The 144,179-nt window shown below is 40.3% G+C and overlaps 2 protein-coding genes and 1 pseudogene across 4 annotated transcripts; all 3 read left to right on the forward strand.

Moving 5' to 3' along the window:
- The first annotated feature begins 2,224 nt into the window (after positions 1 to 2,224).
- On the forward strand, positions 2,225 to 80,383 carry SPIN1 (spindlin 1). Of its 3 annotated transcripts, none has more exons than XM_037056237.1 (6): positions 2,225 to 2,337; positions 30,351 to 30,560; positions 54,657 to 54,705; positions 67,923 to 68,176; positions 72,689 to 72,922; positions 77,254 to 80,383. In XM_037056237.1, exons 2-6 carry the CDS (start codon positions 30,509 to 30,511, stop codon positions 77,451 to 77,453), a joined length of 789 nt encoding a protein of 262 aa, XP_036912132.1. In that variant the 5' UTR covers positions 2,225 to 2,337; positions 30,351 to 30,508; the 3' UTR covers positions 77,454 to 80,383. The 3 variants fall into 3 exon arrangements, with proteins under 3 accessions (XP_036912132.1, XP_036912134.1, XP_036912133.1); XM_037056238.1 differs by lacking the exon at positions 2,225 to 2,337 and adding an exon at positions 2,633 to 2,655; XM_037056239.1 differs by lacking the exon at positions 30,351 to 30,560.
- An 18,327-nt stretch (positions 80,384 to 98,710) lies between these two features.
- On the forward strand, positions 98,711 to 106,953 carry NXNL2 (nucleoredoxin like 2). The gene is made up of 3 exons (XM_037056241.1): positions 98,711 to 98,910; positions 99,001 to 99,319; positions 106,377 to 106,953. The coding sequence occupies exons 2-3, from the start codon at positions 99,018 to 99,020 to the stop codon at positions 106,543 to 106,545; spliced, it is 471 nt and encodes a 156-aa protein (XP_036912136.1). The 5' UTR covers positions 98,711 to 98,910; positions 99,001 to 99,017; the 3' UTR covers positions 106,546 to 106,953.
- A 13,499-nt stretch (positions 106,954 to 120,452) lies between these two features.
- On the forward strand, positions 120,453 to 120,571 carry LOC118993734 (uncharacterized; annotated as a pseudogene).
- Positions 120,572 to 144,179: the final 23,608 nt, after the last annotated feature.

The raw sequence follows: 144,179 nt of genomic DNA on the forward strand, positions 1-144,179 counted from the left end.
TATGGGCAGGTGTGGCCCCATGTCATTGAGCCAATGTTCTCCAAGCTCTCACACAGGCACTATAACCAGGGGAGCTGCCTCCCATTTACATCTTGGGTGGAAGTCACTTCCATCCCTTTGGCTCAAAGCTTGGCCACAGCTATTTAACACATCTATGAAACCATTTAAGAGTTATAGATATGTTAAATGACCATGCCAGAGGTTAGCTGCAAAGGTACCTCTGCAGGTTCCTGCTCCATGTGTCCCTTCCCCCGACTCACACCTGTGGGGGGTAGGGGGAGGACATCCTATATATCTTTCTCATATTTCCTGGACATCTTTTTTTTAAATTTTAAATATTTTATTTATTTATCTTTAGAGGGGAAGGGAAGGAGAGAAGGAGAGAAATCAACGTGTTGGTTGCCTCTCGTGAGTGCTCTGCTGGTAACTGGCCTGCAACCCAGGCATGTGCCCTGACTGGGAATCGAACCGTGATCGTGGGGTTCACAGGCCCGCGCTCAATCCACTGAGCTACACCAGCCAGGGCATATTTCCTGGACATGCTGAAATCCCACTCCAAATCCCTATTTGGGCCACCCCCTCTTGGCTGCACCCTGTTACAATACTGTTGGGGGAGTGGTTGAACTATTGGCATCTAGTGGTACATGAAACAGCCCCCTTGAAAAAGAATTATCTGACCACAAAGGTCAATAGTGGAGAGGTGGGAAAAGCCAGGGAGCCACTGAAGTGTTCCAACCAGCTGACTGGTTGGCATCATTCCTCCTCCTTTCTGAAACAGCTCCACTACTGTCTGGGCCATCAACATTAAAAACACAAATGAAAGTAACAATTTTCCAATGCTTCCTGTTAACTACAAGATTCACCCTTATATGCGTGTTATCTAAACTGGCCCTGTAGTTGGCCAGTGAACTTCCTATACCTGCCAATGCGTCATCTGAGATGAGCATTTTAATTGCTAGAGCATGTAGTACCAATCTTATTTGGAAGGAGCCAGCGAAATCCCAAGAGCATTGCTAACTAACAAGTGTGCTGCAGGTCAGTGTACATACAGTGATTTCCAGTAATATGTTCTGTCATTTAACCTGACAGCACTGGTGGAGGCAGTTTGTTACGACGTAGCTGTCTGGGTTTTCAAACTGAACCAGAACTACATCTGCTGGAGGACACTAGCTGGTAGGGGTGGGGTGGGTGAAGGAGGGAGCACCGAACTGGAATAGAGAAGGAGGTGAGGTGGAGAGAAGGGGCAGACCCTAGAATGCGGGGGCAGTTGAAGAATGGGCAGACCGTAAAATGCGGAGGCAGATGAAGGAAGGAGCGTGAACACGGCAAGGTTAGGTTTCAGACCTGGGATCCAGCCACCAGGTCCTGCAACTCCGTAGATGTCAAAACTGTTCTTCTCCCGCTCCTCCCGCAAATACCTAACCCTAATACTCAAAGGGAGCCTTAAGTGAAATAAAGTCAAACAAGTTCACGGGTGGCCGTGGGCATGCCCAGGTTTGGACCTCAAGAAAGGGTATTCCAGTTTACGGTAGGGGCCGGGCACGGGACGGGGAGAGGTCGGGTCTTGCAAAGGATTTCCTTCTCCCTACTTTCCAGGTAGGGTAGACGAGCAGACGAGGCTCGGGTCGGGGCGCCGATGCCCGGCGGATGCCCTTGGGCCGTGTCCAGCTTCATCCAAAAGGGAACCTGCGCGCCGGAGGTCAGCTCGCTCTCCCAAGGACTAGAAAAACTGATCGTTGAGTTAAAGGTCTCCCACTGTGCGAAAACGAAACCCTAAAGATCTTAGTTCCGGCGTCAGTATCTCCTACCCTGTCTCTCAGGGATCCGAACACCCCCCACTTCCCGGCACGCACCTGGGGCCCAGCAGCCCCGCCCACTTACCGCGGCGCCAAGGGATAGCCGCTCTAGGCCCCGCCCCACTGCCGGGCCCCCAGCCGACTGTATCCCGACCCATCACTCACGGCCCCGCCCCGCCGCCAGGTGAGTAGCGCCAGTCCCGCGTGGCTGCCAGACTGGCCTAGTTCAATGGCTCGCCAGGCCCCGCCCTACCGCTAGTCGCGCCCCGCCCACCCTGCCGCCAGGTGAGCAGCTCCAGGTCCCGCCCATCGCCCGTGGCGCTTGCGCAGTGCGGCCGGTCGGGGCTGAGTCCTGGCGGCGCGGCCAGCGTAGTCGGCGGGTGCAGTGCGCGTGCGCTGTGCGGCCGGGGGCGGGAGGCGACGGCGGCGGCCGAGGAGCGGGGGCGGGGCGGCGCCGTCTGGCTCGGTCGAGCCAGGGCGGGAGCACGGCACGGGACATTGGGGCCCGCGGGTTGAGGACAGCGGCTTCGGTGGCCTACAGGTGAGGCCATTGTGCCGCGGGAGAGCAGGCGCCGCGAGGGGGTGCATTGGGGTCGCTGTGGGGCGGCAGCACCCGGGGAGCAGCGGGCCCCAGCGCATTGTCCGGGCGGCGGGCGGTGCCTGCACAGCGCCCCCTGCCGGTCGGGCTGCAGGCGGGGGCCTCCGGCCGTTCGCCTTTGTTCACCGCCCCCGCCAACATGGCTGCCGTCCCCGGCCCGGCCGCACTGCGCGCTTTGTTCCGGACGCCGCGGTACCGGGCTGGCGACGCGGCCTTGGGGCAGGGGGGCCGTTGTGACGGGCACCAGCGGGGGCGGGCGGGGTGAGTTGCGTAACGCTGGCAGGGCCGGAGTGGGGGATCGGACCTCTCCACCTCTGGCAGGGGAGATGGTTAAGGGAGGGGGAGGGTACGAGTCTCTTGCGGCCCGGAGGGAGGGTGGGGAGTGTGTCGGGAGAGGAGGGACGGGGGCGGGGACGAGATGGGTCCACCCGGTACGGGGCCAGGCGGTGGGGGATCCTTTACGAAGAGATGGACTGGGCTGGGACCCCTGGGGAGGAGAGAGGAGGAGGTTCTTTGGACGGTACCCTGACGCTGCTCTCCTGGGCCCCGGCGGTTGACTTGGCGGAGAAGGTTGCTTTTCCGGGCTTCCCGTGAAGCCCACCGCCTCTCTTGCGGCGCGACACCCTGCACCTTAGGCGCATTTCACCAAAGGGGAGGGTAGCGAGGTCTGTGCCCTCACACACACTAACACACTTTTCCTCACAATGACCTTGAGCGCATTCTGCAGCTTTTGTGGAGATGAATCGCACGACGCGGAAACTGCGCAATGCCTTGGGTTCGGTTCTGCCTTGTCTCTTCCCTGGAAATGCGACCTCCCATCCCACCTTTATAACTAGGCTGGATTTTAGTGATGGCCTTCGCAGTAAAATGCCCTGAAATAGACATCCCAAATTTGTTTGGGCAGTTCATGTTTATTTGCTTTCTTTGATATGTAGGTTGGGATTCGGGTTTTGGAGAGGGTTTTTCTTGTAGAAGTGGCAGGTGCGGATCATTTGGCTGTTTTAGCTGTATCACAAAGCAACACGAGATATGTTTTAAGTATCTTAGAGAATTACACTGTGTAATGTGACTTATACGGAAGACGGCATACCCGCAAAACGAATACCTATATACTTTCTGTTGGAATTTTCTGGATCTTTGCACTTGGAAAGGATTGATGGAGAATAGAGTAATTGTTTTTTACATAGGTTTTGTTAGGAAGTGAGAATTACCGGTAAACCTGTACTTACGGATGTATACGAGGACATAATGTGTTTATGAACACTCAGAGGTTGTGGGTTTTCTTTCAGAAGTTGCGAAATTTCAGAGGGGGCTCAAGTGAAAATGAGACTTTTCCCAACTCCCCTCCCCAGCCTTAGTTAAAGGGCAAACATCAAAAAATTGTTGTAGCTGCTAATTTACAGAATGTTTATTATTGAATTTGATAACATATGTAAAGTTGCACAATGCGCCAAAATTACCGGTTGTAGTTACCAGTTTCTTGTGAGGAATAAAATAGAATTTCTTTATTTCTAAACTTTAGGGGAATACTGTTAAAATGCTGGGAAGTGGATATGGGAAAAGGGTCTTGGGTCATCTCTTTGTTTAATTTAGAATTTTTTAGGTGGAACTTTTGATGATCCAGGAATTTCTCTAGTACTGTTTCTAATGGTACCTTTAATTAGTAATTTAGAATACAGTAACAGTGTTTACTTGGTTTGGGACTACCTGAAGCAGTGTTGCTTAAGGTGAATTCTCTGTGACACTACAGATTTATGGTTTTACATTCAGTTTATGGTTTTACACTTTACAACAGTGTGCAAGGAATTTAATGTTCATTCAACACAAGTCAAACTTCACATTCAGAATTTTTGAGCTGTTCCTGTGGTAGTAATATGCTATAGCATACTTTCTCTTACTGGGAGCTGTTCCTGTGGTACTAATATGCTGTAGCATACTTTCTCCTACTGGGAGCCACAGCTCCCAGTCAGTCATGTATTCACAGCCAGTACTGTCTGTTTTGGAGAATTGGTTTTGGGTTTTTGCACTCCATCATGTCTATAAAACGGCCATCTATGTGTCCTGTTTCTGATAAGAGGAATGCAGGTTACTCTTCAGATGAAACTCAAGATGCCAAAATTGCGAAACTGTAGGCTAATGGAAGTGTTCTGGGCGTGGTTAAAGCAGGCTAGGCTAAGCCATAATGCTTGGTAGGTTAGGTGTATTAATTGCATTTTTGATTTACAACATTTTCAGCTATGATGGGTTTGTTGTGATACATCCTCGTTGTAAGTCCAGGAGCAACTGGAGATGCTATAGGATAAAGGATTCCTTGGTCACCAAAGTTTGGAAAACAGTAATACTCCTTTTCTTCTCTCCTAGGGTCACAGTTCACATTTTTACAGTTGTGAATGTCAGAAACAGTGCACTAATGATTTTTGTATTTGGTACCAGGTCCCTTTTTGTTTTATTTTTAACATCCAAGAAAACTAGGTAATCTTGGTCATGGGGTTCCTTAGAGTATATTTTTATTTATGTTATAATTTATTGGTTATGCTATTACAAGTTGTCCTGATTTCTTCCCTTTTGCTTCTTTCCACCTAGCACCCCCCACTGCCTCAGGCAATGCCCCCACCCCTGTTCATGTCCGTGGGTCATGTCTGTAAGTTCTTTGGCTACTCCCTTTCCTATATTGTACTTTACATCCCCATGGCTATTTTTAACTACCTATTTGTACTTCTTAATTCCCTCACCTCTCACCTGTTCTTCCCATCCCCATATATCTTTATCTTTAATGTTTGACATTTTAATTATGTGTCTTAGGGTGGGCCTCTGCATCCATCTTGTTTGGGATTTTCTGTGCCTCTTCGACTTGCGTGTCTTTTTCTTTCACCAAATTAGGGAAGTTTTCTTTAATTATTTTTTCAAACACATTTCCAATTTCTTGCTCTTTTCTTTTGGCACTCGTATGTTGGATTGCTTAAAGTTGTCCCACAGGCTGCTTACACTATGCTTGTTTTTTTGGATTATCTTCTTGTTACAGTGTATCTTAACTAAACCATTCCTTTAATGGTGAATCAGGAGGTTATGTGGTTTGTGTGTGCCTTTGGGTCAGATTTGGCTGTTACTGTATTGATAAGAAATTACGTGTTATTAATTTGAAGTCTTAACTAGAAGAAATTTAATTACAGTGTTTTTAGTACCTGATCACTTACTTGATTACATTGTAACTTCTGGCTGCATTCCTTGATTGTTAACTTTTCTTCTCCTCCTGGAATGTTAGAAATATGTGAAAAGGATACTGTTGTTTCTGAAGTTACTAATGTGGATTATTTAGAGATTAAAAATAATGCTCTTGGGTATTTCTTTGGTTTAGCTGTTAGCAGTATCTTCATTTTTCTGAGAAAGAACAGTTAATACACATATCCATGTAAATACTTCTTTATGCTTATTAGATGCCTAATTAAATGTGTTTTTTCTCTTTTCCTTGAATAAAAAGAAAGTGGAAGTGGGGAATCAGTTTATTTGTCAAAGTATTTTGTTCAGTTTGGAAGGTGGTACGGTGTTGTGAAAAGGAGATGAGCTTTGGAGCTGGCGTGGAGATACGGCCTTTCAACTCAGAAAAGTCAGGTTGAAATCCAGCCCCACTGGTCCAAAGCCATTTTAAACTTTCAAATCCTCATCTGTAAACTGGGATGAAACCTATCATATGAGGATATGAAAATTGAATTAAATATGTTGTAGAGTTCCCAGTACAATTCCTGAAAAAGCGCAACTAATGTCACATTGTTGACTCCCTGCTTTTGAACTTTGCTTACTTTTTTTAAGTAAAGAAGTTCTTAGTTGTACCCCAGTACTCAATTTAATTTTTAGTTAAATCGTCATTGGGTGCTTATTTTATGGTCTTAAAATTGCCCTAAGTCTTTTCTAGAAAAGTCACGTATGGGCATAATAAAGATGTGCCCTTAGAGACCTTATAGGCTGTAATACTGAGAGGATACACATGTATGTATCGAGGAAATTCTACACAGAACTATGTGGGAGAGGGTGATGCTTCAGCAGAGTATAGAGTCCTTTAGGAGAGGATGGAAGTCTACATGGAAAGAGCAGGAACAGAGAGAGGGATAAAGAACGTGTTTGAGACCATGCTAGATTTGAATCCAAAGCAAAAGGTGGCCCTTGTTATCTTTTACTCCTGTGTGTGTTTATTTGTAGACTGGATGAGGATACCTACCTCATTAAGTATATGTTTCAGTGGAGTGGCTCCTGGATGTAGTAAGTGCTCTGTGGGTACTGATCGTGATGATGTTCACCACAGCTGCTAACAACTGTGGTTTGGCATTGCCAGTTTTCCTAGGGATGAATTTAGGGCCAGATTTCAAATAATCCTACACATCACATTAAGGCAGTTGGTGTTTATCCTGGAGGTGGAGGACGACATTGACAGGCATGGAACAACATGAAGGTGGATTGGAGGACTCTGCCAATGTAGGATCTTTAGTCTCCAGAGTCTGGCCTGCTGGAGAAGGTGGGTGAAGTTATTTGAGGTGGGAGGAATTGGTCTGGTGTTGCTAGAATGTTAAATGTGTTGATCTTTTGGAGTATTATGTTATCCTAATGTTGAATAAAATATCACTATAAATTTATCCAAATGTTCAGAGAGTAAATGAAAAAACTACTAAAGCCTTTTATTCCATTTTAGATGTGTTCAGGTTGTAGTAATGTCTTTAAAATAAAAGGCAAAACAACTTTTTAAAAAAACTTAGATTATATTTGTTTATAGTAAGTTGTCACTTTGCTTGTAGTTACATACTTATAACTTAGGTTTAATTTTTGGATCTGCCTACAGATGATGTTAGTTAGTTGTGAGTTTCTTTCTTTTTGCCTTTTCTCTGGAGTATCGCTGTGGCCCATAGTTTTTTGTGTATTCAGTGAATCAGATAGTCATTCTTCTTCTCTTCAGCTTGTGTTAACTTGGGTGTGGTGGTGTCCTTTCAAGGAAGTTTTCTTCCCTTGGATACAACCCCGTTAATCTTTGAACTGTGTCTTGCTCCTGATTCAAGGTGTCTGAGGCACATGTTGTATTTTTCCTCATCAGTATTTGGTCAGTTCTTTTAACCCCTTTTATCTAGAGTGGAATTTTAGATATCCTGGTGCTGTGCATCCTGATTGGTAGAGTGGTTGTTTCACTGGATAGATTTGGAAAATATAAAAGTTTTGTTTTGTATGGTTATTTTCAACTTCTGCCATTGAAAATTTGCATTTTTAGCAACATGAGTTAAACTTTTTCTTTTTCCTGCAATATATAGTATTTTGAAAACACTAATATTAAAACAATTGTAGGTTTATGTTTTATTACAGTTATTTTTGTTCTGAAAATTATCCATGTAAGGATGTACAGTTGACTTTCTGAATTATTATGTTGGCCAAAAAGTCCATTATGTTTTTTTTAATAAGATGAGACACTTTTTTATTTTCAACAATAACTATTAATTTGGGTAATCTGAATATGTTTGCAGTCTCCTGCTCTTGTGGGTAGAGACCAGGAGTGCTGCTAAACATCTTCCAATGCATAAGAAAGCCCCACAGTAAAATGTCAATAGTACCAAGAAACTTCGCAAACCACTTTGGTGTGCTCAGTCCATCATAGCGCCTTCTCCATATACTGCACAAACCTTTTTTTACACTTCAGTTCCATTTTTACCTTTCTTGAAATAACAATTAATATGCCAAAAACGTTTCATATCATCTTCCATCTTTAGTATTAAAATGACTGAATAAAAATTCACCAGTTTTGATAATTTTTAAATGCACACTGATATATAGCTATCACTATACAGTCTAACAAAATTGTTTCAAATGAAGTTAAAGACAGCTAAGCACTACTAGACCCATCATACAGAAAAAACGTAATGGACTTTTTGGCCAACCCAATACAATACCATTTAAAAATACTGCTTTCTCTAATTATATTAGTGGCTTGATTATTAGATTTATTTGCATGAAATCCTTATTGTTAAGGATTGTTTAAAATTATTTAATGTATTATTTCATTTTGTAAAACATTAACGTGGTTCAGAAGTTGAAGCTGTCTTACAAAGGTATTTTTACAGCCTTTCATTCCTGTCCCCTGCACCCATTCTCCTCCTGCCCCATTTTTATTAGTTCTGTGATTTATTCTTCCAGTGTTTCATCTTTGTAAATACAGGTTCAGTCATATATTTTTATTTCTCTTCCTTTTGTAAACTAAATGTAGAACTCTGTGTACACTGTTTTGTTTCTTTTTACTTGCTATACGAAGGAGATCCCTTTATATAAGCTTATTTTTGTCCTTTTGTGCTTGCAGTTTGTCTCCTAATGATGAACACTTGAGTTGCTTATATTCTGTTGCTGTTATACATGTTGCTGGTCCTTCTGCCATTTCCTGTGCCCACTGTTTCCTTTTCCACCAGGGAGCATGGCACTTGTTCTTTCCCTCTGCCTGGAATGCTTTTCTGTCCCTATTCCATTTTTCCTAGTCTTTAGAGTTTGTTTCATGATTTTTTTTATGTGTGTGTGTGTGCATGTTAAGGATAGAGACAGTAGTCCAGGAAACCCATAAATCTGCTGCAACAGCCATCCATTTTCTGAAGTTTTTCTTGACCTCCTTGAAGCCCAGTCTCCCTGATACATTGCTCTTCTCCCTAGTGATTATCAAATTTATGGTGCTACATTAGTTTACATAATTTAATTAACTTTTATTTTCCCAAAAAGGCTGAGCTTCATGAAAACAGAGACTGTTATTGTTTTTGCCCATAATTACTTTTCTAGAACTTTGCTTAGTGCCTGGGTTGTGAGTACTCAAACCACCTAGATAGTAATTGTAGACTTGTCAAAGGAAAGGTGGAGACTGTGTTTTTATATCTGGTCTGCTGCAAAGAGGTCTTTCAAACAATGGTTATTAGGGATCAGAGTTAATGTGAGGGAGCTGACAGAGCAGCTTAAAGACAAAAAGGCTATTGTCTACTGCCTGATGCTGGAGTTTGAAGTTCACAGGGCAAGCTTTTGGGAAAAGATGTATAGTGAGGAAGATGACAAACAAGCTGGAGGCTTGATGACAAACAAGCAGGCCAGATTGAAAGTTCTGACAGTTCTTTTGTCCGTGAGTTTGGTCGAGTAGATGGCCTGTAAGAGCTGGGCCCTTTTCATGGAGCCAACCACACACATTTGGCCCAGAAGGCAGAGGAGCTCAGGGAGGGGAAGGTACAAGCAGTTGCTGCAGCTGGTGCAGGCCCAACCATACCTCAAATCAGTGAGATACTTGGGAAGATCCATGGATGCAGGTTAGAGAGGTGGCCCTTAGTGTGCCCTCTGCACTCCACAGTAATCTCTCTTGTGGTCTGCCCAAATCAGACAAATGGGAGAGGAAGTTCTGGGAAATTTGATTCAGCCAAATTCAAACAATTACAAAGTGAAATGATGAGCTCAGGGATTTAAATTCCCAACTCATGTTCCATATAAGGAAGTTTCTGTGTCTGCCGGGAAAGTACAAATTGAATTCCCAGTTTGTAAGTTAGAGCATCGATTGGTAAGGAATGGGATCCTGAAAATTGGATTAAGAGTATGAGGTCAGATTCAGATTGATCTTTAATCCCTAAATTCTGCTGGGCTACCTTTGCCAATAGAAGCAACCTTTCCACCTTGTGCTTGAGGAACTTAATTTGCATTTGCCTGAAAAACCTGTAATTGGCCTCTTTAGGATAGTCCCAGCAGTTTCCAAAGGGTGAGGTACAAAGTGTGCCTTATGAGAAGGTGCAAATGTCCAAATGTCCAAAAGATCGTCTGGTTTGCTACCACATAGATAAGAACCTGGGGAGTATGAGTGGGAGTGGATCTTAAGAGTGTGGGATAGTGGTGGAAGGAATATAAAGTTGGGTTAGATTGAATTTATTGATATGGATCCATAAACAGAGATTCTGAATTCAGCATTGTAGCTTGAGGGGTTAGAAAGAGCTCTGATAGCTCGAAACAACTCAAAGGGTAGCCAGTGCTAAGTGAAGTTGAGCTGGTAGAACTACTGTGGTGTATGAGGTAGGGTCCATAAACTTAAGGAGATTAAAGTACTGGAGTTGATTTGTTGTGAATGACCTCCTTGCCCACCCTGGGGAGATTCAGAGCGTATGTCTTATCCCACAGCTGCAAGACATCTGTGAGGGGAGCCCAGTATTCTTGACAGCCCTGGTCACTGTTCTCTGTAGGTCTGAAATCACAGTGGGAGTTGGCTGGCACTGATCTGGTGATTGTAAATGCAGTGGTGATAGTTGGATTCTAATGTTGGTAGGTCTGTTGAATGGTCTTTTTTATTTAGGATTAATCTGTAGGTTTCAAAAATTGATAATATTTTTGGTTTACTTTTGTATTATTTTTTAATCCTATAAAGTTTTTCCTTTAAATTGACGAAGTGAAAGATAAGAGCAATTCTATATACTTTCCATTTATAGTTACTCTTTACAATTTTTGAAATACTCATTAAGCAAGGGTCACCAAAAACACATGGCCTTTAAATAATCCATGTTACTGGTGGGACTGTAATTCGGTAGAGCCTTTTTGGAAAGTGACTTCACTATACTTAATTAAAATGCACATAGTCTATTTGGTCTAGCAGTTCCACTGCTAAATGTTTGTTGTATCAATGCATTTACACAAATATGCAGATTTGTATGTGTAAGAGTATTGGAGTTAGCACGGTAAAATAAATGGTCATTTTATCATATAAAATCCACTATACCGCATGAAAAACAACACATAGTGAGAGAGGCAAGTTGTAGAACTTGCGTGTGTGTGTTTTGTGTGCGTATGTGTGTTTTAAGATGTTTGTGCATCTATTATGCTTTAAATATTTGCAAAGTATGTTAGATTTATTGAAGATTTATTGAACCATTACTAATGGTTCTCTCTGGGGGATGGGACTGATGGAGAAGGAGGGGAGAGTAATAAGAAAGTAATACTTTAGCTTCAAATAGCTTCTTTGTAATTTGAGTTAATAGTAAATTAACCTGTGATTTGAGGACTGTTGACTTTTCAGTCTTGTATTTTTTTGTAATTTAAAAAAAATTATGAAGTATACTGTAAGTACGAAGTATTGACAGAGATCTGTACCTGTGGTTTGTGATGTACCAACTTTGGAACTGCCACTGATTGCATCAGGAATTTTACTCATGTGGTCACATACAGTTGTCTGTTCATGTATGATATATTTATGTATCATGGCTACTCATTTTCCTGTTAAATATTGGGTTATTTCCAGTTTGAGACTGTTAGTTCAGGTCCCCCAAGAACAAGAAGATGGCAGGTTGGGATTGGATCTAGCTGTATTGAGAGAAATACCAGTGAGGCCAACCCCCCACATGTCTGATGCATGTGGAGGAAGAATGAGTGGGTGGAGAGAACGTTTGATGGGAAAAGTCTTAATGACCACAGTGCAGTTCTGAGAAAGTTTGAGCAAGGCCAGAGGGGAGTCCTCCAGCCAAATCTGGGTCAGAGGCATCCTTTGTCCTGCTGGAGTGGGCCTGCTGTAGCATCCTGCATGCTAGAAATAGTCTGTGTAAGGGATGCATGGGGCTAGGGGTGGTGGTGATGGATTTAGCTGAGCAGCAGTCATCACTTCAGCTCCCATCATAGGTGAAGTGTTCCCCATGGTAGGTGGTGTAAGGGGCTCACTTCATTTTCATGGGTGATGTGGTGCTCATGTGAGTTGACTTGCTGTGAACATTTAGGTGAATGTTTCTCATATGCTTTTCTTTTGTGTAGAATTTATGGCTCTCATATTTGCCTTGTGTTTGGTATTCATAGATAGTACCAGACTTCCAAAATAGACATATTTGGAATATGTCTACTTCCAGTTTCTATTCTTGCTACGGCAGGGGTTCCTCAGCCCCTGGGCTGTGGACTGGTACTGGTCTGTGGTCTGTTGGGAACCTGGTAGAGAAGGAAGCTCCCCTGAGCTCCACCTCCTGTTCTGCCCCTCTCTGGCCCCCCCAACTGGGCCACAGCAGGAGGTAAGAAGCAGAGAACAAGTGAAACTCCCTTGTTTCCAGCCTCTTGACCTCTGACCCCCCCCCCCAAAAAAAGGTTGGGACTGCTGTGCTACAGTGAATGCATTCCTGTGTCTCCACATCTTCACCAATATGTGGCATTGTTAGTCTTTTTAATTTTAGTCATCCCAGTGGGTGTTCAGTACCATCTTGTTCTGGTTCAAAATAAGATACCATGCCTTCTAAGTTAGGTGTGGCCATGTGATTTGTCTTAACCAGTGACATGTGAGCAGGAGGGACCTGTCAGAAACTTTTAAGAGCAATGGTGAGATTTGCTACATGTCCCTCTTCGCCAGTGATCTGTTTCCAGATGGAGCTTCCTGCAGTACATTGTCTCTTATATGTTTACTATGAGCCAAGAGCGGAGGGAGGGAGGGAGGTAGGAGAAAGAAGGGACAAGGATAGAGAAGAGGAAGGGGAGAGCAGGGGGGAGGGACTGGGAATTTGTCTCAAGCAACCAAGATTTCTGGGGTCGTTTGTAACCATTGTATACTTATTAACCTATCCCAACAGGTAAACCTTTAAAAAATAAACTTTATTTTTAAGAGCATTTTGAGGTTCTCAGCAAAAGTTAGCAGAAAGTACAAGTTTCCCTGTACTCCGATCCCACACAGGCACAACCTTCTGTATCCTGAACCAGATTGTACATTTGTTAGAATCAATGAACCTATGTTGACACATCTTTATCATCCAAATGCATAGTTTACATTAGGTGTGTATATTCAATGGATTTTTACAAATATATAGTATGTATTCACCATTATAGTAAAATACACAATGGCTTCCCCACTCTGAGAATCCTTTGTTCTGTGCCTGTTTTTTTTTTTTTAACTGATTTCTGTGTGGTCAGAACACTGTATGATTAAACTTTTATGAAATTTTTTGAAGCTTTATCACCCAATAGAGGATCAGTTTTTGTAAATGTGTGTATGCTTGGAAAGAATGTGGTTCTGCCTTTGTTAGATGCAGTGTTTTGTATTTGTCAGTTAGTTCAACTCGACTAGCCATGTTATATTCTTCTACGACCTGGCCTAATCTTTTTTTCTTTTCTGGTCTGCTGCTATATTGGTTACCAAGAGAAATATATTAATACTCTGATTTTGCATTTGTATGATTCTCCTAAGTTCTGGTAATTCTTACTTTATATATTTTGAGGTTATGTAATTAGGTGCATATATGTTTAGAATTGTATAACTTCTTTATCAATTCTGTTTTTAAAAACCATTGTGTTGCTCCTTAGGACAAAAGCATTATTAGAAGTAAAGTTTTCTTAGCTTAATATTCATGTAGCTGTACTCTTTTCTTAGGTTAGCGTGTACCCTTTATTTTCAATCTGTATGTGTTTATGTTTTAGACAGTTGTGTTGTCAATAATATATAGTTAGAATTGTGAAAATCCAACATGACAATATTTCTTAAAAATGGTGTATTTTTTTGATATGTTGACAATATTTAACAAGATAATGGACATATGGCCCTGGCCAGGTAGCTCAGTTGGTTAGAGCATTGTCCCAGTGTGCCATAGTTGTGGGTTCGATCTGCAGTCAGGGCACAAATAAGCAGCCAATGAATGAATAAATAAATGGAACAACAAATCAGTGTTTCTTTCTCTCAAATTTATGAATAAAAGATAATGGACATAGTTGGGTTTAAATCTGTTATGTTACTAAGTGGTTTCTGTTTCTTATACCTGTTTTTTTTTTTTTTTTTTTTTTTAAGATCTTATTTGTCTTTAGAGGGGAAGGAAAGGAGAGAGGGAGAGAAATATCAATGAATGGTTGCCTCTCATGCATCCCCTGCTGGCAACTGGCCTGCAACCCAAGCATGTGCCCTGGCTGGGAATAAAACTGCAATCCTTTGGTTCATAGGCCGGCACTCAATCCACTGAGCTACACCAGCCAGGGCTTATACCTGTTATATGACCTTTTCATCTACTTTTTGGGGGTGCTAATTTTTATTATTTTTCCTTCTGTTATTACTTAAAACGTGCATCTTTAACCTATCAAAATCCAGTAATTGGTCAATTTCCCCTTTTCTTGGGTAAACTGTATATCTCATTTTAAGTAATGTATTACTGTTGTGCTGTTATGATTTTGTGTATGATTTATCTTAAGACATCATTAAGTTGTTCGGTCAGTAGCCTTTTAGATTTACCCTCTTAATTGCTCGTCATTCCTTGCTCTAATTCCAGTCCTCCATCTGTGAACATTTCCCTTCTGTCTGAGTGTGTTCCCCACTTGTTGTGTGACTGCAGACAGTGAATTCTCTGAGTATGTGTTAGTATAGATATCTCAAATTGACCTTTTTGAAGTATATTTTTAAGTATTTTTTATTGATTATGCTATTATAGTTTTCCCAATTTTTCCCCCTTTATCCCCCCTCCACCATGCTTCCCCAACCTTCCGGCATCCCCCCCCACTTAGTTCATGTCCATGGGCTGTGCGTATAAGTTCTTCCAGTCCTCTGTTTCCTATACCATTTTTTATCTCTCCCCACCTATTTTATGCCTATTAATTACCCTTCTTCTTCCCTGTACCTTTTCCCCCCATTCCTCCCTCCCTTCCCCACTGAACTCCCTCTGTGTGATGTCCATTTCTCTGATTCTGTTCCTGTTCTGGTTGTTTGCTTAGTTTTTGTTTTCATTGTTTTTCTTTTCTTTTAGGGTTCATTTGTTAATAGTTGTGAGTTCTCATTTTATTGTTCATATTTTTTATCTTTTTCTTAGATAAGTCCCTTTAATGTTTCATATAATAAGGGCTTGGTGATGATAAACTCCTTTAACTTGACCTTATCTGGGAAGCTCTTTATCTGCCCTTTCATTCTAAATAAAAGCTTTGCTGGATAGAGTAATCTTGGATGTGGTTCCTTGCCTTTCCTGACTTCAAATACATCTTTCCAGCCCCTTCTTACCTGTAAGGTTTCTTTTGAGAAATCAAGTGATAGCCTTATGGGAACTCCTTTGTAGGTAACTGCCTCCTTATCTCTTGCTGCTTTTATGATTTTCTCTTTGTCTTTAATCTTGGGTAACTTAATGATGATGTGCCTTGGCTTGTTCCTCTTCAGGTCCGACTTCTTGGGGACTCTGGGCTTCCTGGACTTCCTGGAAGTCTATTTTCTTTGCCAGATTGGGGAAGTTTTCCCTCATTATTTATTCAAATAAGTTTTCAATTTCTTGCTGTTGCCCGTCTCCTTCTGGCACCCCTATAATTTGGATATTGGAACGTTTCAGGTTGTCCCAGAGAATCCTCAGCCTTTCTTCATTTTTTTGGATTCTTGTTTCTTCATTCTGATCCAGTTGGATGTTTATTTCTTTTTGTTCCAAATTGTTGCTTTGAATCCTGGTTTCCTTCTTGTCACTGTTGGTTCCCTTGAATATTTTGCTTTATTTCACTTTGGGTATCTTTCTCTTTTTTTTTCATTTTTCGACTAAGCTCGGTCAGTTCTCTGAGCATTTTGATTATCAGAGCTTTCTCCATCAGATAGGTTGGCAATCTCCTCATCACTTAGTTCTCTTGCTGAGGTTTTGCTGTGTTTTTCATTTGGGCCATATTTCTTTGTCTTGGCACATCTGATAGGTTGTGAGGGGGTGGGGCCTTAGGTATTCACCCAGGCAGGGCCACCCTCTTTGTAGCACTGCCTGTGTGGGAAGGGCCAGAGAGGGAACAATGCAACTTGCCTGCTTGTCTCTAGCACATTTTCCTACAGACTCTTGTCAGACTGGAAGTATCTCTCACCATGGCAACCCAAGCCTTAGCCCACAGTCAGCTCTGAGTCTCAGTTTTCCCCTTAAATCAGTCCCTCTGGTGCACCTCTGCCCAACTCAGCAGTCATCCCCGCCCCTCAGCCGTCTGCCACAGTTTTTTCTGAGTCGCCCACCTAGAGAGGTCTGCCTTCCCAGTCTGGTTGTTCTGGTTGATTTTTTCTTTAATTCCTTGATTGTTGGAGTTCTATGCAGTTTGGTTTTCTGGAGATTTTGGTTGTTTATTGATTTTAGATTGGTTGTTATCTTCCTTTTGGTCTTTCGAGGAAGCAAAGGGTTTCTACCTACACTTCCATTTTGGCCGGAATTGCCCTCTGAAGAATATTTTTGGTGTGTATAGAATCAGTTTTTGCTAAAGCACTGAAAGAAGTTACTGAATTACATCTTCCGCTTGCATTCTTTCTGTAAGAAGTCAGTTTAACATATGCTGCAATGGGTATAACTCTGAAGTTAACCTGTGTGCACTTGGACGCATATTTTCGCTTCTTTCACAGTGGCACCTGGGCTTTGGCATCGTTCTTTTTTTCCTACTTAAATAAAACTTGCTTTATTCTCACTACAAAAAATATATGTATTAGCTCCTATGAATGGAGTCTTTTATTTCTGGCTTTTATTATTATTTTTTGTCTTTAGTTTTCAACTCTTTTACTGTGGTGTGTCTAGGTATATATTTCTTTTTGTTTACATTTCGTATTTATAGCTCTAGCTGAATCTCTGTGAATGTCTGACAACCCAATTAAATGCATGTTAGATCTTCTCGGTCTCACCCTCCACCCTTCATTTTGGATATAGTTTTCTGATTTCTCTAATTTTCAACAAGAATAGTGTACTGTTAATCTTTATCTGTTGTGTTTACTATATTGTTTTTACTGCTGAAAAATAATGTTTCTTTGATAGTTTTCTACATCTTATCTCTTTGAGCATAATACAGCCTTTTTATTTTATTTTATTAATTTTATGGGTTTTTTAGAGAGAGGGCAAGGCAGGGGGAAAAACATCCATGTGAGAGAAACAATGATCAGTTGACTCTTGCACACTCCCCAACTGGTGACTGACCCATAACCCAGGTGTGTGCCCTGACCAGGAATTGAATCAGTGACCTTTCATGTGGGACAGTGCCCAACCAACTGAGCCACACCAGTCAGGGCCTAATAATTTTATCTGTTTCTGTACCCTTCTTCCCCCAGCTTTAAGTGCTGACAGTTTTGCAACTCCAATACCTGGCAGCCCTATGGGCCTACCTTTTTTGGTTTCCTATTTATTGTTTCTTCTGTTTTTTTGGAAGTATTTTATTTATTTAATTTTAGAGAGGAGGGAGCAAAACATTGATGTGAGAGATGTATTGATCAGTTGCCTCTCAGACTCCCCCAGTTGGGGACCTGGCCTACAACCCAGGCATGTGCCCTAAATGGAAATTGAACTGGCAACCTTTTGGTGTTCAGGATGGCACTCAATCCACTGAGGAACACCAGCCAGGGCTGTTTCTCTTAGTTTTTATTTTGTTTCTCGTGGCTGCATTGCATGTGTGTGAATGTGTGCACATGCAGTAGAAGATTACATTTTATAGATTGAAATAATTAGGGCCTAGGATGATATTTCTTGAAAAGATTTATGCTTGCTTCTGCCAAGCTTCTGAGGGAGTGGATAGTCTGGGATTACCTCAGTTCAGTTTTAGGGTAAAGAGAAGTTGCAGCTAGCTGCCGCTTTTAGCCTGACTTCCTTACTATTACTCCAGCTCCTGAGAGCACGTTAGGGTTTCAGCTCCTGTGACATAAGTTTACCAGTCCTCTCCTTCCTTTCGTAGACTCTGGGTTCTGGTCTTCTACCTCTCGCCTTGCAAAGCTGTCACCCTTTCAGTTGTTCTTAATACTTGGTAGTTGTTCTCAAGGGTAAAATGATTCCAAATGTGGGGTTTATTTCCCTAGATTGTGCCTTTGTGAGCTCTACTATCTTCAAGTTCTTTGATGCCTTCAAGCATAGTTTTAGTGTATGTGTCAGTGTCTGTGTGTTCAAGTTTTGTCATTTAAGTTTTCAGCCATGTATAGAAGTCATTAAAATAGTGTAAAACAACCCTATTTGTCTTCTTGACACTATTTCAGTGATGTCTTCTGGCTTTGAGAGCTTCTGGCATGACAGTGTTCTAGGCTCCTCTGACTTGGAATTAGCCAGCCATTCCAATAAGAAACCCTGGTTCCTGATTGTTTCTTTAGGGATGTTCTTTTTGATGTTATTTATTATTTATCGATCTCTCTGTTTATTAGCTTTCAGGAGAGGTCTAAATTATTAGTCATTTTTACCAGGAGTTATTCTTTTTTAAAATGATTTAATGATTTATTAGGGGAAGGGAGGGAGAAAGAAACGTCAGTCAGTTGCCTCTCAAATGTGTCCCAGCCATGGATAGAACGTACAACCCAGGCATGTACCCTGTTCTGGAATCAAACCAGTGACCTTTTGCTGGTGACAGTGCCCAGCCTACTGAACCACACAGGGCAGGGCAGGGCAGGAGTTGTTCAGTCTTTCCATTGATGTCTGCAGGTGTCCTATAAAGACTCATCAAGGATTCATAGTTGTTTTTTGCAAGAATTTTTAGGAGAAGCTTGTGCTTTGGACCTTTAAGAAGTCTGATGAAACCTGTGACTGCTAGGGATCACAAAAGAAATCAACTATATTTAAGTAGTTATAAAAAAATAAAAAGTTATAGTAATGTGATGACTTTACTAATGTGATAAGTGGCAAGACATTATTAGCATACACATAAAAATTTTACATTTTAAGAAACTAAAATGACTGCTTTTTATGCTTATTGGAAAAATACATTGAGATGGTCTTTGATTTATCTCCTTTCACATATTGATCCACAAATCAGTGGTGTTAGGAAACAAATTTGTGGTGTTAGGGAATACTAGAGAACAGTGTAGATCTGTGTATCTACACTGCAGTAGAGTCCCGACACACAAGCAACTCAGAATGGAGTCAGACTTTACATGCCAAGGCACTGTCCTTTACACAGCTGTTCTTAATGCAGATACCAGCTGCAAGCTGTGGGGTCCCTAGGCCACCACACTTGTGACCTGCTGTATACAAATTAGGGGTTCCTGTGACTCTCAGGTTCAGCGGTTTACCAGATTAATTCAAGTGCTGTACTTAGGAATTACACTGCTACTACAGCAGAAAAAGATCCAAATCAGGACCAGCCAAAAGAAGAAGTGCATAGGGTGTGGTTTGAGAGGGTTTGAGGGAAGCTTTTTCAATGGAGTTAGGACCATTATCCTCTGGCATATGGATGTGTATCTGTATGGAGTCAGAGCACTGATGACCAGGAAAGCTCATTCTAGCTTCAGTGTCTAGAGTTTTTATTGGGGGGGGGGGGGGGGGTAAACANGGGGGGGGGGGGGCGGTAATCTCATTGTGTAAGCATGAATTGTTGGCCATGTGGTTGGTTGAATTCAGTCAATAGTTTCCCTCCCTGGAAATTGGGCTACTGTCATGGAGTTCATAGCCCCAGTCCTTTACCCTGTGGTGGATCTTTCTTGTGGTTTGGCCAGCCCCCATCTGGAATCATCTTGTTAGCATAAACTATCTGGGAGCCCACTATGAATCACAAGGGCTCCTGTCACTGAGGAAATTCCAAGAACTGAGCCAAGGACCAGCCAAACTCTTTTGTTTTATGACAGTCACCAATTCTGTTTTTATAGTATGATCACTAATGGCCTCATGGCCGATCTACTTGACTCATGTCCATTCTGTGATGGGCCTGGTAACTCAATTTAGAATTAGTTTATGAGTCTAAAAGCTATTTTGAGATCTGCAACCAGTGCATTGTTTTGAGGAGATTTGTGATTTGTATGGTTGAGGAAGTAAGAGTTACTAGTAATAATACTGTGGTTTGATATGTTTACGAAAGAGTGTTTGGGTCTATCAAAAAGATTTATAAGCATTGATTCAAAGCAAGTCTGAGGACATGCCTGGAAGCTGGATCCTACTGATTGAGAAAGTACTCTGGAGAGAATGGCAGTTTTGCAGCTTACTTTATATAGGAGTCAAAGGAGAGAATGTAAGGAAGGTTATATGAAATCCATTGGTGGTAGATTAATGAGGTGGGAGAAAGAAAGAAGGAGAAATATCTAAGATTGGATAAGGAAAATGGAGAGATACATACTTCCTTTACATTATTGGGTGTAGGATATTATTTAATATTTTAAAATATATTTTATTGATTATGCTATTACAGTTGTCCCATTTTTTTCTTCCCTTTATCCCCCTATACCCTGCATGCCCCCTCCATCATTCGCCCTCCCCCTTAGTTCATGTCCATGGGTCTGTCAAGTTCTTCAGCTTCTCCACTTCTTATATTATTCTAAACCTCCCCCTATCTATTTTGCCCCTACCAATTATGATTTATTCTCTGCAGCTTTCCCCTCTTTTTATCCCCAACCCCCTCTCCACTGATAGCACACCATGTGATCTCCATTTCTATTAATGTATTCCTGTTCTAGTTGTTTGTTTATTTTGTTTTTGTTTTTTAGGTTTAGTTGTTGACAGTTGTGAGTTTTGTTGTCATTTTACTGTTCATAGTTTTGATATTTTTCTTAGGTAAGTCGCTTTAACATTTCATATAATAAGGGCTTGGTGATGATGAATTCCTTTAACTTGACCTTATCTGGGAAGCACTTTATCTGCCCTTTCATTCTAAATGATTGCTTTGCTGGATAGAGTAATCTGGGGTGTAGGGCCTTGCCTTCCATGACTTCAAATACTTCTTTCCAGCCCCTTCTTGCCTGCAAGGTTTCTATTGAGAAATCAGCTGGAACTCCTTTGTAGGTAACTGTCTACTTTCCTCTTGTTGCTTTTAAGATTCTCTCCTCCTCTTTCATCTTGGGTAATATAATTATGATGTGTCTTGGTGTGTTCCTCCTTGGATCCAACTTCTTTGGGACTCTCTGAGCTTCCTGGACTTGTATGTCTATTGCCTTCACCAGATTGGGGAAATATTCCTTCATTATTCATGTAAATTTTCAGTTTCCTGCTCTTCCTCTTCTTCTTGCACCCCTATAATTTGGATGTTGGAACATTTTAAGTTATCCTGGAGGTTCTGAAGCTTCTCATTTTTTTTTGAATTCTTGTTTCTTCCTTCTGTTCCAGTCCAGTGTTTATTTCTTCCTTTTGTTCCAAATTGTTGATTAGAGTCCCAGTTTCCTTCCCTTCATTTCTTGTGCCATGTATGTTTTTCTTTATTTCACTTTCTATAGCCTTTACTTCTTCCTCTATTTTGTGTCCGTACTCAATCATTTCTGTGAGTATCCAGATTACCATTGTTTTGAACTATGCATCTGATATGTTGGCTGTCTTCTCATTGCTTAGTTCTTTTTCTGGAGTTTTGATATGTTCTTTCAGTTGGGCTATATTTCTTTGTCTTAGCACAGCAGTCTGGATTAATACTTCTCCTTTAACCCCTTGGTTGTCAGACTTCCATTCACTTTGATTTTCAGGCAGCTCTGATTGTCTTTGTCTTTTAAATTGATTGTTGTTTTGTTTTGGTTGGGCGAGGAAGCAAAACATATCTACCTATTCCTCCATCTTCACCAGAAGGCCTTGAGATAGTTTTCATTCTTACATTCACAAACCTCCTTGTGTCCTTCCTCTACTGCAATTTCTTCAAGTTATGTTTTATACTTTTAAAAAACATAACAAGTTCAGCCTGAAAAATTTAATTAAGTAGTAAGCAGTAGAAAGTGGTGAGGTTAAATATTCTAGTCAGAAGGGTGAACGTTTTTTAGAACATTACTAAGCTAAATTTTCATTTTTTTTAAATTAAGAGAAGAAGTAAGGGAAAAAGAGAGGGTGAGAAACATCCATGTGCAAGAGAAACATCAATCGGTTGCTTCTCCCATGCCCCAAAGTGAGGTCCTAGCCTGCAGCTTAGGCATGTGCCCTGACTAGGAATCAAAGCAGTAACCTTTTCGTTTGCTGGCCTGTGCTCAGTCCACTGTACCACAGTGGCCAGGGAAGTAAGCTAAATTCTTGTTACAGAACCAATGTAACTTATTAAGAAAGGCTACATGGGCATTTGTGTAGATTAAACTATTTCTCAGTCTTTGAAGTAGCCCTGTAAAGAGGAGCAGATAAAAAGAATGGAGTCATTGGATGTTTTTAAAGTTGGGAAATACTATATCATTTAGTATGCCAGTGGGAATTCTAGTGCTAAGAAATAAGTTGATACAGAAGACAGAGATGGTACAGAGAAGACAAGTAAAAGGCGTGAATTTAAACATGGTTCATTTGTTCCTATAGCAGCAAATGATAGCAATCAGTTGGTGAATTTGGTGGTGGGAAGGTATTTTGTTGTTGTTTGCATCATTATTGAGTTTATCTGCTGAAATTGGGGTAGAATTCTTGACTGCTCACTTGAGACGTGAAATTAAATTATTTACAGTTTTTTTGCGGTGCTTACCAGTTTAAGCTATGGGCAGGGTAGGCAGAGAGTTGGGTTAGAGTTTTGTCACAAAAGTGCCAGGAAGAGACAATGGAGAAAAGCAAGGGAGTCACTTGTGGTTGACAATCCATGAAATTTAAGAAGTTGAATTAGGACAATGAAAAAGTGGTCATGATGGAGTAAACGGTTGCATCAAAATTTGTTGGAGTGATGGTGTTGTGTTAGAAAGTGGAATGATCAGCAGTGGATTTGAGTGTGAGATTCTTGGAACAGATTCCAGAGGCATTGCAGTCACTGGTGGTGAACCGTTGAGGTTGTGACCCTGGATAGAGGTGGCTAGAAGTGGGTCTATAGTTCTAAGTGAAGATGTTGAAGAGTTGAGGGATCAGGTTATTGAATGGATCATATGTTGCCAATAATGTACTGATAGTGGTGAAAAAGTCTGTACAGCAGGTAACAAAATCCTCAAAGTATGTGCAGACAAGAGGACTAATAGGAAAATGGGGCAGCAAAAACAGGAGGTTGCCCAAACTGGTGCTGTGACACGTGCCTTCATGAGGGGTGTTGGTGTAGGAGGGATTGTATAAGTATAGATAGTGGGAAATACACACAGCAGCACTGAAGAGAGCTACTGGGTGGAAGGGACTTTAGATAGAGTTTGTTAAAGACAAGCTGCTTTCTGAAGGCAGTTGGAGAGGTTTGGCAGACAGGGATGGGAAGGCAGTGGAGTCCCAGTAAGTAAGGATACATCAGTGTGGGGAGAGTTTAATGAGAGAAGCTGAGGTGCCTGTTATTGATCAAGGTAGAGGGATGTGAAGTTTGCATGGTGTTTAGATGGGCTCTTAGGTGAAGGTGGGTGACCAGTCAGGTGTGATGATAGTATTGCCCTCAGCTTAGTCTCCTTATACCTTTGGGGCTGTGAGGCAGGCTCGTGCACCTTTTAGAGCACTTGGGACCTTGCACAAGGAATAGTCACCTCCAGATAAGGTGCTTGCTCCTGTGTTTTTCTTGATGTTACTTAATGGCACTCGAGACACTTTTGAAAAATATTAATTAAAAGTATTTTATTGTTATTCTATTTGTTGTCCCCATTTATCCCCCTTTACTCAGCCTGCTCCCAACGTCACTCCCCACTCTGTTCATGCCCATGGATTGTTCATACATGTACCTTGACTAGTCCTTTCTCCTTCTTTCCGTCCTTATCCCCCTCCACCCCCATCTGGCCACTCTTAGTTTGTTACATGCTTCCATACCTCTGGTTCTATGTTGCTCACTATTTTGTTCATCTAGAAGATTTCCGATATAGGTGAGATCATATAGTATTTGTGTTTCACTTACTGTCTTATTTCACTTAGCATAGTACTTTCCAGTTCCACCCGTGCTGTTGCAAAAGGTAGGAATTCCTTCTTTCTTTCTGCTGTGTAGTATTCTGTTGTATACATGTACCAGTTTTTTGATCCACTCATTTATTGGTGGGTCTTTAGGCTGTTGCCAGCACTTGGCTGTTGTAAGTAGTGCTGATAGGAACATAGGGGTGTATAAGTTCTTTTGAACTGGTGATTCAGGATTCTTAGAATATATTCCAGCAGTGGAATCGCTGGATCAAAAGGCAATATCATTTTTACTTTTTTAAGGGAATTCCATAGTGTTTTGCACAGTGGCTGTACTAGTCTGCATTCCCAGCAAGAGTGCACTAGGGTTCCTTTTCTCCACATCCTTGCCAGCACTTGTTTGTTATTTTATTAATGATAGTCATTCATTCTGGCTGGATTGAGGTGATATCTCATTGTGGTTTTAACTTTTATCCCTCTGATGGCTAGTGATGTTGAGCATCCCTTCATATGTCTTTGGGACATCTATGTCCTCCTTAGAGAAGTGTCTATTCAGGTCCTTTGCCTATTTTTTGATTGGATTGTTTGACTTCCTGCTTTTGGGTCATATGAGATCATTATATGTTTTGGGCAGTCATACCCTTGTCTAATGTATCATTGGCAAATATGTTCTCCCATATGGTTGGGTGGTTCCCTTTTCGCTTTGATAATGTTTTTTTAAGTCATACAGAAGCTAATTTGGCAAATACTGGGATACAAAGGTAATATTCAGAAATTGAGGCCATTTCCGTACACCAACAATGAAATATCAGAGAGATACTGGGGGAAAATTCCATTTTATTATAGCAACAAGAATAATAAAGTACCTTTGAACGAAGTTAACCAGTGAGGCCAAGGAGGTAAAAGATCTGTACTCAGAAAGCTACAGAACACTGAAGAAAGAGATTAAGAAGATACAAATAAATGGAAGCATATACCATGTTATGGATTGGAAGAGTTAACATCATTAAAGTGGCCATACTACCCAAAGCAATCTATAGATTCAATGCAGTTCCAATTAAAATACCTTGCCCTGACTGGTGTGACTTAGTGGATTGAGCACTGGCCTACAAACCAAAGGGCTGCAGGTTTGAGTCTCAGTCAGCGCACATGTGTGTGTTGCAGGCGGGTTCCTGATGGGACACAGGAGAGGCAACCACACATTGATATTTCTCTTCCTCTCTTTTTCTCTCTCTTATTCTCTCTCTAAAAGTAAGTAAATAAAATATAAGAAAATAAATACCACGCCATATTTCACAGGTAGAACAAATACTTAAAAAATTTATATGGAACCAAAATACCCCAAATAGCCTCAGCAATCTTGAGAAAGGAACAAAGTAGGAGGGATCACAATACGTGGTATCAAACAAGGCTGCTGTAACCAAAACAATCTAGTAATGGCATAGAAACAGACACATAGTTCAGTGAAACACAGTAGAGAGCCCTGGAGTTAAACTGATGTACCTATGGCCAGTTTATATTTGTCAGAGGGGGCAGGAACATACAATGGAGTAAAAATAACCTTTTCAATAAATGGTGTTGGGAAAACTGGACTGGGACATTCAAAAAATGAAATTAGATCAACACCTTACACCATTCAGCAAAATAAACTCAAAATTGGTAAAAGAATTATAAGTTGTAATACCGCAAAAGTCCCAGAAGAAAACATAGGCAGTAAACTTTGAGATACCCCATGCAGGAATATTTTTGCCAATATATCTCCTAGGGCAAGGGAAATAGAGGAAAAAAAATAAACATGGCACTTGAAACAATTTCCTTATATATTTGTGTACTCTCTCTGCCCTCCTACATAGACTCTGAACAGTAGTTACTCAGTGAGTATTTATTGAATTAATTATGCAACCATATGCTTTTAAATCTAGCTTCCTTGAATATAAAATTTTTACATGGTTAAGAATTTTTTAACCACATCAAAATTATAACAACAACTAGAACCATCATTCATTCAGAACTGTCAGAGATTGAACTGAATGGAACTCCTCCAACTGTGGAATTAATAAGAAACCACATTGAAACTGATAGGAGGAGCAGAGATGTGGAATTGGCTGATTCCACACCCAAGTGTGGCAGATAAAAATAGGAAGGGATATCTCAGCAGCAAGAGGTCCAAGCCACACAACAGATCCCCCAGCCCAGGGTTCCAGTGCCAGGAAGATAAGTCTCCATAACTACTGGTTGTAGAAACCAGTGAGGTTTAAGGCCGTTGAAGACAGAAGCTTTTGGAGTCCATAGTAGTTCCTCTTAATGGGACCATGCACAGGTTTGGACCCAGTCCCTCTGAGCTCCAGCGTGGAGGCAGCAGATTGAAAGGCCTCGGAGATATATGGGGAGGAACTGAATTATATGTTATCAGGGTGAGAGTTGGGGGGCAGCTTTCTCGCAAACAGAAGTGCTGGTAGAGGCCATTGTTCCCTTGATGAGCCCTCACAGAGCTGTTGGGTGGGCACCATATATGAGACTCCATCAACCTGGCTTAATGTTTTCTCTGCCTTGGTGATTCCCTGAGGCCCTGTCCCACCCAACTTACTTTGGGGGCGGGTGGGTAGATGGCAGGGGCAAGCTGTTTCAGGTGGCTTTTCCATAAGAATGGCTTGTTTTGGTCCATCCTTCAGATTTTTCTAAGTTGTCTCAATCAAGCAGCATCCGGCTTCAGTGAGCCCTGTACCTCTCATGAAGTTACCTCAGGCCCAGCACCAGCAGCAGCTCTCCTTGGTTCACAGCTTGGTCTTGCCTGAGCACCTCCAAGCCCAGAACAAGTAGCAACCATCTGCAGGTCATGTTGCTTATGCTGTGTGACCCCGGAAAGAACACAGTTGTTGGCTGACATTGAATGTGCCAACAGCAATCAAGGCTCAACTACAGTAGGAACGTTTACGCAGTCCTATTGGTGGGCAAACCTTGAGTATCCAGCTTGGGTGAATGGGGAGGCTGGGCAATTGATCCCTAAAGGATATCTACTATATTAGGCCACTCTACTAATCCTGGGAGGCATATCAGCTTTACCTAATACATAGAAACAAACGTAGGGAGACTGCCAAAATAAGGAGACAAAGATGTCCAAATGAAAGAACAATAAAACTTCAGAAAGAACTAAACAAAGTGGAGACAGACAATCTACTGGATGCAGAGTTCAAAATACTGGTTATAAGACTGTTCACTGAACTTAGAATGTCAACAGCATGAAAAAGATCCAGTTAGAAATGAGTGATAACACTAATTGAAATAAAGAACAATTTATAGGGAAGGGACAGTAGAGTGGATGAAACTGAGAATCATATTAGTAATTTGGAATATAAAGAAACTAAAAACAACCAATTGAACATCAAAGAAGGAAAAGGAATCCAATACAATGAGGATAGTATAATGAGTTCTGGGACAACTTGAAGTGTACCAACATTTGCATAATGGGGGTACCAGAGAAGACAGAGAGGGCAAGAAATTGGAAACCTATTTGAAAAAATAATGGCAGAAATCTTCCCTATCTTGTTGAAGGAAACAGACATAGAAGTCCAGGAAGTGCAGAGAATCCCAAACAAGATGAATGCAAAGAGGCCCACACCAAGACAGCATAATTAAAGTGCTCATGGTTAAATATTAAGGGAATCTTAAAAAGCAGCAATAGAAAAGCACTTAGTTGGGTATGAGGGAGCTCCCATAAAACTGTCAGTTGATTTCTCAAAATAAACTTTGCACGCCAGAAGGTATTGGCAAGAATTATTCAGTGATGAACAGCAAGCACCAACAACCCAGATTACCCAGCAAAGCTTTATTTAGAATGATGGAAGGAAAGATAAAGAGCTTCCCAGACAAGAAAAAGCTAAAGGAGTTCATCACCACCAAACCAGTATTACATGAAGTGTTAAAGAGCTTCTTTAAGAAGATCAAAAATGTGAACAACAAAATGGCAGTAAATACGCAACTATCAGCAAGTGTATCTGAAAGACAAAATTAACCAAAAAAAGCAGAACAGAAACAATTATAGATCCAGAGAAAGTTGTGATGGTTGCCAGGTGGGAGTGTGGTGAGGAGGATTGGTGAAGAAGGTGAATAAGGGATTAAGTACAAATTGGTAGACAATAGTCATGGGGTTATACAGCGTAGGGAATTGAGTAACCAAAGAATGTACATGTATGACCCAGGAACATGGACTACACTTTGGGGATTGCCTGAGGAATTTGGGGGGGGTAGATGGGGGTGGGGGCAGAGGGAAAAATGGGACAACTTTTTTATTTTTACCAGCATAAACAATAGAATATAATTTTGTAAAAAAAATTTTTTTTACCAGTTAAGCTGATTTCTTTCTCTCTAATTAATTAACTCTGAGCACATGGCCATAATTTTTAGACATGTGATTAAATGAAAATTGCAGGACATGTTTTTGTTTTTTTTTTTTATGAGAATGCATCTCCATATGTTTTACTATGTGGACTGAAACTAGAACCAAATTTGGTTTAAGTGATAAACTGATTATGCAAGATGACTTTAACTTATTTGTGAGTTGGAAGTATCTCTGAGGCTTTTTCAGTTACTGGATGTTTTTCCTCTGTTTTGGGGAAGCTTGAGAGGAGGAAGAGAACGTGAAGTCTCATCGGCAGTAATCGTTTTGCACAAAGCTGCTGGCCTACTGACCTACTGAGCTGTGGCTCAGTCTTTAATTTGATTCTTGTGTTGTCCCTTCTCCAGCTATTGTTCCACCCTTCCTACCCCTTTACTTCACATGTTATTACCTCCATGTACTGCGTTGATGGGTCTTTTTCTCCAATATGGGAGATGGGCCATGTCAGTCTAAATCTCTTCTGACCTCCCAGCATTGCCCTTTTCCAACTTTTGGCAGCAAAATGGATTAAGGAAGCCAGATGCTATATTCTGTTCCAGTTGATCTCTGAGGAATAGTACTTTGGGGTCTCACAAATGCCCCAGACTTCTTCATTGAAGGGTCTAGCTAATAGTGTTGATAGGAGAGACCTGGTTGTTCTTGCTGAGGCATGTAAAGAATTACAGATAAGCAAATCTATTAGCATGTAATCAGTTTATTAGTGACCCGTTCCCATGGAAGAGAATGGGACTAGGTATAGTGGGGGTGAAAGGCAAAGTTTCAGGGCAAAGCAGGGCGTCAGGGCAAAGCAGGGTGACAGAGTAAGAGCAGCCGAAGACCAGGGTGGCAAGCCCCCCCGGCAGCCTGAGGCCAAATGGCCAGAGGCCCAGTGGCCCGAGAGCCCAAGAGCATCAAAGAGTGCCCAGAGCCAGGGAGAGGGAGACACACCTTTGTTCTGAGAATTTATGTAGTTGGTGGGATAGGAGAAAAAAGTTACATAGTGATTAATGGGTAAATGTGGTGCCAGCTTTCCTGGGGGAATGTGACTACCCAAACTTAGGTATGTGTGAGGGTCTGTTAGCCTGAATCCTTATCTTGCTCCAGACTCCATTTGTTCATCTTGTAAAACAAATACGTGACAGGAGGCAGTTAATTAAAATTGGGGCACTTTCTAAAGTTATTCATGGGCTCTTTCTGTAAGTATCAGGGACTCCCTCGTAAAACAGATAGTGACCAGAGGTAGACAGTTAGCCCAAAGTTTTATGGGCTTCTTTGGGCACTGTGGACTCTCTCCCACATTCCAGGCCTTGAAAGCACAGGTTTAAGGCTTTTTTTCTCAGATAGTAGAAATGCTACATAGAATTTCAAGGACTTCCCTTCTTTCTTGCTATCATAGTATTTCTTGTGATGTTGGAACACCTGGCAATATTATCAGACCAGGCTCAGGACTGCTGAGTTAGTGCGTGAGGCATGTCTCTTTCTTTCTTCCTGCCTCAGTTTACTATTTAATCCACCTAGTTGGTAAAAGGCGTTTTCTGGTAACCAGGGTGCTAGATGCTGGCCAGTAACAGTATTGCAGTCTCAGAGTTCTTCCTAAGCTGTCTCCTGCCTCAATAGGGGTGTCTAACCTGTGGCATGCGGACCAGATACAGGCCAGGACGGCCATGAATACAGCCCAACAGTCAGTAAACAAAACAGTGAATTTATTTAAAACATGAGTTAGTTATGTGCTTATGTTTCACATTGTATTTAATGTATGGCCCAAGACAACTCCTCTTCTTCCAGTGTGGTGCAGAGAAGCCACTGGAAGGCTGGACATCCCTGGAGCACTTCCTTTATTCCTGACTCTGAGTTGCCCTAGGCACCCAGGTCAGAGGAAATAAAGTTAATTGTTCTTGGCAGGGTACATTTCAGCTAATGTTATGCTTGAAATTTGGTGTCACATTTGATATAATTTTGCTCTTGTGATACTGTTAGTAATGAACTGTTATTTCACTATTTTACAGAGTGCTTATGATTTCACGTATTTTTGCTGAACTTGTATAAGAGGCACTTGGATGATGGATTAACCAGAACATTGAAATTCTGTGCACAGTTTCAAATTGGAGCATATTGGATTTTCACCCTAGTTCAGCAGCTCTGCTGCTCACTTAAATACAGATGAATGAAGACCCCATTCGGGAAGACACCTGGCCAGCGGTCCAGAGCTGATACAGGTAGGCAGTGCAGTTCTCCATATATGTTAGTGTGATAAACTGAAAGTAGTTATAAAATTGAGGAATACTTTACATAATTCCTAGTGGTATGCTCTTAAATTTGTGATTTCCAGTATTTCATAAACATACGTTTGAAAAACATGTTTAGATTTTTGAGGCAGGATCATACTGATTTTTTTTCTCACCTATCAAGTTATAGATGTCCAGTAAATTTAGCAAGTGAGTTGTAAATACCTAGTTAATAGGATTATAGTAGATAAGGTAATTGTCAGTTTGAAGGAGGAAGTGAAAGTGAGGTGAATAGATGAGTATTAGATTTAGTAAGATTTAGGATATTTATAGCAATATGAAGGGAAAAATAAATTTGTAATTTTATGTATTTATTGAAAGAAATTTACTGGAACAAAATGTGTGAAAATGACTATTTAATGGAAATTATTTTTGTGGCACACAGCTAACACAGCTAGAAGTTTAGACTTTGCATGATTTTTACCCCCCCTCAAAACAGATAAGTCAGCCCCTGCTGGATAGCTTAGTTGGTTAGAGTGTCATCCTGACATGCCAAGATTTTGGGTTTGATCTCCAGTTTGGGCACATATAGGAAGCAGCCAATGAATGGGTAAGTAAGTTGAACAACAAATTGATGTTCCTTTCTCTCTCCCCTCTTTTTGTCTCCCTCTCCTCTTTCTCTCTCTCCTCCCTTCTCTAAAATCAATTAGTGAAAAATTAAAAAATACATTTAGTGGGAGCACAAATAATAGTGTGATCTTACATTATCTTATTTCTTAGAGCATATTATATAAAACTAAAGACAAAGCAGGTACTTTGTAAATTGTACTTGGCCCATTGTTAGAACATGAGGTCATACTGTTTTTCACTGTTATCCTCTTTTAGAAAGATTGCTGACTCTTTGATCAGTATTGATTATAAAATTGTCTTAATCATTCTTGTTAACAAACACAAAGGGTCTGTTGCTGTTAAATCCCTACATCAGTAATGAATGTGCCCCTTTACGAATCAAGAAAATTCACCAAGGCAGGGGTTTCTTTTTTTTTTTTAAGCAGCAGGAAGCCCAGGTAGGCATTCCAGACTTGGTGTGGAGATTCAGCTTTGCCCGTAGTTGGTCCCATCTCAGAGAAGTTAGGGGCTGGGGGTCTTCAACAGTCTGACTCCTAGGGTGTCTTTTTTAAGTGGGCCTTGGGGTAGCTGGGCTTTTTCCATGAATGCTCCCAGAGGAAGTATCCCCAGAGAAACTGGAACAGTTGTGTGGTCTCTTCTGGCTGAGCTTTAGAAATCTACCAGGTTTACTTGTGCTGTGTTTTTGCCCCTTGAGGCAGTCCATGTGCCTGCCCAGGTTTCAAAGGAGGGAGCTTGTGCTGTGCTGAATGAGAGGAGCATCAAAGAATTTAAAACTGCCACCATGGTAAATAGATTAGGTAGTGTTTAACGTAGAGTATGAATGATCAATCAAAATAAGAAAATTGAAATTTTATATCCTTTTTATATATCTATTTCAACATATTAGGCATTTGTATTTTTAAAATAACAGGTTTGTACATTTGATGGCAAAGGGCAGCAAATCCTGTTACATGGTGTAACTTTCTTTCATATGTTTTTCCCCTAAAGTTAGCTTTTATTTTTACTAGTTTACCAAAAGCTACAGTTTTTCTCCTTTTATAACATACTTTAATCTGATTGTTAGGTACAGGATGGTCATAATAGATACCCATGTACTTAACACTTGAGACCTAACAACTAATTTTTGTTATATTTAATTCAAATATTTTTAAAACCTTAATTTTATTTTTATTGAATCAATAAAAATTCAGTTGAAAATGTTGGCTTATACCAAAAAGTAGGCACTCTATTATGATTTTTAACTTCAAAGTTTGTAACTGTGAGTATACAAATTTCTTTTGTTCTGACAATTTTAGATATTATGTATCAACATCTGTTGAGGATTTTGGCTTGTTCACATAACATCTTGCTCTCCCATTAGCCTCCTACAGATTTTGGCTAAAATTAAAGTTTTCGTTTCTAATAGTTACTGTATACGTACCGAACACTTTTGAGACAAGTAATGCAGTATGATTAGTCTTTTCTTTGCACTTTTTGTTTTTCTTGGAGTTTAGTGATTGCTTTTTAAACATACTTGCTTAAATTTCTTTGCAACTTGAAGTCTCTTAAACTCTTGAACAGTTATATAAAACTCCTCTCTGTAATTTTTTCAATTTTTTAAAATGTGGTGTGTAATCCATTGGTCCGTGATTTAACTTAAAGAGGTGTTTTTAGTGCCTTCTGTTCTTTTCTTACCTGTGTGGATTGCTTTCTTCATACTTCCTTTTTACTGGCATATATTGGATTCTTGTTTTCTGGATACTAGACCTTTCAAGAGTAAGCAGTGAATGAATTGATTATTAGAGCTGTAAGTAAAATATATGTTGATTCATTCACATTCTTTATTTTTGTGCATGTTTGAAATTGCTTCTATGAGTTTTCAGATACATACAGAAGATAAAGTTGTTTTTGAGACCTTGCCATGGACATTGTCTTTATTCTACTCTAATGCTCAGTCTTTGGTGGGGTAATAGATTTCAGGTAGGAAATGACTTTTGATCCAGAGTTTTCCACTCACTGCTCCATTCAATGCTTTTGAGGTCCTAGTATTGCTATTTGGGGGAGTTGAATGCCCGCCCGCCCTTCCTCCCTCCCTCCGTCTTTTCCTCTTTCTCTCTCTCTTTCTTTTGATGTGCTCTCTTATTATTTTTTAAATTAATTAATTTATTTCTAGAGGGAGGGGAAGGGAGGAAGAGAGAACCATCAGTGTGTGGTTCCCTTTCACATGCCCCCAACCAGGGATCCGGCCCACAACCCAGGTATGTGCTTGACTGGGAATCAGAATGGCCATTTTTTGCTTTGCGGGGTGACACTGAAGCAACTGAGCCATGCCTGCCCGTCAGGGCTTATTTCTGAACTTTTATGTATCCAGTTTCTCTAGAAACTTGTAGAATTGCCTTTTTGTTCTGAATCTTTATGACAATATATGTTAATGTGGGTCTTTTTCTTTTTTTTTAAGGCTTTTCAGCCCTTGGATTCATCCTTTAACTATGTGGGGTTCTGTATTACTCCTTTGATTGTCTTTCACTTTTTGTCTTATTCCTGGAATGTATGCTACTTGGATGTTATTTGGATGGTAACACTTCTGAGGTCAATCCATTTTTTTAACCCTCAATTATTTCTTTTTATCTCCCCATTTTTTTGAGACATTCACTGCCTTCATTTCCCAACCTTTTAAAAAATTTCAGTAAGTGTTTACAATTTTTAGGACCTCTTTGTTTTGTTTTGTTTGTTTGTTTATTTATTTATTTCATAGCTGCAAGTAATTTAGGCTATAAATTGTATTTTTAAAAAGCCTGCCTTCAATTAGCTTTGCCCCTTAAGTATGAAGTTTGTGTTTCACCTGGAGTTTTTTCTTAAATCTCTTTGAATCCAAGGCTATCCCCAGGCAAGGCACAGAAAAGTTGATTAGAAGCTGTGTGTCTGAAAGTGGACCTTGTTGCCTGGTAGATTTCATGTATATTATTGGGGGCTTCCACCTGTCAGTATCCATGGGTGTTTTTCTGGAAATGCAGTTTCATAGTTTCTGCTTGTATGATGAGAATATTTATCACATCTAGGATTTCCTGAATTCTACCTGACAGTTACAAAGCCATTCTCCCTTACCATCTGTTGAAGTGGCAACCCCAGAGACCACTGTTGGATGTTAAAACTGGGCTTATTAAATTGCTAAAAGCATCAAGGATATCACCTTGACCGCTTTCCAGGGATATTTTACAAGAGGAAAAAGTGCCCACAAGGAAGGAATGAGTGAATTGGTGGAGTCGGAGGCCACGAGTGTGATGTGGAGGAATATTATTTAGTATTGCTCATCCAAATGAGTTGCTGAAATAGATTTTGGTTTTTAGAACATCTGGGTTCCCAGTAAGTTAAGTTAAAAGTTTGCAGTTTTGGCCCTGACTGGGGTGGATCAGTTTGTTGGGCATTACACAAACCAAAAGATTATGGGTTCAATTCCCAGTAGAGGAACATGCCTGGGTTGAGGTTAGGTCACCAGTTGGGCGGTATACAGAAGGCTGGTCAGTGTTCCTTGCATTGATGTTTCTTTCCCTCTCTTCCCTTCTCTCTTAAAAAAGTTGATAATTTTGGACCATGTTTCTCAATGAACTTGTATTAGAACAGTTTAAGTGTGTGTAGGTTTTCTTACCCATCATGTTTTAGTACAGTTTATATATTTATTTTTAATATATTTTATTGATTATGCTCTTATAGTTGTTCCATTTTCCCCCCTTTGATCCCCTCCGCCCTGCACACCCCCTCCCACCTGCATACATACAAGTTCTTTGGCTTCTATATTTCCAATACTATTCTTAACCTCCCCCTGTGTATTTTCTACCTACCATCTATGCTACTTATTCTCTGTGCCTTTTCCCCCTCTCTCCCATCCCACTCCGCCATTGATAATCCTCCATGTAATCTCCATTTCTGTTATTCTGTTCCTGTTCCAGTTGTTTGCTTAGTTTTTGTTTTTGGTTCAGTTCTTGATAGTTGTTCATTGGCGTTTTTTGGTTCATAGTTTTTCATCTTCAATTTCTTAGATAAGTCCCTTTAATACTTCATATAATAAGGGCTTGGTGATAATAAACTCCTTTAACTTGACCTTATCTGGGAAGCACTTTATCTGCCTTTCCATTCTAAATGATAGCTTTGCTGGATAAAGTAATCTTGGATGCATGTCCTTGCCTTTCATGACTTGGAATACTTCTTTCCAGCCCCTTCTTGCCTGCAAGGTTTCTATTGAGAAATCAGCTAATAGTCTAATAGGAACTCCCTTGTAGGTAACTGTCTCCTTTCCTCTGGCTGCTTTTAAGATTATATCCTTCTCTTTCATCTTGGGTAATGTAATTATGATGTGCCTTGGTGTGTGCTTCGTTGGGTCCAACTTCTTTGGGACTCTCTGAGCTTCCTGAAAGTCTATTTCTCTGAAAGTCTATTTCCTTTGCCAGATTGGGGGATTTCTCCTTCATTTTGCTTTCAAATAAGGTTTCAGTATCTTGCTCTTCCTCTTCTCCTTCTGGCAGCCTTATGGTTTGGATGTTGGGATGCTTAAAGATGTCCCAGAGGTTCCTAATCCTCTCCTCATTTTTTTGAAATCTTGTTTCTCATTCTGTTCTTGTTGAATGCTTCTTTCTTTCTTTTGTTCCAAATTGTTGCTTTGAATCCTGGTTTCCTTCCCATCACTGTTGGTTCCCTGTAGATTTTTGTTTATTTCATGTAATGCAACCTTCATTGCTGCCTGGGTCTTTTTTTCTTTCATTTGGGCCTTTTTTTTTTTTTTATCTTGGCATGTCTGTTATGTAGTAAGGGGCAGAGCCTTAGGTGTTCACCAGGGCAAGGCAACCCATGTCTGTGCCTTGTGAGGCTGTATGAGGGGGAGGGGTCCAAGAGGGAACAGTGCCAGTGCTCTGTTCTCTGCCATTTTTCAGTTACTTCCCCTGCTACCCACAATCAAATTGGGCCCTTCTGGTGCTGATTCCAAGATAGGTGGGATTGTGTATGTTCTAGGACCTTGTGGGTCTCTCCAGTGACTCTCTTGTGAGGCTGGGTGTTTCTCCTGCTGCCCCCACAGGTGTTTTAAGTCAGAGGCTTTGAGGCTTTACTTCCTAGTATTGGAACCTTGGGTTGTGGGGTCTTATCTCGCTCCGCAGTTGTTCCTCCTGGTTTATCTGCAGGTGAATGTGGGATGGCCCAGTGCAAGAGCCACCGCCTTGTCTGGTCTGCCTGCCACTGCCTTGCCTGCCCTGGTCCTCTAGCCATGCTGCTTTGCCTCGAGTCTTCCCTACCCAGCTGCCTGTCTTCCCTGCTCCTACCTGTCTGGATGAATGTTTCTTCTTTAACTCCTTGGTTGTCAGACTTCCATACAGTTCAGTTTTCTGTCAGTTCTGGTTGTTTTTTGTTTTTAAATTTGTTGTCCTTCTTTTGGTTGTGAGAGGAGGCAGAGCGTGTCTACCTATGCCTCCATCTTGGCGAGGAGTCGATTTAGCAGTTTAAATAACTGTTTTATGAGTCCTAAAAGTTTAGTTTGTTAATATGGCTCCATTTCTTTTCTTACTTCAGTCAACAAATAGATGTAGATGCCTAGTAAAGGATCTTGTTCTGTTTTCCACTGAAACATCTGTGATGCTCAGATGAGTGATATAATCTACTTTTCATTACAAACTAATATCAGTGCTCATTGAATATATATATATATAGATACATCTATCTTCCCTTCTGTTACTTGTGTTTTCCACCTAGTTGTATGTTTTGGTGACCATTTAGCAATATACAGAGATCTTAATGGCTCTGTACAACTACATGGAATTCCATTGTGTACATGTACCATATTAATTAGTTCAATAATCATTCTTTGGACATTTGGGTTGTTTCTATTTTTCTGCTATTAGAAATAATAACTGCATTGAATAGACTTATTCATATGTCTTGTCAGTGTGTCATTGGGATAGCTGCTCAGCATTACGAATTGATTCGAATTGTAATTTGTGTGTAATCCTGTGAGATGCCACCAGATTTCCCCATATGGCCTTGGGCCATTTTTCTTTCCTCTCTCCCACAGTCTTGCTAGAGTATTTTGTTGTCAATAGTATATTGTTAACTGTATGGATTTTTGTTCATCTGTTGGGTGAGAAATGGTGTGTCTCAGTGTAGTTTTAAGTGTGAGGTTGAATATCTTGTCTTATTTGTAAGGGTGTCTTTGGCCTTCCTTTTTCTGTCCTTATCTCATCTATTTTTCTTCTTTCAGAAGCTCTTGAAAAATGTCAGTTGTTAACCTTTGTGGTACAAGTAATTTATCTTCCTACTTTGTAGTGTCAGCTTCTTGGAGACAACTTCTGAATCCCTGGTCTCTTGCTCCATCTGTATGGGTCTTAGCCACCTTCACAGAAGGTGTAGTTTATGCACTCCAGGGTCATACCTATGGTTTCTTGGCTCCTGCCTATTCATGATGCTTTTCTCTCTTGTTTTCTGGGAAAAAAAAGTAACCTCCAAAACTTAGATTTGTATGAGATGTGAATTTTGAGCCCATACATGATTGTAAATGTCAATTTATAATTTTTGGGGGTGTAGGGTTCAGAATTATTTTACCTCAACTTTGAAGGCATCAGTTATCTCTTGTCTAGATCAGTGTTTATAGTGTAAGAATAAGTCTAAATACGTCTTCATTTCAGGACTTTTAAAAAATGGACTTAAATTTTTTTAGAGTAGTTTTAAGTTCACAGCAAAATTGGGCAGAGGGTACCACATCGTCTCTTACACCCTCATTGTCTCCCTAGCCTCCCTCACTAGTAGAGTTGCACATCAGGATGTACATTTGCTACAGTTGACACTATACTGACACATCATCAACCACAGTCCAGAGTTTACCTTAGGGGTTCACTCTTTGTATTATAAATTTGGGGGATTTTGACAAATGTGTAGTGACATGAATCCACCATTATGCTGTATTTTAATATCCCTGTGAGTATTTTGTAACTGCCAATTTGTACTTCTTTTAATTCCTTCAACCACTGGCTTTTTATTGTCTTCCTAGTTTTGTCATTTCCAGAGTGTCATATACTTTCTGTATGATTCCATCAGATTAGTTCTCTTGCTAATATATATTTAAGGTTTCTCTGTCTTTTCATGGTTTGATACCTCCTTTCCTTTTAGTACAGAATAATATTCTATTGCTTGGATGTAGTAGTTTATTTATCTGCTCACTTACTAAAGGAAGTTTTGGTTACTTCCAAGTTTTGGCAATTATGAGAAAAGCCGCTATAAAAATCCATGTTCATATGTTTGCCTGGGCCTGTTTTCATGTCCTTTGGATAAATGCTAAGGAACATAATTGCTGGATCACATAGTTAAGACTATGTTTAGTTTTATAAGAAACCGCCAAATTTATGTTCCCACTGGCGATGAGTAAGAGTCCTCTTACTCTATTCTCTCTAGCATTTGATGTTGTTATTTTGGATTTTCACCGTTCTGAGAGATGTGTAGTGGTATCTTATTGTTTTGAGTTTCTATTTTCTTGATGACATATCACATGAACCATTTTTTATATGCTTATTTGCTGTCTCTATATGTTCTTTGATGAGGTGTCTGTAAGGAAATTTTGCCCATTTTTAAAATCAGGTCATTTTCTTATTGCTGAATTTAAAGAGTTTTTTTCATATTTTAGATAACAGTCCTTTTTTAATGTGTTTTGCAAATATTTTTTCCTAGTCTGTGGCTTGTCTTCTTACGCTCTTGATAGTGTCTTTCACAGAGCACAAGTTTTTCATTTTATTGAAGTCCATTTTATCAATTATTTTCTTCATGGACAGGCCCTTGATGTATCTAAAAATTCCTCCATATAACCAATATCTTTTTTCTTTTCTCCTATATTTTAGGAATTTTGTAGTTTTACATTTTGTATTTAGGCCTTTGATTCATTTGGAGTTAATTTTGGAGGATGTAAAGTCTGTCTAGATTCTTTGTGTGTGTGTGTGTGTGTGTTCTGTTCCAGTGGCATTTGTTAAAAAATAAACTTTATTATATTGTCTATGTGTCTTTGTCAAAAATCAGTTAACTATATGAAGGTCTATTTATGGGCTCTCTATTCTTTTCCACTGATCTATTTGTCTGCTCTTTCACAAGTACCATACTGTTGTGATTAGTGTGGCTTTATAGTAAGTCTCAAAGTCAGGTACTGTCAATCTTCCCAATTGCTTCTTACTCCCAATATTCTATTTGCTATTCTGTGTCTGTTGCTTCTCTATGCAAACTTTAGAATCAGTTTGTCGATATAGTCACAAAATAACTTGTTAGGATTTTGATTGGGATTGCATTGACTCTGTAGAAGAAGGTGGGAAGAACTAACATCTCAACAGTATTATTTTTCTGTCTATGAACATGGATAGTTTATTTATTGTTCTTTGATTTCTTTCATCAGTTTTGTAGTTTACTTCATGTATATCTTGTATATGGGATCTGCAGTGATGTTCCTTCTTTCATTTCTCATTTTGGTGATTTAGTCTTCTCTCTTTATTTTTAGTTATCCTGGCTAGAGATTATTAATTTTGATCTTTTCAAAGAACCAACTTTTGATTTTGTTGATTTTTCTGTTTTACATTTTACTGATTTCTGATTTTTATAATGCCTTTTTCTCTGCTTACTTTGCATTAATTTGCTCTTTTTCTAGTTTTGTCAGATGGAGCTTAGATTGTTTTAGATTATTAATTATTATTGTTTGCCAGTATATACATTCTGCCATTATATACATTCAGTGCTGTAGATTTCCTTTCAAACACTGCTTTCTTTGTATTCCACACATTTTGGTAAGTTGTATTTTGATTCAGTTCAAAATATTTTTAAATTTGTCTTAAAATGTTTTCTTTGAACCATGTATTTAGAAGTATGTTTTTTAATTCCCCAGGCAGTTTGGGATTTTCCAGCTATCTTTCTGTTACTGAATCTAATTTAATTTTGTTGTTGTCAACATACATGGTATGACTGCTAGTCTTTTACATTTGTTAACGTGTGTTTTAGGGTCCAGAATGTGGTCTAGCTTGGTGAATACTCCTTGAGAAAGGTGTGTTCTACCATTGTTGAGTGAAATAGTTAGCAGATAACAGCTATTCAGTTGAACGGTATCCTACTTGGGATTTGTCCATTTATGTAATGAATATGTGTGATAGATTTTTAAGTCTCTGGCTGTGATCGTTGAATTCATCTATTTTTGCTTTTAGTTCTGTCATTTGGGTTTTGTTTTTGTAGTTCTGTCAGTTTTGCTCCCTGTAATTTAATGCTCTGTTGTTAGGTGTGTATGCATTAAGGACTGTTTTATTGGACAGCTGACTTCTTTGTCGTGGTGAAATGCCTCTCCTCGGTGACTTCCTTGCTCTGAAATCTTTATATCTAAAGTGGGTTTCTTAAAGACAACATGGAATGTGGTCTTGTTGTTTTTGATGGGCTATGCAGTCTCTTTGTTGGGGTGTTTAGACCATTGATCTTTGTGGTGATTGTTGGATTATTATTTACCATATTTGTTATTGTGTTCTGTTGCCCTTGTTGTTATTTTCAATTTTTGACTTTCACTCTTATTTTACCTTTTATGGTTTTAATAAAGCATTTTACGAGATTTCATTTTTTCCTTTGTTTTTTAGCATATCAGTTGGCATTGGTCCTTGAACACTGGGTTTTGACTGTGTGCAGATCCACTTACATGTGGATTTCTCGCTGAATACTGTTAATATATTTTATTTTCTTAATACCATTTTCTTTAGTGTAAAAATACAGAGTATAAAACATGCTAAAATGTGTATTAATAGGTTGTATATGTTATTCTTAGGTCTTCCAGTTAACAATAGGCTATGAGTAATAAAGTTTTTGGGGAGTCAGAAGTTAATATATGGATTTATGACTGCATGGAGTGTCAGCTCCCCTAACCCCAGTGTTGTTTAAGGGTCAATTGTGTACTTTTAAAAAACTTTTTTAGCCCTAGAATTTGCAATAATACATTTGCAACTATTTGAGTCCACTTTAAAATAACACTATAGTGTTTCAGTGCTATTAAGAGTAACTTATACAAAGTATTTTAATTCTTTTTCTCATCCATTTACTAGTACTGTTTTGAACAAAATGTTATCCATTCAGTTTAGGTAAGAAATCAAAGTTTATTTTAATTTCACTTATTTCATATCTTGGCTATTGTAAATATGCTACAATGAATATAGGGGTGCTTATGTTCTTTCGAATTAGTGTTTTGGGTTCCTTTGGATATATTCCCAGAAGTGGGATTGCTGGGGCAAAAGGCAGATCCATTTTTAATTTTTTGAGATATCTGCATACTGCTTTTTAACAATGCCTGCAGCAAATCTGCATTATCACCAAAGGGTGAAAGGATCCCTCTTTTCTCCACATCCTCCCCAGCACTTCTTGTTTGTTGATGTATTGATGATAGCCATTCTGACAGGTGTGAAGTTGTATCTCAGTGCGGTTTTGATTTGCATTTACCTGATGATTAGTGATGTTCAGCATATTTTCTCATATGTCTATTCAGGTCCTCTGTCCATCTTTTAATTGGATTTTTTTGGTGTTAAGGTGTATATGTCATATTTTGGGTATTAACTCCATATCAGATGTATCATTTATGAATATCTTTTCTCATTCAATAGGTTGTCTTTTGTTTTGTTAATGGTTTCCTTTGCTGTGCAAAAGCTTTTTCATTAATTTTTTTGTTTCTCTAGCCTGAGGAGACATATCCAGATATATATTGCAAAGAGTGATGTCAGAGAATTTACTGCCTATGTTTTCTTCCAGGAGTTACTTGGTTTCAGGTCTGAGATTGAATTCTTTAATCCATTTTGAGTTTATTCTTGTATATATTCTAAGAAAATGATGTAGTTTCTTTTTCTTTCTTTTTTTTGGCATGTATCCAACGCCATTTGTATAAGAGACTTGTCTTTATTCCACTGCGTATTCTTGCCTGTTTTGTCATAGATTAATGACCACATAGGTATGGGTTTATTTCTGGGTTGTGTATTCTGTTCCATTGATCTGTGTGTCTGTTTTTAGACAGTTTTTAGGTAGTACCATGCTGTTTTGATTGCTGTAGCTATGTAATATAGTTTGATTATAAGGTAGTATGATACTTATAACTCTGTCCTTTGTCAAAATTGCTTAGGTTATTTGAGGTGTTTTGTGGTTCTATATAAATTTTGAGATTGTTTGTTCTAGTTTTCTGAAAAATGTCATTGGTATTTGATAAGATGTCATTGAAACTGATAAATTGCTTTGGGTGGTATGGACATTTTAATGTAAATTTTTCCTATCCATGAGCATCATTGTTCTCTTAATTTCTTTTTCTAATAGTTTATAAAAATGCAGCTGATTTCTGAATATCAATTCTGTATCTTACCAAATTATTAGTTTTAATAGTTTTTGGTGTATTCTTTAAGGTTCCTCTACATAGTATAATGTCGTCTGCAAATAATGACAGTTTTACTTCTTCCTTTACTCCTTCTTTTACTTCTTCCTTACCAGCTTTGCATCCTGGGAATAAATGTTACTTGATCATGGTGTATGATGAGTTTTTTAGTGAATTGTGAATTTGGTTTGCTAATAATTTTGTTGAAGATTTTTGCATCTATATTCATCAGGCATATTAGCCTATAATTTATTTATTTTTTTGTAGTTTTTTTGTCTAGTTTTGGTATCAGGGTAACGCTGGCCATGTAAAATGAGTTTGGGAGCCTTCACTCTAATTTTTTGGAATAGTTTGAGAGAGATGGGTATTAATTTTTATTTGAATGTTTGGTAAAAAATCACTTGTGAAACCATTTGGTCCAGCAGATTTGTTTGTTGGGAGGTTGTTTTTGATTACTGGTTTGATTTTGTTCGTAGTCATTGGTGGGTTCAGTTTTGGGGGTTTTTTTGTTTGTTTTTGTTTTTGTTTTTGTTTTTTAAGATTACTTATTTATTTTTAGAGAGACGGGGGAAGGGAGGGAGAAAGAGAGGGAGAGAAACATCAATACACAAGAGAGGCATCAGCTGGTTGCCTGTTGCTCACCCCCAACTAGGGGCCTGGCCTGTAACCCAGGCCTGTATCCTGACTGGTAAGTGAACCAGCAGCCTTTTGGTTCCCAGGCCTACTCAGTCCACTGAGCCACACCAGGCAGCAATCTGTTTCTTCTTGATTCAGTCTCAGAAGTTTGTATGTTTCTAGGAATTTATTTCTTTCAAGTTCATTTGTTGGTATATATAATTGTTCATAGTATTACCTTATAATCCTTTGCCTTTCTGTGATGTTAGTTGTCACTTTTTTTCATTTCTGATTTTTTTATTGGGCCTGTTTTCCTGTTTTTTTGGGATGAGTCTGGCTGGTCCAGAGTTTATCAATTTTGTTCATCTTTTCAAAGAATGAGCTCTTGGTTTCCTTGACCACCTCCCCTCCCTTCCCCTCTCTTTTTTCTCCTTTATTTTTTTCTCTATTGCATGTACTTCTGCCCTAATTTTATTAGTTCCTTCTTTCTACTCACTTCAGGTTTTACTTGTTCATTTTCTAGTTCCTTTAGGTGCAAATTTAGATTGTTTTAAAGAGATTTTTCTTCTTTCTTGACATACCACTATAAATTTCCCTTTTAGAACTGCTTTGGCTGCATCCCATAGGCTTTGGGGTAATTATGTTTTTAGTTTCCTTCTTCCAGTAGATTTCTAGCTTCATACTATTGTAATTGGAATATTGCTTGATAGGATTTCAATCTTCTTAAATTTATTGAGTCAAATGTTGCTGAGATGAATTCCTTTATTATCATGAAATACCCTTTTAAAATTTATTTTAGGAAGGGTTGGGGGAGAGAAACATGGATTAGTGGTCCCACTTATGCATTCCTTGGTTGGTTGTTATATGCTCTGACCTGGGATCAAACCACAATGTTGGTGTATGGGGATAATGCTCTAACCACCTGAGCTACTAGGCCTGGGTTGAAATGCCCTTTTTTGTCTCTTATTAACAACCTTTGTTTTAAAGTCTCTTTTATCTCAAAGAAATATGATTACCTCAGCTTTTTTTTTTAATTTTCATTTTCATGAAATACCTTTTTTTTATCCCTTTCAGCCTATATGTGACTCAATTTAAAGTGGGTTTCTCATAGGCAGTATATGTACGTCTTTTCTAAAAAACAAAAATCTATCCAGCCACTCTTTCTTGATTGGAGCATTTAATCGATTCATATTTTAAGTAGTTTATAGGTTTGTAGTTATTGCCTTTTTATTGTTTTCTGGTTGTTCTTCTGTTTCTGGTTGTTTCTCTGTTTCTTTCTCTCTTGGTCTCTTATATATATAACTTTTTATTGTTCAAGTGCTGTTGTATGTATATAACTTTCTTTAGTGTTGAGTTTTGATTCTTTCTCTTTCTTTTGTATACTGCTAATAGAATTATGGGTTGTTGTTACCCTGTTCTTCCTATACACCCAGCTATATTCAAATATATTATAAAATCACTACACTTTTATTCACTTACGTTTTTGGTTTGTTTGTTTGTTTGGTTTTGGTGTATTTATGTCTATCTCTTAATTTATTGTTGTTATTACCCATGGTCTTCCTACTTTTATCTTTCAAACCTTGTACTAGTTTTATAATTGGTTGATCCACCACTTTTACTGTTTGCTTTTGTCGGTGAGAATTTTTTCTTTCTTAATATTATTCCTGTTTTTGGTTGTTTTTACTTAAAGAAGTCCCTTTAACATTTCTTGTAATACTGGTTTAGTGGTAATGAACTATTTGCTTATTCTTACCTGGGAGCCTCTATCTTTCCTTTGATTCTAAGTGTTAGCCTTGCTGGATAGAGTGTAGGTATAGAGTGTAACCTTCGGTGTAGGTCTTTGCCTTTAACCACTTTGAATTTTGTGTGCAAAATTTCTGTTGAGAAGTTAACTTGTAGTCTTATGTGGGAGCATTCTTGTATGTATCTAACTGGTTTTCTCTTGCTACTTTTAAGGTTCCGTTTTTGTCTTTAACTTTTGGCATATTAATTATGTGTCAGTGGATGGGGTTGACCCTCAGGCTGACAGGCTGTGAGAGCTGGCCTTGACTACAAAGAACAAGCTGATTTGCATGGGCAGACCCCAGAGAGGAGCAGGAGTTGCAGAAGTGGGGCTCTGGTGCCGTCTGAGTCAACCCTCGGGTCTTTGTAGCTCTCATGTGGTCTGAAGCTGGCCACCAAGTGTGTTGGGACTGGAGCCTCTTAAGAGGGGCTCCAATGCATTCCAAGATCTGCCACTGATTGTGCCAGGCTTGGGGCTGCTTAGTAGGAGCTATAAAGTTGTCTGTGGTAAATTGCTGCTTGTGCTGGAAACAGCCTGGGAGAAGCTATGCTGTGAACTGAAGCCAGCAGCCACAAGTGTTGGGTTTGTGGCTCCTTAGTTGAAGCTACATAACAGGCCAAGACTGGCCATTTCTTTTTCTTTATTTATATTTAGAGAAAGGGAGGGAGAAAAATAGGGGGGGAAACATCAATGTGTGGTTGCCTCTCGCACACCCCCAACTGGGATGTGGCCTGCAACCCAGGCATGTGCCCTGACTGAAAATTGAATTGGTGACCCTTTGGTTCACAAGCTGGCACTCAGTCCACTGAACCACACCAGCTAGGGCTGGCCACTTCTTATTCCAGGCTTAGGGTCTCCTGATGGGAGTTACAATGCAAGTTGAGACAAGTTGCCACTTATGCCGGGTTTGGGTGTGTTTAGCAAGCGCTACAAGGGACACTGAAGCCAGCTGCTGCTAGTTGGTGGTGGGTGGACCTTTGAAAGATTTGAGGATAGTTCATAGCACTAGTCCAGGTGGGCTGCTTGTATGGAGAAATCACTAGAAGAGGCTCTGCCCAGAGTTGGATGGAGTGTCATCTCTGGCGAGTCACTGGGGTGTGGGGAGCAAGCAGCGTTAGCTAGGTTAATAGGACAATATGGATCTGATTCTCACCTGCACTGGACTGGCTGGGTAGAAGGAGAACTCCAATAAAAGAATGAACAGTGTGGTGTGCCAGCACTTCCATTCTGTCTCTTCCCCAGAGGGTTTCCTTCACCCCTGCCCCTCCAGCCTTTACTTTGAAGTTAGTAAATTCAAGTCTTCCCCATGTGTTCCTGGTTCATTTTGAGCTGCTGCTTTGGAGCTTAGAAACAGTTTGTAAACAAGTGATTATGCACTGGCCCTTTAAGACTAGAGTGTCTTAGGAGTTCCAGCCAAGATGGAAGTGTAGGTAGACACACTGTCCCTCCTCACACAACTAAAATTAAGGACAACAAAAATTTAGAAACAAAAAAACAACATGAACTGTACAGAAGTCCAACAACTATTCATCCAGACCGGTAAGAGGGGTGGAGTTGGTGCCTGGCAGAGAGGGGTTACAGCAGAAAAAAGCAGTGGCTGGTGGCCCTGGGCTCGGGATAGCAATGAGCAGACCCAGTGAAGTGCACAAGGTGGCAGACCGAGGTCACACGTTCTCACCCAGATAAACCAGATGAAAATGGATAGCAAGACAGATCATGCAACCCAGGGCCCCAGCCCCAGAAAATAAAGCCTAAAAGCACTGATTGAAAACACTTGTAGGGGTTGAGGTGCCAGGAGAGACTCCCAGCCTCACAGGAGAGTTTGTTGGAAAAATCCTAGAGAGAGTGGAACAAGCACCATTGTTCCCTCGCTGACCCCGCCCCCACACACAGCATCACAACCCAACTACTGGGTTGCCCTGCCCTGGTGAACACCTAAGGCTCCTCCCCTCAACATAATAGGCTCGACCAGACCCCCCCCCCCAAATGGCTCAAATGGAAGAACAGATCAAAGCCCCAGAGCCAGTACATCTAAGTGACCAAGAGACAGCCAACCTATCAGATGCACAGTTCAAAGCACCGGTGATTAGGATGCTCACAGAATTGGTTGATTTTGGTCACAAATTGGATGAAAAAATGAAGGCTACACTAAGTGAAATGAAGGAAAATGCACAGGGAACCAACAGTGATGGGAAGAAAAGTGGGGTTCAGATCAACAGAGTGGACCAGAAGGAAGAAAGAAACAACCAAACAGGAAAGAATGAAGAAACAAGAATTCAAAAAATTAAGGAGAGGCTTAGGAACCTCCAGGACATCTTTAAACATTCCAGCATCCGAATTATAAGGGTACCAGAAGGGGAAGAGGAAGAGCAACAAGTGGAACACTTATTTGAACAAATAATAAAGGAGAACTTCCTCATTCTGGCAAAGGAAATAGACTTCCAGGAAGCTCAGAGAATCCCAAAGAAGTTGGACCCAAGGAGGAAAACACCAAGGTACATCATCATTAAGTTACCTAAGATTAAAATGAAGGAGAGAATCCTAGAAGCAGCAAGAGATAAGGGGACAGTCACTTACAAAGGAGTTCCCATCAGACTGTCAGCTGATTTCTCAAGAGAGACCTTACAGGCAAGAAGGGGCTGGAAAAAAGTATTTCAGGTCCTGAAAGGCAAGGACATACATCCAAGATTGCTCTGTGCAGCAGAGCTTTTATTTAAAATGGAAGGGCAGATAAAGCGCTTCTCAGGTCAAGTTGAAGGAGTTAATCATCATCAAGCCCTTATTTTATGAAATGTTAAAGGGACTTATGTAAGAAAAAGAAGAAAAAACATGAACAGTAAAAATACACCAAACTCACAGTTATTAACAACCATACCTAAAACAAAAGCAACGAAGCGAACAACTAGAACAGGAACAGAAGCACAGAAATGGAGATCACATGGAGGGTTAGCAACAGGGGAGTGGGAGGAGGAAAGAGGAAAAAGAGAATAAGTAGCATAAATGGTAGGTAGAAAATAGGGAGAAGTTAAGAATAGTATAGGAAATGTAGAAGCTAAAGAACTTATGACACATGGACATGAACTAAAGGGGAATGTGGGTGGGAGGGGGTGTGCAAGGTGGAGGGGGATGATGGGGGAAATGGGATAGCAGTAATAGCATAATCAATAAAATATATATATTTTTAAAAGAGCAGAGTGTCTTGGTCTCCTGCAGCCCTTAGTTTCTCTCCCATGCAGTCCTCTGCTGCTTTTCACAGCCACATGTTTTGGGGTCTCCTCCTATCAGTACTGTTACCCTGTATGGGGCTCTAACTCCTATCTCTTGGTGGGGCACCTGTTTACCCAAGATATTCTGATTCTTAATCACCAGGTGTTGGATATTGGACATGCCCAAACTGCCTCTCTGGTGTTCCTGTTACAGAACAAATAGGGGCCAAGGTTCGTTATGTCTGCTACCCTCTGGGAAAAGCTCTCCCAATGCCAGAGATTTGTGAACAGGGAAGCAAATGTTTATTTAATGTCCTACAGACTTAAAGTAGTGACCTAACGTCTTCATTAAAATATCAAAGTCCTTATAGATATCCACAGACACACACACAGCACTTCCTTCTCCTGCTGCCCTAATTCAGGGTACTGTAACTCAGGAAATGCAGCAAACATCTGGGATCCAGGCTCCTGCCACTGTCCACTGTGTTGCTGTCCAGGCAGGATCTCTAATTACTCCAAAGTCATGTGGCACCTTCTCATGGCCTACTGGCAAGAGTTCTTTGTAACTGTTTTCCAGGCAAATGTCTCTCCTGCTTCCCAGTCCATGTGACCAAAGGGAGCACCCCGAAGCCACGTGGTCCTGTTCTACCAAAGCTGCAGGGGTCTGCACTGTGTCCAAACTACGTGGATCTCCTTTCCTGGCAAAGCAAAGAGGGGCTCCCCACTCTGGCAAAGCCACATGGTACTACCCCTAATGGCTGCTGGGTCTGGGTTTAAATCCCCGCACCAGTCTTCCTCTGTACCCCCATTTTCGACTCCTCCTACAGTCTGTTACCTTGCCAGCATTCTTGTATCATTCCAAGTTTACTGGGCTGCCATTGTGAGTCTGGGCAGGTATGGTCCCATGTCATGGAGCCAGTCTTCTCCCAGCTCCCACACAGGTGCCATAACTCGGGGCACCTATGCCCCCAGATACATCTAGGGGGTGACTTGCATCCCCCTGGCTCCAAGCATGGCCACAGCTATTTAACCCATCTAAGGGAACAGCCAAAGGCTATAGATTTGTTAAATAACCATGCCATGGATTAGCTGCAAGGCTGTAGGCTGTACAAAACAGCTCTGCATGTTCCTGTTCCATGTGTCTCTTCCCCCAACTCACACCTGTGGGGGAAGGGGTGAGGATATCTAATATGTCTCTCCAATATTTCCTAGTTACCTTGAATTCTGGACCCCATTCCAAATCCCTTTTCGGGTCCCCCTCTTGGCTGTACCCTGTATCATTCCTACCAGTCTTGATGTGGCTTTTTCATTATATCTTTATAGAACTTCTGTTCAACTAGTATTCATGTGGTTCTTAATGATGGTTGTTCTATACCATAGTTGTAAATTTGATGTGACTGTGGGAACTGGTGAGCCATCTTGACCAGAAGGAAGTCTTATTTTTTGCATTTTCATTATAATAAACATATATACCTCCCCACGCCCTTTTGTCAGTTATCCTGCTTTTTTGTTCTCTGAGCTTTCTGAAACTGTGGTCTGGTGTCTGACATTATAGGTCATTATTTGCTTCAAATATTTCTGTTCCTTTATTGTTTTTCTGGCATTTTTTATTATGCATATGTTATACCCCTTGTTACTGTCCCATGGTTTTTGAATATTCTGTTTTGTTTTGTTTTGTTTTTTCCTGCCTGTGTCTTTTTTATTTTGTTCGCATTTCAGTTCTGGAAGTTTCTGTTGACATATTCTCAGGCTCAGAAATTTTTTTTTTAGTAGTGTTCAGTCTGCTGAGTTTACCAAAGGCACTCTTCATTTCTGTTGTTTTTAATCACTGCCATGTTCTTTTGGTTTTTCATGTAATTTTTATGTTTCTGCTTACATTGCCCATCTGTTCTTGAATGCTGTCTACTTTTCTCATAGGGGCCCTTACTATATTATTTGTAAGTATTTTAAATTTCCAGCCTGATAATTCCAACCTTCTTGCCATAGCTAAGGCTGGTTAAGATGCCTGTTCTGTCGCTTCAGACTGCTTTTTTTCCTTTCTTTTTATATTTTATATATTTTTAGAGAGGGGAGAGGGAGAGAAACATCAATGTGTGGTTGCCTCTTGCACACGCCCTGCTGGGGACCTGGCCCACAACCCAGGCATGTACCCTGACTGGGAATCAAACCAGTGACTCTTTGATTTGCAGGCTGGCACTCATCCACTGAGGCACACCAGCCAGGGCTGCTGCTTTTACTTCTAATATGCCTTATAATTAATTATTTGATGAAATCCAGACATGATGTATTGAGTTAAGGAATTCTGGTGAATAGGCTTTTAGTGAGGTAGTGGTTAGGTGTGTGTATGGGGGGCGGGTTACATTCTATAGTGATGTGATTTGGTTTCTGTCTTTCAGCGAGGTGATACCACTGACTGTGACCTTCAAAAGTGCTCCCCCTTTTGTGGGACAGAACTGGAAGGGAGCTGATTTTAAATTTCTCTTCATGCCAGGGGACCCCTTGAGAGAGCTGGGTATTTTTCCCTGTCCTCGTCTCAGTTAGTGTTTGATAAAGTAGTTTTTTTTGAGGGTAGGGCCCTTGAAAACAGAATGCTGTGGTATATTTCACTTTCCTTCTCCCTCTGCTGGAATCAGGAGGGGATTTTTCTATGATCTTCACTGTGAGAAGAACCTGGTAGAGAACTCCTAGAGGTAAAACTCAAAAAAAATTGGCTCCTTCACCCCATCTCTCCCATGACTGGCTTCCCTGAGGTTTTTATCTCTTACATTTGTCTACACTGAGCCTCCAGTTGTTGGTCAATTACCTTTCAGGTTTTCCTGCCCCAGCACTGGTTGCCTGGAAGAATCTGGATGAGTTGTAATTCTGTGTATGTGCACATCTGTTTCTTTAGTGTTGGGATCAGTGATTTGCGCTGTGGCCAATTTAGAAGGAGTTACTGATTTTTTAGCTTGTTAAGATGGAGTAATGACTTCCAAGCTCTTAATGTACTGAACTGGAAACAGGAAGTTTTCTCTATTTTTTCATTTTCAAGAGCTCTTGTTTTCCTTTTTATAACTTCTTGTTCTTGTTTACAACTATAGTATCTTAAGTTCCTTGAGGATAACAAATCTTTTATTTAATCTTTGTAGCTCTTGGACCATTTCCTGAATAGCGGTGCTTCTTTTTCTCCATCTTTCTTAGTTGTACCACTGAGGTTTTGTTTATGTGACTGTTTGTCTTTGTTCATTCCTAAAAATTAAGGATGAACCACTAATGGCTTACCTTTTCCTGAGTGATCAAGAGGAAATTGTTTCTGCCATGGTGCTCTTCTAAATAGGAAAATCAACTTTGTGGGGATAAGTGGGGCCTGATTAGCTTTGCCTAGGATTCAGGGACAGGGATGGTGTGTTATGCTGGGGCTGCACCAAGCGCTAAATAAAGTCTGCCTTTTCCTGTATATTCAGCATGGGAAGGGAGGTAGGGGATCCTCATGCCTGGTACAGTGCTAGGAGAACTTGATACAATTCTCTATTTCCCCATCTGCTTTTGCATGTCTTATCTCCTCATACTAGTTGTGTAGAAACTTAGAGAAGTTCCAGGGATCCTTAGGTAGATTTGCTCTGCAGTCTGTATTTTATCTTTATCCATGATGCCCACTTTGAATGCATGAAGACATGCAAGGTGGAGGTGGATGGGCATGGCGTTCTCGGCATCGGGGCTGTGTCCAACCATCTCTATTTGTACACTGGAATGGACAATCTTATGCTGACCAATTGGCCATATCTCCTTCTTCAGTTAACTTTAAAATTGCAAATGTAGCAGTAGTGCAGAAATGTTTGTTTACAAAATGGTCACTTTAATCCAAGGCCAAGGAGAGAAAGAACTCAGAAGCCTTCCTCTTCCCCACCCAGGGAAACTTCTGAGTTTATGATAAAAAGTCTTTTGTTTTCTCTGTATTCTTGTTACCTAGTTGCCTAACGTGAATTTTTATCTGTGTAGTAAGTACTATTGCTGTATTGCACAGATTTGATAGATTGTTTTCATTTTTTAAAATTCAAAATAAATTGAATTTTCAATGTGATTTTGTGTTTGAACAATGGATTTTTTTTAGAAGATTGTTTAATTTTTAACACTAAGGTCTCTTCAAATATCTTACTTGTTTTTAGTTTAATTCTGATATGGCCAGAGAACACTAATGTATTTTGCCATGTGTAATGTGCACTTTTTTAGCCCAAAATTTTTAGGAAAAAATAAAGATGTGCTTTGTACATGGCTATAATGATTACATACCATGGATATAATGATCCCGTGTATAATGTGCACAAAACCATTGTTACATGCTATACATGGAAAAATATGGTAATTCATATGATTTCAGGTTGTTTTACGCCTATTGAGGGTTTGCATTGTGAGTAACATATGGTACATCTGAGTTAATGTCCCATATGAACTTGGGGGGGGGAGTGTGCTTTGGCATTATTGGATTAGCACTCTGTAAATGTAAATTAACTAGTTGACTGCTTGTGATGATGTTCATGTCTCCTATATCCTTTCTGATTTTCTACTCGTTATATTAATTGCTGATAGAGAAGAGTGTTTAAATCTGTAAGTATGGGTGCATCAGTTTTTCTTGTCAATTTTGTCAGTTTTTGCTTTATGTCTTTCAGTAGTTTGTAAGTAGGTTCAAACCAATTTATGATTGTTGTGACTTCTTGAATAATTGAACCTTTTATCATTTGAAATAACCTTTTTGTTGTACCCTGAAGTTAAATTGTATGATACTATCCTTTTTCTATGGTCTCCTCATTGATTTATTTCAACTATGTATGTTTAATTGATGCTGGTGTTGGGAAGTATTTTTGCTGTTTATGGTATTCTGAATTCATAAGTAGGTTAATTTGTTCTAGCAACACCTTAAAGATACATGGGGCACTGTCTTATGGCTTCTATCGTTTTCGACAGCACATCTGGAATGAGTATTTTATGTTTCCTGATTTGTGATGTCTTTTATTCTTTGGCTGTTTTAAAAAGACTTTGCCAGTGGTTTTCAGAAACCTGACTAGGGTGTGACTTAGAATGGTTTTCCTTGTTTTTTATCTTTCTTGGGATGTGTCCAAATACTTAATCACATCTGGAAAATTTCTGTCATGTTTTTCAGATTTGTTTTTTTCTTCATCCCTCTGCCCTCTCTTTTGTGGAGTCCAGTTTCACTTATGTTACGTGCCCAACAGGTCACTGAAGCTGTTCATTTTCCCAGTTTTTGTTGTTGTTGGTGGTGGTGGTGTTGGTGGTGGTGGTATTCCATTTTGGATACTTTGTAGTATCCAAAGTGAGGTGTCTCAGGTCCACTGATCATTTTGTCCATGGGGTTTAATCAGCTATTGATCACATTGTGATTAGTTTTTAAAAATTTTAGATCACATATTTTTCTCCAGTTCCATTTTTTTTGTTTTTTTTTTGTTTTTTTTGTACTGCCATTTTCCTATTTAAAGTGTTTGTGTTTTTTAGATATTTGAGCATATTTATTACATTTCTTTTCACCTTTTCATGCCTGCGAATTACACTATTTTGGTCATAACCTACTTGGTTATAGGCAGACTGTAAGTCTGCCACTCTTTTGTATGTGTCATAATTTTTGTTGGGGCATTGGATGTTTGAAATTTGTTGTGGAGTATTCGATATTTGTTGATGTCTGTTACTGATTATTGGAGTTTGTCTGGAAGCAGATGCTAGGATGGGTCTATAGCAGCTTTTTTTGTTATGGCTACTTTTCTTAGGGGCACCTTTTATTGTTTTTTACTGGTTTCCACATGTGTTTAGAGGTGGCTAGATGGACATGGAACAACCTTCATGCCTTTGCAGTATAGTGTCTTAAGCTGTCCTTCCACTCGCCCCATCCCCTGCAATGTTTGGAGCCTCCACTGAGATCTCATTGCCAGCATTCTGTCCACAACTCCCAGCCACCTTATCCTCTCCCCAGCTTCAGTCTGACTCTCAGTAAGCAAAACCACAGTGTTCTTGGTTTCACATAGCATCATCCACAGTTGTTCAGAATGCCATCTGGACCAGTGCAGGACACCACCTGGCTTTTAGCTCCTTGGTCTCATAGTCCTGTACAGCTTGTTTTTGCAGTGTCTGAGTGTAGATGTTACATATTTTTTGTCCTGGCTTTTAGTTGTTGTGTGGCAGAAGGACAAGTTTTGTAACTGTTAGTATTTTATCGTTTGGATTGTCACTTTTTTTTGTTGTATTTCTTGTCCACATGATTTTTGGTTTTGTGTTTTATGGCAGTTTGGGGAGATGAACTATTATTCGTCATTTTATCTTCCTAGAACCCCTAATATCTCCTTTTTGAAAATTCAGTAAACAAATGCCGTTTTCACATTGGTTGTTTACAGTTTATTTTCATTTCATGCTTTATATCTCAGCTTTCATAAATAAGTTTTTTCTTGAGTTTGAACTATTTTTTTAATCCAGTTTTCATTGACTTACACTCACTTCTCTTTTAGGCCATGCTGGTGTATCTGCAAGCATGATGAAGAAAAGGACATCCCACAAGTAAGCAATTCTGATGAAACTTGCTTTTAGATAGCAGGTTGTGGCCTTTGGTTACATGGGGTATAACATTACCCATGTGAGACACTCTCCTCTGTAAATGACATCTTTGTTCACAGCTGCCAGCCTCTCACATAACCTCACTGCACACTGAGTCGTGGTTGAATCATATCCCTGACGATTCCCTTGTTGTTGGCCTGGCCTAGGTGTGCCTGGGTCTGTCCTTCATTCAGCTTTTAAAAGCCTCTGGGTCACAATTTCCCCTCCAGCTTGATGGGAGCTGGACTGAAGCAAGAGGTATCCTTTGTGGCAGGTGCATCCTGACCCTTTCCCATTTCTCTTTGGAAGGGCTTCCCTCTTGGCATGCAGGTTCCTTTTGGCATGCAAGTTCCTCTCGGCATGCAGGTTCCTCTCAGTCTTGGATCCACTGCTAAACAAGGAGCTTCTTGTAGACAAGCCATAATTCATGCTTGAGGGCCTGGCTAGCACATTTCCTGGCATACTCACTGCTTTGTAACATTTTAGATGAATGAAGAGCTTGTAGTTTAGAGAAAGCATATGCATGTTGAAAGAGAATTAAGTAGCCATGTAAATTTAATGACAAATGTGTTACAGATCTTAAGTTTTATAGGTTCCAGAGTACAAAAGTAGTCACTTTTTTCTCCCTCACATTGTTTTTTTTAGTGTAATGTAATTGTGTGCAAGGAGAAAATTGAGATACGATTTTATATACTACTATCTTCCTGTACTATACTATATTTAATAGATTTCACAAGCATCCACCAGGACTGGTGACTGCTACTATACCATGTAAACCACTCTAACAAATCAATTCTGATAGTATGAGTCTTAACCATAGATTCCTTGACCCTAGCACCTCCTTATAGCAGTTATTTCCAAATTATTCCTATTGATAGGCTTATGCCCTTGTTCACTCACCATAGTGGTTGAAGAGTGTGAGAGGTCTCTGGGCTGTTGTGGAAGGTTCCTTTTAGTAATTGTTGGTGATTCAAGTAAACCTGTGTCCATTTAAAAGAATACATGAATACAAACACGTCATGTAAGTGTCTGTGGTATTTAGTTAAAGAAATGACATGAAAAGTAAAATTGTGAAGGTAAGTATTCTCTTATGTTCTTGAGGTTCGATGAAGTTCTTCTTAATTTCATTTTATTTCCCATCACTGTCATGGCTCTGCCATATTCAGTGATCTGTTAACTGAGATAATATGTCTGTGCTCATCATGCTAATGTTACCATAAGTGGTTAAATCATTTTTTGGCACAAATAGAAGGCAATGATAAAAACTTAAATACAGTGGAGAATAAAAGCAAATTGCACATTAACTTTATCAGAACAGAATAATTCATTAAAATAGATTTTGCTACTTTGGTAAAATAAATGCCTTTGAGAATGTGTACATTTTGTTTTATACATTTTGCATATTTCCAGATAGAGGATTTTAGGCATTCATGGATCTGAGCTTTTGGGCCCATTATTAGTGTATTTTGTGTGAGAGAGATTCCATGTGCCTCATCCTAAGCTGTATTGTTTGTTAATTCATGGCTTTGGTATACTAGTTACCTTTTCCTCAGAATACACAAGGAATTAACATGTACCTATTAAGATTATGCAATTCATATGTGTACAGGCTAAAAGGATCATCAGTCCTGTGCGTTTTGTGATGTGGGGAGCTCCCATCTAGTGCTTTAATAGGAGGTGCATTGTGACTAGAAGAAGCCTGGAACATGTTATCTGTAGCAAAAGAGAGAATTTGGAATAAAAAGAAAGTAACAATGTTTTCCTAATCTCAATACAAATATGAAGATGGGTAGAAAGGGAAAAAAAGACCAAAACAATAATTTCCTTATTTCACCAGTGGTAGCTGTTAATAGTTGCCTTTGGAGGGGTAGGCAGGGTGGTGCTGATGGAGAGGCCCCTACATAGAACCTGGCTTTGAAGCAGGAACCAGACAGGCTCAGTGATGGGCTCATCAGGTTCCTTTGTCTGCCTGGCACTCAGTTTACTCATGGCTAAAATCAGTGTTGGATTAGAATCATGGGGTTTTCAGCTTCTAACATAGTCTACTTTCTACAAATGAAATGTTCATGGAAAAGCAGAGCTGGAGCCTTACTCTCCCCTTCCCTGCCACACTGTGGCTTTCCACCTGTGGTCACATCTGTCTCACTAGCACATGTTGGCATAGGGGGTCTGAGCAGTAATCCCATGTGCACACACCTCTGCTTGCTTGAGACAGTCATAGGAACACACAGGAGACAGTACAGCAGAGTCAGCACCCAGAGAATAGTTCCTGTCCCCATTCCTGTCCCCATGGGTACCAAGGACAGTTCAGGGAATCAGGTCTGAGGTGCTCAGAGGATTGCCTCTGCACCCCATTATGTAGCTGGGTCTTGGTTTTGTTTTTGTTTTTTAGAGTAAATAGACACAAACTTATGTGTCTTCTTGCAGGCCAGGCCCCTTCTTATGTTTTGGGGACAAGCTTGCAGACACACCTTTCTCGGGAGATGGTTTGGGAAATGTGTTTGCATGGGAAGTACATCTTAAAGGGAAGAGTATAGTTAGGGGAGTCTAAGGTGAATTTAGCTATAGAGTTTCTCTGTTTCAGTTTTCAAATGTAAATCTGGTTTTTCCTTCCCTAATTTGAATAGTGGATAGATTTCCACTTGAGAGCACAGTTTGTTGGAGGCTGTGACTTGGCTTTGATTTGTTTGAACCTACATCTAAAAAATGGGCAGGAGCTGTTACCATTACACAGTAATTAGACATTTTTCCAGGTAATGTTTTCCTTCCTTTTTATAAGACGCAAATACTAGTCACTGACAGAGAACTGTCCTTGTTTTTCTCGTCCTCCCAGTATACTTGCTGTGGTTCTTGTAGTTTTCATGGTACCCTTCCATGCACACAAAGGTTAGGTAACTCGTCCAATGTCATAGAAGTGACTGAGTTAGGATTCAGAGACAGGACATCCTGGCTCTAGAACACCATCACATCACACCACATTCACTATCACACTATATTTCTTAAACTGCATGTTTTGTTGTGTCACATCTGAAAAACACATTATTTTAGTCATAAAACTTAGTTAACTCTTAAGTGGGTGTTAAATGAAGCATGGTGTTAACAATCTTGAATTGGTCAAAACATGTAATACTTTTTAATCAGCTTGTAGTTATTCTCTTATTCACAGCAGTGAAAGTGAATAGCACTGTGTAAGACCCTCAGGGCATTTTGACATGTCAGGTATTCTCAGAGTACGCAGTGTGTACACAAAGTTATGAAAGAAACTGTATTGATAGGGATGGAAAACTTATTTCTCCATCCTATTTTTGTATTTGTTACTTGAAGCTGGGAATGATCATATCAGCTATAAAACTTTTATCAAAAAAGTAAACAGAAGAATTTTTTTCTCTACTTGCCGATGTGCATCTTGCAAAAAGAAAATTATTTTAATTCAGTCAATATTTTCTTCTGAAATCTGCTGGAACTGAGTAAGGGAACTGCTTTTATATCACAGTACTAAATAGAATAAAGAGAGTATGTCAGTAATTAATTCATATAACAAAGTACGTAGTGTGTGATAGTTTTAGCTCATGGTAGAATTCTGATAATTTAACAGGTGTGGTGCCTTTAAATATTAGCTATCAAAATAAGATATTTAACTACTCATGAGGAATAGTGGTTAAAGTCAGTAAATGAGTCTAGATAAAAGATGAAAGGTCTTTCAACACACGCTTTCTCTTCTTGATAACAAAATGGAATGGTACTTCCAGAACTTATTTTGAGGGATTGAGCAGACTATATAAATGTCTCCTGCAACCTCAGTTTACCATTTTGGGAACATGGGTGCATAGAAATTAGGGTTTGTTCTGTATTAGCACTACCCAAGGGATGATGCTGGGTCAGAAGGAACAGTGGCACTTGGAGTTTATTTGAGCTTTTGGTTTCTCCACACCTGAGAGGGGCATGGACTTTCCTTTCACTATCTCGGCAAGTGATGGGATGCATACGGGAGTATAAGAAGCCCTGGCCTAAACTGTCATCAGGGTTGATATCTTAGACACATCAGAGAACTACATCAAGTTGTGTGGAAATTAGTACACACTGTTATAGCAATGAAAGGTGGTAAGATGCTATGTACTTGGTTATCACTTATGCCCATTGAAACTATAGGTAAAGCCATTCTTAGCCATCTGGACGGATATCACTTCATCCCTAATAAAGCCATATACTATCCAATTTCTTTATTACTTTTTCTTTGAACTGTTTGTTTCAAGAAACAGGGAATAGATTAGAAACAAGGAAAGTGATGACCAATGTTTAATTCTGGTTTCTCTACTTCTATCCTGGAATTGTTTGGGTCCCCATGCAATGTAGCCTATTATTTGTACTTGGCTGTAACTTCATATGACTTTGGTTGAATGAAGTGTCTTGGTGGTGTGTACAGTATTGCTCTTTGTTTATTAACTACCTGGTGGGTGTCTCTTTCCCAAGAAAAGTACAAGAGATTGAGGGCTGTTAAAAATGCACATATCAAGAGGAGCATAAATCAAAATCACCATATTCACAGACCCCCCCACTTTACATTAAAAATTACTTTAAATCCTTAATTCCACATTTTTGTTTGTAGCTGCTCTTAGATTGCATGGTCTAGAGATGACCAGAGTGTGCTTGTGTCCTTTTCATACCTTCTTGCTGTCACTGTTTGCTTCTATATAGAGTAGTTCAAGTAAAGTAAGCTTTATTTTTTATTGAAGTTTTTTCTTGTTGCTTTTAAAATCTAAGCAATTAGAAATTAAAGTTACATGTAAGTACTTGTTAATATAATTTTTAACTTTGTAGTATGAAACATTTTAAATATATACAAAGATAGAGTAGTATATAATGTATCCTGAAGTCCCTATTACCCACCTTCAGTAATTATCAAATTTGCCCATTATTAGTCACTTGTACTATATTACTTACTATTTTTTTATATTTTTAATTTATTTATCTTTAGAGGGGAAGGGAAGGAGAGAAATATCAATGTATGGTTGCCTCCCGTGCGTCCCCCACTGGTAATTGGCCTGCAACCCAGGCATGTGCCCTGACTGGGAATCGAACTGAGATCGTGTAGTTCGCAGGCCCGCGCTCAGTCCACTGAGCTACACCAGCCAGGGCCTTGTACTATATTACTTACTATTTAGGGGCTTTCTGAACTTCGTCTTCAGGTAGATGCTGGTTGGAAGAAATTAAATATTTATAAATACTTGGAAACTTTGGCTGCAAGTGCATTCAAGGCTAATAATTGGGAAGTTTGACTAATGATTTTTAAAAGTAACTTATTTTACTTTTTTAGAGATCTTATTTATTTTTAGAGAACAAGGGGAGGGAGGGAGCAAGGTGGAGAAAAATATTGATGTGCAAGAGATACATAGATTGGTTGCCTCTCACACGTCCCCAACTGGGGACCCAGTCTGCAATCCAGGTATGTACCTAGACTGGGCATCGAACCAGTAACCTTTAGGCTTGCAAATCATCACTCACTCCACTGAGGCACACTAGCCAGGGCTAAAAAGTAATATATTTTAATAACTTATTTTACCTTCAGTGTGTATTTGGGGAAAATTGTCTTTGTTGCCTTTGATTTTTCGGTCATATTAAGTTGTTCATTAAACAAATTGGAGAGGAATAGTATTTGTATTAGATCTTCTTTTAGAACTAGTGTAAATGCGTTCTAAAAGTAGAATTACCCTTGACTAAAACAAGGCAATAGGGATAAAATTTGGAATTGATAACATTATAGTGTATCAGTTCTGTTACAGTGTACTTATATATATATAAGTCTAGCTTTATATATAACTGCTTATAGAATTGACACATTTACTGCATTAATTTATCAGCAGTTAAATTTAAAAATTGTATGTTATCTGCTTATGACAGTAAAATACAGCCCTGTGTATCTGTGTGATTGAGTGTGAGGCTCACACTACCTGTGTGAGCCAGAGGGTCACCAGTTCAATTCTCAGTCAGGGCACATGCCTGGGTTTCTGGCCAGGTCCCCGGTGAGAGGCACAGAAGAGGCAGCCACACATCGATGTTTCTCTTCCTTTCTTTCTCCCTTTCCCTCTCTCTAAAAATAAATAAATAAAATCTTTTTTAAAAAAGTAAAATACTTAAGTCATTGCAGGCAAATTTCGAAAACACAGGTAAACACAGAAGAAGACAACTTATTTCTAATACCATCATCCAAGAATTATAGCTGTTTAATAATTTAGTGCATATTTTAAGTTTTTCTATATGTCATCTGTATGGATAATTGCACGTATAAAGTTTTTCCAATGGTCACATTTTAAGTACCCCTTTGTGGGTATTTAAAAATGTCTTTAAATTCTTTTCTCTGACTTAATAGCCATGTAGTTATTTCATTATAAAGATAGACTACTAATTTTTGAGTTAGTGGGACCTGTTGTTGAACATTTTTTATTTCCAACTTCCTTTATTATGAATACTGCTCAGAACATCACTGTAGCTACATGTTTATGATTGTCTATTATTATTATTATTATTGATACTTTTTCTGTATGTGGAATCAGTGGGGCAACAGAGAGCCAAATTGTTTACCAAGAGGGCTGTATCAATTCTACAGAGAAAATAGTACCTCACCATTATTTATATTAAAATAACTTCTCAAAATTTGCAGTTTTTGTTATTGATATAGAAAGGTCACTTTACCCAGCAGATCAGAACACTGAGAGACTTTTGAAACATAGAAATTAGATGGGGGTAGATTTATATAAAAACGAAGCTGAACTGAGGAACTCTCCACCACTTTGAGCCAAAAAGGAAGACCTCTAAAAAGTGGATGTTTTTACACAAGACTCCTGTCCAGGACTCCTACTGACAACAGAGATTGGTCGTCATCACCAAAGTCATTATAGATGAGAACCCCACTGCACTATCTAGTCCAGCAGCAGACACTCACCTTACCTCCCCTGATTTAACATATGTCTGCTCACTCTGGGCTGCTCTGCAACTACCTGGGTCATGGCTGCTTCATCAGAACCAACACTTTTACTGCTTAGACTTTAGGACCTTGACTTGGTCTGAAAAAATGTAGCATAGCCACAGATACCACTTTCGTCTTGGCATTTTACTATATGAACATCGGGAATCACCCATTATGTAAGGAACACTGACAGCATGAAAGGAAATCATACATAGGACAGGAGAGCTAACTAAGAAGCAGCAAATGTGTAGAAAACCACCACTCAGAAGGCACCAAGCCCACACAGAAGCTTGACCCCCAATGATTTTATAGGGGAAATCAAGAAAGGAAGTGAACATTATCCTCAGAGATCAGCGTCATGTTCGTTGAAAAGAAAAAATGTTCAAGATAAGGAAACAATCAGTTTGTAGAAATTAAAAATTCTGTGTAAGATATTCAGTAGGCTGAATTTCAAGCCTGTTTATTTTACCTAATTCAAGAAAAATTGAGCTGAGGAGTTCTTGATGAACAGCAGGAGAGGAAACTTGAATTTAAGAGGCTAGAGAGATCTGGAGGTGCTAGCATTCATTCATCTAATGAAAGTTTCAAAGGGGGATGGAGGAGGAAAATAATAAATATTGAAGATGATTTTGCAAAGTTGTCTTTAGACTGACCAAGTGCTAATGAAGGAGCATTAAAAACATATGACAAGTTCTGGTGATGTTTCAGAATCCAGGAACAAAGAAAATTCTAAAAGCAGTTTAAGAGAAAAATGAGTTACTCCCAAAGAAGCGGGAATCAGATCCGTGTCTGTTGTCTGTAACTCTGGGAGATAGGAGAAAAGGAAAATAATTTTTCAGTAAAAGTGCTGAGGGGAAAAGAATTTGGAACCTGACTTGTATACCTAGGTTATTTAGGGATGAGGGCAAAATAACATTTTGATGCTTGCAGGAATTGAGAGTTTGCATTTATGAACCATATCTGATTCGCTGGAGGGATACATCTAGAAAGACAAAACAGACATCACAGGAAAATAAATGGAAAAATGTTAAAGAAAAAGCAACAAAAATCCTTCTTTATTTCTAAATAAGGCAGTGTTTAAAGAAATTCTTGCCCTGGCTGGTGTGACTCAGTTGGTTGGAGTGTCATTCTGTAACCGAAAGGTAGCAGGTTTGATTCCCTAGGTTTGGGGTTAGATCCCCAGTCTAGGCATGTACGGGAGGCAACCAATTCACGCTTCTCTTGCATTGATGTTTCTCTCCCTCTCTTTCTAACAGCAGTGAGAAAAAAATGTCCTCAGATGAGGATAAAGAAAAAAAATTAAGGTAGTAGCAACATGAAAAAGAACAATTTGAAACAAAAGTCTAAATTTCAGCAGTGTGGTAAAAGTGGCCAGGTGAGGTTACTATGTGCTAATATGTTTGGTTTTTAAAATTTTACTTCTTTTTACTAAGAATTTTTTGCTTGGTTTTAGTCTTACTTGGTCTAGGAATGGGAAAGTGTAGGTTCTGATTTAATTGTAGATTTTAGTAGAAAAATACCAGTTTAAATTTGATACTTTGAAAGTAGAGGTAATTGCTATAAGATATTAAGAGCTCAGGTTATCATTAAAGAAACCTCATTTCTTCTAACTGTACAGATAAATAAAGGAAGAAAGGGTTGAGGAAATAAAAACATTCAAATGCAAACAGTGTTAGAATAAATCCAGGCATATTACTTAATAGCAAAGTTAATTAAAATTCCCTTAACAAAAGTAAGGAAATAAAATCCACTTGAGTCTTTTGTAAACCTCAGAAGAGGGTGGAGCGAGAGAGAGCCTTGTGTCCAACCACCTCTGAAGGTGAGCAAGGAGAGAACATCTTGTTCTGAAATGTGATTGAAAAGGAACATCAAATATCTCCCTTTTCAAGAGCCAACTGCTTGTTTCAGAAGAATGCCACTAATGAGTGTAGAAAGGATGATGAGTAACTGAACTGGAAAACCACTCCTGAGTTTCCCAGTTGCCCCTTTCTGCTCTCACTTGGCTAAATTTATGTTGGTTTTATTTAGAATCACCAACTGGTAGAAATTGGTAGAAATTTTATGTCTCTGAGTCTAGGATAGAATCGTTATTTGGTCATAGCTAGTGTTCTCCAGAACAACAGAACCAGTGATGTGTGTATGAGTATATATAAGGAGTGTTTAGAGACCCAGGGAATAGCTCATGTTGTAGCTGGAGTTTGAAGACAGAATTGTCTCTTCCTTCAGGGAGAATGCTTTTTCTTAAGCCTTCAACTAATGGGACGTGGCCCAGCTTACATTATGGAAGACAGTCCGCTGACTTACATGTTTTTTTTTTCTACAAAAATCCCTTCATGGGGAAAAAAGGTAGAGTAATGACTTGAGTAATGTGGCTCAGCCAAGTTGACACAAAATTAATTAATCATTGTACTGGTGAATATGCTGTAATTGTGTCTCATTTTGGTAGTGAATTATATATAGAATGGTGCATATGACTGAATTACTTCCTCAGTCAGGCTGGGGAACCAACTTCTTTCTTTGCTGTAAAGAAAGTCTAGTGTGTACCCAGCATGAATAACTAGGACTTTCTGCCTCAGATCAAAAGATAGGTGATTGATTGTCTCTGATGAAAATATAAAATTAAAAATTTCTGTATTGTAAAGGAAATACAATCTCTGCCACCATTCATTTTTCACAGAGGGCCAGTTGGATGTAGTGGCACATTCCCAGTGATTATGAAAACATCTTGAATTTCACTTTTTAAATTTTAATTTGTATTTATTTATTTATTTTAGAGAGGGGAAGGGAGGGAGAAAGAGAGACAGAAACATCAGTGTGTGGTTGCATCACACGCACCCCTCTACTGCAAACCTGGCCTGCAACCCCAGGCATGTACCCTATGCTGGGAATCGAACCTGCCACCTTTTGGTTCACAGGCCAGAGCTCAATCCACTGAGCTAGCTACACCAGCCCGGGGAATTTCACTTTCTTTTTAGGATTTGAGTATTACTAGTATTTACAAATTAAGACTTGATAGTGCTTTATTAAACTTTTTTTCTCTCAATTAAGGAGTCTGTTACATTACAGAGTCTTATTATATATGTTCTTGGTAATATAGGTTGGTTCCTTCCGATGAACAGTATTGAATTTAGCTCTTGGTTCTATCCTTTCTCTTTCCATTAAATGTAAGGTAGTTTGTTCCTGGTAATATTGAACTGTTTCTATTTTCGGTGTTCTTTCCTCCCTTTTCAGAGTAGTATTAACTATTGTCAGAGCAGATAGTATGTACATACTATTCTATTTCTCCAGTTCCCATGATTATTCTGCTCTTAGATATTTTCATGGCTTACTGTTGGCTCTATGCTGAATCTTTCCCAAGTGTTCCTTGATTGTGCGAAACTCTGTCCTAAAACTTCTGCAAGAAGCATCTGTGAGAACCGTGTTCCTCAAATTCTTACATGTTCACAGCTTTGTCTATGGCCTTTTACTTTGTGATCAGTATAGAATTCTTGGCCGATAGTGAAATCTTTATCTGCATTTTCTTTCCTGAGAACCTTAACTTTGTCATTATATTGGCTTGTGGCACAGTGTTGCTGTCACATTCTTATTTTCTTTCCCTTATACATAACTTGTAGGGTTGGCCAAAAAGTCTGGTTTTTTTTCCTATAAAATACAAGGCACATTTTTTTATTTTCAGCAATAACTTTCAGGGTATTTTTTGAGTGTGTCAGGTATCTCCTGCATAGTATAATGTTGATTATTCTCAATTGTCTTGATTTGATCACTGTCAACTTCAACTGGTCTTCCAACTGTGGAGCATAGTCCAGCGAGAAATCGCCAACAAGAAATTTTGCAAGCTGCTTTTGACACGATTATCAGTCACAGCACCTTCTCCATACACTGCACAAATCTTTTTTTGTCTTTCACATGTGTTTTTACCTTTCTTGAAATAATAAAGGCTAATATGCTGAAAATGTTGCATATTTTCTTCCATCTTCAATATTAAAATGTCTACACAAAAATTTACCAGTTTTGATGTTTTTTAATGCACACTGATATGACAACTGTCACAATAAAACCTAACAAAATTGTTTCAAATGAAGTTTCAGACAGCTAAATGCTGCTAGCGTCATCGTATGGGGGAAAACCAAATGAACTTTTTGGCCAACCCAATAGTTCTTTAGCTTGGAAGCCCAAGAGATGTTATTTTCTCTAAAGTACATTTGTTTTACTAGAATGTCTTAGTGTCCATAGTTCTAGGTTTGCTCTCCCAGAGGTGCATTTGTACATGTATGTCTTATTTCAGGAGATTTTTCTTAAATTATTTTAATATAATTTATTCTATTTTAGTTTGATGTAATTGCTTTAATGTAGAAGTTGAAATATTGTATTTGTCACCATCTCTTAATTCTTTATATTTTAGCCCCATCTGTCTCCTTTTCATCATCTGTTTTCCTCATGTACCTCATGGTGTCTCTTTCTTCTCATAGTTCCTCTAGTTTAATCTTCAGTTTCTGGAAAGTTTTCAAATGCTGCTTGCTTTCTGAACCATGCCTCATTTTCTTCATGTCTTCTGTAGCAGTCTTATTTTTGATGTAAGGCCTTCTTTTATGGCCTTTGCTGTGTGCCTAATGTTAGATGATAGTTTTCTCTACCTGGTGGGTCTGCCTCCATTGTCTGTTGGTTCATCTTTTTCATTGTTACAGTATCATCTTGTGTTGTTCCCACCATGGTTCTCTCCTTTACTCCTGTACATGAAAGGGTGAGAATATTCCAGGTCCGCTGTCCTCTGCACAGGTTTCAGAGGTTTTCCTGTGGCATACTTAAAAATAGGGCCTCTGAGTAGTCTCCATCATACCTTTTGAAGTCTGCCTCTTTTGGGAGCTTCTGAACTGCCTCTTTCCTTTGTCCTGGTGTTCCCATTCTTCTTATTTAGGATGTGGTCCCCAGCAGTGTGTCCTCAGTTCAGTCTCTGCCTTCCTAGAAGGCAGTTTTGCTGGGTGTTTATGGAGCCTTGAAGGCTGGGGCAGCCCTGTCAGTTCCTGGTTTCCTTACAGTCTACACGACTGTGAACCTTGTGAACCTTGTGAACCTTTTTCAGCCTGACTGGAGTTTTCCTTCTGGGTGTTTTTCCAAATGGTATTCCCCATTTTGCTTAGGTAAGATTTCAGGCCTCATCAAGGCAGCCCTAATCATTTGCTATAACCTATTTCTCTGTTTCACAAAACTCACTAAATTTACCAAACTGGTCTATTTACATATGCAATTGTCGTTTTAAATATCATAGCCTATAATAATTTTGTTAGTTTATTTGTGTTTATGCCAGTTGTTCATTACTTTTATTCATGGTGTACCAAATGAGAGCTTTATGCCTATAAAATTCTGAGAGGTGAATTCTCTTCTTTATATTATCTCATCGTTGGCATAAAGCAGTATACAGGTGCCAGTAGGGCCTAGCCTTCAGCTTGTATTCAGAATAAGTCTTACCCCTGTGGATGTCTTTGGATATCTAGGTGATACAAAGATATTTTTCCTGATAGCAAGAGTCAGGTGTATTGTTTGTAAACATTGTGTGTAAATTTTTCAGTTGTTAATAATCCAGAAAGAGTGTAGTTTGGTGGTGTTCCATACTTTTTAATATTTAAGTATTTGTCACACACTTAAGCATTTAAGATTATATGTTTTCTAGAGAAGTAATGATGTTATAATGAATGAATGTAAGCCAGTCTGGACTCCAGTTTCAAAAATAAAGTAAAATGTCTAATTTATTTTTACTGTTTAAGTCAGTGGAGTGGGCAAAATTATGTGAGCACTAGAATGGATGAAATTGAATGGGTACATATTTCATTTTAACTAAATATGCATTTATATTCTATATAGCTGTATATGTGTGTCCCTTTCTTTGACTTACTGGGATAATTGTGAGTTGATTTTATTAGAAAACTGCTGAAAAACTGATGCTTAATATTAGGGCTTGAGATGCTACTGACTAGTTGAGTTTTTCTGCCAGCCACAGTTGAGATACACAAGAAACTCCTACTGCCAACCCACCTTTTACACACAGGGTGGTAGAGAAGGGCCCCACCTGTATGGCTATGTGACTGCCTGGGTGGCAACATTAGCCAGCACAGCCACGGTTGTCTAGTGAGGGAACATGCTAGCTAGTGGTAGTTGTGTTGAATCTAGTAGTACCTACCTATGAGCTGATAACCTTACGTGTGTATATGTGTGAATACAGAAAACACCGGAGCAGTGTGGGGCCAAGCAAGCCAGTGTCCCAGCCTCGGCGGAACATCGTAGGCTGCAGGATTCAGCATGGGTGGAAGGAGGGGAGTGGCCCTGTCACCCAGTGGAAAGGAACCGTTCTGGACCAGGTGCCTGTAAACCCTTCTTTGTATCTTATAAAATACGATGGATTTGACTGTGTTTATGGACTAGAACTTAATAAAGATGAAAGAGTTTCTGCACTCGAAGTCCTTCCTGATAGAGTTGGTAAGTTCTTTTTACTATTTCTGCATTTGTATGCTTTAAAAATAATTACCAAAATAGATGCTTTCTAATTATTCTTTTGTATTATTGGTATCTTCATTTTTAGTAGAGCACAAACACTCTGTATTTAAGTCAGTCACCTAATACTACAAAAATGGATCAGTGATTGTTCTAAAGCAACTGTGGGGCATATAAATATGTATGAAATTGTTCTCCAGGAAGTTTACAACCTAATAATTTTTTAATATGGTTATTTCTCACATTATCACTATTTATCTACACTTTAATGGGTAAGAATATCTCTTATTAGCTCAGATATTCTGTGTACTTATTTCATCAGATCATAATGGCTGAGAAAAATCTTAAACATTTTAGAATCTTTATGTGAAACGTATGTTTCATTCTATGTTATTACATAAATGACAGTTTTACTCTCAGCCAAATTTTAAACAAACAAAACATGAACTTTATATTTCTTAGAGTTTGTTTGCACTGCATTTATGGAAGTAAGTAGATCTTTTTAAAAAAACATACAGAATTGGTTTTGCTTTGCATAATTTAAACACCTTAAGGCATAAGGTGTCAGTAAACAATAATGATCGATTTTATTTTTATGATCACTGGGTTACAGCCAGGTTAATGTTAGTTTCTTCAGAGTTTTTACTTTGTAAGTTTTCTTACTATTATGATGTGATGCTGCTATTGCTTCAGTGTTTACTTATGCTTTTGAAACTGTCTTTGAAAGCCTATGCAATTAATAAATATAGCCTCAGTAGATCTGGACTTGAAGGGTTAGAACTTTGGGGATCACGTTGTCAAGGGAAGAAGTTTACCTATTCCCCTGGCCACTTTTGTTTTTGCCATTGTCTTCTTGGTTCTTGTACTTCCCTCAGTAAGTTAATTCTTTGCCTGAGCAGCAAATTTATTGTTAATCTTCCCTTTAGATAGTATATGTTAAGTCTTTATTCATTTTGTTTAAAAATGGTTCAGTTTTCATTCTTTAAATTATTCCCAATGGTAACTAATTGTGTAATAGTAAATCTTTGGCATTTTAAACATTTTTATCTATTACAAGTGCAACTGAACACCTTATTTTTCTTCATGAGGCACATAGTGTATTTTCTTTTGATCTTGACATCGGTCTATTTCCACATAAGAAAGTAATCAATGATTTAAACCTTCAGGGCTTAAAAATATTATCTAAACCATTATATCAATTATTTGTACTAATTATCATGCATTCTTTTCCAAAATTTTATTCTCTGTGCCTTTTAGGGCAAGACTACTAGCTCACATGAAGTTTACAACATTTTGCTGCATGACCTGTGTTAGTCAGTTCTTTTGTCGTCATAGATGAGAAAAAAATATTTTTGTCTAGATTTAAAAAGATAAAACCAAAGTACTCCAAAGTATTTATCTCTAGTAATGGGATTAAGGGTTACATAATGTTTTTCTGGTTCTGAGTCATCTCATTTTCCAACTGTAGACACGGATGTGTTTGTAAACAGCAAAGTAATTGAATACAGGAAATCCAGAGGCCTGTATGCAAAACCAGCAATATATCATGTGTCTAATTTAATTAATAGCTGATTATAGTATTCCCTACCATACTTAAGCCTGAAGAATTATCCATGTAGAAAAAGTCTGCTAATTTGTTTCAGGCAGTACATTACACTACAGTTACAATACTGTTTTCCTTAAACTAAAGGTAGAGAAAAAAATATGTCAGTGAGCCTGAAAGCATGTGATAGCACAGAGTAGTGTTTCCCAAAGTATGGTCGGCGGGCCCTGCAGGTTTCCTGAAGCCCATTTAGGAGGTTTGTGAAGTCAAATTAATTTCTATAATAGTAAGGAGGAACTTGCCCTTTTACTCTTATTCTTTCATAATTGTACACTGGAGTTTCACACTGTTTGGAAAATCTGCAGAACTCAGCAAGCTCAATATGGACTGGGAGAAAACTAGGTTTACAGTGGGGAGTACACAAAACAGAGTTAAGTCTTATGTTATTAGTATTTAATTTCCCATCCAAACAATTGTAAACCTGCTTTTGCTCCACTCTGTATTTTCTATATAAATAATGCATGATGTTACCAAATCATGTATTTGTTTATTGTTTTGTTTTTACCAAATCATGTATATGTAAAAGATCCAAAGACTGACAGACTTTTGTTGTTTTGTGTTAAGAAACACACACAATTTACTACTTTAACCATTTTTAAGATATACAGTTAAGTGGTGTTATGTGTATTCACGTCGTTGTGACACAGATCTTTAGAACTTTTTCATTATGTAAATCTGTAATTTTATCCTCCTTAAACAACTTCTTTTTTTCTTGTCCTTAGCCCCTGGCACCCACCATTCTATTTTCGTGTCAATAAATTTGATTATTTCAGATGCCTTAAAAATGGAATTACACAATATTTGTCTTTGTGACTGGCATTCTTTGTCAGCATAATATCCTCAAGGTTCATTTATGTTGTAGCATGTGTGAGGCTATCCTTTTAAGGCTGAATAGGACTCCATTGCATGTGTAGACATTTGCTCATATTTTGATGAGGTTATTTGATTTTTTTGTTGAGTTGTAGGAGTCCTATATGTATTCTGGAGATACATGAGTTTTAATTTAACAGTGTGACAAGTTTATTGATAATGATTTTAGATTCTACGTTGTAATTAACCTTTAAGGAGCTACCATGTGTTGAGTTGAAACAGTATGATAAAAGAATATCTAGAATTACCTGAAAAGATTAATAGAATACTACTTTTTCAACAGCCTATTTTTTGAAAGAACATGTAACATTGAATGCTAAAGTAGATGTGAAAAACTATCCTTTTTAAAGCTAGACTTAAGAGATTTGCAAATATGTGAAATTATGGCACTTTTTTACTAAATTTTTGTTAGAAAATATTTATTTTTTATCAATTATTTTTTGAATAAATATTCTTAGGTTTTTCATTTACAATTTCTAAAATAGTTAATATTGATAGTTGTCATCCATATAAACAAATGCTGTTTTGGGTCCTCAAAAATTATGTTAGGAATGTAAAGGAGTCCTCAGATCAAAAAGTTTGAGAACTTCTGGTATGAAGAAACTAGTGGGATTTCATTTTAACATTATGCACAGTGAGAAATTCTATGACTTTTTATTAATTATCCCATAATTAAGCCAAGAATACCACCATATGTTTTTAGAATGTCCTGATAAATTGTATAGTGGTATCTTTACCAAGAGATTCTAATCTTTGTCCCTTTGAATTTCATTTAACAAAGAAAAGGACTCACAAGTAAAATAGAATTGCTAATTTATTTTAAAGACATTTGTCTAAGACTTGCAACTGGAGAAATCTTACAGTCAGTAAGAATCTCCATAATTTCCCTGTATTGAAGTGAAGCTTGTAATTTTTGCCTACCTCTTTAAAGAAGGTGAAGTTGGACTGCAGAGAGCTGTTGCTATACCAGTGGGGAGACCACGGCACTCCTAACCATAAGTCGTGTAGAACAGCCCCGCTACCTGAAATCATACAACAAATACTGAACCACTGTGAGCTTGGTATTGAAAACAGGATGGGAAAGGCAGGCCTCTGCTTCCATCATGGTATGCAGGCTAAAAGCACGTAAACAAACATAAAACAGTTAACCACAGATACCATTAAGAAATAAAACTGGGTGAGGTGACTGGTGAAGCAACTTTCACCAGGGTGGTTCTGGAGAACCTGTGGGAGGAGACCTGCTCAGGAGCCAGCCCCTGAAGGTTTGGGACAGCACATGGCCAGCATGAGGAGAAGCAAAGGATTTCTTAAGAAGAACAGGGTGCTCAGGTCTCTGAGGTGTATGCAGTCAGGAGGAAGGCTAACAGGGAAACATGGAACGATGGCCCCTGAGAAGCAGTGTGTCATTCAAACTATGAAAGAAAAGTACTGGTGCATTTTAAGCAAATGGCCTACATGACTGGTATAACTGCCATGAAGGTCACTCTGGGTGCTGTGGAAATAGATTTAAGGAGCAAGACTAAAAACCTGTACCTTGAATAAATTAATTTCTTAGTTTTAATAAGTGGTCTGTGGGTTCTTTATATAAGATGATAATTTAAAGGAAGGGTTGTTGAAGGGTATATGGGAATGCTATTATTTTTGCAACTTTTATGTAAGTCTATCATCTCAAAATTTAAAATAATTTAAACAATAACAAAAAAAGCTTTATACCTTAAATGAACAATTAAAAGGCCCAGTTTAGATACAGTACAAAGAGCAGATGAGTGCAGAAAAATTAAACAAAAACAAAGCATTCTCAAAATAACCAACTTGGGCAGTAAAATAGTTCTTACGGAATCAGATCTGGGCTGGACTCAGCAACATAATTTTGATGGGTGTTCTTAAAATCCATGAGGTGACTCTGATGCTGGCTTGTGTTGTGTGGACAACATTTTAGGTAGTCTCCCTGAATAAATTCAGTTTTCACGGTACATATTCAGTGAAACCCTTTGTGGACCATTGTTTGCTTTTTTTGTCCCCAGCAACATCCCGAATCAGTGATGCACACCTAGCCGACACAATGATTGGTAAAGCAGTAGAGCACATGTTTGAGACCGAGGATGGCTCTAAAGATGAATGGAGGGGAATGGTCTTAGCACGAGCCCCTATAATGAACACGTGGTTTTATATCACCTATGAGAAGGACCCCGTCTTGTATATGTACCAGCTCTTAGATGATTATAAAGAAGGTGACCTTCGTATTATGCCTGATTCTAGTAAGTATGGATTGACAACTTTTATTTTTGATGTTTCAAAAGTAACTTGAATTTTAGAGTAGATATTTATTTTGCAGGTACATTTTAAAATTTCAGTTATTAGGGATAAATGATGGTTCATTTAGTCACACAGCAAGCATAGGTTGTGAAATTGTCCCTTTGCCAAGAGTAATTTACCTTCTGTGTAGATTTCCTGACTTTGGACTTTGGACTTTCATATGAATGAAGTATATGATACGGCGTCCTTTGTGACTGGCTTCTTTCATTCAGCATAGTCTTTTCAAGGCCCATCCACACTGTAGATTGTGTCAGTACTACTACTACTTTTTTTTTTTTAATGGCCAAAAAGTACTTAGTTTTTTTTGTAAAATAAAAGACAAATTTTTCATTTTCACTGTAACTATTGATTTGAGCATTTTGAGTATGTCGGTTATCTCCCACGTGGTATATATAACATTGATTGTTCTCAGTTAATGTCCCAATTTGACTGCTCTCAACTTCAACTGGTCTAACCATGGAGCATCATCCAGTGAGAAATCTCCAACAGAAAACTTTGCAGTCCACTTTTAACATGTTCGATCATGCACCTTCTCCATACACTGCACAAATCTTTTTTTGCATTTTTACCTTCTTGAAATAATAAAGCATAATATGCTGAAAATCTTGTGTATTTTTCATCTTCAATATTAAAATGGCTACACAAAAATTGCACGAATTTTGATTTTTTTTAATGAACACTGATATGACACTATCACAGTACAACCTAACAACATTGTTTCGACAAACTTAAAGACAACTAAGTGCTACTAGAGCCATCTTATGGGAAAAAAATTTAATGAACTTTTTGGCCAACCCAGTACTTTTTGTATGAATAGACTGTATTTTATTTGTTCATCTGTTGATTGACATTTGGATTGTCCTCTATTTTATTTCAGAATACTGCTGCTATAAACATTAGTGTGCAAGTTTCTGAGTGGATGCATGTTTTCAGTTCTCTTGGGTATATACCTAGGAATGGAATTGATGAATCATAGTGATCACTCTATGTTGAATTGTTTAGGAAACTGCTAGACTAATTTTTAAAACAGTTGCACTATTAATCTTTTCTCATCAGTAGTGAATGAAGTTCTGATTTTTCCACACCCTTATGAATACTTAGTTATCTGATTTTTTATTCTAGTGGTTTTGAAGTAATAGCCCATTGTAGTTTTTTGGTTTGCACTTATTTCCCTGGTGACTGAAGATGTCAAGTATCTTTTCATTGTTATTGGCCATTTGTGTATCTTTGAAAACATGTCTGTGTCCTTTGTCCTGCTTTGAACTGGGTTGTCTGTTTGAGTTTTGGTAGTTAGTATTCTAGGTATAAGTCACTTGTCAGATATATGATTTACAGATTTCTCTCATTCTGTGGGTTCTCTTTCACTCTTGATGGTCTGAAAAAATAAGTTCATTTTACTTATTCTTCATTGTTTGTGCTTTTGGTATTGTATCATGTAATCCTTTGCAAAATCCAAGGCTGTGAAGATTTACCTACCTCTCTGTTTTTTTGTTGTTGTTTTTTAAGAGTTCTTTTTTAACTCTTACATATAGGTCTTTATCTCTTCTATTTAGATCCTTGGTGTGTTTTGAGTTAATTTTTGTTTATGATGTAGCTTAAGGGTCCTACTATATTCTTGTTTATGCCAACACAGTTCTCTGAGCCCCATTTTTTAAAAAACAGTTCTTTCCCTGTTGAATGCTTTGGCACCCTTATTCATTAGGGATGTGTGGTGTATTTGTAGATTTTCACTTCTATTCCATTTGCCCATATGACAGGTTATATCAATAAATGACACACTTGATTACATTGCTTTGTAATGAGTTTTGAAATCCGAAAGTGACTCTGCCCTTTTTTCCCCTCCAGAATTGTTTTTGCTATTCTGGGTCTCTCGCAATTTCATATGAATTTTGGAATCAGCTTGTCAGTTTTTGCAAAGAAAGCAGCTGAGGTTCTGATAGGAATTACATTGAATCTCTAGATCAGTTCAGGGAGTATTGCCATCTTCACAATGCTAAGCCTTCTGACCTGTGAACATTGGACGTTTTTCTATTGATTGAGGGTCTTTCCTTTTTTTCTTTTCTTTTTTTTTTAGTTTCTATCAACAGTCTTGTAGTTTTTCAGAGTATGAGTTTAGCATTTTTATGTTAAATTTATTCCACTATTTTATTCTTTTTAATTATTGTGAATGCAGTTACTCTAGTTAAGCCTGTTTTATTTGTTTTTATTTTTTCTCATATCCTTTCTTCAAACACATGCAGCCTTGAACAGACACAGACACTCACTATATTAGTAATGTGACAGCACCTCTATTCCCTTTTTTTAGTTCTTCCAGTGAACCTGCTAGTCAGTGAACCTAATCATGTGTTTGTCAGGCTCTGACTTTTCACATTATAAGAGTGTTTTTTTTTAATGTTTCTCTACATTTCTTATAAGTTTTTAATGGATACTATGTACATATAGACAGGGATTTTTATGACAATATTCCTTAAAAGCATTTCTCCTGCCCTGGCTGGTGTGGCTCAGTAGACTGAGAGCCTGCCTGTGAACCAAAGGGTCACCAGTTCAATTCCTGGTCAGAGCACATGCCTGGGTTGCGGCCGGGCTCCTAGTTGGGGGCATGTGAGAGGCAACTGATTGATGCATCTCTCAGACGTTGATGTTTCTCTCCCTTTCTTTCTCCCTCCCTTCCCGTCTATCTAAAAATAAATAAATCTTTTTTTATTTCTCCAATCTATATGAAGTTAGTTAGTTAATTAATTAATTAATGTGGAGATATATCCAATCAAATGTGTAAGTATTGAGGACTTGATGATAATGTGAAGTTATTTGCATATTTTCCATCTCTCCTCCCATCCACATCTCTCTCCTTTCTCCAAACTGCTAAATGTTTTTTTGAGTTGTATAGAAGTTTATTTGCTGTTAGAAACAGTGTTGATGCTCTGAATCAAAGAGCTGTACCGTGGCCTCTGGTTCAGCCCTTTGTTTCTTTGCTCATGTTACTGTAAAATGTCTGGAGATCATGTTTTTGGAATTCCTTTGTAGACGTGAAGGGCCATGAGAGTATGGAAGTATGATGATGATGCTTTTGAGGAAAAAGCATTTTTTAAGGTATTTCAGCCTAGGTTTCCTCTTCACTTTCTTGTTTAAACATCATGTGTGCTTAGGCATTTTTTGTGTGACGCTTAGTACCAGATTGTGCCATTCAGTGAGAGAATTTGTTGTAATCAGAGAGGCAGACTACCATTAGCATAAATATATGATAATGATCCAGCCCAGGATACCCATGAGAATAAAATGGTACACTTCCTACTATTTTGCCAGAATGGCCTAAGCCTGGACTGTCCTAGAAAACTAGGTATCTGGATGCTCTCCTGAAGGCCCTGTCTTCTTAGTACCTGGGGGAAAGCTTGAGTTCTTCAAGAGTTTCTTAAAATAGGATTGTTAACTGTCTGCCTCCATTTTCCTTTTTTCTCTTTTACTTTGTTTCTTTGTTGCTGGTTATGATTTGCTCTCATTTCATGTGTATTACTAGAACAGAGTTCCTGCTAGGTCATACATAGGGTTGTGTTTTCCACCACTTGGGTTTTCTTGGGGACCTTTTAAAAAGTACAGGGGCTTCAGCCATCCTTGGAGATTCAGTTGTAATTAGTTTGGGGATGGAGTTCACTTATCACTTATTTTTAAAGCAAAAGAAATTTCTTTTGTTTTGAAACTGGGTTAGGAAGACTATGTGTAATACAATGAAGTTGAGGAGAAAGAAGCTTTAAGAACATGATTACTTAGGAATTTTGTGTGTAGCATATCTTCAGTAATATTACAGAGTAACTCTAACATTTTGAAGAAGATATATAGTTGTTTAGATTTTTTCCTTGGACCTTTTCTTCATTTAGTCCTTACCTCCTCGGGTAATTACAGCCATAATTAAACATGAGTCAAAAGAATTTCTGATTATGACTTTTAAACTTGTTTACATGTCTAGATCTCAGCAGGGGCCAGCATACTGTTTTTTACAAATGAATTTTTTGTGGCACACAGCTACACCATTCACTTAAGTATCATCTATGGCTGCTCTCATACCACAAAGGCAGAGCTGAGTAGTTCATTCAGAGACCATGTGGCCTCAAGTCTAATGTATTTATTGTCTGGTCCTTGAAGAAGTTGTTTGCTGATTCTGGTCTAGATAAGATAAACTTGGGACATTTAAAAAATTATAATTGATAAAATAGACATGTGAGTTGGCATGTATCTAAAAATTCACTTTAAATTCTTTTCACCCCTTCTTTACATATAGATGATTCACCTCCAGCAGAAAGGGAACCAGGAGAAGTTGTGGACAGCCTGGTAGGCAAACAAGTGGAATATGCCAAAGAAGATGGCTCTAAAAGGACTGGCATGGTCATTCACCAAGTAGAAGCCAAACCATCTGTCTATTTCATCAAGTTTGATGATGATTTCCATATTTATGTCTACGATTTGGTGAAAACATCCTAGATGTCATCATGAACTTTGCCAAATTCATGGAACTATTAAATGTATAATTTGTAGACATAAAGACTTGATTGCTTTCCAGTTTAATGAAAGCTTAAATGTCCTGCGAACCCACAATCTCTGCCAGCAGAACTGGTTTTGTTCTGAATATTACAGATTTATGTGAACACAAAGCATTTTGTGTAAGGAACTCCTTCCTCTTAAAAAAGAAGTCTGCCTGTTTGGAGGGGAGTTACAGGCAAATTTGGTAAAAGTTAAGCTAGTATCATAGTCGATTAAAACTGTAATAGATCTTATTCATTTTCCCCTTCACTCTTAATATTTTCTTATCCTATTCTGCTGCCACAATGCAAGCATAGTTTGGTATTTTTGTTACTGCCTTTTTTGAGATATATATGTATCTGTATCTACCTATCTATCTCTGTGTATACATATATAATATGCACACAGATCTCTGTGCGCACATGTGTGCATATGTGCACACACTTTATTGGCAGTCCTTTCTTTGTGGATTGGGATGTGGGTTAAATACTTTTCTCCAATTTAGCAGTAGTGCTTGACCAGTCATGTTTAATAAATTACTGCCTTTTACTGAAAACTAAAACTGGGCACAAGAAACATGTAGGGATGTTCAGCTTGTTTGAAAATCAGAAATTCAGAGTACCTTCTAAGTTTGGAGGTTTTAAACCATAAGTCCAAATGTGAATTACTTCTTGATAGTTAGTGACCCGCATTAGAATTTTATAAGACAGAAATCTGAATGAAAGCCTGCCATTAAATCTAAGCTTTGTAAATTTTTTTTGTTTACATTTTTAATTAAATATTTTTTTTTAAAGCAAAGCCCAGGTGCTTGGTCCACACAGTGTAATGCCAGTGTATTTTGGGCGCACATTGGGTCCATTATTTGTACAAATTAGTAATCTGGATTTTTGGTACACAGATTTAAAACCAACAGTACATCAGTCATTTGTGTGTATGTGGTAAGTTCCTGGAAGAACATAGTACTTTTTTATTAATGTAAGTTGGAAAATGACAACATTGCCCTCTAACAAGTTCTCTGGGAAACTTGTGTTTTAATTACTATTATTACTAATATATGATTACGGTCCAAAGGCTTTTTTTCCACTGGCTTTCCCCCACAAAGAATGTCTAGACAAATACTAGCTAAAATCCCCAGACACCTTTTTGGTGTTGTATGTTCTTGCTCGCTGCTGGGGACTCTCTCATACCAGGGTCGGTCGGCCATGCTCATTTGTAGGTGTGACTGATAGCAGCCCTTAGCCACAGACTCTTTCCATGGCTTATTCCTTCAAGGTTGTTTTAACCAAAAAAAGTAGTTGGTTTAGCAGCAAGACACCCACCTGTCACTTTGTTTTAGATAAGCCCTCATGGTTTGAAAGCTAAGAGGCCTTATGTGAAACCAGTCTTTTGGGGAGATACGGAAATCTTAACTGAGATATGGGCAGAAGACTAACCGCTCACACTATCAGTCAAACATTAGAGGTCCATGCAACCTCCTTCGTGGCCGTCCTTGATGTTAGGGATTTTGTAGTTCCAAGGTTTCATGTGTGATTCGCATGATGCCCACTTCATCTTCAGGAAGGATGTATCTAGTTCTGTTGGATGGTCACCTCATGCATCATGTATACACCCCACATTTTCCGCAGCATGTCCAGTGCCTCAGCAGCCAGGGGTGAGCTTCTCCTTGCAGTGAGTACCCAGGTCTTAGATGCCCCTCCCTTGTTTGAACCAGTGTCATGCTGCATATATGTCAGCTGCTTTCCTGATGGTTCTTGTAGGAGTGCCTGCATTTGAATCTCAAGGCTAAGCCCAACCCCCCCAAGCCCAGGTGAACATGGGTAGACCAGTGTGCCCAGCACATGTACTACACAAACTCAGCACAGTGACTTTGGGCTGGAAAGCAAAGTTCTTTGGAAGTATTCTGCAGGTTGGGTCAGTTGAAACATTTCTAGCATTACTTAATGGCTTGTATTGTGGTTTTTCTGCAAGTACCTTTAGCAACTTCAGTACCATATGATCTGCCACTCTCTAGATGAATGTGACAAGTGATTATTGTTATTATTTTAATTATTTCTGGGGTTTTGGGGGGATTGCCTTTAGGGCTGAAGGAGGGGGAAGGGGTTTTGTTTGTTTTTCCATTTTTTTCTTTTTTTCTTTTTTGGTGGCTTAAACCACACTTAGTGATGCTGTGACTAATCTCCCTAGCCGAGTATTTCAGACTTCGTTTTAGGCTCATATGTTTCAGATCTGCATGCATTGCTTGCATTTTCCTGGTATTTGGATGTTGGTTCCTTTTCCTAGGAATCCAACATTAATTTCCAAAATCATCATGGGACTTGTGACAATACGAGACATGAATCTCTGTATAAAATGTATTGGCCTTCCTCATTGACCTGCTATAGTATTACTGTGTCCTGTGTGCGTGTGTGTGATGTCTGGCTGCCACAGAAAGCTTCAAAGGAAAACTTTAAAAGCAGACCATCCTTTTTTGCATGCCCTATTCTAAGTAGAATGTTCAATGTAACTAACGAAAAATGCATGTTAAAGATATTTAGGTTTTTTGTTTTCTATCTTTGTTTTTACTTGTTTTCAGTTCTCTGTATATTTGCTTACTGTGCTGTCTTAGTGGTTGTAGGATAAAATGCACTGGTGAAGCAAACGTAGTGCCAACAGAAGGTGACTTTTCCACTTGTATGTGTCAAGCAGCATTTGAAGGGACTGTGCGTCTTAAAACACAGTTACCGGTAGACCAGATTTCATTTCTATTATTGTTTTATGTGCCAAACCCCGAAGTGCATTGGGCTTGAATCTCTGAACGTTGTGGACCCATTAGAAAACTATTCTGATTGTCACAAATTGTAGTGCCTGAAAACATTCTTAAGCTGATTGTCTTAAAAAAAAAAATGAAACTTCTCCAAAGACAAAACAGGACAAATAATTATGGTCAAAATGTCTGTGGTTCCTTGGAAATGCTGCGCTTTTTGTATTTTCCATCATTGTAGTGCAGTTTGAACGAATGTGTATAGTTCAGAGGTCTTCGTGTTCGCATCTTAAAATTAGGTAATGACCTCATCTTTCAAGCTTGAATTCATTTTTAATTTTAATTTTATTTTATACAATGTGTAGACAGTTCCCTGTTCTCTGCATTTAGAAGTATAAACAATATAAATCTGTTAATTCTGTAAGTAATTTTTATAATTATGATGTAACTCTATCTTATCCTTAAAACATTTAAAATAAACCCTTTATGTGCAACTTTTGACTGTAAATTTTGTGCTCATGAGAAAAATGTGATGTCTTAAACCTTCTGAAAAAAGTTTTTAAAGATTTACTTTAAGACTTTAAGTAACCCTGTTTACCCCCTTTCACCACATGTAAATGTCAGATCTACATAGAAACAAATAGAATTTTTATTTGAATAATAATATTTAATAATACCTGAAAGGAGAGGGGGCATTAATCAATATCCCAGATATATTATATAGTTCCAAATATTAAAGTTTGTGATTTACCATTAATGAGAAGTTTTATCGTGAAAATTTTAACTTGTTTTAAATAGAATTAAATGTGTTTTATACTTCCACATCTATTATTGCTTTGTATTCTGCCTCTAATGCTTTATTAATACTTAAATACCAGTCCATAAGATTTTGTAGTAAAAAAATCATATAGGTACTTATGTGACCTATATGTACGTGTTTTATGTACGTGAGTAATTTTAAACAGGTAAAAGGTAGAGTTTATGATGTGCCTTAATTAGATTGGTTTTTTATGTCTCCTTGTTGAGTTTGGCTCAAGAACTCTGTAGTTAAGGTTAGGCCAGGCTGCCTTCCCCTCTTTCCAGAGTGGCTGAGCAAGGTTTGTCACACAGCAGCTGCAGTGGCCAAGGGGAGGCATGGTGGCCTCTCAAGCTCTTGGTGGAGGAGCTGCAGACAGGTGTGGGAAGAAGATGAGCCAGGAAGGACAGTTGGTCACCCTTGGCCATATCTTAGTCATCATCTTGTGGCATTGAAGGTACAGCTCAGGAAATATTTTCTCCCCTAAATAACAAAGCAGGTTTAATCTGAATGTTGGTGGTTGCTGACTGCTGTTTGTAAACTGATGAGCCGGGTTTGTTGAAAGCAGTCATAATTCTCAGAACTACAGGGATAGGACTGCCTTCTCTTCATTTCTTCTCATTACAGTCACAGCTCTGTGTTAATAAAAGCACTTGACACTAAAAAAGTAAATAGTTTATGAGTACCTTGCCAAGTGCTTTTCATCCATTATTACATTTAATTCTTAGTTCGTGAAAGTTGTGCCTTCCTCTATATTGTACAGGTGTGAGGAAGGGTGTGGGGGTTTAGTATGTTGTCTAGGATTACAGAGGTCATCAAGATTCAGACCCCCAATGCTACTGTGTTAATGCCTCAGAATTAAATTACCTCAGTGGGATGATTTGAGTAACCTATATTCTTCTTCTTTTTAATATTTTATTTATTTATCTTTAGAGAGGAAGGGAAGGAGAGAAATATCAATGTATGGTTGCCTCTTATGAGTCCCCTGCTGGGAACTGGCCTGCAACCCAGGCATGTGCCCTGACTGGGAATTGAACCTCGATCGTGTGGTTCGCAGGCCCATGCTCAATCCACTGAGCTACACCAGCCAGGGCTGAGTAACCTGTATTCTGATATCTGTGGATACTTTATTATAACCTTAATTGTCCTAAGTTGATAGCAAATTGCCTAATAAAAAGTTTACATTAGTGACTAGAACGTAGAAATCTGCCTTTATGATAAGAATTAGAACCCCAAGTTATTTTTTTCCTGTAAAAATATTTTGGAGAGAAGTATGGTGAAGGAATTTAAATATGTTCCATTATAAGAATGTACATACTATTTTCAAATTCACAGACACTTAAATGTCATTAAGTTAATATTTTTAATCAAACCTGGAGTTCTCATGACTGTAGCACCAAACTTATAAAGAAGTTTTATAGTATTTAGTTTATGTCATGTATTTGTAAGTTTTTTTAGGCTTTTGTGTTTCAGGGAATTCGGTGAGTTTTTCAATCATTTCTCCAGACATTTTTAGACAGTCTCTGTTTGCCCTTATATTGGCCTTAAAACTTTTAGTAGTTTTGGTAACTCAATGGTAGATGGTTTGGGGGCATTGCTTTGGCACATTATTTTTCATAAATATGACATTATGGTCTTTATGTTTAATTTTATGAGAGGACCAGGTGGCAATTGTGACACTGAAGTATGGTTGGGCCCTTTCTGTGCATTTTCTTTTTACCGTGATCATTAGCAGTAGTTGAGTAAGTTGCCAGCTGTATTGGAGACGTGTTCTTGCCTCCACTTTTATCTTCATCCTCTTCCATTACTTTATGCTTGAAAATCCATGCTCTGGGGAACGTAGGAACTTGAAGTAACATGTGAACTACCTAAAATCTTTTATAGGATTGGCACAGTTACATGTAACTAAAGTTCTGTGTCCTAACATTGAAACCGTGATGTGGAAAGGACAGGAGGAAAGCCTTTGAAAACCATGATGTTAACATGATGAGTTAAAATTCAGCATTCTGAATTGTCTTCACATAGCCTGCAAAAATAGCTTTAAAGTTTTAGCCTTGAATTTGTCTCCTAAAGTATTTGTGAGAAATTTGGTAGTTACTACCCATGCTCTGTGTACACACATGTGTTATAGGCTGTGGGTATTCCCACTAGGAAAACAAGAATGACCCCTGGTGACTGAGGCTTTTTTCCTGAAAGTCATTCTTTATTGGATTGTGTTTGCTGTCTGTGGTTTATTATTTACTAGGGACATTATTTTTACCATAATGTTGCTTTGGGTTCTGTAATACTATGGTCAAGTAGTTCTAACCACTGGGTTTGTATCTTAATTTACCCTTAATCTGGTTTGTCACACTAGGAGGGACAATACTGGTCTTTTTCAAAGCAGTTCTGCAGAGGGAAGCAGTATATTAAAGACTGAAAAACATCTCAGCAGATGGAGTCCACACTCTACATTGTTCAATAACTGCCATAAGTGCCTCTGTGTGGTTAGAAGGACACAGGAAGCCATGACTGTCCATTTGGTTAATTTACACATGTTCATAAAAAATACAGAAACATCTTAGCATTGTGAACTGGCCCTTTTTTTGTTTGGTAATTTTATTTTTACAGGGGTCATTCTCTGATTAAGCAATGGGTAGACCACTGAAGGAGTACTTTGTGATAAAATTCTACACAGCATCTGTATCGGCTTAGGCTGCCGTAACAAACACCACTGACAGCATTGGCTTATACAACAGACATTTAGTCTTGCAGTTCTGGAGGCTGAAAATCCAGGGTCAAGGTGTCAGCAGAGTTGCTTTCTCCTTAGGACTCTTTCCTGGGCTTGAAGATAACTGTCTTCCGCCTGTGCCCTGACCTGTCCTTATCTCTGTGTATATCTCTGTCCTAGTCTTCCTTTTGTACAAGGACCCAGCCATACTGGACCAGGGCCCACATTTATGACTTCATCTCAACTTAGAAACCTCTTTAAAGGTCCTGCCTCCAAATATAGTCACACTCTGAGGTACCAGGGTTAGGACTCCCGGCACAGGGATTTTGGGGAATTGCCGTTCAGCCCTTAGTATCATATTAAAGTTTAGTTATGCTTTCTTACTGTTAGCCCTAAAATGGAAAAGAAATCTTACTGGAATACTAGTTATTTTAAAAATAATACTAATTCCCTATCTTGATATGAAAGAGAAATAATAATGTTGTAAAAAGAACATTAAGAAGAGCCAAATCACTGAGTTCCCCAATCTGGTTCCCTGCCCACTTCATACTGGTATGATCTCCAGCAAATTATTTAGCCCTTTCTGACTTGTTTTCTTTGTCTATAAGTGGGGAGCATCCTACCCTATGATGTTCCAGTGAGATAGTGGACTCGGGCGTGATGCAAACCTGACCCTAATGTAGAGGGGACATGTCACCTTTACGCTGGCATTTATCAGGAGGCAGTGCCTTGTACATACAGATAGCAGGTTTATTTAAGACCTTGCCCTGTTTTGCTTTGATTTTTTTGACCTTTGAAATTACACTTAGTTCCACATAATTTCATTTATTATATAATATTAGGAAGATGTTCGTTTTTATATTTTTCTTTTCAGAAAACTTGCATAATGAGCACTGTTGAAATGTTGGAATATGCCATCCACATTTTGTATTTTATTGTACCTGAGTGCTAGACTGTAAATATAACCTTTTTAAATAAAGGTACACATCTGTTTTGTTCAGGTTTGCATATCACAGCAGTCACGAGCATTAACCTGCTTTTGTGAAATGTGTTGCTAGACTTTGCAGTGTCAGGCAATGGGCCCAGTTGGTAGTAATTTAAATAGCAGGTCCACTTCCAAATGTATCACTGCCAAAGCAGGAATTTGTCTTTAAGAAAGGACAGTTATGCCCAGTGAAATGTAGCCGTGTGTGCAGTGGGAGGGGAGTGATCGCTGTCCACATTCTGGTCAGGCCTTGGTGCTCTGTAATCACTGTCTTGTCTTTTATTATAATCTGAAATCAGTTCCTCTTTGGAGAAATTTTGAAAGTTGATTTCGTTTCTAGGTGTAAACAGTTTACAGGTGTTAAAATTCACCTTAGTTGTTGTACACCTCATCATTAAATTCTGGTGTGGAAAGAAGTTAACACTGGTCTCCACACTCTTTCTAAGCTAACCCAGCTGCTTTATTTATTTATTTATTTATTTATTTTTTAAGGACTTTATTTATTTATTTATCTTTAGAGGGGAAGGAAAGGGAAAGAAACATCAGTGTATGGTTGCCTTTTGTGTGGCCCCTGCTGGGAGTTTGCCTGCAGGGAACCGGCCTGCAACCCAGGCCTGTGCCCTGACTGGGAATCAAATCACGATCCTCTAGTTCGCAGGCCCGTGCTCAATTCACTGAGCTACACCAGCCAGGGCCCAGCTGCTTTATTTAAATTAGAACTTAATATCTTCCTATTAAATGTGTGCCTAAAAGAAATAGCCATCAAAATTATCAGAGAATGGTGACTGAAAGCTAGCGCTTAACTGGACTGCTAAATGTGTATCTCCACAGGCAATTGGGAAATTTGGAGGGTTTGGGTATCAAGAGCATGTTTTTGTCCTAAGAAAGCAAAGATAAGGAGCTGATGAGGGCACTAACCAGGGTCCTTACTTTGTGAAGCTTCATGGAGGCCTCATACCCCACAGCTGCCACTTGGACATTTTAATTCTCTGAAATCAGAGTAGTGTGGTCTGGCTTTCAGAGAACACAGAAAGTGAAATAGAATTTATATCATATCCTGAAGTTTATAGTGCTTTAATTCTTCTAGCTGACCATTAGCCTACAGAATGTCCATTCTTTGGAATCCACTAGGGCTGTTTCTGCCCAACCTTACCCAGTGAGGCTGCAGCACTCATGCTTCTGTGCTAGAGCAGTGGTTGGGGCCTGGCTGGCTGGACATTGTATTTGCTGCTTCTCAGGCTTTATGCACTCACTGTCCTGTAGCTTATCAGGAAGTGAAGTTTCTCATTGCTATCCAAACTTTTTTCCCAGTTTCTATGTCTTGATAATTTAAAGTATCCTAAAATTGTCACATTTTGCTGTTTAAAATCAGTTCTAGGTACAGTATCAAATGAGGTGTGGTTTTGGATAGACAACCAGTTTAACTTTAATTGGATCAATTAACCAGTTAAACAAGGATTCTTTGTTCTTATTTCTACCACCTTATTTCCCAGCTGGGAAAAAACCAGCTTTACATCTCATATAAACCAAGGTATTTTAATGTTTTCCTTACACTGTGGGAAGAATCCTAGTTTTGACTTAATAGTGTATATGTTCATTGAACACTGAACTGGAGGTAAATTAGAAATTTTTCAAAGTTGACAGGCCTTTATAATCAATTGATTTATTCTGAGGCTAATTGTTAATTTTTGCAAAAAAAAAATGAAGTCTCTTAAACTAACTGTGTTACCAACATTTCTTTGCACTTTGTGAAACCATAAAGTTTGTAGGGTAAAATTGTCATACCTTTATTAGGGATCCCTTTTAAGGATGATGGTAATATAATTCTGTACTTGGTTTTCTTTTTTGATCTTGAAATGGAAGAATTTAAGAATCTTGTGTCATGAATTGTTTTAGATGGTTAATTCCTTGTTCACTGCAAAGTACTATTTCAAGTACCCTTTAGAAAAAGTCCTGGATTTCAGTGACTTTGAGAAAACAATCCCCTCAAAGGGAAATACGTGAATGCACCATTGGAGAACGGAGTGTCAGTTCACACGGTGCCCAGGGTGACTGTAAGTGTTAGAAGGCTTACCCTGGCGGATTCATCTCCAGTTCACCCGAAAGTCCACTTTTTAAACATAGCTCCTGATTTGAGGCAACCAACTACTCTGAGTGCCTACAGCATGTGAAGCTGAGCACTTGAGCACATACCAGTTGGAATCAGGATGAACTTCTGCTGTCCTATCCACCAGGACACTCTTTCCAAAAGGTCATGATTGGTGTTACCTTTTACCATTTCTGTAAAGTTCAGGGAGCATCCCAGCCCTGATGGCCAGTTGCAAGTATAGTTTGATGTATCCTGTCAACCGAACACTGAGAGGATGTGCACACCTCAGAAGTCAGGATGTTCAAAGGCACCTAATGTCGCTGCTGCCCAGCCTCTGCTCAGGCTATTTCCTGGAAGGAAAAAGTGAGAGAACTGCTTTCTTCATATTGATATCTGTCACGTAACTACTGTCTCAGTTACACTCCTGTCATGGATCATCAGACGGCCCACACAAAAAGGGCTTCATAAAACAGAAGAGCCACGCCGGAATCCCAGTGACTACACTGGAGGAGTTGGTCCCGTGTGACTGGCTGTGAGGAGCGGGTATTTGCTGGCAAGGTTTGCCATGGCATTTAGGAGCACTCTCCTAGTTCAGCATGGGGATTTCTTTCTCTGGTGCCTGGGTAGGCTGGTGAGGGTCTGACCACCCCCTTCCACCTTTAACCACGTATTGATGACTTGAGATTTCGGAGAAAAGAGCAGCCAACCATCCCAGGTGGCCTGTTGACTGATGTAAGAATTTTCTTTTACACAGATTAGCCCCTGTCTTCTCATACTTTTATTTCCCTTGTCCTGTTAATAGTTCACATGTTTTTAATTGTCTATCATGAGCCCAGACAAGCTCTTCCAGAAAATACTTGCTACTTTATACCTTAAAGTGCCTTTTTGTGAGCTTCTGTGTCTGACATTATGCTTATAACTTACCTTCAAGTTATTTACTCCACTGGGGCAGAAAGGAGTGGCAGAACCGAGAAATAGAAACTTATTACACACTAGTTTTGTTAATCATTAAAAATTGATGGTCTTTAAGAATGATCTGTAAAAATGAGAAGTTCTTAGGCTAGTGTCTCATTGCAGGGTGAGAATCAGCTGCATAACTGTCTAGGGGAGGGTTATTAAAATGCAGATTCCTGACCTTCACACAGACTGAAATGGGGACCCAGGAAACTGCAATCTGAGAAGCATTCCTCTCTGATCCGTAAATAATTTTGTGTACACCCAAGTTTCAGACTTCTGTCTTAGAGGCAGGTAAAATTCATGGAATTTTTAATATTTGCAAAGCTGTATCAGGAATGATGAGGACATGCTTTTGTGTTTCTAACAACCTTGACCTGAATCTTCCTTTGTTTTAAAGCTCCAGATTAAGTTTTATATTGGGTGTGTCCATCCTTTTTGACGTCTCTAGGCCACATTGGAAAATGAAGACTTGTCTTAGGCCACACATTAAATACACAAACACTAACAAAAACTGCAAAAAAAAAAAAAAAAAGGTTTGTGCACAATTTTTGTGCTGTCACCACAGATAAGCAAAAAAGTCCACATAGTAACCCTAACTTGCAGTGGCCCTTTGATAATCTTTTAAAATCGTCAAGCAGGTCCCAAGTTTGTGACCACTGATAGAAAATGTACATATGTAAGTAAGAACTAAGAGTAAGTAATTTTTAAAGTAAATTTACAATTATGTGGGGGCCACATTCATAGCCATCCTGGGCTGCATGTGGCCTGTGGGCCATGGGTTGGACACCTGTTTTATGTCAGTATAAAAGTCTTATTCTTAAAAACTGGAATTGTGGAAAAGAATAAAGTTGTTTTCTTTAGAGTTGTGAGAGTGTGTTTTCCAGGTTGCTCAGATTATCAGCACATGGCATTCCTATGTACTGCCCATTTACAGTTAGGCCATGTTAGTGCTAGGTGACCCTAGTTCTCTGTTGGCCATTAGGAATAACTTCCTGATGGAAAACAACCCTCAGGCTGCAGCATTCAAATAATGTCGGTAGCTGCATCAGAAAGGAAACTTAAGTCATTTTAGATTACCTTCATTTTGTTCCTAAAAGAATACCCAGTATTGGTATATAGTTTTAAAACAAAACAAAAACTGTAGGACAGGGAAATCCTTGTATCAAAATTATTTTCATGTGTAGGATGCTGATTCTCTCACACATTAACTTTGGACAGGAGATAACCATTTTATAACTTTGGAGGATATTTATTATTTATTACAAGAAAACTACTTTTAATAGGAATGAAGTAACAGTAGTATTCTATCACAGTTCCTTTGTCACGTATACTTGGAATTTCTCTGAATAACCACCTTAGCTGTATGTGCAACAGCATTCATATTTGGTATAAGAGACTGGAACTTGGTCTGCATGCAAACCATCTGAATTATGACATGAGCACGTATGTTCGCAGTGGCCAAATACTGAATACACTAGTGTTTACTTTCTAGATAGCTCACCTGAATCTGATTACTGGGCTATAATCCAAAGGTCAAGAAAGAGAGATCTTAATATGCTTAAGATTTTCAGAATCTGAGAGAGCTTGAATTGGTTAATTAGTAACCTGTGTTTTATATTAAATTCCTTGTTACCTTTCTCAAATGGAGTTGACCTTTGTAAAATCTATAAGTGTAGATTGAAGAGGTGTTGGTAAAATAAATTGAACATCACATATTGAACATAAGTGCTAAGCAAAACAACATATCACAATTTATAACTGTAAATATCTATACTGAAAAGATGTCAAATCAATAGTCTAGGTTTCCACCTTAAAAGCTAGAAAAAGAAAAATCCAAAGCAAACAGAAGGAAAATAAAGGTTACCTTGGAAATCAGTGAAATAGAAACAAAAAAAATAATGGAAAAAATAGGTCTTTGAAAAGATTATCACGTTTGGCAAACCTTTAATAGCACTGATCAAGAAAGAAACACAAATCACCATCAGGAATGAAGGAGAAGCCACTACTACCCCCCCCAAAATTGGACTTCCCACCAAGATGGAGGCGTAGGTAGACACTGCCACCTTCAACAACCAGAAGAAGGACAAAGACCAATTAAAAAAAAAAACAACTGACAAAAAAAATATGGAAGTTTGACAACCAAGGTGTTAAAGAAGAAACATTCATCCAGACAGGTAGGAGGGGCAGAGATAGTCTCAGGTGGGATGGAGAGGACTCAAGGCAAGGCAGCAGCTGGCAGAACCAGTGAGGCAGTGGGTTGAAGACAGGGTAGTCCCACATTCGGGTGCAGAGAAACTTGGAGAAACAACTGGGGAATGAGACAGACTGCGCAACTCAGGGTTCCAGTAACAGGAAATAAAGCCTCAAGCCTCTGATTGAACACGTGTGGGGGCTTAGGCAGCAGCAGGGAAACTCCGAGTCTCACAGGAGAATTCGTTGGAGAGACCCACGAAGTCCTAGAACATACACAAACCCACCCATCTGGGAATCAGCATCAGAAGGACACGATTTGCTTGTGGGTAGTGAGGGAAGTGACTGGAAGCTGGCAGAGAGCAGAGAAAATGGCATTGTTTTCTCTTGAACTCCTCCATATACAAAATCACAACACAGCAAGGTGGGTTGCCCTGCCCTGGTGAACACCTAGGGCTCTACCCCTAGTACATAACAGGTGTGCCCAGACAAAAGGGAAAAAAAAAGGCCCAAACGAAAGAACAGATCAAAGCTCCAGATAAAAATGCAACTAAGAGATGAAGAGATAGCCAACCTATCAGATGCACAGTTGAAAACACTGGTAATCAGGATGCTTACAGAATTGGCTGAATATGGTCGCAAACTAGATGAAAAAATGAAGGCTATGCTAAGTGAAATAAAGGAAAATGTACAGGGAACCAACAGTGATGGGAAGAAAAGCGGGATTCAAATCAACAGTGTGGACTAGAAGGAAGAAAGAAGCATTCAATGAAAACAGAATGAAGAGAAAAGAATTTTTAAAAAATATCAAGAGGCTTAGGAACTTCCAGGACATCTTTAAACATTCCAACATTCGAATTATAGGGGTACTAGAAGGAGAACAGGAAGAGCAACAAATTGAAAACTTATTTGAAGAAATAATGAAGGAGAAATTCCCCAATCTGGCAAAGGAAATAGACTTCCCCAGGAAGCCCAGAGAGTCCCAAAGAAGTTGCACCCGAGGAGGAACACACCAAGGCACATCATCATTACATTACCCAAGATTAAAGATAAGGAGAGAATCTTAAAAGCAGCAAGAGAAAGGGAGACAGTTACCTACAAAGGAGTTCCCATCAGATTGTCAGCCGATTTCTCTAAAGAAACCTTGTGGGTAAGAAGGGGCTGGAAAGAAGTATTTATTTCAAGTCATGAAATGCAAGGACCTACATCCAAGAAATGTCTATCCAGTAAAACTGTCATTTAGAATGGAAAGGCAGATAAAGTGCTTCCCACATAAAGTCAAGTTAAAGGAATTCATCATCACCCAGCCCTTAGTATGTGAAATGTTAACGGGACTTAGCTAAGAAAAGATAAAAAATATGAACATTAAAGTGACAACAAACTCACAGTTATTAACAACTGAACCTAAAACAAGAACAAAAACAAACTAAGCAAACAACTAGAATAGGAACAGAACCACAGAAATGGAGGATTATCAGCTGGGGATTGGGAGGGGAAGAGAGGGGACAAAGGTACAGAGAATAAGTAACATAAATGGTAGGTAGAAAATAGACAGGAGTAGGGAGGTTAAGGATAGTATAGGAAATGTAGAAACTAAAGAACTTATATACATGACCCATGGACATGAACTAAAGGGGGATGTGGGTGGGGAGTTGTGTGCAGGGAGGAGGGGAATAAAGGGAGGGGAATGGGACAACTGTAATAGCATAATCAATAAGATGTTTAAAAAAAAAGAATTGTAACCCTGGTAAGGTGGCTTAGTTGGTTGGTGTCCATACACCAAATGGTTGTGGGTTTGATACCTAATCAGGGCACACAACTAGGTTTGAGTTTGATCCCCTCTCAGGACACGTGGAGGCAGCTGTTAGATGTTTCTCATTCCCTCCCTCCTTTCCTCTCTGTCTAAAAATCAATAAGCATATCCTTGGGTGAGGATTTTTAAAAATTTCAAAGAAATATTGAAATAGTATGAATAGCCCTGGCTGGTGTAGCTCAGTGGATTGAGCGCAGGCCTACAAACCACACGATCGCGGTTCAATTCCCAGTCAGGGCACATGCCTGGGTTGCAGGCCAGTTCCCAGCAGGGGACTCACGAGAGGCAACCATACATTGATATTTCTCCCCTTCTCTCCTTCCCTTCCCCTCTAAAGATAAATAAATAAAAAATATTTTAAAAAAGAAATAGTATGAATATTGTTATGCCAACACATGGGTCAACTGAAGTGAAATGGAGAAGTCTTAGAAAGATACACTACCAAAACAGTGAAGAAGAAATAGAAAATTTGTGTTATTCTAGCTTATTTTGGGGATGATCACTTAGTAAGTTATGTAATGTCTAATCACCGGGGTGTACAGTAATCGAAAATTTGAAAGCATAATTTAAAATATAGATACTAAGAAATTTAAAAAAGAAGAAATAGAAAATTTCAATAGATCTGTAACAAAGAAATTGACTAAAAAGTAGACTCTTCTCATGAAATAAAGCTCAGGGCCAGATAGCTTCACTTGTGAATGCTACCAGACATTTAAAACCAGTCTTTCATAGACTCAAAAAATAGAAGAGAGAATACTTACTAGCTATATGCTATGAGGTCTCTCATTACTCTGATATTAAAGCTAGACAAAGCAAAAATACTATAGACCAATATCCCTTACCTGTTGATACAAAAAATCTTCAACAAGTCCAGCAACAAAATGAATTCAGCAAGGAAAGATAAAAGGTTTATATTTAAAGATTAATTGAATTTCTATATATTCAATAAATATAGCAATGAGCTATCCAAAATGGATTCATTCCATCCACAATAGAAACAAAAAGTTCAAAATATTTAGGAATAAATTTCATAAAAGTGTGAGATTGTACCTTGAAATCTACAAATTAAAGGAGATCCAAATAAAGGGAGAGATATTCCATGTTCACGGGTCAGAAGACTTATTAATGTGGCAATCCCTGTAAGAACCCCACTAGGCTTTGTTGGTTGAATGAACAAGCTGATCATAAAATTGTTATGGAAATGCAGCAGAGTCAGCCAAAAGAATATTGAAAATTTTTTTAAAAATTGTATAACTAGTACTTACTGATTTTCAAACTTACTGTGAATCTACAGTAATCAACATAGCATTGTACTGGTATAAGGATACATCTAGAGCTATCTAGCTAGCTAGCTAGCTATCATCTATCTATCTCATCTGTCTATGTCAGTGATACAATTCAGAGTCCTGAAATTCTTACATTCATGGTCAATTTGTTTTCCTCAGGTAGGAAAGTAATGCAGTGGGAAAAAAGATTGCTCTTTCAACAAATGAGGCTCGGAGAACTGGATATTCACATGTGAAAAGTTGAATTTAGCCTTGGCTGGCATGGCTCATGGCTTCGCATCATTCCACGAAGCAAAAGGTTGCCAGTTTGATTCCCTGTCAGGGCACATACCTGGGATGCATGCCTAGTCCCCATTTGGGACACATGCAAGAGGCAGCTGATTGATGTTTCTCTCCCACATTGATGTTTCTCTTCCTCTCTTTCCCTCACTCTAAAATATATAAATAAAAATCTTCAAAAGTTCAATTTAGACCATTCATCATAATGGACCATAGACCTAAAATGTTAGAGCTAAAACTATAAAACTTACAAGAAATAAATCATAGGTGAGAATATTCATGACCTTGGGTTTGACAAAGATTTATACATTATCAAAACCATAGTTCATAAAAGGTAAAGTTGGTAATTTAGACTTCATCAAAATTAAAACCATTATTAAGAAAACGAGAAAAGCCATAGACTGGGAGAAAATATTTGTAAACCACATTGATAAAGGTTTGGTATCCAAGTAGAAAAAGAACTCTAACAAGATGACAGTTCAAGTAGAAGTGTCTATTTGAATAGACATTGCTCTTAAGAAGATACACAAATGGCCAACAAACACAAAAAGATGGTTAATATCATTAGTAAAGAGGGAAATGCAAATTACAACTAAGATACTACTTCCCAATCACCAGCATGACTGACCCCCCCAAAAAAGGCAATGACAAATGGTGAAGGTGTGGGGAAGCTGCTGCAGCCCCTTTGAATAACAGTTTAGTGGATTATTTAAAAATTAAATGTAAATTTACCATACGACCCTCGGTTCCTAGGAATATATGCATGAAAACTGAAAAATGTATATGTCTATAGAAAACATGTAAACTAATATCATAGCAGCATTATTCACAATAGCCTTCAAATGGAAATAATCCAAATTTCCATTAACTATTGAATGGACAAACACAACATGGTGTATCCACACAAAGGAACACTACTCAGAAGAAGGAATGAACTGATACATGCATGCTACAACATGGATGAACCTCAAAGACACGTAAAATGAAAGAAGCCAGATGGAAAATACCACATATATGATTGCACTTACATAAAATGGCCTATAGAAGGAAAACTAGAGATGGACAATAGATCACTATTTGTGGAGTGGGGAGGGGGTGGTGTGGGGCTAGGAATGGAGACCTGCTAGTGCACTCTAGGAGTCTCTGGGATGAGGAAAATGTTTAAAATTCCATTGTTGCGATGGTTGAACAACTCTAAATTTATTAAAATGGGTTGTTCACTTAAAATAGGTGATTTTATGAAACATAAATTATACCTCAATATAGCTATCAGAAGACTCCTGATGTGAGACCTGAATTCCAAAAAGAAGAAAAGGAGGGAGGGAGAGTTTGTAAATCTGAGTTTAGGCTACCGCCTAAGAATTTGTGTTTCTGACAAGCTCCCAGGTGGTACTTATATTTGGAGTTGGGCATGGGGGATTGGCCGGTGGCCTGGATGGCAGTGTTGTAGTGAGTTAACATTCATTTGAATGAGGCAGACTGATCACAAGTGGTGAGCCTCTTTGTGCTGTGGGTCAAATGCTGGTGAATAGTGTCAGGACAATAATTGTGAAAAACTGAAAGCATCTCTTTAGGAAAATACCTGGTGGGAATCAGATGGTCATCCTGAGTGGACACTCTTGTTGAAACGCTGATAGGAAGGAAGAGCAGAAAAACAAGGAAAGAAACTCTATGTACTCTCATTGCTGGGTAACTCTGGGCTCAGGCTGAAGAGGGCTTTGGGGTACTCCTTGCTCCTGATGTGCTCGCAGCTTGGGGGACAGTGGCGGTTGTGGAATGAGTCTGGACTGTGCAGCCTACAGCTCACTAGAAACTAAAAGAAGCACCTTGGCCCCAAAGAAGCACCTTCTGATTCTAACTGTGATTCTGCCTGGAGACCAAGGGAAGGAAACTCATTCTGGAGGAGGGGATAGGCCCATGAGAAAGGCTGAATCAGAAGAGGCACAGCCAGCAGACCAAAAAGGTAGTGTGAAAAACAACGCCCTGGCCCCCACCCCGCAGCGGAACGCCCCCCCCAAACACCTGAGTATGAAAACGTGCATTTTATTTTCATTTACCATAGTTTGTTACATGAAATCTTATGCTTTTTTATACTAGGTTAGCTGGGAATTAATTGTGTCTGCCATGGCTTGGGACCTGGCATCCCTAAGGGTGAGGACAAGTGGAGAGATGGACCCAGATTATCCTGAACTGAGAACCCTTCCTGTTACTCTGGAGTCTCCTGCAACAGGAAAGACCCTGGGAAGTCCTCTAAAGACCGGTTGAGAATGCCCTCTAGAGGGAGCTAGGGAATGAGCCTCACTGTGCCATCCTCCTCAGGGCACCTGTGAATTCGTGAGGGTGAAGTCCCCTCCCCGCTCACTCACACTCAGAGTGGCCACCGGAAGAGGGTGCCCTGGTGGAGGGGAAGAGCTGCTTAGCTTCGACATTGGGGTCCCTAGATGCGATGCCCTCCTGGGAACAGGTACCCATGCCTCCTTCAGCAAAGAGTATTTATGCAAATAATTGGAAAGTTCTGCCTCGGGTTGGTGTCACTAAAAGGAATGTTCTCTATTTTGCTCACTGCTGTGATAGAAAAAAATAATAAAGGCCAAACAAATCAAAATACAGTCTTGATATTTAGAGTTTGGGGACATTCCATTCGTCTTATTTCTGAAATTTAACAAGTCATGGTCCTCTACATGAAGATTTATACTGCTCACAACGCCTCGATTTACTTTCTCCTATTTGCCTATAAATTCCTATTTTTCTAAGACAACTGTGAATGAGGCTTTGGTAGCGCCCTTCATGGATGATCATCCATCCCCCATCATAATTTCCACTAAGCCCAGGCCGCCAAGTGCACTGACACAACCGATCCAGCAGGTTGTGAGTGCACGGTGTCTTCGCGTCAGTCTCCTGTCACGGGAAAGCCGGAGGGAACAACAGTGGCTTGGAGGACGCCGGCCTCCACCACTCATTCAAACCGCTCCTCTCTCTATGGCTCTGGCCCTCCATGTCCAGAGCAAGCACAATGAATGTTCTTCACTCACCTGGTTCCTCCCGAGTTACACCAGACGTCCCCCCACCACCACCGGAAGGTAAGCTAATCCATGCAGAACGTGGGTGGAGCTAGGCGCCGCCTGCGTCTGAGGGCAGGGTAGGATCCTGTCCTACTTCCATGTTTGATGTTCATCATGAACTTTTTTAACATTAATTTTGACTTTTTAAATATTGAATTAGAATACTATTTTTTTCTTGATCACTAAGTTTAACGGCGCTTCCTTAAATTCTGTGCCCACGCACGTGTCTCTTCTGCCCCGTCAGGGAACTGAGACTATTTGGTTCCAAGGCCTCCGACAGTGCCGATACTTTAATAATCAGCTTCTTGAATAAAACGTTCTTTAAGAACCTCCCCCAATGACTTGCAGGACTCCCGGGACTCTCCCAGGCCGTGCACAGGCCGCCGCAGCAATCCGGAGAAAGAACGTGGCACAGCTCCCGACCTCTCCGCTCCTACCGCTCCTCCCTGGCCCTTCCAGGTTCCCAGAACACCTGGGTCAGGTGGGACTAGCAGCGCAATTGGGAAGAAGGAGGTAGAGATGCAGGATGGGGGACTGGGCGTTAAGAGCAAGGTGGGCAAACACAATACATGGTGTGGTTATTTTCTGAGGTAGGAAAAGAATAGGATAAGTAGCAAGAAAATAATTTCAGTTTGGAAGAGAAGTAGGTACTTGGACTGTCAAAGTCCCAAGGCATCCCATCTATCAAAAAGGTAGCTGTTGAAGTCCGCCAGTCATAGATTTGAATCCTAATCTGGTCACTTTCTACATGTGTGACTTAGGATAATTAATTTCATAGTTATAGTGTTCTTAATTATATATTAAAAGTGATAATATTCTAATAGATTTCCAGGAGAATTAAATAGTGTATATAATGTTCTTACACATTACTAGTATTTAATAAGTATTGGGTTGGCAAAAAACCCATTTAGTTTTTTTCATAAAATAAGGGACACATTTTTTATTTTTACCAATAACTTTATTGATTTGGATATTTTGAGTATTTTAGCTATCTCCTGCATGGTGTAACATTGATTTTTTTCAATTGATGCCTCAATTTGATCACTATCAACGTCAACTGGTCTACCTAACCACAGAGCACCCTCCAGCAAGAAATCTCCAGCACAAATACTTTGCAAATCACTTTTGACAAATTCAATCAGTTACAGCACCTTCTACAAACACTGCAAAAATATTGTTTTTTTATTTCAGTTGTGTTTTTTACCATTTTTGAAATAATAAAGCATAATATGCTGAAAATGTTGCATATTTCTTTCTTCTTCAATATTAAAATGACTATACAAAAATTTACCAGTTTTAATTTTTTTTAAATGCACACTGATATGACAGGTAATGCAATCTAACACAATTGTTCCTACTGAAGTTAAAGACACCTAAGTGCTACTAGAACCATCTAATGAGAAAAGCAAACAAAAATTTGGCTAGCCCAGTATTAGAGATTGTGTTTTGTAATTACTTGCTGATGTGCACTTGCTTAGAATCATGAATATGAAGCTCTAGTTGGTTGGTGTATTGGGTAGGTTGGTAGCTTGAGAGTGGATGAGATTATCCTAGAAGAAGGCAGACAGTAAAACAGAATAGTTGGCCATGTACAGGACCTTGAAGATCATTAACAGTTAAGTACCAGTGAAAAGAGTCCACAAAAAGGACCAACAAATGTAGGCAAAGTCAAGAGTGCAAGAAGGAAATAGTTTTGTGGGTATCAGGGGAATGGTGTGGCAGCTTTTCCTCATCGGGCAGCCGGCTTTGTCTCAGAGGTCATCTTCTAATAGCCGGACTGTCACATGTAGCGATGCAGTTTCTGTACTGCACAAATGTAGGGAGGGGGATCCTACATAAATGGCACCCTCAGAGTGATCCCATACACATTCTGTATGACCAGACGGGACAGCCACGTCATTCCTCACTACAGTATGTTATTTGCACAGACATTTACTTTTTCCTGGATAAACACTTAGTCTTCCCACAAATTCCTTTGCCTTGGAGTCTGGTAGCAATATCATACTACTACGAATATTTTTTGAAATTCTACCAAACTTGAATAAGTTTTTCATTGATGTTTGCAGGGTTTCTCAATAAAAATAAAAGTCTTTATATTTTCTCATGAAAAAAAAAAAGAGCAAGGTGGTCAGCGGGCGGGCGCAAGGAGGAGTAGGAGGGGCGAGCTCCTGGGGCGTAAAGCTCCCAGGCGGAGTGGGACGAGGGCGAGACGCGGCGGGGGCGGAGCCGGGCGGGACAGTGGGGAGCGGTGATGCCGGGGTGGGGGGCGGGGGGAGAACGTGGGGCGGGGCACAAGGGGGTGGAGGGGAGCTCTAGCGCGGAAGGGTGCCAGGGCCACTCGGCTCCCTGGAGGCTAGTGCTGCGCTGTAGCTGCAGAGGTTGTGACTAGGGTCGCTGGTGTCTGCGAGGTTCCGACACCCCTTCTCCCTAGGGCGGGCTTTCCTGACCCAGCCTCAGGCTGAGGCCGATGCTGAGGTCAAGGAGAGTCGTGAGCTGTACAGGCACCAGGAGGTGAGAAAGGAGAGGAGACACCGCTGCCCACCGGCAAGTGGCCGTTTATCTGCGCTCACTGCCCCCTCCTCCCTTCTTTTCTCTCCACAGTTGTCCCCGTGCAGGCCATGGTAGACATGCTAGGCGGGCGGCTCCTGGTGACCCGCGGCGGTGCGTGGGTGGAGGCTGAGGCAGTGCTGCAGAACAAGGTGGTGGCGCTCTACTTCGCTTCGATCCGTTGCGCGCCCAGCCGCGACTTCACGCCGCTGCTCTTCGACTTCTACTCGCAACTGGTGGAGCAGGCGTGCCCGCCCGCGCCTTTGGCTGTAGTCTTCGTGTCCGTAGACTGCAGCGCACAGGAGATGGAAGAGTTTATGCTGCAGCTTCCGGACGCCTGGCTGGCGCTGCCCTTCCACGACCCCTATCGGCAGTGAGTGTGCCCAGGGTTGGAATGCGACGGCGAGTCCCGGAGCCCTGCTCCTGTCCCTGAAGTCAGAAGCGTTCCTCCCCCTGAAACCCTCCTCCCCCGGGTCTGGCCGCTCAAGGGTACCTTCACAGGCTCTGCTCCTGGTTTCTTGGGAGGCTATAGCAGTTGGCGGATTGCAGCGATCACTTCCCCGGGGGTCTTGGTATGTCCGGACCCCCTGGTGGGAGGGTCTGCTGCGGCTAGGCTGTGGTTCGAGGAGCTCACCCTGGGTCCAGCAGCCCGGGCACCCTGCCTCACCGCACAGGGCAGACCCCAAGTCTGAAGAGCAGGAGAGCGAACTCAGGTCACCCTGGTCCAAACCGGAGACCTTGGGTGGGTGGGCTGACCAGGCCAGCAGTGCGGAGACTGGGGGCGAGGTGTGGGGTGGAGTGGAGGGAACTGGCTGGAGTTCTGGGAAGGAGGCACCTAGTACTAGCCACGCTGCAGTTTCATTTTTACTGCCAATGACTGGAATTTCTTAACCATGAAGGCAGTCCCTGCACCATCTGTAGGGGGAACCAGGGGAGGCAGAGATCAGAGGTGACAAAAATCCTTGCTCTGAGGGAACTCATCCGGACCTAGCATTAGAAAAGAAGTAAGAAGGCGGAGAGCCTCAGCTTTGTTGGATTTCAGAGTTTGTGTCTAAACTAGAAATTGACCCTGTAGTTCCCCACTGTCTGCGATCAGGGGCTCTACAGAGGGAAGTAGGGTGGACTCCGGGGAAGAAGGAGAAGATGGAAGGAGGAATTAGGGATGGATTGGCAGAAAGGGAATATGGCATGGGACCTAGTGTCTAGTGTCTTGGGGTCTCCTGTGATGTAAGCATCCAGCCTTGGGTTTAAATCACACTTTGCAAAGTGCGTTATCCCACCATCTCCCTAAGAGACACAGAGAACTTCTGTGCTTTTACAGGGGCAAGTTTTGCATTTCTCTGGGGATTATTATTTAGTCGTGGCATTAACTCCCAAATTAATTGTTCTGAGAGAACATTCCTTCTGGGCAATTAAAAATGGAAGCTCTTTCTGGAAATCCAATTTCCCCAACACCTGCTTTGGGTGATGCTAAGGAAGAGATAAGGTGGGCAAGCCTGTTTCTCTCCCAGCAGGAGTAGCAAAGTCAAAAGATGATGTGTCCAAATGACCATGGCTCACTTGGCAAAAGGATACATTATAGCATCAGGTTTAGTACTGTTTGTAAAATGTGTTTGATTTCCTTAGTACTCAAGTTATACACAGCTTTTGAAAGAACATTGTTTTTTGAAAGTGACAATAATCCTGCCAAGAGCTCAGGCCCCCTGGCAGAGCCCAGCTCTGGGAATTGCTCCGTAGGGTGACCAGAGGCAAGGTATGAATTGCTGAGTAGAATGATGCATCACAATCAGAATACCCTTCTTCCAGTGATCTGGTCAAAGTTGATGAAGCCCCTCAGGCAGCTAAGCAGCTTGGGCCCTGGAGGCATCTGGCCTCACCTGGGCATTTCAGGTCAGGAAGCTGATCTCTGGAGGGATCTAGCCTCAGGTTTTTCTTTTGGGGAGGTTAGCTCCTTTTCCCCATCCTTTTCCAGACTGCACTTCATTAACCCTGTCATTGCTGATTGTACATTCAGAAAGGGGTATTTTGTTGGGATTCTTGGAGCTGTGCTCTCAGTTCTGCTACCCTAGCCTTCATTAATGGAATCAGAAGAGGCGTGAAATGGAAGTAGCCGCCACGAGACTAAGGAATGTAGGAAGCATCCAGGCAGCAGAGGGGGAAGATCCTAATGTGTTCAGAATCCAACACTCTGCTGTGGGAAGGTGGGTCTGGGAACCATTGAGCAGAGATCAGAGGTCTCTGATCAGAGGTCTCAGAGATCTCTGAGCAGAGATCAGACTAACCTCTGGGCTCCTTGGGTCATGTGAAGGCCCTGGGCTGTCTTCCCTCAGTGGCTGCCCATTGGATTACTGAGGACAGCAAGTCTTGGGAGGAAGAGAGAAAATCACCAAAGAGCCCTCACAGGGTCACTTTGGCATGGTAGAAAGTGGGACCACTACAAACTTCCCCTGCAGGAAGGAAATGCCTGGAGTTGCTCACCTTGTCCTCAGAGTTGCTTAGATCTTGGCTTTGCGGTGCAGCCCCCACAAAACCAGTGTGAGTGATGCCCATCTGTCTGGACAGGGACATGTTTCCATGCATTCCTCCAGAGGTAGCATGGGAAAGAGGAGGGGCTGACCTTTTAGGACTGAACTAGGGGGTGGCACTAATGACAGGCCATCCTGCCTAGCTTCCTTCCCTTTGTTGTGGTCCCAGGAAAGAAGTAACGACTGAATTTTCCAGCAGGAATTCCTGTCACATTCTGCCATGCAGGTGAGACATGCTAATTGTTGATGTCACATGGATTTTATGATTGTTTCTTGAGAACACTTGAGCTCTGGAACCTCAGCAGAGCCCAGTGAGACCTGGAGTAGATGCTCCTTACTGTTCTAGTTTTCACCACTGCCTGTGGCCATGGGCCACGAGGATGGAGCACCTTAGTCTCCAGTTGAACAGGTTTGGATTAGATGGAACATAGCTGGCTGTGGCTTCATTTTCTGGGTAGGGAATGGTTCTATTAGAGCCCTCAGTTCCCTTGGGTAGAGTTAGTGCATCTGCCAAGCTTCTCAACCCTGCCCTCTGGACCTGGGAGTCCAGTTCCTCCTAGACTTGCTGACTCAACGCATCCCTCTCAGGGCCCAAATTTGCTAAGTCTGTGGCTCTCCAGTCCTTTCCTTCTTTTGCTTTCTACTTTCTTCATGTTAGTCCTGAATGTTAGGCTATTTTAACTGGTTCCACTGGACTTTGTGTCTTCATTTAATCTGAACAGGTTCTTATTCTCACATCTGCTTCATCTCATCACCAACAGGTATGGTACTGCCATGCCCTACCCCAGCCTTTCAGTGGTTTCCTGAGTTTCTGTTGCTCATAGGGCTCAGTCTACATCTTGCCCTGCTCTCCAGCATTTGACCACACTTGTCTTCCACCCCAACCCTTTCCACCTGTGTTCTGTCCAGACTAGACAACTGAAGTTCCAGAACGCTTCATACACTTTCCCACCTCTAAAGATTGTACATACCATGTCCCCAGAACCCTGGAACCCCCTTGGCAGTCCCTCTCCCATGCCTTTGGGGACACTGGAAGCACTTCTGGCCTGGAAGGCCTGTGCCCTTCATAGGTTGAACCTAACACCATCCTGTGTAGGAGTGTGTGTTTGGGGCTCTCTGTAGCCCCTAACGTCAGACCTGACATTGTTCAGTACTTGATGTCTGCAGAGCACTTGTTGGGTGCATGGTTGGAACAAGAAGAAAGATTTGCTCTTTAACAGTCTGCTGGTGGCCAAGCAGGAAAGAGATGAGCCAGAGGTTGCCATGGAAACCTACAGGTAGTTGTGCCAGGGACAGTGAGGCACTGTTTTAGATAAAGGGAGGACACCAGTATTGCGACAGCAATACTGAAGGCAAGGAAGAACAGGCTCTCAGACTTCCCAAAATGGTTAAAATGCTCAGTTGTCAAAACTTCCCTCTGCCCAGCAACAAGGTTCTCTCGTTTCCAAGTACAGTCTCTTCTCTCTGGTCACAGCTCAGCCACCAGAGGGTACTGTGATGACTCCAGGGGAGGTGGATGTGGCTCCAAGGTTACAGTTGTCCCCAGACACAGGCTGCCAGGGTGGGGATTTGAGGGCCCACATCACTGACTCTTTCAAAATAAGCTGGGCAACAAAATGTCTACTCCAAACCTCCTCTGTGTTCCCCAAAACTCAGTTTGCCTGGCATCTTCCTGACTATCAGAGCTCGATTTAATGTTGCAAGTGATTAAAACAACAACAGCAACTCATAGCTTAAACAAGTGAAGGTCAACTGTCAGTTTAACTGAAACACCTGCAGGCTGGTCTGAGGAAGAAGGGAGGCTACTGGGGATGGTTTTGCGGTTCTGCCTTCTGCTGTCTGTTTTATGCTTGGTTTTCAGCCAGGGGTTGTCTAACAAACCCAGTCTCTTCTTGTGACAAGAGTGGCTCTAGTGTCTTGGGGTATACATTCTTATACCTTCCTCTTTCTTAGCACATAAGCAAGTGCTTCAATGAGTCTCACTGGTTGAATCTGCTAGTTACCCATTCTTATGGTAGTTGGAAGAGCCAAGGGCAAAGACTGGGCACTTGGCTCAACTGTAATTGGGGCAGGTTCCCAGTCCCCAGTTCCCTGCCCCAATTCCATCCAGTAAGAATAGCCAGTGTTTATTGAGCACTTACTATGCACCAAGCCCTTAGCTAAGCTACACATGTATTAATCATTTCATCTTCACAACAACTCTGGGTTCTGTTATTCTGCAACACAGATGAGTTATCTGGGGTGTAGGGAGGTTAACCAACCTCTCTAAGTCATACAGGTAGTTAATGCCAGAAAGTGGAAAGACATGCACTCCAAGGGTAGGTCAAGGGTGCTGAGCAGTAAGACACAGACCTCTATTACCCTGGCTGTCTAGGGCACTGTTCTCAGCTCCTGCTTGCTCTCCCCAACCTCTGGGTCTATGGAGGGAATGCAGAAGGCCCTGGAAGTTTGGCAAACTTGAGTAAATGGACTCCACTGTCAGGGGTGAAGAGTGCATTTTTGACCAGTTTCCAGGTGATGCTGCTGCTGCTGTTGGTCAGGGATCTCACACTCAGAGTCCCTGCTGTTCTGCACATGCTGCACAAAGGTGGGACCTGGAATAGCAGGGGCTGCAGTGCTGAAATTTGGAGGGGAGGCAGATGCTGAGTCAGGTTCCAGGTGGTCTCAGTGCCTGCAGGGTCCCCTCACCACCCTCCAAAAGCCACCCAGGCTCCTTCTTCTTGGGGGTAAGCCCCACACCCTGGGTGGCAAAGCTGCAACTAGACCACGGCTTCCCTTCCTGGCTGTATGCCTGCCCCCACTGCCCAGAGTCGTGCTGACATAACCCAGCTGCCCACATGGCCAGAAAGAGCTGAGATCAGGCTGCTGGCCATGTCCCTGAGCTTTTGTGCAAAGAGCTATTTGGGTTGTTCCTCTTTAATACTTTTGTTTTATGCCTTTGGGGAAAGCTAATTCCTTAGGCATTTCAAAATTCAGGGATTGTGCAGGGATTTTAAACATTGGGTGGGTGTGGGGGTCATTTCCTCTGCCACATCTCTCATCAGCACACCTGAGTTCCCAGACCACTGTGGCTGTTTGGGACAGATCCATCTGTCCCTCAGTCTGCACTTTGATGTGGTATGGGTTTTCAGTCCTGCAGTGCAGTTTCAGCAGGGCTATCACTATATTGTCTTTCTCATTATGCATGATTGTTTTTGTATAATAGTTCACTTTTTTCATTTAGTTCTTTTTTCTCCTCATGTAAGTAGTGGACATGTATGGACTGGCTTCCAGAAGCTGCTAGAGTGGTGGTCACATTCAAGGTTTCCTTAGGGAACAGGCCATCTGGGGGTTGCCGAATATTCCTAGAGTGACAGGGGTGCCTGCCTGTGCCCCCAAGAGCAGGACCCCTGATTTCTGATATTCCGGTCTTTCCTTCTCCTTGGTCCAGTTTTGGTAGAACTTTGCTCCATTTTTTCATCTTTCCTCAGAAAATAGTTTGGTTTTACTGCCCACCCTATTTTGATTTATTTCCTATTTCAGTGATTTTTGTCATTAAACTTCTTTTGCCTCTTTCCACCTTCTTTATGTTGGCTCCATTTTTGTGTTTATGGCCTCTTAAAATAAATGCAGAACTGGCCTTTTGGATAAGGATGTTTAAGACCAGAGCTTCCTGTGTCAAATTGTATCTCCAGCTTGGGATCTGTAGTATATTCCATATTGGCCTGTGTTAATTACTTTGTAGTCTGCATTGGTATTTTACATGTAATATATGGTTCTTTAGTTTTTAAGCTCATTGCAAAAAATTATTTTTTATTGGTCTCCAATCCCATTTTATTATGGTCTGATTGAGTGGTCTGTGTACTACTGATTGTTTGAAATTCAGTAAGACCCCCTCTCTGACGGAGAGCGTGGCCAGTTTGTCACTATTTCACAGGTGTTTGAAAACAAGTACATTCTCCTTGTTGGATATAGGTGCTGTGTGTGTTTTTCTGCTTAAGTTGAGACTTGTCTTTGACCTGGAAAAGAATGGGAAGACCTTGATGGAGCTGTCAGTGGAAGATTTGGTAACATGAGAGTCTCGAGTGCATTTTTTCTTTCCCTCAGGTTCACAGGTCTGAGGCTGACAAAGGAGGGAAATCAGATTACGGCTGACATTGATGTGAGGTCTTTGTGTACTGGCCAGGGACACAGGAGGGGGGTTTTCATCAGCTGTCCTAAACTGAGAGAAGTAATCCCCATGATGGGGAGATTTGCAAAACAAAGGATGATGCTCCTTCCCCTAAATAAATACAAATCATTTTGTAAACAGGCCTCTTATGGGGTTACCTCTTATGAGGATGAAACTTGAAATGTTTCATCCATAATATTAATCAGCATGTCCTTGAATTTGTAGGTTAGAATGTTGAAAAAGGCTTTGCATTTATTTAGAAATTATGAAATTTTAACTTTTACCATCCTATATACCTGCTATTTTCAACCGCTTGAGATGTAGAAAGGGATTTGAATTTATTGGGTTTATTTGTGGGCTTAAAATTATGCTGTGCAATAGGATAGCCATAAGCCACATGTGGCTTCTTAAAGTTAAATGAAAATGAACTAAATGAAAGATTCAGTTCCTCAGTCATAACAGCCACATTTCTAGGGCTCCTTTGTCCCTTATGTCTGTGGGCAGCACAGTCACAAAGCAGTCCCACCACTGTAGACACTCCTCTGGGAGAGTACTGGCATGGAACTGATAGCTGAAGGAAAGAAAGAGAGGCTCAGAGGGGACCCGAAGCACAGGAGGAGGGCACAGATGACTGGGTTTTGAGGCTGTGCAGGATTGGTTGGTGGGCACAGGTGAGGCCTTGGTCCCTTTAGAGGCATGGCAGCAGCTTCCTCACCCCTATGCTGACCCCTGACCTGCTGTCTTTTCTCCCACAGTGAGCTGAGGACCAGGTACCACATCACAGCCACCCCCAAGCTAGTGATCCTGAAACCCAGTGGGGAGGTCATCACCAACAAAGGACGCAAGCAGATCCAGGAGCGGGGGCGGGCCTGCTTCCAGGACTGGGTGGAGGCCGCTGAAGTCTTTCAGAACTTCTCTGGTTGAAGTGGTGGATCTCTGGGGACCTGGACAGGCGTGAGATACATCAGCTGCTGCAGCAAGATTACAGGGAGAGGAGAAGCGGGTGGTTCAGTGTATGTTAGAGCAGAAGCACTAAGCTGCAGCAGAAACACTGCTCAGAAAGCATGCCTTCCTGTTCAGCTCCCTTGGACTGCTTATAGCTATTTTTATTGCCAGCACAGCTTTCTCTAAATGAGATTAGCTGTGTTTGCATTGAGCTGTTGGAAATCTATGCAAAAGTTGTATTAATACAGGCTCTTCAGGTAAAGTAATATATTAATTGATACATTTTCTGTAGATGTACTTATTATAAGGATATATTTTCATTATGCTTTTACAACTACATTTATTGCTAAAATATGCAGCAACTATATGCTTTAATAAACAAACCTGTTCCCAGTGGTGCCCTCTGATTTCCATTTTTTCCTTGTGAACCGAGTGGTCTTAAGAGGAGAAAGAAGCCCTTGGGAAATACTGTTCTCAACTTAATTATGAGTGTTTTGGGAATTTTTTCCTTCTCTTTGTTCTTTTCTCACATTTATTTTTAATTACATCATAATAGCCTAGAAGTAACTGAAAATATCAAGGCTGTATAGTCACATCTTCAAGATCAAACCTCAACATCTTTTAAAAGATGCTGATGGGTCCTGGTGAACAAGAGCCCATGCACAGTGTTTGAAAACAGCAAGACAGGAGCCATCAGGGTTCCCCTTTCCAGCTCCAGGCCCCTCCTCTCTCTGGGTGGCTTTTCCAACTACAATTTGATCTGGGTGACTTAGATCATGAAAATACCAACACCTACCTCTAGCCCGACTGGGAGTCACCACCTGCCAACCTACTTAGCTCACTGGATCCCTTAGCTGGGAATTGGAGCACACCAGTCCCTTGTAGGACCTAGAAATCCCCATGTTCCTCTAATAGGCTCTCCGTGGAACAGTGTGGGGCAGAGTGAAGAAGGCACTGGGTCGCTTTGGTAAACCAGGAGGTAAGAGCTGAGTCCTGAAAGGTAAGACCATGTTGTTGGCTTAATCAGAATGTAGCTGTGGGCTCCATGGCTCGGTCACTTTGATCTCCCCCACATATCCTCTATCAGTCAGGTTTTGTCACAAAGACCCACCATCACCGGGATCAATGCATTGACTAAAAGTGTAGTTGATGGAGATAACCTGGTCATTATTTGCCCCAGAAATAAAGCACATAGGAATGCAGTTCTCTTCCTAGAACAATACATGGGATATTCATTTAATTGTGGTATTTTTTCCAACTTTATTGAGATATGTATTACATAGTAATTAACATTGTGTAAGATAAGGTGCATAACATATTGATTTGATACATTTATATATGACGAAATGATGAATGCCACAGCTCAGCCAATGCCTTACGTGGTTACCACTTCTTTTTTGTGGTGAAAACATTTAAGATCTAAATATGGTACTTTTAAAAATCATTTTTAATTATTATTCTATTATAGTTCCAATTTTCCCCCTTTGCCCTCCTCTGCCCATACCACCCCCTCTCCCACCATCAATCCCCACTTATTGTCCATGTCCATGGGTCATTCATACACATTCTTGGACTAGTCCCTTCCCCTTCTTTCCACCTTATCCCCTGTCTCCTCCCCTCTAGTCACCGTCAGCCTGTTCTATGTTTCTATGCCTGTAGTTCTGTTTTCTTTGTTAATTTATTTTGTCCATTAGTTTCCTCATGTAGGTGGGATCATATAGTATTTGTCTTTTGCTGCCTGGCTTATTTCACTCAGTTCCATCCATGATGTCATGAAAGGTAGAAGCTCCTTTCTTTTTGTTGTGTAGAATTCCATTGGGTAAATGTACCACAGTGTTTTGATGCACTCATTTATTGATGGGCACTTAGGCTCTTTCCTGCACTTGGCTATTGTAAATAACACTGCTGTGAACATAGGAGTCATAAGTTCTTCTGAATTGGTGATTTGGGATTCTTAGTATATATTCCCAGCAACAGAATCACTGGGTCAAAAGGAAGTTTCGTTTTTAGTTTTTTAAGGAAATTCTATACTGTTTTCCATAGTGACTGCACCAGTCTGCATTCCTACCAACAGTGAACTAGGGTTCCCTTTTCTCCAGATCCTTGCCAGCAGTTGTTGTTTGTTGATACATTAACGATAGCCATTTTGACATGTGTAAGGTGATGTCTCAATGTGGTTTTAATTTACATCTCTCTGATGGCTAGTGATGTTGAGCATCTTTTCATATGTTACAGGCCTTCTGTATGTCTCTTTGGGGAAGTGTCTATTCAGATACTTTACCTATTTTTTAAAAATATTTTATTTATTTTTAGAGAGAGGGGAAGGGAAGAAGGGAGGGAGAGAAATATCAATGTGTGGTTGCCTCTCACGCACCCCCAGCTGGGGACCTGGCCTGCAACCCAGGCATGTATCCTGACTGGGAATCGAACAGGGAACCCTTTGGTTTGCAGGCCAGCACTCAATCCACTGAGTCACACCAGCCAGAACTCCTTTGCTTATTTTTTAATTGGATTGTTTGTTTTCTGGTGTCTGGTTGTATGAGTTCTTTATATATTTGGGGGATCAAACCTTTGTCCTATATGTCTTTGGCAAATACGTTCTCCCATATAGTCAGTTCCCTTCTTGTTTTGATGATGATTTCTTTAGCTGTACAGAAGCTTTTTAGATTCATGCAGTCCCATTTGTTTATATTTTCCTTTGTTTCCCTTGCCCTAGGAGATGTATTGGCAAAAATATTGCTACATGGGATATCTGAAATTTCCCTATGTTTTTCTCTAGGACTTTTTTCACGTCATGACTTAAGTTTTTTATCCATTTTCAGTTTATTCTGGTATATGTTGTAGGCTGATGGCCTAGTTTCTTTTTTATTTTTCTTTTGCTATGTACTCGTCCACTTCTCCCATAGCCATTGATTGAAGAGAATTCCTATCTTTACTCCATTCTATGCTCATGCCCCCTTTGTCAAATATTAATTGAGCATACACACTTGGGTTTATTTCTGGGTTCTCTATTCTGTTCCATTAATCTATGTGTCTGTTCTTATGCCTGTACCAAACTGTTTTTATTACAGTGGTCTTATAATACAGTTTTGTGTCAGGCATTGTGTTCCCTCCTGCTTAGTTCTTTCTCAAAATTGCTGTAGTTATTCAGTGTCATTTATAGTTCCATAGACATTTTAAAAATATTTGTTCTAGATCTGTGAATATGCCATTGGTATTGTAATAGGGATAGCATTGAATCTGTAGATTGCTTTGGGTAGTATGGACATTTTAATGATGTTAATTCTTCCAATCCATGACCGTGGTATATGCTTCCATTTATTCGTGTCTTCCTTAACTTCTTTCTTCACTGTTGTGGAGGGTTTTTTTGTACAGGTCTTTTACCCCCTTGGTTAAGCTTATTTTTTGGTACTTTATTTTTCTTGTTCCTATAGTACGTGGGATTCTTTTCCTAGTTTCTCTTTCTGATATTTCATTGTTGGTATACAAAAATGCCATCAATTTCTGAATATTGATTTCGTATCCTGCTTTTTGCCAAATTGACTTATTAGGTTGAGTGGTTTTTTGGTGGACACTATAGGGTTTTCTATGTACACTATCATGTTGTCTGTGAATAATAGTTTTGTTTCCCCCTTTCCAATTTGGATGCCTTTTATTTATTTTTTCTTGTCTGATCACTGTGGCTAGAACTTTCAGTACTATGTTGAATAAGAGCGGTGAAAGCAGTCACCGTTGTCTTGTTCCTAATCTTAAGGGGGAAGCTTTTAGTTTTTGACAATGTTGACAATGTTGGCTGTAGGTTTCTCATATGTGGTTTTTATTATATTGAAATATGCTTCCTCTGTTCCCACTTTGTTGAGTGTTTTTATCACAAATGGGTGCTGGATATTGTCAAATGCTTTTTCAGCATATATTGACATGATCATGTGATTTTGGTCCTTTATTTTGTTTATGTGATATATTACGTTTATTGATTTGCAAATATTGTACCAGCCTTGCATTCCTGGGATGGATTCCACCTGGTCATGGTATATGATCTATTTAATGTATTTCTGAATGTGGATCGCCAGTATTTTGTTGAGTATTTCAGCATCTATATTTATCAACGATATTGGCCTGTAGTTTTCTTTCTTTGTTGTGTTTACCTGGTTTTGGAATTAAGATGAAACTGGCCTCGTAAAAACAGTTTGGGAGTCTTCCCTCTACTTAAATTTTTTGGAATTGTTTGAGAAGGATAGCAGTTAGTTCTTTAAATGTTTGGTAAAATTCATCTGTGAAGCCATCCTGTCCAGGGCTTTGTGTGCCAGGAGTTTTTTGGTTACCGCTTCGATTTCACTAGTTGTTAATCTGTCTATTCAGACTTTCTGCTCCTTCTTGATTCAGTATTGGAAGATCGTATATTTCTAGAAATTTGTGCATCTTCTCCAGCATGTCCAATTTCTTGGCATGTAGTTGTTCAGAGTAATTTCTTACAATCCTTTGTATTTCTGTGGTATTGGTTGTAACTTTGCCTGTTACATTTCTGATTTTACTTATTTGGGTTCTCTCTTTTTTTCTAGATGAGTCTGGTTAAAGGTTGGACATTTTGTTTACCTTTTCAAAGAACCAGCTTCTGAATTAATTGATCCTTTGTATTGTTGTTTCAGTCTCCATATCATTTAATTCTGCCCTGATCTTGATTATTTCCTTCCTTCCACTTGCTCTGGGCATTGTTTGCTGTTGTCCTCTAGTTCTTTTCGTTGTAGGTTTAGGTTGTTTGGTTGAGATTTTTATACCTTCTTCAGGTAGGCCTGTATTGCTATGAACTTCCCTCCGTAAGTTTGGGGTTTTTGTGTGTTCATTTTCATTCGTTTCCAGATACTTTTAGATTTCTTCCTTGATCTTATTGTTGACCTATTCAGTATTTAATAACATGTTATTCAGCCTCTACATATTTGAAAGTTTTTGAGGTTTTTCCGTTGAGATTAGTTTCTAGTTTCAATCTATTGTGGTCTGAGCATATACTTGATATGATTTCAATTTTCTTGAATCTGTTGAGGCTTCTTTTGTGTCCTACCATGTGGTCTATTTTTTAAAATGTTCCATATGCTTTTGAAAGAATGTATATTTTGTTTCTTTGGTGTGAAAAGTTCTGTATGTATCAGTGAAGTTCATTTGATCTAGTGTATCATTCAGTGTCACAGTGTTTTTGTTCTTTGTTTGGTAGATCTATCCTTGCCAGTGGGGTGTGATAATCCCCTATGATAACTGTATTGTTGTCAATATCTTTCTCATAGTCCTCCAATATTTTCTTTATATTTAGGTGCTCCTATGTTGGGTGCATATATGTTTACAAGGGTTATATCCTGTTGTTGGACTATTCCTTTAAGTATTATGAGGGGACCTTTTTTGCCCCTTTTTACGGCTTTTGTTTTGAAGTCTACTTTGTCTGATGTAAGTATTGCTACCCCGGCTTTCTTTTCTTGTCTATTTGCTTATAATATTTTGTTTTCTATTTTTTTTGCTTTCATCCTGTGTATATCTTTTGTCCTGAGGTGGGTCTCCTGAAGACAGCATATATGTAGGTTGCATTTTCTTATCCATTTAGCTACCCTATGTCTTTTGCTTAGAGCATTTAATCCATTTATGTTTAAGGTTAATATGATAGCTACTTACTTGTTGTCATTTTCCCCATACCTGTTTCCCTTCCTCCCCTCTCTCTCTGTCTCTGTCTCTGTCTCTCTTTCTTCTCCTTTTTATAGCATTCCCTTTAGCATCTCTTGCAAAGCTGGCTTGGTGGAGATGTACTCTTTTAGCCTTACTTTGTCTTGGAAGCTCTTTATTGCACTTTCCATTTTAAATGAGCCTTGCTGAATAGAATAGTCATGGTTGTAGTTCTTTGCTTTTCATTACTTGGAATATTTTATGCCAATCCTTCTGGCCATAGTGTTCCTGTTGATAAATATGCTGATTGCCTTATTGGCCTCCCCTGTATAGTACTAGTTGTTTCTCCCTTGCTGTCTTTAAGATTCTCTCTTTGTCTTTAAAATTTGCCATTTAAATTATGATATGTCTTGGAGTAGGCCTCTTTGCGTTCATCTTGATTGGGACCCTCTGTGCTTCCTGAACATGTGTGACTTTTTCCATCTCAACTTAGGGAAGTTGTCTGTCATTATTTTTTCAAACAGGTTTTCTATTCCTTGCTCCTTTTCTTCCCCTTCTGATATTCCTATAATGCAAATGTTGTTATATTTCATGTTGTCCTGCAGCTCCCTTAAACTGTCCTTGTTCTTTTTGAGTCTGTTTTGTTTTGTTGCTTTGGCTGCATATTTCTTTCTACCTTGTCTTCCAGCTCACTGATTTGGTCCCCTGTTTCATGTAGTCTGATTTTAATTCCTTCTAGTGTATTTTTCATTTCAGATATTGTATTCTTCATTTCTTCCTGGTTCTTATTCAGAGTTCCTATGTCCGTTTTCATGTTATTGTGTTTTCTCCTAAGTTACTTGTAGTTCTTATGGAGTTCCTTGAACATCCTTATAACCATTATTTTGAATTCTATATCTGATAGGTTGCTTTTCTCAATTTCATTTAGCTCTTTTTCTGGGGATTCCTCCTTTCCCTTTGATTGGGGGTTCTTTTTTTATCTTCCCATTTTAGGTGACTCTTTTTTTGTTTTTGCATCTCAGGTTGCTCTTCTTTGCCTGTCTGTCTTCATGTGGTGGACTTCTTGGTAGCAGTTTGGTGGGACTCAGTGGCGCAATCTCTTGCTCTAGTAGTACAGTGGTGGCTCTGGGGTTTCCCTTTTTCACTTTATGTGGCCTCTGTTGTTGTACTTGGGCTTCAATTATTGGCAGCTCATTTGTTCATGGGTTCTCCCCTCCCACTGACTGGCTGGGAGTCACAATTCCTGCCGTGTTTTGTATGTGCCTGTTGTGAAGCATTTTCTGTACTCCTTGCCTTCCAAACTTCTTATCAGCTAAAAGTCCATTGAATGTTTTGTTTATTTTTTGGAAGATCAGCCAAGTGTCCCAACTGGGTGCAAGGTGGGAAGATTAGCCAAATGTCTGAGTTGGGTGCAAGACTCAGTTCCCATCTGCTTGGTTGCTATCTTCTGAACCTGGTTGCTATGGTTAATGTGGAGGTGGGTTGCAGCCAGGCAGTGGGCTATTTCAGGGGAACACAGAACTACTTCGGAGAAGTGACATGGAAAGATGCTCCTAATTATGGTATTTTTAACTACACATTCTTGTGGAAGGGTGTGTGCATCTTTTGGAGGTGGAATGTCCAAAATCATTTGTGTGTTTGTGGTGTTTATGGGTGTTATGTGTGTGTGTATGTAAAACCACAGCCACAGACTTCTTAAAGACTGAAGGTGCACCCCTCTTGGTAAACATGCTCATAGCTGCCATATGGGAGCTCAAGATCCATGATGATTCTGTGGGTTGGAAGAGCATGGCTGGGAGGGTCTCTTTGTGTGCTGGGTGTTAAGGCACCTGGAAGGAGGGCAGGTCCTAGACAGAGGCCACTCCACAGCCACACCAACCCTGTAGGCATGCACCTTCCCCCTCAGGGCCTTGCCCAGGCTGGGAGAGTGATGTATCATTTACATTATTTTAAGCAGAACCCATTTCTTTTAATAACATCCCTAACATTCTTTCTTAATTTCAGGCAGAGTATATTCAGCTTTTTATCAGGGAACTGTGTAACTGGTTGCTATTTACATAAGTGCCCTTTGCCACGTGTGTTACAATAGCAAAAAATTGTAGAAAATAAGGGGAAAAGTTCTGTCTTCCAGAGGTAAAGCCACAGTCAGTGTTTTAGTACACATATGTGTCCCACTAAAGTCACTCGAGGACTCATTGATTTCTATTTCTATCCTTCAGACTTGAGACTTTTGTGTGGCTCTAAACCACCACCTGCAGCATCATGTCAATAACCAGAAGTGCAAGATGGGAGCTTGTGAGACATACAACATTGTAGCTGTTGTGTCAGCTCAGGCTACCACCACAAAAACTACAGACATTTATAATTTCTCACAGCTCTGGAGGCTGAATCTGAGATCAAGGTGCAGGTATGGTCGTTCCTTGTGAGGGCTCTTTCCTACTTACAGATCACCACCTTCCTGATGTGTCCTCACATGGAGAGAGAGAGCCCTGGTGTTTCACAATGGCACTAATCCCAACACCAGACCACACTCTCATGACCTCATCTAAACCTAATTTCTTCCCCAAGGCTTCCATGCCAAATACCAGTATATGAGGTTGGGGCTTCAACATGTGAATTTTAGGTGCACACAAACATTCACAATAGCAGTCTCCCCACCCCTGACCCCAACTCTTCCAGTAAGGAGGGAATCTAGGGTCTAAGGACTTCATGAACAGATCCCATGGGTCCTAATATATGCTGTATCTCTATGTCAAGAAGCATCAGGAACCATCAGGGCCCAGTCCTTGGAGAATTCCCTGGAATAATCCCATTGGTTCACATTCCTGAGTCCTGGCTGGGGTCCCATGTGTGAGCTGTACTGTGGAGCTTCTGAACATTTAAAAAATGTTATTTTATTGATTATGCTATTATAGCATAATAATATGCTATAATATGCTATTTTTCTCCTTTGCTCCCCTCTACCCAGCATCCCCCACTTCCTCAGGCAACGCCCCCACCCTTGTTTGTGTCTATGTGTCATATGTGTATGTTCTTTGACTACTCCATTTCCTATACTGTAGTTTACATCCCCATGACTATTCTGTAACTACATATTTGTACTTCTTAATCCCCTCACCTCTCACCCATTCTCCTACACCCCTCTTCCATCTCTTTATCTTTAACTGTTGGCATTTTAATTATAATGTGTCTTGCTGTGGGCCTCTTTGCACCCATCTTGTTTGGGACTCTCTGTGCTTCCTGGACTTGCATGTCTATTTCCTTCACCAAATTAGGGAAGTTTTCTTTCATTATTTTTCCAGTAGATTTCCAATTTCTTGCTCTTTCTCTTCTCCTGGCACCCCCATGATATGAGTGTTGGAATGTTCGAAGTTGTCCCAGTGGCTGCTTACACTATCCTTGTTTTGGGGGATTTTTTTTTCTTGCTGATCTGATTGGTTGCTTTTTACTTTCTTATATTCCATATCATTAATTTGATTCTTGGCTTCATCCACTCTACTGTTTTTTCCTGTAAATTGTTCTTTATTTCAATTAGTGTATCCTTCATTTCTGACCGGATCTTTCTATGGTGCTAAGGTCCTCACTAAGTTCCTTGAGCATTCTTATAACCAGTGTTTTGAACTCTGCATCTGATAGATTGCTTAACTCCATTTTGTTTAATTCTTTTTCTGGGGTTTTGGTTTGTCCTCTCATTTGGGCCAAGTTTCTTTGTCTCTTCATTTTGGCAACCTCCTTGTGTTTGTTTCTATGTATTAGTTATAGTTGCTATGACTCCCTGTCTTGGTAGTGTGGCCTAATGTAGTAAGTGTCCTACAGGGTGCAGTGGCACAGCCTCCCCTATCAACCAAGCTGGGTACTCAAGGTGCACCCTTCATATGGGCTGAGTACACCCTCTCCTTGTAGTTGACCCTTGGTTGCTGTTGACAGGTCAATCAGAGGGATTTATCGAGACCAGTGAGCTGCAAGGACTGGCTGTGACCATTGACCACCCACCTCCACCCTCCATGGAGAATAAGCTGTATTGGGGCAGGATGGTAGTCCTCTGACATGGTCTGTACCGGTCCACTGGGTGCACTAGCCCCTGGAGTTTCCTAGGTGGTGCAGTCCAAGATCAGTTTTTACCTATGTTTTGCCAGAGGCCATCCTGCCTGAAGTATAAAACAATCTGAGATGGCTGCTACTTGTGCTGGGCTTGGTGATTACCAGCAAGGTCAAACTGTGAATCTAGGCTGCTAGCTGTGGACCAGGAGTTCATTGAGGCCAGCTGGAAAAGCAGCTTGGGTGGCCCATAAGCTGGGTGGAGTGGAGTCTCTGGGGATCTCCAAGGCGGGTCAAACAGTGTTAGCCAGGCTGATGGAATCTTAGATATGGCACTAGTCTGTTGGCTCTGTTGGGGGGATAGCCCCAAAAAAGGACAATGACCTCTGTTCACCTTGATGCCAGATACTTCTGCCCCCCACGCTGCCTCCCCATTGCCAGAGCCCAGAGGGAGTGAGTCTGAGTAGGTGAGTCCATGTGTGGGTTGTTTAGGAGGAACTGTTTGGGGATCCAGAAGTTTCTTGCACCAACTCAATCCCCACTGTTTGTTGCAGCCAGAAATTGTGGGGACTTACCTTCCTGGTACTGGATCCCTGGGCTGGGAGGCCTGGTGTGGGACTGGGACTCCTTGCTCTGGAGATATACCTTCCAGATTTTTATCTACCACATGTGGATGTAGGACCAGCCCATTTTATGTCTGCTCTCCTCCTACCAGTCTAGAAGGATGTGGTTTCTTTATTCTGTAGTTGTCAAACTCCCATTCAACTCAATTTCTGTTGGTTCTAAGTGATTATTGTTCTATACTTTAGTTATAATTTTGTGGTTCTGTGAAGAGGTAAGCCATGTCTACCTATACTACCATCTTGACTGGATTCCTCCTGAACCTTTCTTCTTATTTCCTCTCCTGTTTTTTTGTCATTAAAAAACCGTTTGCCACCATTTCAGTCTCTTTGTTGGGGAATGAAATTACATGCATGAGTTCAAGCTTCCTGTTTGCTGCAAAGAGTTAAGTTTAAGTTTGCAACACCACAAAGAAGCTTTCTTTAAAATTTTTATTTAATTATTGCCCTGGGTTCTGGCTAAGATGGAGGCATAGGTAGATACACTTTGCCTCATCACACAAACGAAAGGAGGACAGCAACAAATTTAAAAACAAAAAATAACCAGAACTTCCAGAAAATTGAACTGGATGGAAGTCTGACAACCAAGAAGTTAAAGAAGAAACATTCATTCAGACTAGTAGGAGGGGAGGAGATGGGAAGCTGAGGTGGAGAGGACTCATGACAAGGTGGCAGCTGGCACACCAGTTGGTCCCACGTTTATGTGTGGATAAAGCTGGGGAAATAATGGGAGAGTGAGACAGACCTCACAACCCAGGGTTCTAACATGGAAAAGAAAGCCTCAAAACCTCTGACTGTAAAAACCTGTGAGGATTGTGGCTAGGAAAACTCTCAGCCTCACAGGTGAGTTTCCTGGAGAGACCCACAGGGTCCTAGAATGTACACAAAACCATCCATCCAGGAAGCAACACCAGAAGGGCTCAATTTGCTTGTAGATAGTGGGGGAAGTGACTGAAAACCCCCCAAGAGCTGAACAAGCAACATTGTTCCCTCTCTCATTTCTCCCCCACATACAGCACCACAATGCAACAATGTGAATTGCCCTGCCCTGGTGAATACCCAAGGCTCTGCCCCTTAAAATGAAACAGGTGCACTGAGACAAAGAAATATGACCCAAATGAAATAACAGATCAAAACTCCAAAAGCAGATTTAAACAATGAAGAGACAGCCAATCTATTATATGCAGAGTTCAAAACACTGGTAATCAGGATGCTCACAGAAAATGTTTGAGTTATGGTTGCAAAATAGAGGGAAAAGTGAAGGCTATGCAAAGTGAAATAAAGAAAAATGTACAGGGAACCAACTGTAATGGGAAGAAAACCAGGACTCAAATCAATCATTTGGATCAGAAGGAAGAAAGAAACATTCAACCAGAACAGAATGAAGAAGCAAAAATTTTAAAAAATGAGGAGAGGCTTAGGAACCTCCTGGACAATTTTAAACATTCCAACATCTGAATCATAAAAGTGCCAGAAGGAGAAGAGGAACAGTAAGAAATTGAAAACTTATTTGAGAAATGAGGTGGAGAACTTCCCCAATCTGCCAGAGGAAATAGACTTCCAGGAAATCCAGGAAGCTCAGAGAGTCCCAAAGAAGTCGGACCCAAGGAAGCACATACCAAGGCACATCATAATTACATTAGCCAAGATTAAAGATAAGGAGAGAATCTTAAAAGCAGCAAGAGAAAAGGAGACAGTTACCTACAAAGGAGTTCCTATAAGACTGTCAGCTGATTTCTCAAAAGAAACCTTGCATGCAAGAAGGGGCTGGAAAGAAGTATTCCAAGTCATGAAAGGTAAGGACCTACATCCAAGATTACTCTATCCAGAAAAGCCATCATTTAGAATGGAGGGGCAGAGAAAGTGCTTCCAGATAAGGTCAAGTTAAAGGAGTTCATCATCACCAAGCCCTTATTATAGGAAGAACATGAACTAAGGAGGGAAATGCTGGCAGGAGTGGGAGTGCAGAGCAGATGGGAATAAAGGGTAAAAAAAATGAGACAACTGTAATAGCATAATCAATAAAATATAACTTAAAAATTTAATGAACTGACAAAATGCTGTGTAAATCCAGTTTTCTTCTTTAAAAATGAATTTCTAATCTTTACAATGTCTCCACAATTGTAACTGTGTATTCAATATCATTTCTGCAATATCTTTCTAACTTTGTCCTTGGAGAATGAGAAGGATAACAATTGTGCAGAGCATAGTAAAGTTGCCCTTGTGTAAGATCTAAAAGGATGATTTTGATCCAAGTATTGGTAGACATGAATCTTAGGTCTAAAATCCTGGGTGATACCTCCCTACTCCACATGAAACCCACTGTTCTGTTGGCACAGCATCTCACACACACACACACAAAGCAACCATCCTGGTTGGCAATAGTAATTAAAAGGGGATTCCAATATTTACATGCATTGTTTCAAAAATAATTGAGAAGATCTATTCCACAACCCAAGACTACATATCTAAAACTCCCCTTGCTCTATTCTCCAAATTTCCCTCAAAAATCTCTGTCTACTCCCAGAGGCCAGCCCAGGCAACTCTGCTCCCCATGCTACTTCTCTATCAATTCCGTATCACATAGTAGGTTTTAACATCTCTGGTTCCATTTGCACTGTCCCCTTACCCTCCTGTGTGTTCTCATGTGGGACCTGGGCTGACCAGAGGGCTCTTCTTAGTTGTGGGGGCAGGTAGCACATCTTATAAGGTAAAGGGGACATTCTCTTATCTGGCTGCAGAGTGGCCAGGAGAAGGCTGGCTGGGGCTATGACAGACCATGGTTCCTTCATACATTGTGTAAAAGATTTCTTATTCTAGGTAAATAGAAACCTCTAGGAATAAGGCTCCATGATTTTAGAGTCAGCATCCTTAGTGATTAGGCATAAATATTTTTTCCTATATTCTTTTACTCCCCTCTTTTCTCTTTTTTGTGAAATAGTAAAGTCATTTTTTTTATTCTCCTTTCCTCACATATGTGTCATGATGACTTTATCTGTTATGAATTATTATTCTTGGTCTGGGGGGAGAAATGCATTGTATAAATACAATGTTTTGGCTATTCATTAACTCATTTGACAAGCATCTGGTGCTTGTCAGGCATCTGGGCTGGCAGATTCTAAACATGACATTAAATGGTCTGTGATGATGGAGCGTGGGGACCTGAGGCAGGGCTCAGGCTCAGGGATGAGCAAAGATGGCTGCAGCTGCTGACAGACACCAGATCCTTTAGTCAAGTTTTCAGTACCCCCTTTCCCTGCAAACAGGTCCAAGGCCATTCCCAGGGGTGCGATTATTTCTTTGTGGTGATAACATGACCATCTACTGTGAGTTGGACCAGAGCAAATAATCTCTCTGCATTGGAGGGAATCATTTAAGAATGCTTTTGCATTGCAGAGCCTTGGATATGATACCAATATTGCACAAACACTGAAGTACATGGAATTTTCCCAGGATGGTGCTCCGTGCTTGTCTCCTTCCCACTGAGAGGAGACTATGCTCCCATACCTTTTCTTCAAAAACAGACTCATGAAGCATCTTTTGTGAGACCAGCACCAGGCCCTCCTGGAAAAGTGAAAATAACCAGTTTATGGTCATATTGCCCTGAATGCACCTGATCTTTTCTGATCTTGGAAGCTAAGTAGGGTCGGGTCTGGTTAGTACTTGGATTGGAGACCGCCTGGGAATACCGGGTGCTGTAGGCTTTGCCCTGGCTGGTGTAGATCAGTGGATTGAGCATGGGCCTGTGAAGCAAAGGGTCACCAGTCCGATTCCCAGTCAGGGCACATGCCTGCATTGCAGGCCAGGTCCACAGTAGAGGACATATGAGAGGCAACCACACATTGATGTTTCTCTCCCACTCTTTCTCCTTCCCTTCCCCTCTCTCTAAAAACAAATTAAAAAATATTTTTAAAAAGAAAATAACCAATTGGCTGAAATAAAGCCCTGGGTCAACAAGGAAAATGGGGCCAGGTGGGTTATTTTTCTGGCTCATGAAGGAGATTTTATGAGAAAAATATTTGAGTCTTCTGGATTATAGGAGGAGAGAGGCAACATTTTCTAACTGCGCAAATATCTTTACACATTGCTGTCTTCTTTATTAATCTCACCTGACAAGGCCTCTTTTTCCTCCTCCTTTTCCCAGCTTCTAAAGGGACCTGAGAAACTTCAGACATGACAGCTTCCCTCTGAATGGGCACCAGAGCTCCCTTCAGAGTTTCTTCTTCTTTTGAGTATTTTTATTGATTATGCTATTACAGTTTTCCCAATATCCCCCCTTTATCCCCCCTCTGCCTTGTCCCCCTCAACCCTCCAGCATCCCCCCCAGTCTTAGTTCATGTCCATGGGTTGTACATATAAGTTCTGAGTCCTGTGTTTCCTATACCATTTTTATCTCTCCCCACCTATTTTATGCCTACTAATTATGCTTTTTCTTCCCTGTACCTTCCCCCCATTCCTCCTTTCCCCTCTCCACTGAAATCCCTCCATGTGATGTTCATTTCTCTGATTCTGTTCCTGTTCTAGTTGTTTGCTTGGTTTTCGTTTTCATTTTTTTTCTTTTAGGCTCATTTTTTGATAGTTGTGAGTTTGTGGACATTTTACTGCTCATATTTTTTATCTTCTTCAATTTCTTTTCTTTCCCCAGCTGTCTCCTCTTTTTTCCTTTTTAATATATTTTATTGATTATGCCATTACAGTTGTCCCATTTCCCCTCCCTTCATTCTCCTCCACCCTGCACACCCCCTCCCCCACCATTCCCCGCCGTGTAGTTTATCTCCATGTGTCACAAGTTCTTTAGACTCTGCATTTCCCATACTATTCTTGCCCTCCCCCCTGCCTATTTTCTACCTACCATCTATGCTACTTATTCTCTGTATCTTCTCCCCCCTTCTCCTCCTCCCACTCCCCTGTTGCTAACCCTCCATGTGTTCTTCATTTCTATGGTTCCACTCCTGATCTAGCTGTCCTCTTGGTTTGCTTTTTGTTTTAGGTGTGGTTGTTAACTGTGAGTTTGCTGTCCATCACTGTTCATATTTTTATCTTTTTTTCTTAGATAAGTTCCTTCAACATTTCATATAATAAGAGCTAGGTGATGATGAACTCCTTGAATTTGATCTTATCTGAGAAGCACTTTATCTGCCCTTCCATTCTAAATGAAAGCTCTGCTGGATAGAGCAATCTTGGATATAGGTCTTTGGATTTCATGACTTGGACTACTTCTTTCCAGCTCCTTCTTGCCTGTAAGGTCTCTTTTGAGAAATCAGCTGACAGTCTGATGGGAACTCCTTTGTAGGTGACTGTCCCCTTATCTCCTGCTGCTTCTAGGATTCTCTCCTTCATTTTAGTCTTGGCTAATGTAATTATGATGTGCCTTGGTGTGTTCCTTCTTGGGTCCAACTTCTTTGGGACTCTCTGAGCTTCCTGTATTTTCTGAAAGTCTATTTCCTTTGCCAGATTGGGGAAGTTCTCCTTTATTATTTGTTCAAATAAGTTTTCCACTTGTTTTTCCTCTTCCTTTTCTGGTACCCCTATAATTCGGATGTTGGAACATTTAAAGATGTCCTGGAGGTTCCTAAGCCTCTCCTCATTTTTTAAAATTCTTGTTTCTTCATTCTTTTCTGTTTGGTCATTTTTTCTTCCTTCTGGTCCACTCCCTTGATTTGAGTCCCAGTTTCCTTTCCATCAGTGTTGGTTTCCTGTGCATTTCCCTTCATTTCAATCAGTTTAGCCTTCATTTGTTCCTCTAATGTGTGACCAAAATCAACCAGTTCTGTGAGCATCTTGATCACCAGTATTTTGAACTGTGCATCTGATAGGTTGGCTATCTCTTGGTCACTTAGAAGTATTGGCTCTGGGGCTTTGAGCTGTTGTTCTTGAGCCATAATGTTTTGGTCAGGTCACACCTGTTATGTATGAGGGGCAGAGCCTTAGGTGTTCACCAGGGCGGGGTGACCCAGTAGCTGAGTTGTGATGCTGTATATGGGGGCAGGGTCAGAGAGGGGCAATGGTGTTTGTTCTGCTCTCTCTCGAATTTTGGTCCCCTCATCTGCTTCCTGCAAGCAAATTGGGACTCCCTGGTGCCAGCTCCTGGGTGTGTGGGCCTGTGCACCCTCCAGGACCCTGTGGGTCTCTCCAACAAACTGTCTGTGAGCCTGGGAGCTTCTTCCGGCACCTTGACTCCAAAAGTTTTTCCAATTGGTGCTTTTAGGTTTTAATTCCTGTCTCTGGAGCCCTAGCCTGCACAGTCTGTCTCACTGGCTTGTTCCTTCGCCTGGTTTATCTGAGTGTAAATGTGCGACTGCAGTCAGCCAGCCTCCTTCTGCCCCCACTGGGTCTACCCATTGCCACCCCACACCTGGTATCTGCCAACCACCGCCTGTGTGCCTGGGTCAGTCTAGCCACTTTTTTCTGACCGATCCACTCTGCCAGCCGCCCACTTCGCCTCTCTTACCCGTCTGGCTGAATGGTTTGTTGTTGTCAGACTTCCATACAGTTCAATTTTCTGTGTTTTGGTTGCATTTTTGTTACTAAAACTTTGTTGTCTTTAAACTTGGTTGTGCGAGGAGGCACGGTGTTTCCACCTATGCCTCCATCTTGGCCAGAAGTCTGATCTTCAATTTCTTAGATAAGTCCCTTTAACATTTCATGTAATAAGGGTTGGTGCTGATGAACTCTTTTAACTTGACCTTATCTGGGAAGCACTTTATCTGTCCTTCCATTCTAAATGAAAGCTCTGCTGGATAGAGCAATCTTGGATGTAGGTCCTTGCCTTTCATGACTTGGAATACTTCTTTGCAGCCCCTTTTGCCTTCAAGGTTTCTTTTGAGAAATCAGCTGATAGCTTTATGGGCACTCCTTTGTAAGTAGCTGTCTCATTTTCTCTTGCTGCTTTTATGATTCTCTCTCTATCTTTAATCTTGGGTAACTTAATGATGATGTGCCTTGGTGTGTTCCTCTTCGGATCCATCTTCTTTGGGACTCTCTGAGCTTCCTGTATTTCCTGGAAGTCTATTTATTTCCTTTGCCATATTGTGGAAGTTTTCCTTCATTATTTGTTCAAATAAGTTTTCAATTTCTTGCTGTTGTTGTTCTCCTTTTGGCACCCCTATGATTCAGATATTGGAACATTTCAGGTTGTCCCAGGTGTTTATAAGACTTTCTTCACTTTTTTGAATTCTTGTTTCTTCATTCTGATCCAGTTGGATGTTTATTGTTTTCTCTTGTTCCAAATTGTTGTTTTAACTCCTGGTTTCCTTCTTGTCATTGTTGGTTTTCTAAATATTTTGATTTATTTCACCTTAGGTATCCTTCATTTGTTTTTTCACTTTTCAACCTGGCTCAGTCAGTTCTGTGAGCATCTTGATCACCAGGGCTTTAAATTCTCCACCAGATAGGCTGGCTGTCCCCTCATCGCTTAGTTCTTTTTCTGAGGTTTTGCTCTGTTCTTTCATTTGGGCCATATTTCTTTGTCTTGGCACACCTGATAAGTTGTAAGGGGGTGGGGCCTTAGGTATTCACCTGGGCAGGGCAACCCTCTTTGCTGCACAGCGGTGCTGCTTGTGGGAGAGGGGCCAGAGAGGGAACAATGCAGCTTGCCTGCTCAGCTCTAGCCCCACTTTCCAATGAACCCTCATGTGAGACTGTGAGTTTCTCCCACCGCAGCAACTGCTGTAGTCCACAGTGAGCTCTGCATTTCAGTTTCCCCTTCAGCCAGCCCCACTTATGTGGTCTGCTGCCTCACTGCAGTTTTTCTGAGTCAGCCCATATGGTCTGCCACCTTACTGGTCTGGTTGTTCTGGTTGATTTTTTCTTTAACTCCTTGGTTGGCGGGATTCCATGAAGTTTGATTTTCTGGCGCTTTTGGTTGTTTATTGATTTTAAATTGGTCTGTTATCCTCCTTTTGGTTGGGTGAGGAACTGAAGGGTTTCTACCCACACCTCCATTTTGACTGGAACTCTAATTAATTTGCTTTCAGAGTTTCAATAGTAGTCGTCCTGGCCCTACCAGGCCTACTGCATTAGGATTTCTAGAGCACTTACACTGTGAGGGTGTTGATCAGACAGGCACACAAACACATAAACAAGCAATCCTTTCTGTCAAAGTTTATCCCAGTTTAGTCTCAATGGACTTAAGGTGTTTGTTCCTCTTTTCTGGTGTTCAAGTGGGTGATGCCCACCAACAGCCTGGGACACACTTGTGGGTAACCTAACTCTGGGAGCTCAGCCTTGTCCTGAAACAGACCCTGACTGACCACGGTAGTTACAGATGTGCTTCTGAACCCTCGCGCTACCCAGAGGTGCTGGGTGAAAAGAAAAGAAACAACAGTATCCCACCCTGTTCAAGAGCCTTTGAGTCAGGAAAAGAACATAATTTCTGGGAGGGTTAGTTCATCCTTCTGTGTTATAAGCCAAAGTCTCTCCTTCACATTTCTGTAAATCCCACCAGCATGTTGTCCACCTCAGCCTCATTCAGCAGACATCAATTGAGAAGTTGTTTAATGGGAGGATGGCTCTCCCTGTTAGGGCTTCCCAGGACTTGGTATAACAGAGAACAGAGAGGTTCCTCTGGTCACAAGTGGCAGGTCACTCAGTACTCACAGAGCCCCTGTCTCTGTCTTCAGTCTCTTGGCATCTGTATCAGTCAGCTGGGGCTATGTGACAAAGCACCACAAATCTATTCTTTCACAGTCTGGAGTCTGAGAGTCTGAGATCAAGTTGTTGGCAGGGTTGGTTTTGCCTAATGGCTCTCACCTTGGTGTGTAGATGGCTGTATTTGCTCTGTGTTCTCATGTAGCCTTTCTTCTGTGTATGTTCGTGTCCTAATCTTTTTATTATTTTTAAGGATACCAGACAGATTGGATTAGGGACCACCCTAGTGACCTAATTTGACCTTAATTGGCTTTTAAAGGTCCCGTCTCTGAGCACAGTCATATTCTGAAGTCTTGGGGGCTAGGGCTCAGCATATAAATTTGGGGGGAGGGTTACAGCTCAGCCTGTAATAGAGCCCAGTACTGAACCTCCTGAAAGTGTTCTCCTTTGGGCAGACAAACTGCTTACAGATAGCTGCTTACACTCTTGAGTGTCACAGCAAACATAACCCAGGAACACAGAAGGCAGAATGGGTCCAGCTAGCCTTTCAGAGACCTGTTGTCTTTCAGGACCATTTGCTCTCCTATCCTGCCTACCTGATGTCACCCTTGGGATATGGGAACAGGAGCTCAGGGCCTACTTCTAGCCTGTGGCTGTTGTAGCTTACAGGTGACATGGAAAATACTCCGACATCACCAGCAACAACAGCAGCTCTCTGGAGACTGCAGGCTAATTTTAGGCAAACCCAAGATGCTTAGCTCTACTGAGGTCCCAGAGAGAGGCAACATAGAGATACTCCTCAGGGATGCAGAGCTTTGATCCTTCACTACCAGCTGGCCTCCACTGCTTGCCCCTCCAAAAACAATGACAGCAATATTAGTGACTGCAAAGGGCTTGCAGCTCCTAAGCTCTAGGCTCCAGCTCTGCTTCTTTGGCCTGCTTTCCTGGCCACATCTATGCACCTTTCGAAACAAAGCCCTGAGTTACAGATTTGATCAAGTAATTCTTAGGAACAAAAAGGGTTCGACTGTAATGGGACATTAGAGAATACAATGTTTGAATCTGGGAGGTCTTTAACACCTTTTCAGGTAAGTTAGCCAAGCTGGGTGGGCCCTTTACCTTTCCTTAGGCCTTTAGAGGGAGGTAGGGACATCTACATAAGAACCATCATTCTCAGAAGAAGGCTGGAGCTGGCAGAAACAGTGTAAAAAGGAAACCACCAGGAATAATTGCAGATCTCCCTGACTTTCATCATCAGGAATTCTGAATGCAAATCTTCATGCTATAGTTTAAACCATTTCTAATAAATTCCGGCCTCAGTGAAGATGTTAAAAAAAGGTCCAATCGCTTCTGGCACACAGCCTCTTCTAGACCAGCTGGATGCATCTACCTGCCAGATCTGGCCTCCCTGCCCCATGCTCATCTTTCATGTGGACATGGACATCCTGGCACTCATACACATTCACCTGCCATGGACTTCTGCTTTCCCTAGGGACCAATACCTGAGGTGTTTGCTGAAAAGTCCCAGAGACTCTCCAGTGTGGGGTCCCAGATCACTGTGGAGCCCTCAGATGAAAAAGTAGGGCTAGAGGCATGAAGGGGTAGGTAGGGAATTTTCTGGCTTTGTTAGATTATCTCAGGGTAGCTCACAAATTGCCTAAACAAATCCCTAATAGTTGGGAATATGTTGGTCAATAGAGACCGCATAAATAAATGGCACATAAAAAGAGACCAAATAAATGGCACAGGTGGTCTATGGAGACTTTATAACTCTGGTATACATAAAAATGACTATTTCTGATATGGAACTAATGAGTAAGTGACTAAGAGAAAAGACATTTTGCAATGGCAACAACAAAAAGGGGCCCTCCCCATGTTGTCCATGGAGCTGCCACAGGTGACCAGAAAGGACAGTCAGGAATGGGCAGAAGGCAATAACAGCAAGTTACAGAGGAAGGGATACAAAAAGCTCACAGCTGTGAAGAGATGCTAGCCTTCATTAGTCATTGGATATGAGTTGCAAGAGCCCTTTTGGACTTACAGGGCCATGCTGTGCATAGCTGGGACAGTGCAGAGGTAAACCATGGTGGTGGCACCAGAGTGGGACATGCAGCAGACTGCACGGATTAGATGATCATGTAGTGAAACAGAAGAATGGAAACCATACTCCACATGGAAGGTGCCTTGATTCCTCAGGTTTTGAGAGGCTGAAGAGCAAAGAGGATGCAGAAGGCCACTGATAACAGGCCTGTCACTGCAGGTCCCCCAACACCAGAATAAGCATCCACTGCAGGAGGCAAGTCTTGGACTGAGAGACAGGTGGTCAGTTTTCAACACATTTTGCCAGTGAACTGAGCACAACAGCATGAGTGACTATAAAAAGCACTATGCTGAATGAAGAGTACAGAACACAGTGAGATATCAGGTGGGTGTGCAGCATTATAATTTATGTCATTTAAATATGTGCACACACAAGAAAACCACATACAGAGCACAAGAACACATGCACACAAAAATCTGTAGCAAGATCATTAGAATTAGTTCCTTGTGCTGGAGGAAGACCGTGAACATACAAAGGAACATAAATATGTGAGCAAATAAAAAGCAAATGAGTCTTTTCTCGAATGATGATGGTAATGTACCTCAGACCTCTGTCCAAAGAATTTAAAGCTCTGTTAGTGTAGGTAGCTGGTTAGTTGTTGACAAACATAGGGGAGATTCCTCTGCTGGGCACATACTCAGTTGAAGCCAGGATGGCATAGAGGGGGGTAAACATATGCACAGTAGAAACCAGGTAACACTGCAGAACTTTGAGGCATGCATACTGGGAGACAAGATGGCAACCACAGAGCCATGTCTATATAGCCTGGGAAAAGGATTGAATTGGACAAGGGCATGAAACTCTGGAAGATACAGGAAATGGTTTGAAAATGAAAAGGACCCAAGATAAGCCTGCAAGGAATCAGGAAAGAGATTGGTTAGTTTGAAAGAAAACTTACTCCTTCCCAAGCCTGAGCTAATGTAATGAAAGCTTAACAAAGGCCTGTATCAATAGTAGCATTTGTCCATGCACTCACCTGTTTGTTTGCATTCTGTCTCCATAGCAGTTGCGTAGGCCTGGCAGCCACATGGGCCTGGGTGCAGCAGCTCAGCATTGGCCAGAATGCAGTTAGGAACAGATTAAGCTAGCCAGACAGGGACAGAAACTGAGCTGGACTAAGCTTTGGCATGGGCTGAAATGAACTGCAAAAGCCTTAGATGCCCTTCCAATGTTGGATAATGGTGCAATATCTGTGGACCCTGACCCTTCTTCTGGTCTTGATGAAGGCAAGGCTGGACTTCTTCCGCTGTGGACTGGGGCTAAGCCACCTGGTCATGGATGAAACATGGGGAACCTGGGAACAGTCCTTTCTGTTCGCTCTAGCTTCAATAAACCTTACCACTACTTCTCATCCTCCCATATGTGCATCCCCAAAATGCTTATCTCATGACTCTGTGGAAGAGCCCTGTTTCCACCAGCAACACATTGAACAAACCCAAGTGTCCCCAAGTCACCCCTAGCAGAATGATTTAGTTGCAAAGATGAAAAAGGTCAAGTGTAAGAGACAAGGTGGAGGAGCTGAAGTCTTCCCTGCTGGGAATGTAGACCCATGTAGTCGTCTGGGTTGATGGATTTTGCTGACACTGAAAATTTGTATACCCTATGAACCATGAAATCCAAGGTTTATCTCAACAGAGCATATGTCATCAAAAGGCACAAGCTAGACAGTGCATAGAAGCGCTATTCATAATAGCCTCAAACCAGGAGTAGCTGATGGCCCCGCAACAGCAGAATAGGTACATCATCTATAGTGTATTTCCACAGTGAAGATCTGGAAGTGCGCACAGCCATGGAGCTGAATCTCAATGATTAATGTGGAGCAAAAGACACACAATGTACATTTTCATCTAGATAAAGTACAGCAACAGGTGAAATTCATCTGTGTAGTCAGGGTAATTGTTGACCTGAAGAAGGCGTTGGAGATAGAGCACACAAAAGTGTAGCAGAGTGCTGGTTACACAGGTGTGGGCACTTGGTGAAAATCAGTCAAGCTATTCTTTTTGGTTAACTTTCTTTTTTTTAAATTTTATTTATCTCTTTATTTTTAGACAGAGAAGAAGAGAGGAAGAAAGAGATGGAGAGAAAAGTCAGTGTGGGGTTGCCTCTCACACACCTCCCACCTGGCCTGCAAACCCAGGCACGTGCCCTTTGGGAATTGAACCAGTGACCCTTTGCTTTGCAGGTTGGCATTCAATCCTTGAGTAACACCAGACAAGGCCTTTTTGGTTAACTTTCAATAAAATGTAAGAAGAAAAAAAATAAGCGTGAACTAGTTTAAATTGCAGTAGGGCATTAAGAGAATTACAAGTAATAGAACAGATTGCAGAGGAAATACGGCTTATTGACAAAATATTAAAATTAATTCAGACTGAGGCCTTTCTGCATGTGGGGCCAGGGTTTGAATAAAGAGCTAGACTGACCTGCTTCTGCTTGCGGCACCTCACACAGATGCACACACCCACACAGGGCCATGCCCTGCCCCAGCTGTTCTGTAGCTTGTATTTCTCACTTCACAGTATCTGTTGCTGATTACTGACTATTTGTACAGTGATATCTTCCATCTTTTCATTGCTTGGGTGAAAAGTCTGGGAGCTACCTGTAAGTCACACTTTTTTCTGGCTTCCCACACCTGGATCCTCAGAGGACTTCCATTTCCAACTCTCTACCCCTTCCTGTCCACCACCAACCCCTTGCCTGTCACTTGATCAGTCACTGTTGTCCCCTGGCTGGGCTCCTGGCATCCATTTCAAACCTCCTGGAATGTGTGGTCCATATAGCAACTAGAAGCATCCTTTTGATGTTGAAATCCATTTTGTTATTTCCCTGTTTCTTAACACCTCAGACTAAAGCCCAAATCCTCATCTTGTTGATGGCCTGCTGATCTCCTGTTTCTCTGTGCCTCACGTTCTCCACCCCAAACACACCATGCCTCCTTCCCCTCTCCCTGGAACGTCCTTCTCCACCTCTTTGCAGTACTCATAAATTTCAAGTTACTCAGGCCCCTGACCAAAGGCTCGTCAGAAGCTTCTTCCTTGACCATCCTACTACAAATGGCACCTCACTCCTTATTGTACTTGATCTTCATCAAAGCCCTTCTTTGATGTTATGTATCTACCTATCTGATCTATTAGTCACCAGTACTCTATATATCTGTCAATCACCTGTCATCTATCTGTATGTATTGTAGTAAGAGAAACATTTCTTCTACCTTTCTAGGTTTTTCTGGTTGGTTTAAGAATTAAATTGGCATGAAACAGGTTAACTAGGGGAAATCAAGTTTGGTTTTGTACACGTGGAGGTCTCATATATATGGGATCTAAAGAAATGACCAAAGAAGGCAGCTTTGTACCTTTTAGACAAGGAAGTAGTAAATTTGTGAAGAACTGGCAAGACAAAGAAACTTCTGGTAGGGAACTAATTGATGAAGATACTAAGCAGTGTTCAGACTTCTAAACTCGGAATCCCTTATCTCTGAGGATAATGATGTCTCTCTATTTCCTGGTGCAGAGAGGGCACCTTCCACCTGGACCCCCTGCTTTCAGGGGGACAGACAGGAGGGTCAGAGTGTTCTTGCACCAGCTCTTTCTTAAGCAACTCTAATTCAAAATAATCAAAATACTACAGTTGTATATTTTGGGGTGGCAAATTTGCTCCCTTATACTTATCTATCGATCACCAATAATGTATAACTATTAATCATCTGTCATATCTATCACATCTGTCTATTATCTATCTATCTATCTATCTATCTATCTATCTATCATCTATATACCATCTTTCTTCCCAGACAGAACATATCCTCCCTGAGTGTAGAAATTCTATTTATGTTTGGTTCATAGAACTGGTACACAGTAGATGTTCTGTAAATATTTGTTGACTTGCTGAATTATTTCTAATGTGTATTGAATATGTTCCTGTGTGGGCACATTATGCATTATTCTCTTCAGTCCTACATTGATGGACTTGATGCTGGTCTTTAACTGTTACTAGATGTGACTTCCAATATTTTTTGTTTGAATATAATGAATTTGTAAATGAATTGATAAAAAGTAAAAAAAAAAAGAAGATTCATCTTTATTTTTCCCAATGGTGTGCTGCTGTCTCATCATGATTTAGGAGTGACCCTTCTCCTATTGTACTAGTAAGGGCATCAGGCCGTGAATCAAATACCATGAGTTTTCCAGTCTTTGACAATCCAGTGAGGAGCTGTCCACAGGCCAGTTACACCCGCTCTCTCCAACCAGATGCTCTTTGCTGCCTATTGCAGCACCAGGACCAGCCTGAGGCCAGTGAGGTATCTAGGCTCAGAGTTCAAGGCAGCCCTCACTTCCATGACACCGAGCATAGTGCCTCCTTACATTGCCTTGCCTGGTCCCAGCCCTGCAGTAGGTGTTGTCTTTACCTGTGAAACCACAGGTGCTCACTGTCATGTGTGGGCCAGGCCTCTTCCCAGGGGAACCTGAAGAAATGTCTTGTTTGTAAGTTGGAAATAACCAAGTTCATGGAAATGCACATTAATCAGACATATGTGAAATGTGACTAGTGTGACCTAGTTCTCCGTGATGCTTAATTAATTTACATTTAAAATTAAAAGGCTACATGTGTCTACAGTGGTTACCATATGACAGACCACAAGAGAATTCACACTCAGAATTCTGCTTCTATCTCCCTGGCCCAGACTTGGTCACATGGCTGCCTCTGAGTATGAGCATGTCTGTGATGATGTTCTTGCTGGCCAGTCTGGTGCCTGGCTCTGAACTGGGGGCAGGCCCATAAACATGTCCATAGAAGACACCATCCATTCCCTCTTGGAGCGAATGATAATTAGAACTTGGAGGCAGAAAATGACCCCAATGGGGAAAAGACTATCTTACCAGGAGGGAAGAGGGCATCTGGCCAGGTGAGTGTGACTAATGCCAGGCCCTGTGTTTTAGGTGGAGGGCTGTTTCCCATGGGGCACAGGGCTGGGACAGTGGCATCTTTGGATGCTCCTATGGCTGAAGACCCTCTGGCTGGTTTGGGGGAAAAGGTCTGTTGTATAATAAAGAATTGTGTGCTATTGTCCCAGGTCCCTTGCATGAAACTTCTAAACACTTGGAATCTCCTGTACTCCCAATATCAAAGGCCCTAAGCAAATCTGCTTCTAAAAAAAATCTAGTTTGGAGGAATTTGGAAAGGTACAAGCCAAAACTGGCAACAGGAACCTGACCTGCAATCACATGGGGTGATGGTCTCACAAGTCAATCAAGAAAGAGATTGACAAAAGGGCCAGGGTCCCTTGGCTCAGTCCTTTGTGGGGACACTTAAGCATAACACATCAGGGAGTGAAGAAGTTTCTGAAACCCTATGACATGGGACCAAAGCCTGCTGGCGAAGTACAAATGGAGGCTACAATTACACAGCGAGAATGTAGAAATGAAGTGTTGATAAGGTGGAAGTTTGAGTGAAAGTTGGAATGTTAACTTTTCAGGCTTTAAGTGAAGAAGTTATGTCCCCTCCACGTGAATGTATATTTTGTCTGACAGGAACTCATACCTTACCTGGCATTGTAAAACCCAAACCCAATGGGTTAAGGTGAAAGTCTGGACAAAATTTGATGTTTCTGAACAGGGTTTGTCCTAAAGCTATGATAAGGACAATAATTTCCCCTCCCTAGGATTGTAGAACAGAAGACAAGTAAATGTGTCCTTTAGGCAACATTAATTGGAAATGCAGATGAGGACTGGTAAAAGTGCCCAAGCACTTACAGATTGGTCGTTCCAAATAGAATAGGGGCTGGAGTTCTGTGCAAACAAGTTCCTAATCCATGGCCCGGGGGATGGGGACCCCTGCTCTACAGTGAAGAATCTCATGGAGGGCAACAATGGGGCTATGACCAGAACCTGTGAGTGCCCCCCAGTGATATTTGCTGGGACTTTAGATGAGAAAATTTCCATGTGATGGTCAACAGCTAGCTTGCTATCCAATGTTAGTTGAACCTATGACTGAAGGATGTACTCTTGAAATCTGAAATACCCATGATGTGTTGGGTAATGTCTGAGAATTCTCTGATAGAGCACTCAATTCCCAGAAGAGTCCATACTAAAATGGAAAGGGTTTGTATGGGATCATGCAACTGGGAGGGTGGGTGGGGTGGTGCAGAGCGTCACTCAGCATATTTGTGAGCAGGTTGTCAAACTCCCAGAAATGGAACATAGAGGGTGGCAACCAGGGCTGGGGAAAGGAGAAGGGGGAGTTTTTGTTTAATGGGTATGAAAAAGTGCTGGAGGTGGGTTGCAAAGCAATGTGAGTATACTTAACACACTGAGGTGAACACTTCAAAGTGGATAAGGTGGTAAATTTTATGTGCAGAGTATTTTACATAATCAGAAGCATAAAAGACCTGTACAAGTATTTCTTCAAAAACATACAAATGGTTAACAAGTACATGAAAAGATTCTCAGTATCACTAGGCATTAGAGAAATGCAAATCTAGCCCTGGCTGGTGTAGCTCAGTGGATTGAGCTCAGGCCTGTGAACCACATGGTCGCAGTTTGATTCCCAGTCAGGGCACATGCCTGGGTTGCAGGCCAGTTCCCAGCAGGGGACTCATGAGAGGCAACCATATATTGATATTTCTCTCCTTCTCTCCTTCCCTTCCTCTCTAAAGATAAATAAATAAAATCTTAAAAAGAAAGAAATGCAAATCTAAACCACAGACAGGTGGCTGTAATAAAGGTGATGGTTAATAACAGGTGTGGAGAGAACTGGGAACACTGTGACTTTCTGCTCCTGGGATAGAAAGGGGTGCAGCCTCTTTGTAAAACAGATTGATGTGTTTTAAAAAAAGTGAACATAGACTTTCCACAGGGTCCAGCAACTCCACTTGTACGTACACACCCAGGAGAGCTGAAAATATTTGTCAGTGAAAAAATTTGTGCACAAATGTTCATGGCAGCTGTATTCGTAAGAGGCAGACTGTGGAAACAATTCAAATGTCTATCAACTGGTAGGTAGATGTACACATATATTGAAAATTATTCAACAATAAAAAAGATTAAAGTACTGACATGCTACAATGTGGATAAACCTTGAAAACATTAGGCTCAATGAAAGTAGCTGGTCACAAATAACCATGTATTGTATGATTTATTTACACAAAAATGTTCAGAATCTGACGTCTGTAGAACTGAAATAAAGTGGTTTCTTAGGACAGGTCAGGAAAAGAAAGGTGGGGAAATGGGAAGTTATTGCTAATGGTTCCTTTTGGGGTGAAAATTTTTCTAAAATTAGATTTGGGGATTTATGAATATACTAAAAATCATTTATTTACACACATAAATGAGTGAATCATATGGCATGTGAATTATATCTCAATAAAGCTCTTAAAAAATAAAAATAGACCAAAAAATTGTGATTACAAATCTGCTCTGCTAGAGATATAAAGGGGTGAGATAGATATACTGTCAGTTTACAGGACCTGATGGTCCCTGGAAAGGCAGTATTTATTCAAGGATGGGAAATAAGCCCACCAGTTGCCTATGGCTTTCAGTGTTTTAATCAAAAGAAGTAGAGTGCTAGGATGGAGATTTTGGGATGGTGGCTTCCTTAAACAGTTACTCAGGGTGGAGTCCCTGAGAAGAGAGGTTTCTGCTGATCTGTGTGGGGGAAGGGGCCAGACTGGTGTGGAGCAACACATCTCCCTCCCAATGTTCTCAGGGACAGGAATTTTGGGGGCAGATGAACAGACACAGGCTCCGGGATCAAGAAAGACAAGACAAAGTGAAGCTCTTTAGGATATATCTTGGGTGACATGTCAATACCAATCTATCTGAGGATGGGGCAAGCGGGGGAGCGGTTTTTCCAATCCTGTGTCCTCACCTCCCTATTCACAGTGATGCCTGGGTGGGGGGTACTGTCCACCTCACTTAAGTATTTCATTTCATCCATGTCCTCAAGCCCACACCATGGGAGTCCAGGTGGATGCTACCCCAGGAACAGGAAAGTGAAGTGGGTTGGGAGTTTGGGGGTGCCTTTAACCTTTGTCAGGGTACTTGATGAATTTCTACCAAAGTGGCAGTTTTAACAAATGCAACGTTCTGCAAGAGCCACTGCCTCTTTCTCTAACAGGACAGAGACAATGAGGTCCACTGAGAGCACAGATGCTGAGGACACTACTGATTTCTCCAGGAAGAAGATTCCATCTCAGGCCAAAGGTTAGAAGGTCATGATGGAGGGGAGGGGGTCTTAAAGTTTCCCTCCTTAGACTCTTTGCCGCCAAGCTGATGAATCTTCCAGAAGGATTCTGTCTGCGATGGACAACAGGACAGGGCAGGCTGACCCTCAGCTACATGGGAGGTTCCATTAAAACAAGTGATTCTCCAACCACCAGTGGGCACCATGTTGTGACTGCTTCATCTCTGAGTTCTCGGCAAAGGAGCTCCATGTCAGTAGCACACAGTTCTGCAACAGGATTTTGTTGACTCTTAAGCCAGGATTCTTTCCCCCTTTCATGATTCTCAAATTGGGATGCATCTTAGAATTCCCAGCAGAATGGACTGGCTTGGTGGTAGGTGGAGGAAACTGCTTAGAAGGGGTGCCTACCGGCCAGGTCTGCTCTGGTGTTGGTGGGATTTCAGCTTCCCTTCGAATTCCTCCTTTTAACTTATGTCTTCATAAAAATCGCCTATAAATTGACGCACCTATCCTTTTTCATAAGTTCAAAATTATATTTTGTATATAAAACTTACATATTGTTATATAAAATAAGTTAGGTTTTCTGGAGGAAATTGCCTGCCATGTGCCAGTTAAGTAAACACTGCTGACCTTGTCACCCTCTGCACCTCATGGTCACGTCATGAAACTTAAAAGCTAAAACTGGGACTTAACTAAGTGGTAAATGACAGTGGCATCCTGGCATTTTCTTGGGTACATTTCAAAATGATTTTGTCAATTTAAGACAGAATTCTAACCCCGATGAGCTTAGGACTATGAGCAGGAGTTAACAGAAATAAAATTGTGTCTCCTGACGCTCTGAGAGAGTCCAGTGGCTCAGTGCTATTCCCAGACACCCCAGCTCCAACCTCAGCCACCAGCCAGAAGTAGACAGTGGTGTGCAGTGATGGAAAGAAGGAAAAGTCATGTCAGTTAGTAAATAAAGAAACACATAAATAAAAGTGTGTGCTGTCCCTCAACCCCTGACCTCAGGAGGAGGGGCAGCCCAGTCCATTGGATATCCCAGGCCATGAACAGCCAGCTCATATTGGAAACATATTTAACATTGGACTTGGAACAGAGCTTGGGCTTTTGGAGAGAGACTAAGATGGGATGTGAATCTTGTGACCCTCTCAGTCACGTGTGCATTGACAGCACCTGGGGTACAGGGTGGCCAGGACTTCTTTCCATAGGCCTCTATGATTTCCCAGGAAGGGAACATACACAAGAAAACTTGGTGTAAAAAGGATTCAAAGGGGTCAAAGGCCACAGCATACTGAAAAGGACTCATCAGGCATCATGCTGAGCCTGTAGACTGGCACTGGGGCCTGTGTGTCCCCTTAGCCACTCTGATGGTGTTGATATGTTTGTTCATTCAGCTCTGAAGGCCAAGAGCAGTCACCTCTGCAGAGTTTCTGAAGCACTGGTAAGACACCAAAAGCCCTGTCTACCTGGGACGTTTGGAGAGGAACTGATACAAAGCCAAAGTAAAGAAGATTGGTGACATCTTTTGTTCTTGTGGTTCTGTGAAGCAGAAAGAAGCACAGAGAATTTTGCAGGCTTGGTACTGGATGAATCTGCACTGGGATACATGGCTCACCTTCATCTTTTCTCAGGCAAATAGCGAAGTGAGTCAGGAAGATTCCTGCCTTTTGAAAAAATGCAAAAAAAAAAAAAAAAAGAGCAAAAGTGTAAAAACAACCAAAAGAAAAAGTGAGTCTTCTTTCTAGACTCATGCTGGTTCATCAAGCCTCAGACCCTACCTGCAGCCCCTTCACCCATTGTCATCAGACCTCTGGAGACACAAGAGAGGACAGGCTCTTGGTAGGACTGGTAGGCTTGCTTACCTTTGTGTGGAAAGGTAGCTGTGAAGGGGAAGGCTGGTTAGAATATCTTTGATTTCAGTTTTTTTAACTTAATTTAATTTTTAAAAATTATTTTATTGTTCAATGACAGTTATTTGCATTTACCCCCCAACACTCCCTCCCACCCCAGCCAAACCCACCTCCCTCCCTTGCTTCTACTACCCCACCCCCTTGGCTTTGTCCATGTGTGCTTAATAGTTGTTCCTGAAAACCCTTTCCCCATTATCCCCTCCCACCTCCCCTCTGGTTACTGTCACATTGTTCTTAATTTCAATGTCTCTGGTTATATTTTGTTTGCTTTTTTCTTTTGTTGACTAGGTTCCTGTTAAAGGTTGAGATCATACAGTATTTGTCTCTCACCACCTGGCTCCTTTCACTTAGTATAATGTTCTCCAGTTCCATCCATGTTGTTGTAAAGAGTAGGAGCTCCTTTCTCTCTGCTGTGTAGTATTCCATCATGTTAATGTACCACGGAGTTTTTTTTTGTTTTTGTTTTTTTTTAAGATTTTACTTATTTATCTTTACAGGGGAAGGGAAGGAGAGAGGAAGACAAATATCAATGTATGGTTGCCTCTTGTGTGTCCCCTGCTGGGAACTGGCCTGCAACCCAGGCATGTGCCCTGACTGGGAATTGAGCCACGATCCTTTGGTTCGCAGGCTCATGCTTGATCCACTGAGCTACACCAGCTAGGCCTGTACCACAGGTTTTTGATCCATTCATTTACTGATGGGCACTTAGGTTGCTTCCAGTACTTGGCTATTATAAATTGTGCTGGTATGAACATTGGGGTGCATAGGTCCTTTTGAATTGCTGTTTCAGGGTTCTTAGAGAATCTCAGTAGTGGAATTGCTGGGTCAAAAGGCAGTTCCATTTTTAGTTTTCTGAAGAAATTTCAGACTGTCTTCCCCAGTGTCTGTACCAGTCTCCATTCCCACCAACAGTGCAGTAGGGATCCCTTTTCTCTACATCCTCTCCAACACTTGTTTGCTGAATTGTTTATGATGGCCATTCTGACCAGTGTGAGGTGGTATCTCATTGCAGTGTTAATTTGCATGTCTCTGATGGCTAGTGATGCTTTGAATCTTTTCATGTGTCTCTGGGCCTTCTGTATGTCCTCCTTGAAGAAGTGTCTGATCGTCTTTCACCCATTTTTTAATTGGGTTGTTTCTTTTCCTGGAATGGAGTCGTGTGAGTTCTTTATATATTTTGGAGATCAAACCCTTGTCTGAGGTGTCATTGGCAAATATGTTTTCCCATATAGCTGGTTCTCTTTTCATTGTAGTGCTCTTTTCCTTTAGCCATGCAGAAGCTTTTTAATTTGATGAGTTTCCATTTGTTTATTCTTTTTTTTATGTCCCTTGCTTCAGGGGACATATCAGTGAAGTAATTGCTGCATGGATAAAAACTCTTTGATTTCTTCTCACAAAATGACTCAGATTTTCTGCTAGACAGAGAGAAAAAGGTTGAGTCATTTCAGGAGCTTGTTTTGTAAGTGGAAAAACTGTATAGACACACTAACTTTTGGATATAATTTTAGAGATTCTTTGAGATTCTCTACCAGCAGAGGGCCCATGATTCCAGGTTAAGAATATCCCAGGAGAAAATTTTGCAGGAAATTTTGTAGGAAATAAAACCAGACCACATGCCTATGGCCACCACTGTTAACAGTTCACTTTTCCCTTCAGTTTTCCTCCAGCATCTGTGCTTCAAAAGCCCTTCACCATCAGCAGCCTTCACAAGCATCTTCAATGACTGCATGATACTCCACTGATGGAGCACGGTTTGCTATGGGATGTTTCTTTTGGCTGTAAAGTTTTTGACCACTAGAAATGATGTTGTTGCAACATCTATTGGGATATAGTTTGTCTCTTTTAACTTAATTTCCTTGGTATATATTCCAAGAAGTGAGGTATTAGGTCAGAGGATTTAAATAATTTTTAATATTCTTGATACACATTGTTAAACTCTGATTTTCAGACACATTGTTCCAATTTACAATTTCAACAGCAGCAGACCTAACAACAGAGGACCATCCCACTGTGGTTGAGATCTGTGCCTCTCAAGTCACTGAGAAGTCAAACATTTATACTGACATGTTGGTATTTCCTCTGTTTTGAAAGTTCTGTCCATTGTGTATTATTTCTATGTTTTCAATGTTACTGAGATAAAATTGACATATAGTGTATAAGTTTAACTTATACAGCCTAATTACTTGATTTACATGTATTGCCAAAGAATCACCAAAATAAGTTTGGTTAACATCCATCACCTCTTAGAGTTACTAAACTTTTTTCCTTGTAATGGGAACCTTTAGAATTTACTCTCAGAACACTTTCAGGTAAACCACAGAGCAGTGCTAACTCACATCATATTGTACATGGCATCCCCAGGACTTATTTACCTGAGAGCTGGAAGTGTGTACTTTTTGACTACCTTCATCCAATTCCCCCATACTTGTTGGTTTTTTAATTAAGTTTTTATCATCTACTTTGTGAGCTCCTGAATACTATGATTGTTAAACTTTATCCTAATTGATTTAAACATTTCCCCTGCTTATTGCATATTTAATTTCCTTTGTAGTAATTTTCAAGTAGCATGTGGACAGTTCTGTCAGTTTTTTTATGCATAAAAAGGCTCTCATACTCATGCAATAGGAAGAAAATTACCCACCTATATCATTTCCTAATATTTTTGTAATTTCCATTTTATATGTAACTTTTAAAAATATTTTATTTTATTTTCATTTTTATTTTTATTGTTGCTCAAGTAGTTTTCTGCCTTTTACCCAATCCCAGCCCATCCCCCCAACCCTCCCCACCTCCCTCCCATTTGCAACCCCTCTTGTTATTGTCCATGTGCCCTTTACACTTATTCATGCAAACTGTTCACCCTTTTTCCCTGAAATGCCTTCCCCTCTTTCCCCTGGTCACTGCCAGCCTGTTCTCAATTTCAATGTCTTTAGTTATATTTTGCTTGTTTGTTTGTTTTATTGATTAGGTTCCTGCTAAAGGTGAGATATATGGTATTTGTCTTTCACCACCTGGCTTCTTTCACTTAGCATAATGATTCCAGTTCCGCCCATGCTGTTGCAAAGGGTAGGAGCTCCTTCTTTCTTTCTGCTACATAGAATTCCATTGTGTAAATGTACCATAGTTTTTTTTTTTTGATCCATTCACTTACTGATGAGCACCTAGGTTGCTTCCAACTCTTGGCTATTGTAACTTGTGCTGCTATGAACATTGGCGTGCATAGGTTCTTTCGGATTGGTGTTTCAGGGATCTTAGGATATAATCCTAGCAGTGGAATTTCTGGGTCAAAAGGCAGATCCATTTTTAGTTTTCTGAGAAAAATTCCACACTGTTTTCCATAGTGGTTGTACCAGTCTGCATTCTGACCAACAGTGAACTAGGGTTCCCTTTTTGCTACAACCTCGCCAGAACTTATTTGTTGCTTTGTTTATGATTGCCATTCTGACTGGTGTGAAGTGATATCTCATTATGGTTTTAATTTACATATCTGACAGCTAGCAATACTGAGCATTTTTTTCCTGTATCTCTGGACCCTCTGGATGTCCTCCTGAAAGAAGTGTCTGTTCAAGTCCTTTGCCCATTTTTTAATTGGGTTGCTTGTCTTCTTAGAGTGCACTTGTGTGAGTTCTCTATATATTTTTGAGATTAAACACTTGTCTGAGGTATCATTGGCAAATATTTTTTTCAAAATGGTTGGTTCTCTTTTTATTTTAATACTGTTTCCTTTAGCTGGGCAAAGCCATTTATTTTGATAAAATGAGGTCCCATTTGTTTATTCTTTCCTTTATGTGCTTTGCTCTAGAGGACATATCAGTGAAAACATCACTTCATGGAATGTCTGATATTTTCCTGCCTGTTTTCTCCTCTAGGACTTTAATGGTGTCACGGCTTATATTTAAGTCTTTTATCTACCTTGAATTTATTTTGGTGTATGGTGTAATTTAGTGCTCGAGTTTCATTTTTTTGCACATAGCTGTCCAGCTCTCCCAACACCATTTGTTGAGAAGGCTATTTTTAGCCCATTTTATGTTGCTGTCCCATTTTTCAAATATTAATTGACTGTAGAGACCTAAGGTTATTTCTGATCTCTCTGTTTCATTCCATTGGTCTATGTGCCTGTTTTTATGCCAGTAGCAGGCTATTTTGATTACAGTGGCCTTGTAATGCAGTTTGGTATCAGGTATTGTGACCCCTCCTACTTTGCTCTTCTTTCTCAAATTGCAGCAGCTATTCAGGGTCATTTATGGTTCCATATAAATTTTTGAAGTGTTTGTTCAATGTCTGTGAAATATGCCATTGGTGTTTCAATGAGTATTGCATTGAATCTGTAAATTGCTTTGGGTAGTATAGACATTTTGATGATGTTAATAATCCGGTCAGCCCTGGCTGGCGTAGCTCAGTGGATTGAGCGCGGGCCTGTGAAGCGCATGATTGCAGTTTGACTCCCAGTCAGGGCGGGTTGCAGGCCAGTTCCCAGCAGGGGACTCACCAGAGGCAACCATACATTGATATTTCTCTCCTTCTCTCCTTCCCTTCCCCTCTAAAAATAAATAAATTAAATCTTTAAAAAAAATCCGATCGATGAACATGGTAAAAGTTTTCATTTGTTTGTGTCTTCCTTGATTTCTTTCTTCAGTGTTGTGTAGTTTTCAGCATACAGGTCTTTTACCTCCTTGGTTAGGTTTATTCCTAGGTATTTTATGTTCTTGTTGTTATACTGAATGGGTTTTATTTCTTGATTTCTGCTTCTGCTATTTCATTGTTGGTATACAAAAATGCCTTTGATTTCTGGATATTGACATTGTATCCTGCTGTTTTGCCAAATTCATTTACTAGGTTGGGCAGTTTTTTGGCAGAGTCTATAGGATTTTCTATGTATACTACTATGTCATCTGCAAACCATGACAGTTTTGTTTTCTCCTTTCAGATTTGGATGCTTTTTATTTCCTTTTCTTGTCTGATTGCTGTGGATAAGACTTCCAATACTATGTTGAATAGAAGTGGTAAAAGTGGACAACCTTGTCTTGCTCCTGATCTTAGTGAAAAAGCTTTTAGTTTTTGCCCATTGAGTATGATGTTGGCTGTAGGTCTCTCATATATGACCTTTATTATGTTGAGGAATACTCCCTCTATTCCCACTTTGCTGTGTGTTTTTATCATAAATGAGTGCTGTACCTTATCAAATGCTTTTTCTGCATCTATTGATATGATCATGTGATTTTTGTCTTTTCTTTTGTTTATTGATGTATTACATTTATTGATTTGAGAATATTGTACCATCCTTGCATCTCTGGGATGAATCCCACTTAGTCATGGGGTATGATCTTTTTAATGTATTGTTGGACTCCATTTGCCAATATTTTGTTGAGGATTTGGGCATCTATGTTCATCAGAGATATTGGCCTGAAGGTTGTTTTCTTTGTCATATCTTTATCTGGTTTTGGGATGAGGATGATGCTGGCTTCATAAAAAGAGTTTAGGAGTCTTCCATTATTTTGGATTTTTTTTTTGAATAGTCTGTGAAGGATAGGGATTAGCTCTTCCTTAAATGCTTTGTAGAATTCTCCTGTGAAACTGTTTGGTCCAGGGCTTTTCTGTGTCAGAAGTTTTTGATTACTGCTTCAATTTAATATGCTGTTATTGGTCTGTTCAGGCTTTCTGCTTCTTCTTCATTGAGCTTTGGAAGATTATATTTTTCTACAAATTTGTCCATTTCACCTAGGTTTTCAAATTTCTTGGCATAGAGTTCTTCATAGTACTTTCTTACAATCCTTTGTATTTCTGTGGTATCTGTTGTAATATCTCCTCTTTCATTTCTGATTGTGTGTTTTGGGTCCTCTCTCTTCTTTTCTTGATGAGCCTACTTAAAGGCTTGTCTATTTTGTTTATCTTTTCAAAAAACCAGCTCCTGGAATCATTGATTCTTAGAATTGTATTTTTAGTATCTATGTCATTTAATTCTGCTCTGATGTTGGTTATTTCCTTCCTCTTACTTGCTGTGGGCTGTCTTTGTTATTGTTCTTTGAGTTCTTGTAGATGTAGGGTTGGGTTGTTTATTTGAAATGTTTCTATCTTTTTTAGGTAGGCCTGTATTGCTATGAACTACCCTCTCAGTACTGCCTTCACTGTGTGCCATAAGTTTTGGACTCTTATGAGTTCATTTTTGTTTGTTTCCAGAAACTTTTAAATTTCTTTCCCAATCTCATTCTTGACCCATTCATTGTTTAATAGCATGCTATTCAATCTCCATGAGTTTGCCTATTTTGGGTTTCTGTCCTTGGTGTTTGTTTCTAGTTTCAGTCCCCTGTGGTCGGAGAAGATGCTTGATGTGATTTCAATTTTCTTGAATTTGTTGAGGCTTGTTTTTTGTGCTGTCATGTGGTCTATCTTTGAAAATATTCCATGTGCATTTGAAAAGAATGTGTATTTAGCTTCTTTAGGATGAAAGGCTATATACATATCAGTTAAGTCCATTTGATTTAGGGCGTTGTTCAATGCCACAATATCTTTGTTAATAATATGTTTGGAAGATCT

Source organism: Sturnira hondurensis, unplaced genomic scaffold (genome assembly GCF_014824575.4).
Source record: "Sturnira hondurensis isolate 20B ecotype Veracruz unplaced genomic scaffold, ASM1482457v3 Scaffold0008860, whole genome shotgun sequence".
Taxonomy (NCBI): domain Eukaryota; kingdom Metazoa; phylum Chordata; class Mammalia; order Chiroptera; family Phyllostomidae; genus Sturnira; species Sturnira hondurensis.

Coding starts and splice junctions, on each gene's coding strand:
- SPIN1 (XM_037056237.1), top strand. CDS start 30,509: ATGAAGACCCCATTCGGGAAGACACCTGGCCAGCGGTCCAGAGCTGAT. Junction 68,177..72,688: donor AGTCCTTCCTGATAGAGTTG/GTAAGTTCTTTT, acceptor TTTTGTCCCCAG/CAACATCCCGAATCAGTGAT. Junction 72,923..77,253: donor TCGTATTATGCCTGATTCTA/GTAAGTATGGAT, acceptor CTTTACATATAG/ATGATTCACCTCCAGCAGAA.
- NXNL2 (XM_037056241.1), top strand. CDS start 99,018: ATGGTAGACATGCTAGGCGGGCGGCTCCTGGTGACCCGCGGCGGTGCG. Junction 99,320..106,376: donor TTCCACGACCCCTATCGGCA/GTGAGTGTGCCC, acceptor TTTCTCCCACAG/TGAGCTGAGGACCAGGTACC.